The 144,179-nt window shown below is 40.3% G+C and overlaps 4 protein-coding genes and 2 non-coding genes across 8 annotated transcripts in view; 1 reads left to right on the top strand and 5 right to left on the bottom strand.

The window, feature by feature from the left end:
- The window catches only part of gem (transcription factor CP2 like gemini), a 47,190-nt gene extending 5,021 nt beyond the window's left edge, over positions 1 to 42,169 (bottom strand). The window contains exons 1-13 of the mRNA XM_080278260.1: positions 42,124 to 42,169; positions 33,722 to 34,056; positions 23,267 to 23,489; positions 18,716 to 18,831; positions 13,143 to 13,339; positions 10,433 to 10,612; positions 9,057 to 9,179; positions 8,220 to 8,343; positions 7,629 to 7,739; positions 7,066 to 7,137; positions 5,470 to 5,544; positions 3,190 to 3,300; positions 1,245 to 1,366 (exon numbers count right to left, since the gene is read on the bottom strand). Of these exons, the coding sequence (XP_080134386.1) occupies positions 1,245 to 1,366; positions 3,190 to 3,300; positions 5,470 to 5,544; positions 7,066 to 7,137; positions 7,629 to 7,739; positions 8,220 to 8,343; positions 9,057 to 9,179; positions 10,433 to 10,612; positions 13,143 to 13,339; positions 18,716 to 18,831; positions 23,267 to 23,489; positions 33,722 to 34,056; positions 42,124 to 42,169 (1,835 nt within the window). The remainder of the gene's footprint in view (positions 1 to 1,244; positions 1,367 to 3,189; positions 3,301 to 5,469; positions 5,545 to 7,065; positions 7,138 to 7,628; positions 7,740 to 8,219; positions 8,344 to 9,056; positions 9,180 to 10,432; positions 10,613 to 13,142; positions 13,340 to 18,715; positions 18,832 to 23,266; positions 23,490 to 33,721; positions 34,057 to 42,123) is intronic.
- A 30,833-nt stretch (positions 42,170 to 73,002) lies between these two features.
- LOC145407223 (G2/mitotic-specific cyclin-A-like) lies at positions 73,003 to 98,433 on the bottom strand. The gene is made up of 8 exons (XM_080278259.1): positions 98,251 to 98,433; positions 90,121 to 90,374; positions 88,374 to 88,590; positions 83,410 to 83,633; positions 82,320 to 82,524; positions 79,018 to 79,116; positions 77,942 to 78,090; positions 73,003 to 73,229 (listed from the first exon to the last, which is right to left on the bottom strand). Exons 1-8 carry the CDS (start codon positions 98,431 to 98,433, stop codon positions 73,181 to 73,183), a joined length of 1,380 nt encoding a protein of 459 aa, XP_080134385.1. The 3' UTR covers positions 73,003 to 73,180.
- Positions 98,434 to 111,223: 12,790 nt separating this feature from the next.
- On the bottom strand, positions 111,224 to 119,889 carry LOC145407179 (small ribosomal subunit protein uS8A). Of its 3 annotated transcripts, none has more exons than XM_080278211.1 (4): positions 119,843 to 119,889; positions 116,994 to 117,142; positions 114,969 to 115,134; positions 111,224 to 111,335 (listed from the first exon to the last, which is right to left on the bottom strand). In XM_080278211.1, the coding sequence occupies exons 2-4, from the start codon at positions 117,124 to 117,126 to the stop codon at positions 111,242 to 111,244; spliced, it is 393 nt and encodes a 130-aa protein (XP_080134337.1). In that variant the 5' UTR covers positions 117,127 to 117,142; positions 119,843 to 119,889; the 3' UTR covers positions 111,224 to 111,241. The 3 variants fall into 3 exon arrangements, with proteins under 3 accessions (XP_080134337.1, XP_080134335.1, XP_080134336.1); XM_080278209.1 differs by having other exon boundaries at positions 119,849 to 119,884; XM_080278210.1 differs by having other exon boundaries at positions 119,855 to 119,884.
- LOC145407328 (small nucleolar RNA SNORA53) lies at positions 112,039 to 112,259 on the bottom strand. The gene has a single exon (XR_013898689.1). It is a non-coding gene; the product is annotated as a small nucleolar RNA SNORA53 (small nucleolar RNA).
- Positions 117,775 to 117,997, bottom strand: LOC145407329 (small nucleolar RNA SNORA53). Its single transcript, XR_013898690.1, has one exon. It is a non-coding gene; the product is annotated as a small nucleolar RNA SNORA53 (small nucleolar RNA).
- Positions 119,890 to 123,295: 3,406 nt separating the features above from the next.
- Positions 123,296 to 126,667, top strand: Tango2 (transport and golgi organization 2). Its single transcript, XM_080278306.1, has 4 exons — positions 123,296 to 123,446; positions 124,744 to 125,049; positions 125,389 to 125,656; positions 125,932 to 126,667. The coding sequence occupies exons 1-4, from the start codon at positions 123,311 to 123,313 to the stop codon at positions 126,062 to 126,064; spliced, it is 843 nt and encodes a 280-aa protein (XP_080134432.1). The 5' UTR covers positions 123,296 to 123,310; the 3' UTR covers positions 126,065 to 126,667.
- Positions 126,668 to 144,179: the final 17,512 nt, after the last annotated feature.

Below are 144,179 nucleotides of genomic sequence, written 5' to 3'. Positions count from 1 at the left end.
CGTGCATTTGAAAACGCCTCGTGTTAACAGGACCTAACACTTCTCTTTCACTCTGCCTGCAAAAATCTCACATGTTTTAGGAAGCACTCAGTCAGCATTACCATGTTTATCCTGCATCATTTATCAGTTTCCTACTACCACTGCCACATCCACACGACTGATCCATCCAATTAACACAAAGGATACCGCCCGATGAGTTAAGTGGAGTGCTATTTATGGACCATTCTGTATAAAATGATGAAAACATACCAAAGGAGTTGAAAAGACACAGGCAATAATGTGAGACGGATGGAATTGGGAGATGAATGGAACAGTTCTAAACATAAATACTGATACATTTCAATGCAAAAGACAATAAAACAATGACATGAAATCTAGTAATATAATCTTTGGAGGCCATCAAACCAGGGGCGTTCCTAGAGTATTTGGCACCCCGGTTGGACCTATCCAAAGGCACCCCTTACTTTCTGGAGATGAATAATATATATAGTGTACAATTGAAAATTCATCATTCCATGATTGTTTTATGGTAGTTTCAGAATTCAGGTTCAGCATAGAATCATTTACTTTCTGTCTAGTTTCTGACAGAAACTAGACAAAACAGTGAAAAGAAAAAGTTACCATTCAGCTAAATGGCATCCCCCTATGGCTTGTACCTGGGGCAGACTGCCCTTCTCCCCCTCCAGTATACCACTGCATCAAACTTTCCAGATTATTCCGATGTAGAAATAGGCGTGATATTACTGTTCCGCAATCCAACAGGTTTTTCAGAATATAATTATTAACCTAAACAAATGGAGCGACATTATTGTACTATCTGCAATCCATCAAACTTTTTAAAATAATATGTAAGATTTTCATATTTATTTGACTAAAAGAGTGATGCTATATTACTGTCTGCAACTTTAAATGATAAAAAGTGCCACCGGTGCCACTCATCAGTTGGTGAAAAAGGTACAGTTATGAATGGAAACAAAAAAGGGGAGAGGAACACGGAAAAGAGAGAGAGGGAAGGGGAAAAGGGGGAGAGGGAAGGGGAAAAAGGAGAGAAGGAAGGGAAAAAAATTGAGAGGGATGGAAAGGAACAAGGAGAGACGGATGGAAAGAAAAAAGGGAGAGACAGATGGAAAGAAAAACAAAGAGAGAGGAAGAAACACAGAGAGACAGATGGAAGGAAAAAGGGAGAGACTGAAGGAACGGGAAAAGGAAGACAGATGATGATAAGCATTGGTAGTGTCACTCACATGTCAACTGGGGGACTGGGGCCACGGAGGGATAGACTCTTGACGCCGGATACCACAGGGCCAGTGGCCACAGCAGCTGATGATGACTCCGTTGCAGGTACATAAACTGCTTCAGGGCACAGCTGCATGCACATGGAAAAAACTGTCTATACCCACTCAATGTACTATCAATCTATTCATCTATCTATCTATCATCCAAGCCTTATCCTATTAGCAGCACAGGGGCCTGGGACTATGCTACTTGGTTCAGTATTTGAGAAGAAAGTGACCAGCTGTTAGTGAGTGAGTGCCAATAAACACCAACCATTCCTTGGATGACATCCCTTATGGGACATATCCAGTTGAAGTGCCTTTTCCCACTAGAACACCAGACACACCAGACATCCATCTGGTTAATATAGTTATCATGCAGTGCAGTCACTGATTCCTTGATTATATGAAACCATTCAGTCTGTCATTCAGTGTACTCACCTGAAGGTAGCACAACATCAAAGGGAATGCCAATAATCCCCTGTCATCATTGTGTCCAGTCTTTCATATTTCTCATTTCTCTACACTCACTTAATGTACTCCGACCAGCCAAAATTCCCCAAGCACACTGTCTTATCTTCCATATTTCTTATTCCTCTACACCCATTCAGTGCATTATCACAGATAAGGTTTGCCAACAATCCCTACCAGCATTATATCCTGCCTTCCATGACTCTCATTCCTTCTCAAATATCAAACAGTATCCTTCTGTCTCATACTCTTCTGTTGTGTTGCACACTAGTATCACACAATATTTCATACAGCATCTTCCACTGTCACATCAGCAGTAAAGTGCTGGTAAATTTTTTACTGTGATCGTACAGCATCACATCTATACTTGCTCATATCGACAGCTATATTCCAAGTGGTATGAAGTAATAACTGGAATAAAACATTGTGTGGCTGTATTTAAATCTTTGTCTAAGTAACCCTAGACATAGGTTAGGCAGCCTACTCTGTAATGCCCAGCAATTCTGAAACCGTCAAACTCATATGTCACCACCTGGGCACTAATACTCGCATTACAGTCATGCGCCACTTAACGTCCTTCCGCTCAACATTCATTCACTTTAATGTCTATGGACCCATAAAAAAAATAAAAAATAAAAAAAAATAAATAAATAAAAAATCCGAAGAATGGAACGTAATGAGTGTATGCAGGCGAAATGCAGTGTTGCTGTGTGAGGGCCAGCCAGTATCCCAAAACAAAGTGAATGCAATGCTGGTGGTACAATACGTAGTACAGGACATGTGTAACCTATGAAGATGCAATGTAATACTGTTCATATGTCTTAATAATTTTCTTTTTTCCCAACTTACATAAAAGCAGTACAAACTATACCATCTATCCATCATCCAATCCTATGTTGCCCCAAAAGGAGCGTAGGAGCCCGGGGCTAGGCACGTTGGTCCTGACATTTAGATGAGACAAAAAGCAGTAAAAAGTTTACTAACAAGCAGTAATAAGTTTACGGTATAACAGTGTCCTCAACACCAGCCGAATCCACTCGTGTATTTTATAGGCTAGGTATTACTAGCTTAATTTGGGCTTTTATACTGTACTGTACTTTAAAAGTAATATACAGTACAGTACATACCATACAGTATACCTGTATATATAGTACAATATACAGTACACATTGCTATTTTTCAGAACATATCGTGGACGCTAAGCGATGCATGACTATATATGTAAGGGATGTTCCATTCAGGAATACTAAAATGGTATTACCAGGACTGTTTTTATGGCACATTAATCCACCTAGCAGAAAAACATTACTGGAATGACTTTTTGTTACAAGATTTTAATAATCAAACTACTCCCTGCTACAGTTGAGATCAAACAAAAATAGCTACAATATATGACAAAGACCTAGGAACATTTATGATGGACTATGTAAGTGCAATAACTAACCTCTGTAAGAATGGTACACTCGCACGATGGCTGGTACTTCTCCTGCTCTGACAGTGGCCTCTTCAGTATCTTCTCACGGTCCTGCTTGTGTTTACGATCTGCTCCCTTCAGCTGCACTCACATGGAACACAAACATCAGCATCAGCATCCTAACCCACATTTGCTTCTTATAAATAGAATAGGTAGAATCTACGTGAAAAGAAACATGCAATGATGATGATGATAAATTAATATGACAGCAAATTTCTGCATGCTATACAAGCATGAGGAAAAAAACTTCCTGATGTCTTAGCTGAAGTTGTATAGAGAAGATACATTAACAAACTAAAACCACTCTGAGTTGATATACTTCTGCCAACACCAACAAAATGTATGATTTACTGATGTAATTCTCCTTCCTACCAGACAAAACTGTCTCTATTGTATGGTTTCAGTCTGGCCTGTTACACAACAGCAGAGACTGCATACCTTCTGCAACACCAATAAATTTTATTAATGTATTTATTCCTGCATCAAGAACTAGATGCACCTCAAAACCAATTAAGCTTTTCCTTGACCCACAGCCCACCTACCTGTCAAAGTTCACTGAAATCCAAGGACAACTTTTTGAGATATCATGTTCACAGAGACAGACAAACAGAACATAGGTGAACACATAACCTCCATCCAACTTCACTGGCAGAGTTAACTAAAATGAAAAGCATATACCCTGCAAGAAATTAAAATTCACTGCAATAAAAGTGGGTAAATCCTTTAATCTTGAAACAAAATGAAGTTATATAATTGGATTTACCCCATAAGATTTGAAAGCTTCACATGGCTAAAACATCACTCCTACCGACCACCAGGTACAATTGGATCTGACTTTCTTTGTTTACCACTTCTGCCTGAGGACTTAGTTTGTTTTATTACTACAACCTCCAGATGATTTTATATAACTCAGGAGAGACTTTTTCAACTGGAGGGACATGGCCTTCATTACCTATTCAGGACATGGCCTTCATTACCTATTCACTACAAGGCTGCTCTCATAAACAGAATAAAGTTACCTAGTGGCATCAAGAATAAAACTGAGTGATGTACTCTGACTAAAAGGGTTAAGTCTGATAAAAACATAAAAGATGGTTAAATTTCAATTCTTCATTATCATATTCATCCTGACCTCTTTTCCCTCCTAATGATGGGGTGAGGAAGGGTCCACAAAGCAAGAAAAAAAATGATGGAAGGAAAAACTTACTGAAAGTCTGCACAAATGAATAAGCTACACTTGCCGATATACAATTTGGTAAAACAAATGTTGACACAACAGTATGCTTAAAGAATGAAATATATGAGTGAATAAAAGGAAAAGCAAAAACATGTTATTTGAAAGAGGTATAGAAATGAACTGCAGGTTGAGAATGAATGGTACAGTGTGGAAAATGTGTATGTGTTCAACTATTTATATTAAATACGGTGGGGTGGTGGGACATGGGAAGAGGGACTGTAACTAAGCAAGGATTAACAATGTCTGGAAGGGCTACTGTCGAGACCATTTCTCTGAGAATGTGGTGACATCAGACAATACAGGAAGTATTATGTTATTCTCCTAAGTTGTGGCTCTACACTATACATTCAATGAAAAATGTGGTTCAGAATATCACAACTTTTTAACTACATCTTCAGTTCATTCATTTTAACCAGGTGGAGATTTCCATCCTCTGCAGCTTATTTCTATGAAGTTAAAGGCACAATAAAACAGTACTACGGCTCAACTTCCTTCCCATACAATTTTTTCATGGTTAGTGCTCTATTCCAGTGCTAATTTCTTACCACAAATCAATATTCACAAAGGAGAATTGGCAATTTTCCACCTAGTTAAAGTGAAGAAAATATAATACTGTACTGCAAATTATGGGAAACTGGCAAATCTACTTAACAGGTAGTAATGGAAATTTAAAAAGCAATCCTCTAAAATTTCCTGCAGCCCTCAAGGCAAAAAAATGCAAATCAATAAAAGTAACTTGCAGTGAGGGCTTACTGAACCTGTTTTGTCAGTACAGTACATCAATAGCAATTTTGCTCAAACACAGCTAAAATTCTTGCCGTTTTGCAGCTTTATTTCACATAGCTCAGTGGAAAAAGATAAAAATACATCACATCTGTACACCTTTTCCACAGCACTTCTTTGTGACTGGCAAAATCTCATGTTGACCTATTCTTACAACTCAGTACTGAAGATGATGAGACGGCAGTTTTAGGCTAAGTTAAGAGTAAAAATAAGTATAGTACAACACTCACCTTGAACACCTTGATCTGACAGGCACACACATACAACCTCTCCAGTCCCGAGCTGGTTTGTGCGTATGTCTCCACCTGCAGGAAATAAATAAAAAACATAATTGTAAAAACCGTACCAGCAGATCCAATACTACCCCTCTGAGGTGGTGATCCCAGGCTAGGCTACTGCAGATCAGCAGATTTAACATGAGTCTGGGGATTTCTTCTTCCATTATTCTAGTCATCTCTTGGTGACTTTATGCAGTTTAGGATAAAACTTTTGTGTCAGAGAGGTTAGACTTACTGTTACTAAACCCTTTCAGTTCAAGCAGCCTTTCATATGCTGAAAAAAAAAAATCACCTGGTGGCAGGAAGAAGAAACTAAAAAACTCATCATCTGGATGCAAGGAGTTAAGGGAAGATGACCAGCCAACTCCCCTTGGTGGCAATACATGACCCAAACACTCCTAAACACCTCTTGGGGATCAAACCTGTGCATGGCCATTATTCCAACTGGGGCATTCTATCCACTAAACCACCACCACCCAAAATTTGTGGTCTGCCAAAACAACTATAATCTGTTTTAAATGTATGACCAAAAAGATGGAAATTGCAGAGAACTTCTGGGAAGAGCTACTTAATCACTTCATCACAGTAAGATATAGACTGGGCTGTACTATTATACAAAGCCCCACCTAGCAATAATTCATCATCATCATCCAGACCTCCTTTCCCACCCTAGGACAGGGTGAGGCATAGCATCGTCCAGACAGCCCAATTTTGCCCAATCCAATGGGCCACATTTCCATTCACTATCATTTAAGCCCCTGGAATCCTGGCTCTATCTGATATGCCAAAAACATTCACCACATTCTGTAGCTTCACATAAACATATCCAACAGAGTCCATTGGTAATATTTTCATTACTAAAATCTTATATGGCTAGTGGTGATGACCATCATCCACACTCATTTGATGTAGTGCTGCCTACTTTTTCCTTCACATTTATCGTTCTTTTTCTGTCTGCCCTCCTCTCTTTCCATTTCTCCCATCTTTCTTGTCGCTTTTCATTATTCTGCTTTCCTATTCAGGTGCCTTTACAATGAGTAACAAGTCTAATGATTTCCTGTAACCCAGGAAACCATTTACAATGATGAGTGGTAACCATGTCACCAACCCATACATGTTCCCTTCATGTCAACAAGTGGGCTGGTGGAGGGTTATGTCCCTCCCAATAAAACAACTAACTGAAAGATAAACAGTCACCCCTTAAGGGATTAAGGCATCTAGCTAAAGATACAAAGATATATAGACAGAAAAGGTGGTTTTTGACAGTGGAAGGTAGAATATTTTTGATGGACACTGCTGATACCGGTACTTCTCTTGAGGTGGCCTATTTCTGATGGACATTGATGATGGTTCTCTTGACAGAGTTTTTCATTCCTCTTTTTCTCATGGTCCTGGATATTTTATGAAGAATACGTATTATTATAAGAATATAATGATGATGATGATGATGATGATGACGATAATGTTGATGATGATGACAACGATGATGACAATGATATCAATGATGATGAAATTATGACAATTAGTAAACAACAAACAAACCCTTACTTGTATGCGAAATGGAACCCCCTTCTCCCCTCCATGTTTTTTTGGTGTGAATTCTGTGCTGATACAGTTGACCTGCAGGACAAAAGAACAAACCAGCTTTAAAATTTAATCAATTGTACATCAGCAATGGAACTGGAAAAACTGTTTATCCATTCACCCATCATGCAGTCCTGTATTGCCACATCAGGAACATTCAAAGATAAACACACCATTTACTGGCTCAGTGGTAACACTCTTGCCTGGCATCTGTTAAGACGGGGCTTTGCGCCTTGCTCGAGATGCAAAAAGTTTCACCAACAAAGCAGGTGGTTACTGTCCCACTTGATCAAGGGGATGGGTGTGTGTGCATGTGTGAAGGTCATGGCCTTGCCCTTTGTCAGACTCTATGAGCTCTCAGCTCTCTTCCGGGAAAGGTAAAAGCTGATGATCACAACAATCACGTGATCCTGACCAACCCTGAGAGGTACACTATAATAAAATACGGAGCAACAACACTATGAAACCATGGATAATTTTTTTTTTACTATATATTAACTGTAGAGCAAAAAAAAAAAAATACTCACTTTAATATAAACGCCGACCTCCTTCGTTGGATCCCAGTCAAACTCACAGGTGTTGAGAGATCTCGGCTCCTGTTGCACATCAAAGATCCCGTATGACAAAGGTATGTCCACCTATAAAAGCAAGAGTCAGGTAAAGTATTAACAGAATAATTAAACCCGCATTTGGATGAAAGATGCTTATTGGTGAAAGATAATTCAGTTCAGACCTGTATTATATGAATAGGGACAAAAAAATATCTACAACCCACAAGGAACACACATATCTGAGGCACAACATTTAAGGTGCATGACTAGTCACTTACCACGGTGCGACATTACGTTATCAAGAAACCTTAACCATGCCTTGCATGTACACCCGCATAGACCACATCCAGTTTGAACACCTAATCCACACCACCATCACTTGTAACCATGGTAGTTAACATGTTACCATTTTTTTTTCCCTTGAAGACAGCACTACCTAATGTAAGAATGTTACAGTAGTAGTTTTACCTTTCCTCTCATTTCTTCCTCTTCCCTTGTTTCTGTCTTGTCATACAACCAACACCCTGTCACCAGCTCATTCCTCCCTCATCCTCCCCCTCCACTAACCTCAAGGATGCGCTCGCCCGGCCTCATCTGTCGCCAACTATCCAGCTGCTGCTTCTCCATGTACTGCAGCCGCCGCTCGTGGAAACATACTCGGATCACACTGCGGTAACGCTTCCCACGGCAACTGTGAAGGCAGTGAAATATAATCACTCCTCATTACAGGCAGTCCTAGCTTTATGTCTGAGATGAGTTCTAAAATATCATAACTTTTGCCATACAACTGGTACTGTTAACTGGGTCAAAATGGCAAATCAGCTATGGAGGTAACACTGGAACTTCAGTGGTAGATTTTCTGTAATTTAATAGCAAAAATAAGAAGGAGTTATTCACGATAATTGATTTACTGTTACTCAGTAACACTTTTTTTTTTCCCTTGCAGTACAATTATCATCAAATTTTTTTTTTCCCTTGCAGTACAATTATCATCAAATTTTTCTTATCATCACACAATATTCACCTCAGGGAAAACCTCTCATGATAGAAAAGTTAAAAGTAGTCACTATATATTTCATTCTTGCTACTGCTAAACATTTCTATTCACTATCAAAGACTTCTCATGGTGCAGGGGCAAAGGAACTATGGTAACCAATAAATTACATGAGGTTATAAAAGCATACAACCAAAATGGGTATTAAGTGTCTGCACTTTGGGGATTTAGTTTCAGAATGCTGTCCTGTAACTGAAAACATACATCTGTAAAGACTGGGGGGGGGGGAATCTATCAAGTATGTCAGAGAATCCATATTCATGGGATAACTACATTACTAATCTTAGAAGTGTAAAATTCTCTCTCTCTCTCTCTCTCAAGGATGCAACTCTTAAGTCAACCATTCTTACTTAGTGAGGTCGCCGAGTTTCTTGACCTTGATCTCATAGCTCTGACCCTGATTGAGATATGACAAACTCTCCTCGTTCACCTTTGTGGCCACAGATGTCGCTGCTCCCAAGATGTACTGGAACCTACGGAATAAATATGGTTAGTAATCATCTCCCATACCTATAGCCTCGCATACTCAGGGGCACAAGTTCACCAAATATTTCACTTATTCTCAATTTCATGTTCCTGTTAGCTAATATTCCTAATCTGAGAGGCTGGGTGTGTTTCTCAGCCAACAGATGATTTTGTAATATGATGTGTCAAGGAAAAAAACAAGTCATGTTCAAAGAGTGAGGCAGATACAGCCAAAATAAAACAAACTTTTGGCCCTAACTGTATACTTGATTTGAAAAAATTATTAGTGCATGTTTGGCATAAAATAATTACTTGGCAAACAGTGAATATACTGTTCATCCATCCATTCATCATCAAATGCTATGTTGCCCCATGAGGAACGTAGGAGCCCGGGGATAGGCAAGTTGGTCCTGACATTTATGATGACAGTGACCAGCCTCATTCATCCCTGGGTGGCATTACATGAGCAACAAACCCCAACCACCCCTTGGATATAAACCTACACAGACTCAATCCAACTGGAGCACCTTAACTACCCACTAAACCACTATGCGCAATAATTTGGTTATGTGGTTACCACCCAGCATAGTAAATGGTTTTGTGGTGTACAGGAAACCATTTGGCTTGTCACTCAATGTGGAGTCACCCATAGGCAGAAGGAAGAGGAAAGAAAGAAGGAAAGAAAGACAGAAGAGGGAGTGTACATTCACCTGTAGACAGGAGGAAGAGGAAAGAATGAAGGAAAAAAAGACAGAAGAGGAAGGAAAGAAGAAAGGAAAGGGCAGACACCCAAAGCAGCACTACATCAAGTGAGTGGATGGTAAGCATCCCCTGTTCAAGTGCATATACAAAAAGCCAATGCATGTATGTTGGAGCCTTTATGACTGAAACTAAACAATACAATGGCCTGTTCACCTGCTGTCTTCATACAGTGGTGGCTGTGGTGAGCTAGCAACCTGGTCAATGGTCAGGGCTGTGGTGAGGGAAAAGGTGTGATGGGTGTTGTAGTATGAAGGTGTAAGGGTCAGGTTGACTGACTGAGGAAGGCAGATATATTGATAAACAGAGATACAAACATATACTTCTGATGTTCATCTGTTACCCTAATAAGGTGGTGGCTGTAGTAAACCAGCAAGAGGTTTGCTGGGTGTGTCTGTGATGAAGACGGTAGGGTTTAGGTGGTGGTGGTACTGTAAGGGGATGGGTATCAGGCATATACATAGACAAACACAGACAGACAGAAAGATAGATAGAGACTCACCTGTTATCCTCATAAGGTGGAGGATGTGGTGAAGATGCAGAGACTGGGTCATGGGAGGGTTCACCAGAGGGGGAGGAGTGGTGATGGTGGTGGTGGTGTGAGGGGGCAGGGTTCAGATGTTGCTGTAGGAGCTGGTGAATAGATGGTGGAGGACCTTCCATGGTGTCACCACTCAGCAACCTGATGAAAAAAGGGAAGAAGTACCCATAATTATGTGAATGGTTGCTCCTGCAGGAGAGACCCTGTAATATTTGAGGACTGGAATGATGGTCTCATGAGTATACTGTGCTGTAATGGAATGACAAGACATGGGTTAATGTTGGGACAAAACTGCTGCGTTGTTACAAAATTCCTATACAGTAATCCCTTAATTCACGCAAACTTTTTTCACGCAATTTTGGTTATCCACACATTTTTCATACAACAATTAAAACAAAATTTTAGTATTCAAATAAATAATTTTAATATACAAGAGAAATAAATGAAAGATAAAAATGCCTACCTGCTGCCTGTGTGCATACATGTGTGTGTGTAGGGGGGGGGAGGTCTACCACGTACCACACAGTCAGTTTGAATCGGACAGTCAAACCGTGCATAACTCACAAATCGTTATTTGTGGCTTATTTTTCTGCCTTCCGGTGATTGCTTGCCTTGTTTGCCAACATGGGGCCTAAGCATAGTGCTAGTGATGCATGTGGTTGCAAACCAAAACGGACTCATAAAGTGATGTCGCTGACAGAGAAAGTTAAAGTGTTGGACAAACTTAGGGAAGGAATGTCGGCGACAATTCGCCGTCAGGACGATTCCCCGTCATTTATTTACATACCAGTTTATTTAGCAAGTACAATACACAAGTTTTTTACTGAGTTATAAAATCCCCCTGAAAATTAGTTATCCATCCATCCACCATCCAATCCTACATTGCCCCATGAGAAGCGTAGGAGCCCAGGGCTAGGCAGTTGGTCCCAACATTTAAGATGAGAGTGACCAGTTATTAAAGTATTAATTAATCGATAATAAGTATATTTACAGAATGACGGGGAATCATCCAGGGTGCGAATTGTCCTGACGGAGAATCGTCCATGTTTTGACAGTGAATTGACCTGACGGTGAATTGTCTCGAAACCGTATGTCTGAGGTGAATGAGTCAACTGTTCGTACAATAAAGAAGGCAGAATGTAGCATACAGGAGGCAGTGAGGGCTGGTGCACCAGACTGTGCTAAAATGTCTCCACCTATGCCTGTTAATTGTCTCGGAACCACATGTTTGGGGTGGATGGTCAACTGTTCATACAATAACGAAGGAAGAATGTTGCATACAGGAGGCAGTGAGAGCTAATGCACCAGACTGCTAAAGTGTCTCCACCTACGCCTGTGCTTGTCAGCCTTCAGTGTTAAATTTCTTACATTTTTGTTGTTTTTCATACTTTATGCTGGTTTATGTGTATGTAGTGCATAAAGTGTATTATTCAGATGTAAAACACTTAATTCTCCCTACGTGTCGAGTGGAGTTGGTGGAGGAGTAGTGCCCCTCCCTGTAAAACAATTAACTCTAAACCCTTGGCCACCCCGTTTGGGATACATGGCGTCTGGCAATGAATGAATGAAAACACTTAATACACATGCGTAATTACGTGCACACATGGGCAGAATGTATATGCGAATTTACCACATATGCAAAGGGTCTGGGAATGTAACCCTTGCGTGAATTAAGGGATTACTGTACTGTAAATTCTTCCACATCACTAATGCTGTACAATGATTTGGGGTTGTGGAAACTTCCTAACACTGGATTCTGCACCTTAAATTATCTTGCATGGTACAATCAGCATCAAAAGTCCTGTCTCCTCTTCTGTTTTCTACTCTATGAACTTTGAAATTTACTGGTAGTCTTGTGAATCCGCACCAAATGACATTGATGACAGCGACTGTGGCCAAAAACATTACCAGTGTCACCTGCTTCTCTTTACCCACTCTTCTCTTTGAAATACATAGACAGAAAAGCTGGAGTTGACGACATGACCACTGTACTTATACATCTTGGCAATACTGACAAAGACTTGTAAATAACGTGTAAGAGAATATTCAAACTTTCACATACAGTACAAAAGTTTTTTAGTGAGGGTGTTAGGGAACATCCTCAACCCCTTCACTCCAACGACAATTCTTATTTTATTCCAACTAGTTTCAGAGGCATCTGAGGGGTTAGATAAAGTATCAAAAACCCCTTCAGTTCCATATAAGAAGCCCTTCCTAAATGAGTAGATCACCTGTAAACTGCAAAAATAAAATGGAACAAGGCATCATGTGACTGAAGGAGTTAACAGATGAGAATACATGCTAAAGAAGTGTGGAGTTGGCAGTAAGATGTGTAGGGTCAACGTATCCTTTATGTCATTTATTAACGCTCCAACATACTTGTATGCATAGGCCTTCGTCACCTAATGGCAGCTCTCCATACTGATCGATCTCTGGGATGCTCCCTACTCAGTCGCTAATCCCTGAGGTCACACTCTATGACCTCATCCCAAGTCTTTTTCCCAGACAAGAATATGCAGTAAACACATAAGGGGTTAGCAGACAAGAATGTTCTGTAAACACACACCATACAGTGTTAACAGATGGGAATATATAGTACAGGTGTTAAACACATGCAGCTAAGAGGTGTGGGATTAACAGACAGAAATGTAAACCAGAGGTGTGGACTCACTTGAATAGCCTGTCTGTGGTGTTGGTCTGGGAGGTGTCGTCAAAAGTGGCAGGCGAGGGTGCCGATGATGAGGATCCCAAGGAGGCACGGTCTAGACCAGCGTGGCCAGGAGTGGAGGTGGCTGGGGATGACACTTCTTCCTTGAATAGTGATACAGATGGCAGTGCCAGCAATGCCTCACTCATGTTGTATGATGCCTGCAAATATACAAACCAGTACTGAATTACAGTATTTGAAGATGGGGCTCAATGGGTTTCTCACTGGTTACAATCTTTATCCCAACACCAATAACAAGGCTTAGTATTTCTTAAAGCAAAAATAATCATCATCATCCCAACCTTTTTTTTCACCAAGAGATGGGGTAAGGAAGTATACACAAGTACTATTAACTACACTATATACCTGCAACTTAAGGAACCTAATTCAGGCGGGAAAATTAACAGCCCCATAGTTACATTGAGAAAAACTAAAGTTTTCCATCAGCACTTTATTTTAAATAATGAAAGAAAATAAATGTTTAATGTTGTTCTGTACCTAAAGAGATTTTAAAAATCACCAATACAGAACAAACACCAAATGTCATGCATGACAATTTCTGCTAAAAAACATGCACAGTATAGTGATTGGTTGGTTCTATCTATCTATCTATTGCCAGATGCCATAATCCCATAAGGGGTGGCCATTTGACTTTGAGTTATTTGTTTTATGGGGAGGGACACTAACCCTCCACCAACCCACTTGCTGACACATAGGAAGCACGTGTGGTTTGGTTATATGGTTACCACCCAGGGTTATAAATGGTTTCATGGCTTACAGGAAACCATTTGGCTTGTCACTTAATGTAAAGCCACCTGTAAAGAAAAGAAAAGCAATAAGATGTGACAGGAAAGATGGGAGAAATAGGATGAGAGGAGGGCTGACACAGAAAAAGAATGATACAGGCTAAGGAAGAAGTAGGCAGCACTACATTAAGTGAATGGATGATGGTCGCCACTACCTACAACTATTAGTTGGTTATGAATGTAATAAAATTTCACTCTACTATATTTCAATGGGTTAGGAGGGCAGTTGGTTAACTTCAATGAATTAGATAAAGGTCTTATACATGCTCACATGGACAATGGTCTCTAAATGTTAATGTTTTTAAACCTGACATGGACAGTGGCCTCTAAATGTTGAAGTAATGTTTTTAAACCTGACATGGTTGACACAACTCAAGCATTCTATTCCTGCTAATGCCAGATGATTTTATTCAGCTGACAGTGAGTCACAGCGGCCCAAGAGTTTAAAACAGTCACCCTTAACCCTCTTAAAACCTTCCAAACACTATTGAAAAAAATTTATGAGAGGGGGAACTATGGAAGCAGAAAGTTTTTCAATCAGACTGATGAACCTCAGCAGTCTGCCTCATTCTCTTTTAGATCCCTTACAGTGATCAATGCATCCTCAGCTCCTTCTGACTGATGGTGTCATTTTAATTTAAACCTGCAATCTTCTTATTGATTATTTACCCAAAGATTTTTCCAACTTTAGTTTAATAAAACTTTTAATCCATTCAGTACAAGAGGTCTCCCCTATGCTGAATAATACAGTCTGGCAGCAGCATGAATACAATAACGATAATGTACTCTGACACAGCACAGTTAAAATTCAGTAGAGGAAAACTTCTCAGTCAGGAAGCTGTGTGTGGCATAAACAATAGGCAAAATACTTTTCCACAGCGCAGTGAATTAATTTTTCTGCCAAGCATTCATATAAAATAAGAGACAGGAGCAGTGACATGTATACCACAACTCTAACCTCTTTGTGCCCCTGGAATACTCTATAGTGTTATAACACCACACCATGCTATATCAGTTATAAAACTGTCTGTGGCACTGGAGTGCGATGCCCTCATATACAAACAGAGAGAGAGGTGCACGTTATAGAAAAATCCCTCAACTTCCCCATTCACCCCAAAATGGGATGGTGGACTGCAGATGGGCAACAGCTACCTGCAGATCACAGGTTCATTACTGTGCTTTTTCTGACTCCTGCAGTTCATAGACTTTTTTTCTGATGTAACTCAAGCTACCACAAAACAATTTTACTCAGCTAAGACTGATGTATCTCCCGTACTGAAGGGGTTAACAAACCACAGCATGAAGTTCCACTACCAGCAAGGCTAAATTCACATCACAACAAGTTTCACGGTATAGTCTGGGAAGCAGCAGATATTCTTGCAAATACCCGTTAAGCTGCTACTCCATCCGCATTGTTACTATCTAATTCAAAGTCAAACGTGATGACGACTTACTCCACTGAGATGAACCTGACAAATAAAAAAACACAAATGGAGTCACACATGCTCAAGTGGGTAACAGGAAAGATCACCAGTAACTCTTTCATGGTCATGAGAAATCAAATACAGGTCCTCGCCTACCTATGAACGGGTTACATTCTGAGAAACTGCTCATACGTCAATTTTTTTGTAAGTTGAAAATGCATGTAATACACCCAACCAACTGAACATCATAGCCTTGCCATGCCTACCAAGTCTTTTAAACACTCTTAGAACACTTACATTAGCCTACAGTTGGGCACAATTATTAACACAATGACTAATTTATAATACTTAATTCCATGTAATTTATGGAATATTTAACTGAAAGTACAAATTTGTAAGTGCGAAAGTTTGTAAGTTGACCGTTCATAAGTAGGGGAGGACCTGTATTCTATTTCAGTTGTTGCAAGATAATTCATTCCACTGTGTGATTTCCTTAAGCCAAAGGAAGACCATACTGTCACCTTTAACCATCTCATAACTTGGACAATTCCAGTATTCTATTTGGGAGCTGCCAGAATGTTTCATTTAGACTCAGACTCATAGGAGGCTGAGGGAGTTAATTATAAGGCCATCTAACTGTCACAGGAGGTTGAGAGAGTTAATGATAATTGTAAGGCCATCTAACTGTCAAAAGAGGCTAAGAGAGTTACACCATATGCAACAGTATCATCATCATCAGTTCACTCTTTTTCCCCATTTGCAGGTTGGGTCAGGCAGGGTGCAAATAAAGGAAAAAGAATGAATAGTACACTGGGAGAACTAGTCAACAGTATGCCCAATGAAATGGTCCACATACACATTCACAATTGAAGCCCCTGGAATCCTAGCTCCACCTGATAGGTATAGCTGCCGCACACATCTTCATATTTACCTATAGGACAGCCAATCCAGAGACATTCAAGTTAAAAATGGGGTACTAAACCCCTGTCATACACTCCTTGGTACAAAATCTATCCAGGCAGCTCAATCCCTTGTCAGTAACAATTTCCAAACTGATTTTAGAGAAATTCATCTACTTAGACTCTTATCCATCACTCCAGTATGGTAAAATCTCATTTTTACTATAAACGCAGGGTCATATTTTATACTGTACTTTAAAATGTACATTTATGAGCAGACTGATGGTACGTGGAACCAAGATTCTACTTTTTATTTATTTATTTTTTTTACAGCAACTTCCTTTGAAAAAATATATAAACTAGAGTGGCACTCAGTGAAGTGCATCTCTCTGATAAGGGTAATATAATTTCCAAACGACTCTTCATAATCAGTTAAAGTTTCGCAGAAAGTGTTTTCCGGATCCAGAATCTGTAATACGATCCAGATCAGTCCCTAAAGTTAACTGATTGTTCCCTGGAACATGGGCTATCTACCCACCAAATTTGGTCCAAATCTCTCTTGTAGTTTTTGAGTAATCCTGTTATCAGACAAAAAATTAACAAGCAAACAAACAAACGGGTGAAAACATTCTTTCAATGTCAGAGAAAAATAAATTGTGTTTATTAAAATCGACATAGTACAACACTGTGAAAAGTGGGTATATATATAAAAGAAAATGAAGTTAAATATGCCTTTAAATACTCTACTCAAATTTGGGTCCAATAGGCACTACATATAATAAAACAAAATCCACTTAACCCCTTCAAATCAATGACATTTCACACTCCAATCCTGCTATCCCCAAATGATTTTATTCACCTTAGCACAGATTTCTATAACACAAGATAACTCCTCTAAGCTGAAGGAAATTGTTCAGTGGCAGCATGAAAAATGAGGGGAAAAAAAATCCTTGTACTCTAGTAAAGAGGTTAACAAATAAGTCACAACAGCATGGGAGGAATGGAGGAAGAGAGTGAAGCAAGAAAATGAGAATAAAAGTGTGTATCAAGGAGGAAGGAGGAAGAGGGAAGGAAATGGGAGGGGCAGGACACGAACAAGAGGACAATATGGAAGGAGAAAAAGGAGCAATGAAAGAGAATAAAGGAGCAACAAAAACCATTAAAGAGATACAGAAATGTGGAGTACCAGTATACAAAACTTTAGTCAATGCTTCATCATCACTGACAAAGTAGCAATAAAAATGCTGTGAGCCTTACCACTAGGTCCAAAGGAAGTAAGGGAACAGTGAAAGAGTTAGATGGTAAGGAAGGATATTTCAAAATAGATAAGTATCCCTGTACCCAACATCACTCAGGCAATAAAGGTAATGGTATTCTGCAGGTAAAGAATAATCACAAACATATATAGTAAGTCTTCATTTATAAGTTGGTGATATATTCCAAAACATCCTCTTCCATGCAACTGATTGTGAACTGAACACTTGTAAATTTGGGGCTACAAGGAAATTTAAAATATCAATACAGTACTGTTAACTCTCATAGCATTAGCACACATTGTATTTTAAATTGATGAATACATGAAAATGACCTTGACAAAAATCAAGTACTTTTTAGACAATATTCTGCCTCAATTTAACCCTAAATGAGGACCATAATGAGCAGTTTCTAAAACACGGTGAAAGGGAGGACTGTCTTCAATACTGAATTTCCTTCTTTACAGCCAAATCAAAGCATAACACTGTTCAGCAAGTATTAAATACTGTCATAATGATATTTTCATATGGAATATTTCTATTTTAAGTGCAGTTTATGCTAATGGGAGGAAAATTATCAGTGTCAATATTTTGAACCTCCTTGTAGCCCAAAACTTGCAAGTGGTTAATAAGGTGAAACACACAAATCAGCTTTATATGCTGTATGTGAACTTTAACCCCTACAATTATGAAACATCTTTTAAACAGGAGTCTTGCTACCTTATGGCTATTTTCTTCTGCTTTGGAGCCACGAGCTGTAATGAAGGGATCCAAAAGTTTAAATTAACTTCTTCACAACCACTTGTAAGTTAAATAAAATAATCTTGCTGTAACTAGAATAAAATGAAAATTACATCATCAGACTGAAAGAGTTAAGAAGCAAATTTTCTTGTAATTACTGTAAAAACCCTTGCCGGGCTGAAGACCTCATATGAGACACAATGAAGGCCCGCATGTCCAAACTGCAAGCCTCATATGAGCTACAATTTACAATGGTTATAAACAATGACTATGGGGAGTTAAACTACCTTACATAGAATTAGCCTGGTAGGGTTAAAAGAACAGCAGAAAGTTCCAAAACACAACTTATATTGGGGACTTTCTGTACCAGTGCATGAAGCGGAAAGGTGGAAAAGCAGCAACAGTCATACTCACTGTGCTGATGTCGACACCAAGCCCCGAGAGAGAGTCATCTAGATCAGCCGCCAGACCCTGATCTATGTCCTCGTTCTCCCACGTTGGACGCTGGTTTCCCTCCACTGACATGTATCCTGGCCAGATGCAGAGCAGGACATGGGGTCAGAGTCATAATGTATGGATGTGGAGAGAGGAAATACAGAATACGAACAAGGACTGGAGATGCTGAGCTGTCTGTGAATACTCTGAGGACGTTTTTATTTATTTATTTTTTTTTTTTTACTGAAATAATCTAGATCCTACTTCCAACTATTAAGTATGGTGACTTTAAATGTCAAGCCTGAGTAGCCAAGCCAGTCACCTTTATTCCTGATGGGGCAAATACAATACTGGATGATAAATATAATCATATAAGCTAGAGTGGATCCCCAAAGAGGATAATATGAAAATTATCATTATCAACACACATCCCCATAATTATCATCCTAAACCTACTTCCTATAAATAATGGGGTGGGTAGGATCCCAAAACAAAACAAACTTTCATCATCAAAAACCAAACATGCACCAGTAAGTCATTCCATTAACTACAAAGCTGAAGTAGGGTGCTAAACACATCATGTACTTCACCACACACACTTCATCTAACTATCAAGTCCATAGCCTCACCAAGTTTCATTTCTTCTCACACACTCATTTATCAAAACTATCCACTTTCTAATAAGTACAGTACACATCCCTGTAAATTCTTTTTCCTCCTCAATTTTCATCCAGAAATTTCTACCTTTTGAAAAAATTTCCATACCATAACTTACAAAAAATATTATGTTCGTCTATTCACTGTTAATTTTTATGGTTACCAAACTTCAATTAAGGTCATCATCAGCTTTCATATCACAATGAAAAATGAATGAACCTTTGTTCATTCTTTTGCTTCCTGAACTTCCACTTCAAAAAAAAAAAAAAAAAAAAAAATCATTTATCCATTTCACTGATATATTCATTCATTCATTCATTGCCAGACGCCATGTATCCCAAACGGGGTGGCCAACGGCTTAGAGTTAATTGTTTTACAGGGAGGGGCACTAATCCTCCACCAACCCCACTTGACACATAGGGATGCCAACAGCATCTGGTGTTCCCAGGCGGTCACCCATCCAAGTACTAACCAGACCCAACGTTGCTTATCCATCTATATATTGCCAGACATGTGAATCCTGTAAGGGATGGCCACAAACAAATTGCCTCCCAGTCATTCTGTCCTTTGCCATTTGGCTGCCCTACATACAACTCATCCCCTCTCTCATATACTGTATCTCTCCACCCAATCCCTCCATCTCCTCCTTTGTCTCCCCCTCCCCCTTACCCCCTCCTCCTCACTCACACATTCTTCTTGTCGGTTTCTCATTCCCCATCCTCCCAAATGTCCAAACCATCTTAACACTATATCTCCTAATGCTTTCAATCACATCCACATCACCAGTTCACCACCATACCACTCCTTCACTTCCTCACTTGTCTGTCTGTCTCCCCATGAAGCTCTCCAGGCTCCTCTCAAATAACTCATTTCTACTGCTCTCACTCATGACCTTTGTCCTTCCAACAGGGTCCAAACATCACTTCCATATGTCAAAGAAATTATAATACAGTTAATCTTATCAAATTTTAATTCCTTGGATTTAAGGTGTACTTGAACTTTGGAAAAATTCAAACCTTAGAAAGGTCAATTCAAGTTTTGTATGAATGCAAATAATGCCTGCATTTTTACTTCAGTCCAACTGTAACCAGCCTTCCCAAATAATGTATGTTGGCACTTAGTCTTGTTTTCAGTTAAAGCTTTTGTTAACCACTTTCCTGAATGTGGACTGCTAAATTAATGTGGAAAAATAATAATAATAATAATAGTGACAAGCTATTACTTTCATTAAATACAGCATTAGTGCTTTGGCCACAGCTTATGTTTTTTTTTTTTTATTGTGTACTGAGAATATTTCATGAAAACAGGAGAACTTGTTGTATGGTAATTTGGCCTCATATGCATACTGAAAAAGCTACAAGTATCGTTAGGAATGTGAGATACCAGAGCAGAAAATTGGTCCCATGGTGGCGTTCCATGTCAAACGTCATATCCAATGTAAACAAAGGCATTTACGATGAACTTTACATAACCTAGAATAAAGTATAACCAAAGCTAACCAAAACCAAACAGGTATTATTACTTTGAAGTGATTAACCCCCACTCGCCAGGCATCGGTCAGGATCAACGCTAAAGGGGTGGATGCTTACCACCGGGTGTTGGTAGGAACCGCAAATGCAATGCCACCACAGTTTTAATTGGCCACCATTTGATCTATCACCAAAGGGTAGGGACAGAGTCCCGCCACCCCATGCAGGCGCTGATCAGTCTTCTCTTTGACTTAACCAAGTGTACAGCGATTTCATAAGAATCTGCCTTGTCCAATACCATTCAAGGCTCATGTGGATCCCTTGTTTCATCCACCCCTGCCAAGTCTCTGTCCACAGATACTTGGTGTGCAAGTGATGTGTTTGTCTGTCTGTATTTTATAAATTATAATGAAATTTCAAAGCTGACAGATGCTGAGTTTGTAAATATCTTCAGTCAGTCTAGCAATAATGAAAGAAAACCTAAGTCACACTTGTAGAAAATGTTTTGGGATGACCTTCTGTATTTTTCATGGCCCTGACATTATTAAGAAAAATATGTGATATAAACTGTAAACGTGATATTAGGTACAAATAGAATAAGTGCTACAGAACAAAAGTACAATAGTAAAGTAAATATTATCACAAGTCGGGGCCACACGCACATGCATGGAGACTCCTGCTTCAGGTGCCAAAAGTTACTCATCTTCTTCACATCCATATTTATCAGCATGAACACCTGCATGTGCAGGGATGCTTCCATTTGCAAGAAGAGTTGGTGAGTAATATGATCTTTAATTTGTTTCCCTAATGTAATATGGTCTTTATTATGTTTCCCCAACTGCTATACTGTACTATCCCAGATATTAAGGTTTGAAAAAAGTCTATTTTGGGAAATAGGCCCCTATGGAGAGGGCGCTCACACCAAAATAAGCCTGACATCAAGGGGTTAATGAGAATATTCAGCTGTGTGGTTAATCAAAAACCTTAAGTTATACAAATCACAGCTGACACCACTGTTTTCCACGATTTTGTCAAACTCTTACATTATCGACATAGTATTGATCTTTAGGGAACATTTAGCAAAACCTTGTCAAACTTATGTATTACTGAATTTCAACTTTTGCACAATGGTAAATTTTGCAAAGTTCTTTCCTGGAGCACTCTATCCAACACAATAGGGCCACTGTCAAGGATTAAAATTCAAAATAGTTAAGTGTGAGAGGAGAAACATTTGTGTTCATCAGCTTGGAATTGGCCCAGGAATCAACATGTTCCTGTACGTGAGTCACTAAAGGTTGCTTAGGCATCAAGCAAACAACAAACAACTGGGAAATTTTGAAATAGTGAGGTTTGTGAAGCTGGCTTAAATTTAGTCAAACTTTAGAAGTGTGAAAATGATAAGGTTCAATGTACTGTCATGAAACAACTTTTACATCCATACTCACTTCCTTATTCCTTATCACTGCCTTTAGTAGACCAGCAACTATCCTTCACTGCTGTAAACTTTCATGCGCATCCTCTAAATCAACATCCTTATTCATCACTCTACCAAAATACTTGAAGGCACTGGTGGTAGGTCGTGACAACCACCATCCACTCACTTGCTGTTGTGATGCCTACTTCTTCCTTCATCTTCTATCATTTTTTCTGTGTGTCCTCCTCTCTTTCTACTTTTCCCTTTCTCTCTTGTAACTTTATTGTTCTTCTTTCCACTTCAGGGGCTCTACACTGAGTGACAAGTATAATGGTTTCCTGTAACCCGAAACCATTTACAACGCTGGAAATGTAGCATCCATCCAGGAACTGAAACTCCACACTCTTTCCCACAACAAGGAATATTGGTACACTGCATAGGACAACCATTCACAGGCAGTTATTTGCCTGCCATTGATGGGTTTGCTTGGCCCGATAGATCGTGGATACTCAACAACTTGAAGGAATTCTCCATTTCCTAGCCATCTCTTCATTATGCATTCTTTCATGATTCCTCCATATCATAATTAACCAAATGAACTACTACTGGTATTCTTATTACCTTCCAAAAATTTTATTAACCTTAAGGTACACTTTTCAAATTGAAGAGGTTTGACACAGCCTAAATAAACCTCTTATTTTAAGTCCTTCTTAAACTGAATAGTGTGGTAGCAGTAAGAATAAAACTAAAATGGACATCACCTTGATTCAAGTGGTTGGAACCAAATCAATGAGTTTACCCATTTCCAGCTCTGGTTTATGCTTTCATTTAGAAAAAAAAAAAAAAAGGTTCATACATCCATTTCTACCCTGTGTTGTCTTTCATATAATTAAAGAAAAAATCATTAGTTCCTGTATCGTTGCCTATCCTTTGTTCATTCTTCCATACCACTGAAACATTATGATTGACTATCAGGAGATCAGCACACACCTTTTTTATTAGGCACACCGATGTTCTTGATGGCTTCCTGCCAGTCCGAGAACACACCTGCTGGCCGCCTGGCGTTGCCCATATCGTCACTGTGAGCCTCCAGAGGGTCAAGGATGCGCTTTCTGGTCCGCCCCCCCTCTGCAGCAACACCACATCGCACCCCCCCGCCAGCTGGCTCCCCCATGCCGACCCCACTATTTGTTACTGGCAGCCCACCCAAGTTCTGTAACAGCCAAAAAGTTGTGCTTAAATAAAATTAAATAAGCCTCTCTATCATCATCATCATCATCCTGACCCTCTGTCTCACCTGACAATGGGGTGAGGTAGGATCCAATAACAATGAGAGCGGTAGTACATGTGTTCAATTATCAACAGCAAACCTTGTGAAATGGCCACACAAACAATAAAACATCATTTCTATTCCACCCGCCTGCCAACCCCACCACACCAATTTGCACCTACCCCCTCCCTGGCTCCCCAGTGCCTAGTTGCCAACCCCAGTGCTTGTTACTGGTGGCCACTAAACTTCTGTAGCTAACACATAGGAAGTCATGTCTGAATTTAATGTTGGGAAACTGCTCCATCATTATGTGATTACCTCCACCAACAGAGTTGGAGGAGGTTATGTATTCACCTATGTTTGTCTGTCTGTTTGTCCAGACGATACCTCAAAAAGTTCTCAAAGAGATTTAATGAAATTTTGTGGAAGGGTGGGCCATGGGCCAAGGAAGAATATTAAATTTTAGAATGAATCCTGAATATCCTGCACAATATCTCCAAAAGTTCTCAATGAATCTTAATGAAATTTTGTGGAAAGATGGGTCACAGGCAAAAAAATAATTGATTAAATTTGGGGGCAGATCCGGATCCTTTTTAATGAGAATGGCATTGGCAGTGGCATGCAGTCTTTGAGTACTTTCTAGTTTTATACTGCAACACACTTCCCCACAACCTGGCTCCACCATACTGACCACAAGGCCTGTTACTGGCTGCCATCTAAGCTCTGTATCAGCTGTGAAACATCATATCTGAATTACATGGAAGGATGTTTGTCCATTATTATCATCATCACCTTTCTATCCCCTTCTTCCAATCTAAGGATGGGGTGAGGAGGATCCAGCTACAAGAAAGGAAAATTTGAGAACTGGGAGAAATATAAACAATATGCCCAGCAAAATGGGCCAAGCAGACACTTGCATCATGATGTCAATAAATATCTTTATCGAACTAACATCAATAAACCTTCTCTATATGGCATGTAGACATCATTATGAACAAACAGGGTGTGAATGCATACTAGCCATTTTAATGGTCTGCTACAGCTTTTGAACTGACTCAGGGTACATGTAGATTGGGAGACGAACACAATAACCACTGAGCCACCTTGACTCTGAATGGATCTACGTGGTTCTACATGGGCCACAACTGATTTGAATGACCTACACTCATCTGAGCTGGACTGAATATGAAGGACCTGCATAAATCTAACTGGATATGAATGGACCTGACCTGTCATGGAATTACTTGAGCTTATTTGATTCGCTAACCCTTTCACTGCCTCTGCAGGGAACAACCTTAAAGGCACATACCACTGTATACTACCATACCAGCTGATACCAATGTTTAAGGTACTTGTGATTAAGTAATGTATAGTACATTTCAAATGTCTGTTTTAATACTGTATACAGTAACACATAAATACTCTGAGTAAGCCAAACTTTGGTGATCATCTTAAACTAGCTCTCCATTGTTAAAATAAAGCTTGTTACTCTGCACTGTGCTGACTGCTGTTAAAAATCAATACTACATGCTAAAAATAAAAAATCAACTATGGTCCAACTTTTTAAAGTGTGATCAAACTGTATTCATTGTTCATACATTTTCTTTTTTTCTCCCCAAGTTACATGATGCCAGCTTTAATCTATTCCTATACATGAACAGACCATCTGGTTGCTGAATCCAATAAATACCTCTCATGTACACTTACATTTAATTGGGTAACTGGAAACTACAATTTCGTTTTTACAAAACATTTAAAATTTACCTTACTACATTTACAAACAAGATTAAGACTCATGTATACAATAAAGACCACTATAGGATCTTAATGTAAGCACCAAGAAACCCTGCAACGCTTGTATGCACTGGTATTATGTTGTCCACGTTGGGACTCATTAGTATGCAGTGGTGTGTGGAGGCATGAACCTTTCATGGCTATCACTAGGCAGAGCTGAGCTCCCATCACCCCAAGGTGGCCCTTTTTTTTTTTTTTTAACACCAACTGTATGAAAAATCTATGTGTGGCACACTTACCTACAGTCAGGAATAAAAGAATCCAATCACAATTGTACACATAAAACCCGCAATTCCTTATGAACATTAAACTCTTCCCAAAAATCTACAGACCTGGCACATTTATATTAGAGGCAAATGGATACCAAGCTTAGGACACAAGAGTTTTGCACTCACTGTTGGGATAGGTCCTGAATAGGAGCTTCTTTACCAGGCTATCTCCTTTTTGTAGGATCTACAATTAGTAACATAATTATATGTTTCTGCAACTTTTAAAACCCTTTAATCTCTTTAAAAAAAAAAAAAAAAGTACTGCATTAGGGCCTTACACAAGAAGAAAGTTTCTTGGATTTTCATCCTACTTTCTTTAACCTATGTATCTACTGCTAGACGCCATAATCCCGTAAAGGGTGGCCATTTGACTCTGAATTATTTGTTTTATGAGGAGGGGCACTAACCCTCCACCAACCCACTTGTTGACATGTAGTGAGCACGTATGGTTTGGTTATATGGTTACCACCCAGCATTGTAAATGGTTTCTTGGTTTACAGGAAACCGTTTGGCTTGTCACTCAATGTAAAGCCACCTGTAAAGGAAAGAAAAGCAATAAGAAGTGACAGGAAAGATAGGAGAAATAGGAAGAGAGGAGGGCAGGCACAGAGGAAGAATGATAAAGGCTAAAGAAGAAGTAGGAAGCACTACATCAAGTGAGTGGATGATGGTCGCCACCACCTACCACCGACTTTCTTTAAAACAGTAATTACTAGAAATTCTTACGATAACATGTTGAAACTTACAGTACATATATATAGGCCTATATAGTATTGTAGCATTATCTTTCCTAACGGTCACTAATTAGGTGAGCAAGGTGTGGTACTTGTCTGACCACCTGATAACAGAATTCTCAATAAACATTTGTGGCAACCGTCAGATAACTGCAGACAACTGAGTTGTCTAAAATATGCTCAAATCTAACTTACCACACAATAACCTTACCACAACAAAATCTAACTTAACCTAATCAAACCATAATTCTGTAGGTTACTCAGTAACCAGGATCCTTGACCAATCATTCTTGTTCTCTGAACCAAGTTCCTTGTCATAATGCATGTGTAGTAGCTGAATATTAATGGAAACAATGGTGGAAAAAAAAAAAATCAACCAATTATACATAAAAACAATATTACAGTATCAGGAAATACCTGCAATCAAAAACAATGAAATTCTGTATTGAGACAAGTCACAATAACCGGAAATAAAATACACTACTGTACTGTATTTACAGGGAAAAACTGCTGCATCAAATAAAAAATATGAGAGTAAAATACATAACACTCAGGAAACATAAAGATCTTGACAAAAAGGTTCTTTCTAGTGATATGCCTAAATACTGTATCCCTGGAAACACTGTACAGGAGTTCTCCTTAAAAAGTGATGAACAACAGGGACTATGTTTTAAACTGCGTACAGGCGGCCCTCCACATTAGTGGAATCAACTTTTGCGGGTCTTGCAGATTCACGGATTGCCCCTCTGTGGAGCTACCTATCTATCTATCTATCGCCAGATGCCATAATCCCGGAAGGGGTGGCCATCTGACTTTAAGTTATTTGTTTTACAGGGAGGGGCACTAACCCTCCACCAACCCACTTGTTGAAACGTAGGGAGCACTTTTGATTTGGTTATATGGTTACCACACAGCAGTGTAAATGGTTTTTTGACTTACAGGAAACCATTTGCCTTGTCACTCAATGTAAAGCCACCTGTAAAAGAAAGTAAATCAATAAGAAGTGACAGGAAAGTTGGGAGAAACAGGAAGAGAGGAGGGCAGGCACAGAAAAAGAACGATAAAGGCTAAGGAAGAAGTAGGCAGCACTACATCAACTGAGTGGATGACGGTCGCCACCACCTACCACTACAAAAAGACTGAATTTAATGGGTTTGGTTGTAAGAAGTTGGGGTATATATGTAGCTGATGATTTGCCCACACTCATATGTGGGCAAGTCATCAGCTATCTGTGATATTTTATGCTGCTTTCAGGTCTAAGATATGGTTTATTAGGTACAGTATGCGCACACTTGCTCAAAGGGGGTGATTTGTGGCTGTAGAGGCATTTACTGGAGGACGCATCAAACATTCGCGGGGGTCTGTGTCCCCTAACCCCCGCAAATGTGGAGGGCTGCATGTAATTTGTTAGGACACCCAAATTCCACAGAAATAACATATATCAGTATGAAAATAAAAGCACTAAAGTGCCCTAGAGAAGGTAGTGAGCCAATTCAAGCCCAAAATCCATTTGTTTCCTAGTTATTTTTATTAGTAAGGTTAACCTACATCATGTTAGGTTAGGTTAGGTTGTCAAATTAGGTAATGTAGGTCAGATTTAGTTAGGTTAAATTAAACTAGGTTAGATTAGATTATAGTCAAATTAGGTAATGTAGGTTAGATTAGGTTAGGTCTGGTTAACACTTTGACCAGCCGATGACATTTATGTCCTCTGAAAAGCTCCCGTAAGCTGTCCGATGACATTATTTATGTCACTGAAGTAAAATATTCACACAAAATCCATTTAATGTTCAACGTTCATGGGACTGGATTTAACATGTGCACCAATGTCTTCTCATTCGTCCTGGGCTCTATAAACATCATTGGGTGGTAAATATAGATGTATTTACTGCATATACAGCAGATTCTTTATTTCTCTAATGAACTGGTACGGTATCCAAATAGCCTACTGTACAGTGTATAGTATTTATCCTTTTGCTGTATGTTCTGTTGAATGCATACCGCTATGTTACTGTAGAACAAATGAGTACCTGGTACGATCAATTAGAGAATAAAATGATATAAGTGGCGCACAAAATATTGTCAGAAATAAAATATGAGTACCGGTATAAATAATTATGAGAGGGCGCACTGAGGGAATGCATCTGGTCTTCCTTAAGGTGTTAGTAATGGTGATGTTGGTTGTTTGCTTATTATTTTATACATATATTACTGTAGAACAAATACTTGCAAACCAAGAGAGACTAAAATTAATAAAACAGGACAAAAAATAACGTCGAAAATAAAGAATATAAACATTCATGCAAACTGCCTATGTTTTTGTCACATATTGTACACTTACAGTATTGGTAATGCTAGTGTTCTATTCAATCTTATACAGTTATCTATCTTTCTATTGCCAGACGCCATAATCCTGTAAGGGGTGGCCATTTGACAATGAATTATTTGTTTTATGGGGAGGGGCACTAACCCTCCACCAACCCACTTGCTGACACATACGGAGCATGTATGGTTTGGTTATATGGTTACCACCCAGCGTTGTAAATGGTTTCTTGGCTTACAGGAAACCATTTGGCTTGTCACTCAATGTAGAGCCACCTGTAAAGGAATGAAAAGCAATAAGAAGTGACAGGAACAATGGGAGAAATAGGATGAGAGGAGGGCTGACACAGAAAAAGAATGATAAAGGCTAAGGTAGAAGTAGGCAGCACTACGGTACATCAAGTGAGTGGATGATGGTCACCACCACCTACCACTAATATACATATAGCCTTATAGAAAAATCAAATGCAAGTAATTTGATACTGGTACAAAAATGAATAATGTAGCATGAAAAATAAGGAAAGTGTACTGTATAAGGTTTTTTAACTACACACTGTCTTATATCCACTGGTCGACTTTGGGGTGTAGCAAGGCACGTGTGCAGGGTCAACCAATGTGTTAAGTTTCGTTAATGATGGTTGGTGGCGGATTTACCATGGGGAAGCATCAACCTGAAAGCTCGGTAGCTATGGCAGGTGGTCATTTGCTGCAATTTGCATGTAAAATTGTTGAGGTTATTTGCCATCAAAACTATACATTTCAAAAATTTTAAAATCTATCACTATTTTAATTAGGTTATAGTTTATTAGAGAAAATACAATTGCAAATTATTCACATGGGAGCTCTCCTAAAGTTTCCTATAAAAAGAGGAACAAAACAAAATAAAACAATCAGGAAACACAATACAATATGCCTCAGGTATTATTCTATCGTTGTCTATGGGATGAATCACCAAATGCAGTCAAATAGAACACAGAGGCCCCTTACTGCAGACTGGAGGCTTTTCTGTACCCTGTATTTCACCCACAAGAGTAAGTAATCTTTTTACAATAGATAAAATACCGCATAGTAACATGAATAGCAAGTGCTCCCGATGTGGCAATGACCTGACCAACTCATAAGCCTAGCATAACCTCACCTCACCTCACACAACCTACTTTACCTTACTACATAAAAGACGAGCAGCATGAAACACGGCAAATTCATAAAAACTTTATCAAACCAGGCCATAAATGATCCTTCTCTAGAAACTAGGCAAAATAAGGCACATAAAATACACAAAACGGCACAACAGAATCCTGAATACCTCAACTGGTTACATTATTAATGCACTTCATTATTACTATTGGCAAGGCAGGGCACCATCATACTGGTCAAAAACACCTCGTACTGCATTCAGAAACAGTATATCAGAATAAATAATGACTTACCTTAGCAACGAAATGCAAAACTACTGAGACAAATGCCTTCGTGAACACACAACTGGTTCCAATAATACACCGAGTGAAAACACAGTACTACATACAGGTTATGAATTATTAAACATCTAAAGATTATATACAATAAAACGATTCTACAATAAAGGAGGCATTATTTCTCCCCTATGATTATAGTAAAGTAAAAATACTTTAATTTTGTAAGCTTTAGAAGATCTTACCGCAATTTCAAGGTCGAGGTAACAACAACACAAAATTCGAAAATGCAATTAAGCAATATAAATTCATAAACAAAACTCATACGCACAAAACAATTTACAGTTTTCAATAAAAAATTGTCACTGATTATAAATGATATTTTCCCACCTACGCAATATCTTACTTTTATTGAATTATTTTAGTGTTACGGTCATCTTACCTGCTTACCAATACTTGCGTTATCAAAAGTATGATTTATAAACACTTTTCCAGAACCAAATAATTAACATGACATTTATTATTCCAGTGCGACACAGTCTCCGATTCCTCTGCTTGTGCCTTGTGGTGATGTCGGGTCCTTTAGAGCCCCCGGCACCACTGGGAAACCCGGAGACCGTGACGTCAGGCTTAGTCATGTCATAGGCTGTATGATTTCGACACCCTCAGCTCCTTTGTCTAGGGTGGGATCAAGGTGCGAAGGTGTACCCATTAATGCCGCTCCAGCTTCTTCAGGATTACTCATGTTCCCTTCTTTGTGTGGCCTCTAACTACATTATATACCCATCCTACCATCCTCTTCAAAGTAGCTTCAAGATTTTTTTTAGTACCTCTTCGTCAGCGATTTGCCCTGCACATTACACCTCTGCATCATCTTGTATGTTATTAACGCAAACTGTCAGCAGTATAAACACGAAAATAACAAAAGAATGCCACACTACATTAAATCGCTAATGAAAAGGTGCTAAGGAAGCCTACACTGTCACTTGAAATGCCAAACCGACTGCCCCTTTGTCATTCCTTCACTATATTGATCTGAGTTTAACCCCTCTCACTTTCTTCTGTCAATCAATCTATCTATCGCCTGATGCCTAGTCTATGAAGGGAAGGCCACAACCGAATCGCCTCCATTTCAGCCAGTTCTCCACCATCAGGCTGCCCTTTCTCCAATTCACAATGTCCTCTCTCATACCCCTCCATCCCATACCTCCATCTCGATCCTATTCAGCCTCCCCTCCCCTCCATTTCCCCCTTGGTCTCCCCTCCATTTCCTCTTCGGTCTCCCCTCCCCGCTCCATCTACTCCTTCCTACCCCCCTACATCCCCTCCTTGATCTCCCCTCCCCCCTCCATCTATACCTCTTGGTCTCCCCTCCCCTCATCCATCTCCTCCTTGGTCTCCCCTCCCCCTCTATCCCCTCCTTGGTCTCTCCTCCCCCTCTATCCCCTCCTTGGTCTCCCTTCCCCCTCCACCTCACTCACAAACACTCCAAGTGAAACGTACTCTCTCTCTCTCTCTCTCTCTCTCTCTCTCTCTCTCTCTTTGCGGTGTCCTCAGGCAACCCTGTCATCAACTACTTTCAACTCACCCCCACCTCAACCTCAACCTTACCTCACTCTCGCCCCTCTACTCTCTCTCTCTCTCTCTCTCTCTCTCTCATGAATATTAATGTGAAAAAAACAACAAAATGATTTCTGATACTCGTAGACCGCAAAAGCCTCGTTAATATCCGAAAATCGGTAAAAAAAAATCCTGGTTGAGTAATAAAAGAAAACTTACGTCAGAGGGGTAACTATAGTGCATTCACTTTAAAGTACCAACATTTTCGTTCCTTTGAAGGTTAATTCCCGTAGTTCAGTGACAGAATAAGGATGTTGGCTTTGTACATTCTTAACATGGCACGTCTTCGTGACTACTTTTTTCACTCTAACTGAGCCTAAAATCATCATCCCTATCTTGAATGCAACAACAGATTAACAGAAAATTATGCTAATCACGAAGAGGTGCTATGGAAAGAATGTACAGCGGTCGCATTGTCATATGGAACTACGTAAAATTAGCAGCAAAAAACGAGAATATGGGTCAAGTTAAGGTGAAAGGACCAGAGCATCATTTTATATATATAGTTTAACCACCTTGCGTTGGCCAAGTTTTTCATTTTGTAGCTTATTCCTCACCGCTTTGCACCAGAACAATGACAATTATTTGACTCTACATTCTTTCCATACAACTTCTTCGTGACTAGCATCATATTCCAAACTTCATTCACCTTATAACAGCCCAGATTTTCGTTCTTTTGCAACTAATTTTCCGCAGTTGTGGCTGAGAAACACATGATATGGCTCTACGTCCTTTCGGCAGCGCTTATTCGTGACTAGCATCATATTCTAATGTTAAAATCTTGTTACAGCTCATCATCACGATGGGAGAATGGCAATTTTAGACCAAGTAGAAATTACCAGAATATAGCCCGAAGTTATAAGAGAAAATGGATTCAAAGGGATGCCTAGCCTAAAGTTTGTTGGCCCTCTAGACGAGAGAGAGAGAGAGAGAGAGAGAGAGAGAGAGAGAGAGAGAGAGAGAGAGAGAGAGAGAGAGAGAGAGAGAGGTGCTAGTTTAAAGTAAGCTGAATAAAATCAACAGGTGGTAATAAAAGCAGTGAGTTAAAGAAACACTATATAAATCTTCCAATAAAACTTCCTCCCCCCCAAAGCTAAATAAAAAAATGTTCTGTTGGCTGGATGAATGAATGAAAAGACCAGGAGCGAAATGATACACCGCAAGACGAAAGATGATGATGATGATGATGATGATGATGATGATGATGATGGAGGTAGAGGAGAAGGACGAGAGGCAGAGAAGGAAAAGAGAGATAAAGATAGAATAAAGGAAGAAAAGAATGAATGAATGAATGAATAATGAGGAGGATATGAGAGGGAGGAGGAGTAGGAAGAAGAAAATGAAGGAGCAGAAGGTGATGATTAGGGAAAAAGAAAATGAAGGAGCAGGAGAAGAGGATGAAGATGACGGTAAAAAAAATAATAATAATAAAGTGCGATATCAACTATGTGACCTGTATAGAGCCATGAAACCAAAGAGGCAAAGAAATGGGTGTGGGAAGCAAAGGAGCGGGTGGGATGGGCTGGAAGGTTGGTGGGAGGTAAGAGAGGAAAGGGAAAGTGTACCCTGTGGAAATGGGCGTTGTAGGATTTGTGCTTTAGGTGTAGTGAAGGTTTATTTGAGAGACCCCTACAAAAGCGAATATTGGAGAGGGGTGAAAAGGATGTGGAGGGGCAGAGAATTGGGTGTGGGGACAAAGAAATGGGTGCAAGGACAAAGAAATGGGTGCAAGGACAAAGAAATGGGTGCAAGGACAAAGAAGTGGGTGCGGGGACAAAGAAATGGGTGTGGGGACAAAGAAATGGGTGCAGGGACAAAGAAATGGGTGTGGGGACAAAGAAATGGGTGTAGAGACTAAGATATGGGTGGGATGAGTTTGAATTACGGTTGGAGAGGGCATGAGAGAATATTCTGTGAAAATGAGTATGTAGGATAAAGTGGGTTAATAATTTGAGTGCTGTTTCAAAGTACTCCATATTATGAACAAAACAAGCTTAAAGTTGCTCAGTAATGCAGTACCTTACCGCCAAACAGTAGGTGGCCGAGTAGAAAGCGTAGGGGTGAGGCAGCTTCCCGTTGCCATAGTAACCGTAACAGCCATACCCGCCAACGTAACCGCCATTGCCCCCACCTCCAAAATTACTACTACCATCGTTACTTCCACCAAAACTACCACCATTGCTATTTCCACCACCATCGTCACTCACGGGGGACATTGTGACGTCGTGGGAGGTGTTTTTCTGGATGGTGGTAGCTGTGGTGGTGGTAGTTGTGATGTCCATGGCCTCGAGGGGATTGTGGTGGTGATGGTGGTTGTGATGAGAGGTGACTTCCATCATGGTGCACAAGGGTGGGGTGTCTGTAAACCCAGAAAGTTAGTGGTAATGGTGGCACATACAGAAATAAACTGGTAAGGAAGATGTACTAATAAGAAAAAATACCCCCTTGGTTTGGCACATGACAAGATGACTATGCCCTTTTTTTTTTATTCTAACCTGGCCTATAATTGCCATCACTTCACCTTGAGTACAGAGTTGTGGCAATAACTTGACACTAAAATGATCCTATAATATGAAGAGGATACAGAGGCGTCATGCTGTCTGCCACTGACCTGCGTGATATAAGCTGCAAAACAATAAAAAATCCGGGTCAGGTTAAGGTAAACAGACTATAGAAGCATCAGGGTCTGTGGGTCTTCTCTCTGCGTACACTTCTCAATGGTATTAAAATTAACAACTCTGTTATGTATTTTCCTTCTCCCCAGTCTAACCTAAAACAACCCAACTAACCCGATCCAAACGTAAATAAATCCAATCCAACCCAGGCTTCATCGATAGAAAGAGAGAGAGAGAGAGAGAGAGAGAGAGAGAGAGCGAGAGCGAGAGAGAGAGAGAGAGAGAGAGAGAGAGAGAGAGAGCGGTGGGGGGGTCTCAGGCAGAAGAAGAAAAGAAGATAATGATGATGATGAATCTGAAGAGGTAATGGGAAAAATACCTACTGCCAGCCTGTGTTATCGTACTGAACTGTTTTAATCATTTTCTTTCTACTACGAAATACCTCATCAATATTTACGATATGCACTAGGAGCGGTAGTACGAAATACAAAGCAATAAATAAGTCACCACACACGCGCTCAGGTGATTTGTATGAACTAGTACATTGCTCACCGCTCCCCTCCACACACACACACACACACACACACACACACACACACACACACACACACACACACACCTGTAGCTGGGGTGGTCACATCTGTATCGTGCAGGTGTAAGCGTCAAACCACTAGTGACAGGGGTCACAATTACCAAAGGATTTGGAGAAAGCATATGACAGGGTGGATAGACAAGGATTGTTGTGGAAAATATATGGAGTAGATGGGAAGTTGATGAATGCTGTGAAGAGTATGTACGATGGTGCGAAGGCTGCAGTGCGTGTGGATGGTGAACTAAGTGAATTTTTCTCTTTGAAAGTTGGGTTGAAACAGGGATGTGTCATGTCTCCATGGCTGTTCAATCTGTACATGGATGGGGTAATAAAAGAGGTACAAGGTAGGGTAGTGGATGTTGGAGTGGCCCTGGTGAGAGAGGATAGTGTTTGGAAACTCCCTGTACTGTTGTTTGCAGATGATACTGTGTTGTTGAGCGAAGACGAAGGGGAGCTGCAAGGCTTGGTGGATGAGTTTGGGACAGTGTGTAAGAAACGGAATCTAAAGGTGAATGTAGGGAAGAGAAAAGTGATGGTCTTTGAGAGAGGTGAAGTCAGTGAATGTACAGCGAGGTTGGATGGTGAGGAATTGGAAAATGTGAGTACGTTTAAGTACTTGGGTAGTGTGATGAGTAAGGATGGAGGTTTGGAGGGTGAAGTGCTTGAAAAGGTACAGCAGGGAAGAAAGGTTGCTGGTTCTTTGAAAGCAGTGAGAAGAAACAGGGAAGTGAGCATGGAAGTGAAAAAGTTACTACATGACAGTATTGTGATACCAACTCTAACGTACGGAAGTGAAGCTTGGACGTTGTTGGAAGGACACAAGTCAAGAGTGAGGGCAGTGGAAATGAGTTATTTAAGAGGAGCCTGTGGAGTCACATGAAGAGACAGGCTGACGAATGAGGATATAAAGGAGCGTTGTGGTGTGGATGTGGATGTGATAGGAAGCGTTATGAGGAACACACTGAGGTGGTTTGGCCATGTGGAGAGGATGGAGGGTCAAAGACTGACGAAGAGAGTGTATGTGAGTGAGGTGGAGGGGGGAAGAGGGAGGGGGAGGCCGAGGATGAGATGGAGGGATGGGGTGGAGAGGTATATGAGAGAGGGGGGTGTGAGTTGGGAGCAGGGCAGTGAAATGGCGGGGGACAGGGCGACTTGGAGGCGATTTGTTTGTGGCCACCCTAAACGGGATTGAGGCGTCTGGCAATAGATAGATAGATAGACAGTTTAGGTCAAAGAAACCCCATTCGCTTCTGTTTACCTTCTTTACAGTCAATGGGACACATGCAGGCATGATGATGATGATGATGATGATGATGATGATGATGATGATGATGATGATGATGAAGAAGAAGAAGAAGAAGAAGAAGAAGAAGAAGAAGAAGAAGAAGAAGAAGAAGAAGAAGAAGAAGAAGAAGAAGATGATGATGATGATGATGATGATGTGTTGAGGGACATTTATACAACCGTGCAGTAGAGACGCCCATGTATCTATCTATCTATCTATCTATTTGTATGGCTATTTATATCGCTATTTTGTGTCTGTGTATCTACCTACCTCTCTCTAGCTATCTAGCTATCTTTATGGCTATTTATATCCCTATGTGTCTATCTGCCTGCTTCTTTATCTATTTATCTAACTATCTATCTATCTGTATGGCTATTTATATCTCTATCTTTGTCTATTTATATACCTACCTCTTTATATATCTATCTATCTACCTATCTGTCTATCTGTATGGCTATTTATATCTGTCTTTGTGTCTATCTACCTACCTCTCTATCTATCTATCCATCTATCTACCTACATCAGTGCCACCACGTGCAGGCTTCCCTCTTAGCACACCGTAATGGGATGTAATGTACGAGCAGCCTGGCATTACATGTACTTAAACCGTGGTACACCTGCGCATTCAATTAAGCCTGAAGTAGCATTCACAGACATTTTCGATCCAGTCCCTAGCACCTTTTCCCCAGCGATTTATTGTTGGATAGGATTAGTCTGGAGTGGCATTTATGAACATTTTTACGATCCAGTCCCTATCACCTCTTCCTCAGCGATTTATTTTAGGTTGTGGCAAGCTTGTATAATTTTCTACCTTATTTATGCAGAGTATGGCGATATTAGAATGATTGAAGTTACACGAAAGAGGATAATAACGTATAATAAACAGAGTAATTCGCTTAGGAAAAGGTGTTAGGGAGTTTCCTTAAGAGCCTTCCCACGTTCTTTCCTAATTACCAAAGTCCTTACTTCCGTCACTTAAGGAGGCTCCCTAACACCTCTTCCTAAGCGATTTACTTTTAGATACAGGAGGTTAATCTAATGTTGTGCGTTCTTTATGAAGAGTATGGTGATATTAGAATGATTTAAGTATCACAGAAGAGGAAAGCCAGGTGTAATAACCAAAATAAATCGCTTCGGGAGAGGTGTTAGGGAGCTTCCTTAACCGACAATAGGGACTCGAAGGCTTTGGCTCGCTTTTCGTAGTCCCGGTGAGCAAGCTTACTAACACCTTCTCCTTAGCGATTTATTTTGCACGTTACACCTTCCTGGTCTCTTGCATCATAGTTATTCCTGTGTATTATCGACACAGATTGCATAAATGTGATAAAAATGAAATGATTAAAGAGGCACATGCATAAATAAACCGGTAAAGCAAGGGTGTTAGGGAGCTTCCTGAACTGGCGACTTTATTCAGCTTTAGGAGAGGTTTTTCAAAGAGGCTGGGTTAAATGTATAATCAGTAGTGTGTGTGTGTGTGTGTGTGTGTGTGTGTGTGTGTGTGTGTGTGTGTGTGTGTGTGTGTGCTATAGAGTAGTCGCACGTAACAAGTGTGTGCATTTGTTTATTTATGTGCGTGTGTGTGCGTGTGTACCATATGGAGTAGAAGCAAGTGTTTGCATTTGTGTGTGTGTGTGTGTGTGTGTGTGTGTGTGTGTGTGTGTGTGTGTGTGTGTGTGTGTGTGTGTGTGTGTGTGTGTGTGTGTCTGTCTGTCTGTCTGTCTGTCTGTCTGTCTGTGTATGTGTGTGTGTGTGCGTGTGCGCGAGCGCGCTAGTGCTGTAGTCACAATGTGTGTATCCCCTACAATGATGCATGAGAGAGAGCCTATTGTCAACGTAATATCACCCCCAGCAAACTTCTCTCTCTCTCTCTCTCTCTCTCTCTCTCTCTCTCTCTCTCTCTCTCTCTCTCTCTCTCTCTCTCTCTCTCTCTCTCTCTCTCTCTCTCTCGGGGGAGCATATTAAAACTAACCAATCTGCTTATATGTTATTTAAATCGTGAAAATATCGACTTACTTTGCACCATCAATAAACAAAGGGATATAGAGGCGTAATATGCAGGAGAAATCGCTGAGGAAAAGGTGTTAAGTAGTCTTTCTCTCTCTCAGTGGGTATTTTATGTTTTATTCTTACTATCTTCAGACGATTTTGTTCAGAAGAGAGAGAGAGAGAGAGAGAGAGAGAGATGTAATGAAACCAACGACAATGATGATAGTGATGATAATGCAGTAATAATAATGATAACATATAAGATACTAATATATAATAGGTAGACTAAATTGCAATGGAAATGGTGTTGCGGTGACGATGACGCTATGATGATGCCGGTAACACAACAATAATAACGTACTGGAGGATATTGCTATGTAACAAAATAAATCGCTAAGTGAGAGGTTTTACATCCTCAAGGCCGCTTAGAGAACTGGACCAAGCAAATAAATCTCCTAAAATCACAAACTGGAATTAGTAGTAGCAGTAGTAGTTATAGTAGTAGTAGTAGTAGTTGTAGTGGTGACAATAATAGGAGCAGCAGCAGCAGCAGCAGCAGCAGTAGTAGTAGTAGTAGTGGTAGTAGTAGTAGTAGTAGTAGTAGTAGTAGTAGTAGTGGCAGGAGTAGCAGTAGTAGTAGTAGTACCATTAGTAATAGTACTAGTAGTAGTAGTAATAGTAGTAGTAGTAGTAGTAGTTGTTGTTGTTGTTGTTGTTGTTGTTGTTGTTGTTGTTGTTGTTGTTGTTGTTGCTGTCTGCTGTATCTCCATTTCATTTCAACGTAAACCCGGTGGAATGGAGGCTGAAGTAGTGAGAGTTGTGGCACGTCTGTATAACCGGAGAGCCATGTCACCGCGAGAAGGCGTCCCTCTACACTATCTGACACAACCCACACACACAAACATACCTGGTTCTGCGGCAGAGTGATGATGATGATGATGATGATGATGATGATGATGATGATGATACAAAACACATAAAAAACAAGAAGCGGTGCCAAGGCACAGCAAACCCTTCCCCGGAAGTCATTTTAGTGCTGACGTATAAACACAACAGGATATCTAGTCAAAAATGTCATATCAAATTTCGAGTAAATCGGGTGAAAACTGACGATTTTATGTCCATTTGAAATTTTAGGCCCGACCCACCTGACACTGATCCCCCCTATTGCTGAGTGAGGGATGACCCCCCTGATGTAATGAGGCAAGTTATAGGATGCAGATTTGAAAGATGCTCCTTTAGGTTTTGGTTTCATGTCGATATAACGGATTTGAATGGAGTTATGGCGAAGAAAACGATTTTTTTTTTTTTCATTTTTTGAGCCTACAGCCTGGGCCTTGGCCCAACCTGGCTCAAAATTTAATTAGATGATGAGAAGGTCATAGCCCATTATCCATGTAACTTTAGTCAAAATCGCGCCAACAGTTTTCGCATAAAGTTGTTAACAGACGGACAGACAGACAACCAGATAGACAGACAGACAAACCGAGTGAAAACAGTACCCGTCCCCGAGCCCCTCCGGGGCGGGGACGGGTAATGATGATGACGACGACGATGATGATGAGGATGATGAAGATGGCGATGATGGCGACCACGACGATGAAGACAACGACGACGACGATGACGATGATGATGATGAAAAAAAAAAAACCACCTACTAAATCCACCCCACCTAACTACACAAGTGATTGTAAACACGACACAGCCAGGTACACAGGCCACTGACTCACACTAAGGGATATCAGGGGGTGTCGTGTGTAGGCAAGCGTCCTCCACACTACCACCAATATACTGTACACAGGTTTGTCACATGCGCTCCCTCCCTCCCTCTCTCACCCTCCCTCTCTCTCACTTTCCCCCTCTTTCCATTTCTCTCTCTCTCTCTCTCTCTCGTATAATCATAAGGACACACTTGCGCTTATATTCCATCACGACTTTCCCTTCATTCTGGCGTTTATCACTCAGTTTAATAACCACCGGCCACTGTTTTTTGCTGGGGGGGAGAGGTGGGTGGGGAGAGAGCTTTTTCTTTTTAATCATCATCATCGTTAACATTCTTCTTCTTCTTCTTCTTCTTTCTCCTCCTCCTCCTTCTCATCATCATCATCATCATCATCAGTCTTCTTCCTCATCATCCTCATCCTCATCATCATCATCATCATCTTCATCATCATCATCTTCATCATCATCATCATCATCTTCATCATCATCATCATCATCATCATTCTTCTTCTTCTTCCTCCTCCTCATCATCATCATCATTCTTCTTCTTCTTCCTCCTCCTCATCATCATCAACATCATCATTCTTCTTCTTCTTCCTACTCCTCCTCCTCCTCATCATCATCATCATCACCATCATCATTATCATCATTCTTCTTCTTCTTCCTCCTTCTCCTCCTCCTCCTCCTATTCCTTCTCCTCTTCCTCCTCCTCCTCCTCCTTATCATCATCATCACCATTCTTCTTTTTCTTTTTCCTCCTCCTCCTCATCATCATCATCACCATCATCATGCTTCTTCCTCCTCCTTTTCCTCCTCCTCTTTCTACCCGTTCCATCCACTAACCTTATAACGTCCTTTAATACAGAGAGAAGGTTTGAGTGGAAGTCTTGCAGGGGTTACACAATTCACCTGTCACAAGAACTGCATCAGCACTTACTGCTCAAGGCATCATATAGAGCGATTTCTAAAAAGGCGTAAATTGCAGCCAGCTGATGGCACAAGTAGTAAAAGACTGAGAGGAAGTCATGCATATAACTTCCTTGAAGACCGTTTGTATTGTGGTCAGAAATGCTCAGTGGAACGCCCAGCAAAGCATCCACGTAGTTGGAGAGAAGCATATGTTTGTAGAACTGCTAATGTTGGAAAGACCACATCAAAAGACGCCATTCTAGGGCGAGCAAGTGAAAGAAATGATGCCTGAGCAAAAGATGTGACATTCAGAGTTAATTGTGCTTTGACCGATCTGCAGGCAGCACACGCCCGTTACCACAAAGAATGTCTTGCTAAATTTTTCACTAATAGTCCAACTGAGTCCACTTCTAATGCAGGTGACAGTGCACTAGACAATTTGGTCAAATTTTCACAAACAAAGAACGCATTTGGAATAGTGCTTCTCTGTATAATTTGTATATTGAACTAGGGGTAACACAGCACTCAAGGCGTTCTCTCTTAAAGACTATCAGCAAGAAACTGCATCCCGAACTGACTGTTTTGTCTTCGCCTGGTGTGGCATCAATCTTGGTGTTTCGGGATAAAGCAGCAAATCAACTTCATATTGTAGATGACACTGAGGATGAATGCAATATACTAGTCATCTCAAGCTTGGCCAAAAACATCAGAGCAGAATGCCAGAAACCTAATATGAAATCTTATTACACCCGCATATCAATGTCCGATGTTATTAGTGACTGTAGTCAAATGCTCTTGTCAGTTCTTGCAGCAATATCACCTGAGTTTGATTGCACACTGGAAGCAGCAATGATTGGCAACATTGTAACAGGTGTGGTAACTGGTCAAGCAACACGCCTACTGTACAGATATCTTTGAGTGTACTGTTGAACCAACACCGAAAGCTAGTTGACGAATGGCCATCAGGCTTCCACAACAAGTTGAAAAGAAACGTCAAGACCATAGCAGCTGCAGCGACACGTACTGCTAAGGTTGGCCAAAGTCACATCATTGTTGATACTGCATTTATCTATGCACGCGTCATTGCAATAATGGCATCATCAACAGAGACCATTTCCATAGAAAGACTATTATCTCATGAACTGGCGCCACACCCAACTTCTCTCTTTAAGGAGAATGGTGAAATGAGGACAAGCAGCAAGTCTGTACTCAAGAATAAACTTCAGATGGTATGTGGAATACGGCACTGTCAACATCCAATGGTGGTAATCCTAGATGGCTGTGCTTTGTTATGGACAATTCCTTGGCCAGCATTACCTGCAAAGCTTCCAACGTTCATCAGCACTGCAGTGTCCAGAATCATGCGATATACTGAGACAGCATCAGTCCTTCATGTGGTGTTTGACAGATACCAGGCTATAAACTGAGTACAATGTCATGCTGTCGAACCTCACAACAGAAAGGACTGAGTCGCGTGTTCAAGCTGACAGAAGAATCACCTTTACCCAAACAGTCCATCGTGTTGAATGTAAGTGCAAACAAAGAACAGGTCATCCATATGATTGTAAAACAGTTGTGCTCCATCCAGGTCCCACAAGGAAAATGCATCATCGTCACTGGCCCTGATCCACATCCAATAGAAGTTGGGGTTGGTCCACAGCAGACAGCAATAATACATGAGAAGGCAGATGTCATCATGGCATATCACATGATTCACGAAGCTTCTGCAGGATTTTCACCAGTTTGGGTTGTACCTGATGGCACTGATGTGCTTCTTATCCTTGCACATCACCTGGCTGCACGAACCAACGGCTTATCAATTACAGTTGAGGTAACCATGGAGTCATGTTCTGGTAAGCACACTGTCATCAATGTCATTGGGGTGGTCAGTAAGCATACTGCAGTCATCCGTAACCTTCTTGGAGCTCATGCCCTAACTGGATGTGATGCAGTCTCTTCATTTGGTGGTACTGGCAAGGCAACTGTGTTCAAAACACTTGAAAAGTTCACTGCTTTGCTTCTTCTAGGTGATGTTGCAGCATCACCAGATGACGTCACTAGCTCTTGTTTGAAATTTGTAGCCATGTTATATGGGCAGGAGCCAAGGATATCACTAGGCCACATGCGTGCTAATATTTTCAAGACTTGCTGGTAAACAACATGCACTACCAGAGTTGAGCAGCCTTTCACCTACTCAAGGTGCATTTAAGCTACAGTGTGAGCGAGCCCATTTCCAAACAGGTTTGTGGAAACCAGCATGCATGGTTTCGCCGCCTGACTTGGACCCTGTGCAGCATGGCTGGGAAATGAATGGACAAGAACTGCGACCAAAGCATGCTCTGCCTGGACAGTTAGCTGCACCAGATGAAGCACTTAATCCGTCAACTGTGGCTGCAAAAGTGGCTGCAAAACGACACACTGTCCATGCACAAAAATTACACTTCCGTGCTCAGACTTCAGCAAATGCAGGGGCCAAGCAAGCTGTCAAAACCCATTCAAACTGAACATGGACAGCAGTGATGACAGTGGCGATGAGTCTGAATAATATTGTGTGCATATATTATTATAAACATTATATTTTGTCAGAATTAATTTCTTGAATTGAATTCTAGAACTGAACACTTATAACCCGTCATATGATACCATTACGATGTAAAGCCTTTGTGTACTTTTTTCATGTATGGATATATCATTATTGCCATATTTCTAGTAATATTATCTGATTGTTTGTCAACAAAAATATAAGATATAACATAATTTACGGCTTTAATAACCATTTAGATTCATTATCAGCGTTTCATAGGATTCCTTGCAGTAATTTTGGATTTTTGCGTTTTTACAAAAACGCTCAAAGTTTTACGTCTGGCACTCATCATATTTGGATTCAGCACAAAAAAAAAAAAAAAGTCCAGAAACAGTCAAGAAAACTACTATATTTTAAAAGACAAGGTCTAACGATTTCTAGCCTGGACTATATTATATCTTTGTAAGCAATTTATCGCGAAATTAAACAGGCACCTTACCCTCCCTACTCACCACCATGCTGCTCCCCCAAGTCCTTCGATTCTCTTTCTCCATGATGAGCAGGGGCGTATCACTGCAGCCCGGTGCTGTGCATACACGCTCACTATCGGTACTTCCACAACCTTTCATTCAGGTAACCATTAATTATATGGCCTCATAATCATAAGCTACCATGCATTTTAAAATACAGTATAGCTATTCAAAAACAGGCCTCTGTCATGAGTGTGAGGTCACTGTGGGAGGAATGATTACGTTTGTGTCGTCTGATTTAATTATAAACGTTGGCAGTTATTGATCTGCATAATGACAGGCTATTATAAGCATGTAATTTTTGCGGTCACATACCTTTAAGTATGAATTACAAACGAGGAGAAGCAAAGCACACGTAATTTTTTTTCTGGTGATTTCCACAGGGTTTATGGGACTTGTTTTGACACTTCACAGCTGTGAGATGACATCAGCTGGCTGGTGGTACATTTAATTACCCGCCGAGTGCCTGGCTGTGCCCCTGAGCATCATATCTCCCCATGGACGACTGATATCAGGGGTGTCAAACTCAAAACCTTTCGAAGGCCAAGTCTTAATTTAGTTAGTCTCGAGGGCCAGCAAAGATATATACCTGTACGTATTTGCAAGACTGATGTTTACAGCTTAATACGAGGACTTACTGGCTTACCAGGAATACGTTTTTAGTGACGCTGAGTATGTAAAATTTGTTTTATTTAATAAACAGAGACACTAATGATAACAAAAGGTTTATGTATCAATATGCATTATTCTGGGGATAAAGTTTATTATAGAATATAGAATTTCATTTGAGTTTTGAAACAGATTTCATATGAGTTTTGAAACATAAGAGATCAATTTTGTTGTGACATATGTACATGCAATAAATAGTATATATATATATATATATATATATATATATATATATATATATATATATATATATATATATATATATATCATGCAACTCACATCTTTTATTTCATAATCCACTGCACTACAAACGTTTTTCTTCCACAAGTTTATCTACATTTGGCTCCAGAGGAGATATTCCAAGTCAGAGGATGGCACCAAGTGTCAGTAATATTGGTTCGGTACTTAAATATATTCATCTTCATCCGAGAGAATGACTGTTCACAGGCATAAGTACTTCCAAACTGAACAGCCCAGAAGCATGCATTGTGATGAATATGTGGTAGCTTTTCCCTGTCTACTGAATTTATGAATAAAAGGTAATTTATGAATTTTCTGTCTCTTAACAATATTATATTTTCATTCATAACAATTATAGTTTCACGGACTGATAAATCTTACCGTCATCTCGCGGGCTCATTTATGGCCATCCCGAGGGCCACATTTGGCCCGCGGGCCATGAGTTTGACACCCCTGGCTTATATTAATATTGACTTTTATCAGTTATATAATGATTTGAGATATAACTAGACTATAAAAACTGTACTTCACTGACTATTGTACTCGATGTTTGGTGTTATTTGTCTGTAGTAAATTTATGTTTGATACAAAACAAAGAAATAGTGAATAGGCTTCATTCGAAAACGAATTGTATTCTTGACTTCGACAGTTTATGATACATATTTAACATTTCTAGCATCCTCTGTGAAATGCTAATTTCCTCACATTATTATTATATTTATCTTCTTGATTATTAACATTACTGAAAAGAATTACAGGCCTGATTACAAACTGAGAACACATGTCATTACATGGGTAGCCACTCGAACATTTTATATGAACCAATCACCAGCTTCCACAGCACGTGGGCGTGGCTTGTAGGAATTCGTAGCGTAAAATCAGTATAGTTATCACCACTTCAGTGCAATGATGCTTTCCTCCTGTTAATTCTTGGGTATTAATTTCTCTCTACATCCTTGGCATGGCACTTCTTCGTGACTAGTATAATAATCTAGTAGTATTTATTCCTTGTTGCAGCTCAGTGATAAAGACAATACAGAAATATACCACTGCCACAGCATATTCTTCGTAACTAGCATAATATTCTAGTAATGTTTATCTCTTCTTGCACCTCAGTGACAAACAACACGACACCCTTGCCATAGCGCTTCTTCGTGATCAGCATAACATTCTAGTAATAATTTCCCGTCCCCCGCCCCGGCGTGTTTTCACTCGGTTTGCCTGTCTGTGTGTTTGTTTGTGTGTTTATCTGTTTTTTAACAACTTTACGAGACAACAACCGGTGCGATTTTGAATAAAATTACAGGCATGATGGGCTATGGCCTTCTGATCACCTAATTAAATTTTTGCCTAAATTGGGCCAAGACCAAGGCTGTAGGCCCCCCCCCCCAAAAAAAAAGGGGACGGGTAAAAATGGTTTCTTCGGCATTACTCCTTTCATATTCGTCATATCGACATGAAACCAAAACCTGAAGGTGCATCTTTCAAATCTGCATCATATAACATGCCTCATTACATCAGGGGGGTCACCCCTCAGTTAACGGTAGGCGGGTCAATGTCAGGTGGGTCGGGCCTAAAACTTCAAATGGACATAAAATCGTCAATTTTCAGCCGATTTACTCCAAATTTGATATGTTACATCTATGACTAAATATCCTGTTGTGTTTATACGTCAGCACTAAAATGACTGCCGGGGAATAGTTTGCACTGCCTTGGCACCGCTTCTTGTTATCTCTTGCTGCAGTTCAGTGATAAAGACAATACGGAACTACACCCTTACCATGGCACTTCTTCGTGACTAGCATAATATTCTAGACTCGATGACAAAGACAATACGGAATTACACCCTTGCCACTGCACTTCTTCGTGACTAATATTTCATCTCCTCCTGAAAACTGGATTTCACGGAGATGGCGATTTTAGGCCACCCCTATGCTGGCGAGGGAGGCCTTCACATGGTGGCACCGACAGAACCAGGCGGTGGAGTTGCCTGGTTACACGAACGTGTTTACTCAACTCCCTCCCTATCCCCAATAAGAAGGATGAGCGGCTGCGTGGAGGAGGGAAATCTCAGCATGCAGTCCACCGGGTTCCCGTCCACCTTACCCTGGGGCCACAACAACAAAACTAACATAAAGAACAATAACAAACAAAAACAATAACAAGCAAAAGCAAGATACATAAACAAAAACAGATACAGAAACAACAAAAGCAATACCAGATGCAGAAACACAGACAAACAAGAGAAACAACACAAACAACCTCTCTACCTCCAGGGGATTTTTCTTCCCCTCAAGGCAACCCCTTTTTCGACCTGAAGGGGTTAAGGTAAGATGAAGAAAATCGTCTGAAGGTGGCCAAGAAAAGCGTACTCGGAGTGAAGGGGTTACTATTGAAACGTGAGAGGAAAAAAAAAAAGAAAAAGGTCTGTCCTCTGTGAATTATTGTGCGGTTGTGGAGTGTATCATATGTAATATCGATTTTTCCTCTCTCTCTCTCTCTCTCTCTCTCTCTCTCTTTCTCTCTCACACACACACACATACATACACACACACACACACACACGATACGTACTGTGTATTCTATTTCTAATCAACAGTGTACCCTCACCAACCCCCCCGACACACACGCAGTACGCACCCATCACGTGATTGAAATTCTCTCTCTCTCTCTCTCTCTCTCTCTCTCTCTCTCTCTCTCTCTCTCTCTCTCGTGTGTGTGTGTGTGTGTGCGCGCGTGTGTGTGTGTGTGTGTGTGTGTGCACATTTGTGTGCATGTGGCGGTGACTACATGCATATTTAAAGTGTGCGTGGGGTCAGATAGCAGCTTTTCGCTTACACACACACACACACACAAACACACACACACACACACACACACACGGGAAACCTTACATAATCATTTGTCAATAGGAAAACATCTGTAGGAAGAGGAAGACAAAACAGATGCAGGAGGAATATCAAGCCTTCCTCGTCGTCTTTTTTTCTTTCCGCAAAACACGACGGCGAGGAAGACCCAGGTGTGCATAGGTAACCAGACAGAACTGCAAAAACCAATCTACCTTTGGGTGACACCTGCACACATACACACGCATACATAAACACGCACATACATACATCAACGCACATATACTGTACATACATACATTCATACATACTTATATATACAGCTTGATGCATACTTACATACATACATTCATACATACATATAAATATACAGCTTGATGCATACATACATACATACATTCATACATACATATAAATATACAGCTTGATGCATACATACATACATACATTCATACATACTTATAAATATACAGCTTGATGCATACATAACATACATTCATACATACTTATAAATATACAGCTTGATGCATACATAACATACATTCATACATACTTATAAATATACAGCTTGATGCATACATACATACATTCATCCATACTTATAAATATACAGCTTGATGCATACATACATACATACATTCATACATACATATAAATATACAGCTTGATGCATACATACATACATACATTCATACATACTTATAAATATACAGCTTAATGCATACATACATACATTCATACACTTATAAATATACAGCTTGATGCATACATACATACATTCATCCATACTTATAAATGTACAGATTGATGCATACATACATACATTCAGACATACTGTACTTATAAATATACAGCTTGATGCATACATACATACATTCAGACATACTTATAAATATACAGCGTGATGCATACATACATACATTCAGACATACTTATAAATGTACAGATTGATGCATACAAAATACATTCATCCATACTTATAAATATACAGATTGATGTACTGTATACCTACATGTATACACATACGTGTATATACAGAGAGAGAGAGAGAGAGAGAGAGAGAATAGCTCCTATAAAAAATACAGAACACCAAACAATGCAACTCAGATTTGGAAATGCTGTGTGTGTGTGTGTGTGTGTGTGTGTGTGTGTGTGTGTGTGTGTGTGATCGAATGACTGCTTTCTTTCCATCACCATTATTCTTTTGTACGTTGTGTGTTTATGTAGTCGTATAGCTTGTGTTTTTTTCCATCACCATTATTCCTTTGTGTACTTTATGGCAATATATGTACATACTCTATGACTCTCTACGTGGCATAGAAGGATACGCAGCATCTCCTCTTTGGCGATTTAGTTTGCATGTTACTCTAACATTCACCGTAACAATGAAATGCTGTAGGGTGAATCAATGTTATATATTAGTCTATCTATGGCCAATGTATGTCAATCTGTTTATCGTCAAACGCCTTAATTTTGGAAGGGGTGGCCACAAACAAATCACCTCCATGTCACCCTGTCCTTCGCCATCAAGTTGCCCTGACTCTATCCCCCCACCTTCAAATAACCCCATCCGATCTCATCCTCTGTCTCCTCCACACTCTTCCTCAGTCCAGTTCACACAGATACACTCTCCTAGTCAGTCTCTACTTCCTCAGTCTCTCCACAACGCTAAATAAAGAAAAAAAATGGTTATCGAGGGTAATGTATAATCACGGAAAATAATATCGCTCAGTCTTTTAGTCGAGTAAATATGAAACGCGGACATAATACTTTGAAAATATTGACCGGTTCCTAAGGCTGCCTCGGTCAATTTCAAAACTTAATGTTCACCGTTTTGTTACTTTTCACGTTATTATTATTATTATTATTATTATTATTATTATTATTATTATTATTCACTCATCTTAAATGTCAGGACCAACTTGCCTAGCCCAGGGCTCCTATGCTCCTCATGGGGCAACGTAGGATTTGATGATGGATGGATGGATGGACTATTATTATTATTATTATTATTATTGTTGTTGTTGTTGTTGTTGTTATTACTACTACTACTGCTAATATTATCATTAGAAGTAGTAGTAGTAGTTGTTGTGGTAGTAGTAGTAGTAATGTTGTAGTTACTGTTGCTGCTGTTGCTGTTGTGGCCCCAGGTTCGTCCGAAACGTGAACCCAGTTGACTGCAGGCTAAAATGAAGGTCTACAGAAACCTTTAGCAATAACTCTTCTCTACAAGCCTGTCTATCTATCTATCTTTCTGTTTATCCATCTTTCCTTGCATCTATCTAATAAATACTGACTTTATATTGCATGAGGCTCGAAGGAATCTCTCTCTCTCTCTCTCTCTCTCTCTCTCTCTCTCTCTCTCTCTCTTATACAATGACATGTATATAATGTTATGTGGATATACTGTATAAAAAATCTTATATACAAAAGGGGCTAATAAAGATTCCCTACACAATTTTTGCAATCACTATTCTATACAAGTCTTTCTGTCTGTCTATCTAATACATACTGATTTTATATTGTGTATAAATAATGAGAGAGAGAGAGAGAGAGAGAGAGAGAGTAGGCGTAGATTTATGGGAGTGTCAAAAGGGACACCTCTCTCTTTATTTCTCTCTCTCTCTCTCTCTCTCTCTCTCTCTCTCTCTCTCTCTCTCTCTCTCTCTCTCTCATTATATACTGACAAGTATATAATGCTATGTAGATTATATATATATATGGATATACAATATAAAGAAATCGTATTTATAAAGGGGGCTAGTAAATATTCACTACATTTTTCTTGCAATAACTATTCTATAAAAGCCTTTCTCTCTATCTATTTATCTATCTAATATACTGTATATTGATTTTATATTGTATATAAATAATGAGAGAGAGAGAGAGAGAGAGAGAGAGAGAGAGAGAGAGAGAGAGAGAGAGAGAGAGAGAGAGAGAGAGAGAGAGAGAGAGAGAGAGAACCAGTCAAAGCCAGGAAAGGGAGCCTTGAAAGTTCTAACAAAATATATTGGGAAATTTGTTGCTTTACCTTCAGATACTCTTCAGTACTTTGTTCGTTGCCTTTTTTTTTTTTTTTTTTTTTAAGCGCATTCTAAACAATTGCAAAAACTTAGGGCAATATAACAAAAAGGTGAAGAAGTTAGTGAAGAAGAGGGCAATAGTATGCATTTTTAAAACATATATAACATTAAGAAAACAGAGCTATCAGTGAAGGCTTGGGAGTGTGTACACCACAGAAAATGGAGCAGACAGGAGAGGTCAGAGGAGAGAGGTGGTTGGAGAGGGACAGGTAGGCCACCTGCTCGCAGTTTCACCTGATTCTTTAGATTCTTTAGACCCTGCTAAAATTGCCTTTCGCCTGCAGTCCACCATCCTTCTTTCCGGGATATATGGAAGCTGAGGGATGTTTGTATCGAGGTCTAAAACTCGCACCTGGTCGCCGTTGCTTCGTTTGGGGCGTTTCAGCCACTACACTGCCGCACCAACAGCATCAAACAAGCCGCACCAAGATAAATCATTCGCCTCGATCGTAAAAAAATGTATCTGCACCTTTTCCGTCGTTATATTTTGAACTACCGGAAGAAGAGTTTGAAAAAAAAATCACTATTCTCCATTTCTGTTTACGTTTTCTGTTTTTACCAATCTAGCATAAAATAAAAAAAATAAAAGTAAAAAAATCCTTCACCTCTATCGAAAAAAATATCTACACTCTCCGTCGTTACATTTTGAATCAGCTGACGAAGTGTTTGAAAATAACCAGTTATTTTTCCATGGCTGTACGCTTCCTGTTTTTATTAATGCACCATGAATAAACTAATAAATAAAAATAAAAATAAAAAACTTATCATTATAAAATTCACTATTCATTCAGAAATATTTGTCAATTATTCAGGCCAGGGATTATTATTTTTTTTTTCCCCTTGTGATTTAATTCAGCATAGAACAGACTTCTTTTTTAAAATTCGAGAAGTTAGATATACCCTTCATAGATTTAATAACGAGTTTCCTAATTTAAATAAAATTGTGTACCTAGTATCAGAATAAATAATCTAAAAACGACGTCACTCGATTACAGGTGATCAAGGAGAAAAGTTTCTGGGGCGCCCACCATCCACTCATTCGATTAGTGCCGTCTTCAGCTGACTCAACACTGAATGAGGGCCAAATTTTACTCTACCCCAGGAAACTATGCGCCACGCTTTCTGGTGACCATATAACCTATTGGCGCCTGGTGGTTTAGTGGGCTTAGACGTCCCAACCAGAGGAGGCCCACATGGGTTTACATTTTTGGGAAGGTGGTGACTTACTGCTCACGGAATGCTACTCAGGGACGGGTGAGGCTGGTCCCCCACGTCTTCAATTTTCGGACTCAGTAGCCTAGCCCCAGACCTCTACGCTCCTGATGGTGCAGAAAAGGATAGGGTGATGGATGGATGAATAGCATGATGGATAGATAGCATGACAGAAGGACAGCATGATGGATGGGTAGCATGATGGATGGGTAGCATGATGGATGGGTAGCATGATGGATGGGTAGCATGATGGATGGAGAGCATGGTGGATGGAGAGCATGGTGGATGAAGAGCATGATGGATAGATAGCATGATGGATAGATAGCATGATGGATAGATGGCAAGATGGATAGATAGCATGATGGATAGATAGCATGATTAGATGCATAGCATGACAGATGGATAGCATGATGGATGGATAGCATGATGGATGAATAGCATGATGGACAGACAGCATGATAGATGGATAGCATGAGGGATGGAAAGCATGATGGATGGATAGCTTGATGGATGGATAGCTTGATGGATAGACAGCATGATGGATAGATAGCATGATAGATGGATAGCATGATGGATAGATAGGAGTAAAAGTAAACAGCTCATTCTGAAGGGGGGGGGAAGGTGGTGCTGAAAAGTGGGGCCTTCACGTGGTGGCATCGATACATCCGGGCGGTGGAGCTGCTCGGTTATACACGCGCCCCTGCACCCCCCCCCCCGTCCCCTGAAAGAATGATGGTGGACTGCAGGGGAAGGGCAACCTCAGCCTGAAATCCACCGGGTTCACGTTCAGAAGAGCCTGGCACATCAACAACAACCGAAAACAACAATTAAAAAAAACAAAAACAGTAACAACCAACCAACCAATATCAGTAACAAACCAGCAACAAAAAAACAACAACAATAACAAACCAACAATAATAAACAATAACAATCAATGAAAATCAATAACAAACAATAACAACAACCAACATGAACCAACAACAACAACAACAGCAACAACAAGGTACATAGTCTTTTAAACAAATCCTGTGATAAGATGCATCAATGTTAACGATGACAGGACATTTAGAGAGAGAGAGAGAGAGAGAGAGAGACCAAGGATTCCCCAGCATCACACACACCATGTTATAGTTTTGTGGTCTACGTAGCCTGTGTGTGTGTGTGTGTGTGTGTGTGTGTGTGTGTGTGTGTGTGTGTGTGTGTGTGTGTGTGTGTGTGTGTAATTTATCCATGCGAACTGCTATAGCGAGAACATTATGATAGTCCCCCCCTCCCTCCATCTCTCTCTCTCTCTCTCTCTCTCTCTCTCTCTCTAGCTGGTACAGATCCTCGCGGCTACGGAATATAATAAAGTATTCTCTTGGGCTAAGGAGGCTCCCTTCCACTTCTTCCTTGCTAGTTGAGTTTTACAGATAGTCCGTTAATAGTCGTTTTGGTATTTAATTCTAGCTATTTTTATTTTATTCCTCTGATGGCCACCCCTACCCAGTAAAGACACAATATATTTTACCACTGTACTTACCAAATCCTTCCCTGATCACCAGAACGAGTCTCCCTCCGCCCCTGCATGCCGCCCACTGCCTGTCGGGGAGGAGAGAGGGCGGGGTCACTTAAACGTAAATATATCCAAGTTCTTTCACCTTAACTTGGCCCAGATATTTGCACTTCTGTAGCTTATTTCCCATTGCTCAGAGGCAGAAAAAGTGCAATGGCTCTACATCCGAGGCACTTGCTTGTGACTAGCATTACATTTTTCCATAGCACTTCCTTGTGACTAGCATTATATTAACATTCTTTCCATAGCACTTCCTTGTGACTAGCATTACATTTTTCCATAGCACTTCCTTGTGACTAGCATTATATTAACATTCTTTCCATAGCACTTCCTTGTGACTAGCATTATATCACCATTTTTCCATAGCACTTCCTTGTGACACGCATTAACATTTTTCCATAGCACTTCCTTGTGACTAGCATTATATTACCATTTTTCCATAGCATTTCCTTGTGACTAGCATTATATTACCATTTTTCCATAGCACTTCCTTGTGACTAGCATTTTTAAATATTTTTCCATAGCACTTCCTTGTGACTAGCATTTTTTAACATTTTTCCATAGCACTTCCTTGTGACTAGCATTATATTACCATTTTTCCATAGCACTTCCTTGTGACTAGCATTATATTACCATTTTTCCATAGCACTTCCTTGTGACTTGAATTATAAAAACATTTTTCAATAGCACTTCCTTGTGACTAGCATTATATTAACATTTTTCATAGTACTTCCTTGTGACCAGGCCAAGTTAGAGTAAAAGGGGTTTAGAAGTACAAACGTTGCAATCTCAGACGTTGTAAGCACATCATTAAATTCTTGCTGCATTGCGAACAAAACTCGGACTTTATATGCTGGAGAAAAAATATTAAAAGGAAAAAGAAACTATAACATCATTGTATATCACTTTATCACTCGTCTTTTACTCGTCTGACTCAGTTCACGCATGATCTACTTTCCCGCCAAAATGGTACGCAACACTTGCTGGTCTGTTCGGCGCATCTCAACACTCGACACCAAATTATCATCACCATTATTATTATTATTATTATTATTATTATTATTATTATTATTAACCAGACGAGTATATTACATCGAGGATGATCCCTGCTTGAAAACTCATACTGTATATTATCATTAATAGTATCTTTATCATCAACATTATTGTTAGTCATCATATCACCACACGAAAATACAATATTAACGCGAGTCACAAATCTATTATTATTATTAACACCACAATTATCATTAACACCATCAATATCAACACTATACCACCATACGAAAATTACCACATTGCTTTCACAGACTTACACACACAAACGCATGTTAGAAATAATAATAATAATAATAATAACGTCGGTCGAGAATGTTTCAGTGGAGATTCGTGACTGACAAGGGTTAATATATCAAACATTATATAATTCACGTATTATTATCACATCATTTGGAATACAGTAATTATCTTTGCTACTGCCATTATTTATTATTGTAACATCATTATATTTTATCATCACTTATTATATACTGTACCATATCATGAAAGTATGTTATTACAGAATGTCACTTACAGATCCATTATTATTATTATTATTATTATTATTAGTAGTAGTAGTAGTAGTAATAATAGCATAACCACCATTACACGAAAATTACATTACTATCACAGAATGGCACTCACAAACCCATTAACATTACTACTACTCCTACTACACTACTACTACTACTACTACTGCTACTACTACTACTACTATTATCATTATTATTATTATTGTTATTAACACAGCAATTATACCATCACACGAAAATGACATAAGTATCAGAGAATGGCACTCACAGATACATCAGTCAACAAGCAGACTTCAGCCCAAGCAAGGTATTATTCAGACACGTGTCAAGGATGGAGGAAAGTGTATAACTGAGAGGGCAGGAGTGAGACAGACAGAGGGAGTGTGAGGGAGGGGCGGAGGGGGAGTGAGGGAGCGGGATTTGGAGCACTCCAGTCAGATCCAGCTGAAATTGGAGCGAGGGGCTGGGCGAGGAGAGCATAAGACTGGGGCGTGTTTGGTTTAACCTGACGCTGCTGAAGAGGATTGCCTTCATGTGGTGGCACCGATATGACTGGGTGGTGGAGCGACCTGGTTAAACATCCCTCAGCAATAGCCCTATCCCCCGAAAGGAGGGTGGTGGACTGGGGCTTGCGTGAAAAATGAGTATGACTGGAGTGTTTCTTTTAACCTGACGCTGCTGAAGAGGGATGCCTTTCAGTGGTGGCACTGATATGACTAGGCGATGGAGTGACCCGGTAAAACATCCCTCAGCTCCCTCCCTATACCACGCAAGGAGAATGGTAGTACAGTACAAAGGAAAGTAAACAGTAACAGATCTGCTGGTCTTTTCGTGGCTGTTTATTATAGGGAAGGTTATAATAACGAACACTATTCACTAACTTAAAGACACGGATAGAAAGGCAGGAACCCCCTCCCCCCAGACCCACCACACCCTCAAGTCGAAGCTGGCAGGAAATAGTGAGGACCAACATGCAGTATAGCAGAGCTGTCACGGAAATTTCATAGGAATGGGGGAAAAGAAATTATATTTTACACTATTTACCTTCAAAGGAGAGAAACATTAAGTCAACAATACCTCGATGGCCTAGAGTAGTCAGACTGGAGGGTGGATGTGACAATAGTTCATTTTTGTTTTGTTTTTTTTCTTAACTCTAATTTGGCCGAAAATATCCACCTCTCTATTTTAAATGCTGAGTTGTAGGAATAGACCGGCAGTAGATTACGATGCTAGTCACAAAGAAGTGCTATGGAAAGTATATAGAGCCGTAGGATTGTCTCCTGCCATAGAGCTACGCAAAATAAGCTGCAAAAGGACGAAAATGTGGGCCAAGTTAATTTGTAAAAAGTATAGGCGAAGATGGTCCTTTTGCAGCTTCAACTAAACGGTGGAATATGTGTTTCTATATCCTTTTCACAGCACTTCTTCGTGACTGGTATCATGGTCTACTGTTAATATCTTGCTATAGGTCAGCATTTAAGGTTGAGAGATGGCAATTCTATGGCTAGTTACCGAGAACAGAGTCTAGTAACCAAGGAGACTCACTGCTACCTCATAACTACGGATTTCATGTAGCTAACCACATTTAATTTGTGGGAGTGGTCCAGTGTTGTCAGATGAAAACAGTATCTATCTATCTGTCTATCTATTTATCCACCTATCTATCTATCCATCAATCTATTTTTTCTTAGCTCCGAGTCTTTTTTTTTTTGTTCAATTTACAACTTGTTTGTTGTCCAAAATGCTGCTACGGCTCTCCATCCTTTCCGCAGCACTTCTTCGTGACCAGCATCATATTCTACAGTTCTTTCACCCTAGTCCATATTCTCACCCACCTGGGACTTCAGTCACATAGCTTATTTAGAGAGAGAGAGAGAGAGAGAGAGAGAGAGAGCGGTGCTAAGGCCGTAATCCCTTCAAAAACACTTCTTCGTGACTAGCATCCTATTGTAGTGTTGCAGTTCAGGATTTAACATAAAGACGGTAATTTTAGGCTAAGGTAGAATAAACAGGGCACAGGTAAAGTATATTTTGTCCTATTTTATTGACTCACTGATCTATCAATCCCGCGAAACACGGTGTGGTACCATTTTCGACACCCTGCCCTACACCGTTTTCTGTGTGTGTGTGTGTGTGTGTGTGTGTGTGTGTGTGTGTGTGTGTGTGTGTGTGTGTATGTTTCTCTCCGATTGCACAGGAAGAAACTGCATATTAACTTTTCTTAGGTTTGTTTATTTTGTGTTATGCCTTTTAGCAGCGTGACCCCTTATTAAGACAGCCTTGCTGGAGAGAGGAAAAGAAAAGAGTGAGTGAGTGAATGTAAAGTGAGTGAGCGAGTGAATGAATGCAAAGTGAGTGAGTGAATGAATGCAAAGTGAATGAGCGAGTGAATGCAAGGTGAATGAATGAGTTAGTGAATGCAAAGTGAGTGAGTGAGTGAATGCAAAGTGAGTGAGTGAATGCAAAGTGAGTAAATGAGTGAATGCAAAGTAAGTGAGTGAGTGAATGCAAAGTAAGTGAGTGAGTGAGTGAGTGAGTGAGTGAGTGAGTGAATGCAAAGTGAGTGTGTGAAAGCAAAGTGAGTGAGTGAGTGAGTGAATGCAAAGTGAGTGAGTTAGTGAATGCAAAGTGAGTGTGTGAATGCACAGTGAGTGAGTGAGCGAGTGAATGCAAGGTGAATGAGTGAGTTAGTGAATGCAAAGTGAGTGAGTGAATGCAAGGTGAGTGAGTGAATGAATGCAAAGTGAATGAGTGAGTGAGTGAATGCACAGTGAGTGAGTGAGTGTGTGAGTGAATGCAAAGTAAGTGAGTGAGTGAAGAAAGGCAAATTGAGTGAGTGAGCCAGGGGAAGGCCACCTAGATAGCGTGTATTACGTGCAGGTGGCCTTGAGCAGGGGGTGACGAGTGGTGCATGCCAGTACAATCCAGACAAAGAGGCACTGATGTGAGCCGGAAGGGAATTTCATATATAATTACCTACGATCGGTTCCGTGCGTGTGTGTGTGTGTGTGTGTGTGTGTGTGTGTGTGTGTGTGTGTGTGTGTGTGTGTGTGTGTGTGTGTGTGTGGAGACCATCTTGCACTCCCTTGGGAAAGTTTTACGAATATTTTTTATCTATTATTTTTTTAAGCACTGTGACGCTTTATTTTGGCTTAACAGTGGGAAGCGAAAAACTGAGGGAAGGAGGGAGGGAGGGAGGGTGAGTAAATGAATGAGACAGGGAGGAAGGGAGGGAGGGTGAGTGAGTAAATGAATGAGGGAGGGAGGTTGGATGGGTGAGTAAATGAATGAAACAGGGAGGAGGGAAGGCTAAAGAATAAATGAATGGGAGAGGGTGGGTTAGAGAATGAATGAATGAGGGGGGGGGAAGGGATAGTGAATGAGTTAGTAAATGAATGAGGGATGGATTGATGGATGGAGGGAGGGAGCGCTGGATGGATGGATGGATGGATGGGTGGATGGATGGACGGAGGGAGGGACTGAGGGAAGGAGGGAAAATGAGTGACTGAGTGACAAGTGGATCGTTCCAGCAACATCCAGAAGAAATGTGAGTAAGAGAAAGCCACGCAATGGTTAGCATATACAGGGTGTCTGAAATCACACACACACACACACACACACACACACACACACACACACACACACACACACACACACACACACACACTATTCTTGCCATGAAACAAATGTCTAACCTGATGGGAGGAGAGGGAAATTAAGGACGTAATAAATTCAGAAATATCAAGACAGGTGGGACACAAGAGGAGGACAATAAGGGGAGAAAGACTGGAGAAAAAGATGTCGCTGTTAATCGCCTCTTTCGACAAGCAGAGACACTGGGGAGGTATTCTTTTCCCCTCTCCCCAGGGGTTACCTATCAGGCATAATCATCCACACTTACCAACCAATCTATCAACCAACCAACCTACCTACCAGCCAACCAATCAATCGTCCTGCCAGCCAACCAATTAATCGTCCTGCCAGCCAACCAATCAACCTACCTACCAGCCAACCAATCAATCGTTTTACCAACCAACCAAACGACTTACCTACCTACCTACATACCGTCTGTAAATAACAAACTCTAAAATGACATCGTAGTGAAAGGGATATTTTTATTCGTGTTTATATATCGTACTCCTTTCACGGTTTAAAACTGTCATCTATGTTTTCAATGCCGGGTTGTAATTACTGATAAACACATGTTGAAAATGAAATTAGTCACGAAGAAGTGCTATGAAAAGGATGCCGAACCGCAGACAATTATCTTTTTCCGACACTGAGCTACGTGATCTAAGCTGTAAATGGACGAAAATTTGGGTCATGTTAAAGGGAACAAACTACGGACAATGTGATGCTAAAACACACACACACACACACACACACACACCTGACAACGAAAGGTTGTCAGGTGTGTGTGTGTGTGTGTGTGTGTGTGTGTGTGTGTGTGTGTGTGTGTGTGTGTGTACTTTTTCCTGTACTAAGCCTCTGGATGTCTGTAATAACAGAAATGCAAGCCTTCAAAAATATAAACGAAATCTATACAAGGGCGCCATGAGGGACCGATGTTAACTCCTCGCTTGCACGACGAACCCCAACACGCAACCTCTCACTAAGGTATGTCCCCTCCAGTTAGGATCCCAGGGCTTCTCTCTTCTCTCTCTCTCTTTCCACTGATTTTAGAAACGAGAAATTTTCACAAGAAATGAGTCAAAATCAAATTAATTATACAAAAAAGTCATAAAAATACCCTGATTTACCGGGAAAACTCGTGTTTGCCTTAAAGCACAAGTTTACCCCTACCAAGCAGTGATATCTAAAAATAATTCTGCAAACTGTGAGGGTGTGGAATTGTGACAAAACGTTTGTAGCTGTGACCAACGGGGCTGTGTAGCTGTGACCAGTGGGTCTGTACAGCTGTAAGCAGCGAGTCTGTGTAGTTGTGATCAGCAAGTCTGTGTAGCTAGCTGTGAGCTTCTGGTCTATATAGGACCAAATGGGACGTGTATCTGTGACCAGTGGGGCTGTGCAGCCAGCAGGATGTGCAGTTGTAACCTGGAGAGGTGGACAGCTGTAATTTGTGTAAGTGCCAGCTGCAACCTGTGGAGGTACACATTCGTAACGTGGTGTTCTGAGAACAGCAACAATGTAGTGATGAACTGTATTGCCTACGGTACGTGAATAGCGGGTGTTATGCTCCGTGGTTGGCCACAAGATTCATGTACTGACCCTTGATGTGGTCTGTGGAGTGTAATAAGGCGAGTGACTATTCCAAATGGAGCACAGAACTGTAACTCATGATTTTGAGGGGTACCTTCTGCGACCTTTACTATTTATATGAACGTGTGTCTGTATATATATATTTACCAGAATTAAGACGTCTTAATTGCGTTTATTTTATATTCTTATGGTGTGTATATGTTTACTGTCTTCAACTTTATCTGCCACACCGATTTCCTGTACACGTCAGTAGATGCGAATCACTCGTCATATAAATCTGCTGAACACGGCATCAGTGTGACATATCAATGGATTCAGATATACCGTTTAAGGGAGAAGCTGGAGGCAACGTAATGCCATGATGATGATGATGATGATGATGATGATGATGATGATAGTGACCATGATGATGGTGAGCGTAGTGACAATGATGATGATGATGATCCGGGTAGTGATGATAATAATAATGATGATGATGATGATGATGATGATAATGGTGATGATGATGGTGAAGGTACTGACGATGATCATAATAATAATGATAATGGTTGAGGTAGCAATGATGATGCTGATGGTGAAAGTAGTGATGATGATGATGATGATATTTAAGCTACGTATCGTATCCATCCAAATATAGATACATCATCCACCTGTTGATTGCCTCAGACCATGACAGTTGCAAAATACTCTATCTTACACCTCTCTCTCTCTCTCTCTCTCTCTCTCTCTCTCTGTTGGGGGGGGGGGACAGTGTGAGATATGCGGAGTAAGTGTGAAAGAGGGAGCTAAGGAAATGGGGGGTGAGGGAAATAGGGAGAGTGAGAGTGAAATTGGGAGAGTGCGTGAGTGTGAGGAGAGAAGGAGAGTAAGTGAGTGTGTGAGTGTGGGTGAGAGCACTTGAATGACTGCGTGTGTAAGTTTGTTCTCACACACACACACACACACACACACACACAGGTGTTCTCGAGGTGTTGTTCTCACTGGTTAAATCTGCCGCCTGCTTGAGTTCACCAGCCTCCCTACTTGGTCCATTATTCAACTTTCTGTTCATCTGTTCACCTCTGTTCATGTGTTCAATTTAGTTCTTCTCTTCACTCATTTGCTCATCTGTTCGCCCATTTGTTCATCTTTTCTCGCTATTGATAATACGGTACATATAGGAAAAACTTGTATAAGCTGCTGGTAACAGACTTACAATATTCATCTGCATCTATAATTTGTCACCACAGTTTATTATTTAGTACTCGCAGCTGCACATGTTGGCTTTCATGGATGTATGCAGTACTGGGATGACAGTGCCATAATTTATCAGCTTCGCTGCCCTCATTACGTATGCTAGGATGGCTACTTTCCGTTCATGAGACTGAAATAATGCAGGGCCGCCTAGCCAAACAAAACTATGGTACAAAGCCTATGGTACAAATCATATACTGTACCTTAACTTAGCCTAGGTTTTTATAATACACATATGTATATTTTTTCGTCCTTTTGCAGGTTATTTCACGAAGCTCATTTGCAGACTAAAACTATACTGTGGCTCTACATCCTTGCCATACGGTCATGTATGCCTTCTCTTTCTGGCACTATGTTATTTTCTCCCATTTAATCTATTCTTCTCCCACTGGCTCCATTCAAGCTTATTCTTTCTCCTATTAGCTCCATTTACGCCTTCTCTTTCTCTCATTAACCCTAATTAATCATTCTCGTTCTCCCATTAACTCCTATAAGCCTTATTTCCTCCATTATCTCCATTTAATCCTTCTCTTTCTCCCATTAGCTCCATTAAAACCTTCTCTTTCTCCTATTAACCCCATATGATCCTTTTCTTTCACCCATTAGCCCTATATAACCCTTCTCTTTCTCCCATTAGCTCCATTTAAGCCTTCTCTTTCTCCCATTAGCTCCATTTAAGCCTTCTCTTTCTCCTTTTCTATCAACCTCATACGATCCTTTTCTTTCACCCATTAGCCTCATACAACCGTTCTCTTTCTCATATTAGCTCCATTTACGCCTTATTCCCCTCCCCCCCCCGTGCTAGGGCTACGAATACAAGCATCTGGTGGTCAGGGGTTGAATACATAAAGCACACGCACGCCATCTTTCTCGCGTCTCCCGTGATAAATTATATGTCGCGGGCAAAACAGAGGGCGTCGGTTACATCTACGGACGAGGATGACGGTCTGTTGGCGCATGAATTCGGATACTGGTGCGGGCAGCTGGACGCACTCGATTTGGTTATACGTCCCCCCCCCTCCCCCCCCCTTTTTTTTTGGCTGGTATTTTTTTTTTATGCAAGGAAGAAGGAACCAAAAGCCAGAAGCTCGCAATATTGTTCCCTCCAAGAAAACAAAAATAATAACAGACAAATTCAAGTTCCTTTCATGATTAGGCTCACCTGTTACGAGCTCAAAGGCTTGCATTGTTGATAAGCGCGTTGTGTCTATGCATCCGTATTTTCGCCTGTTAAGGAAGCTCCCTAACATCTTTTCCTAGGCAACTTATTGTGCTTATTACACGTTACTGTCCATCTACGTGTTACAAAAGTTATTCTAACATCACCCTACTTTGTGTAAATAACGTGCAAAGGGATATTACCTGCCCGTATGCATAAAATAAATCGCTACGGAAGATGAGTTGGGGAGCTTCCTTACCCAACGAGAATAGGGACTTAGGAGTTTCATGGCTTCTGATTCCTTATTAACCTTTCCTTAGTGCATACTTTACTGATTTAATTATATTCTGTTGTACGTTTCCGATATTACATTTTTTATTTCCCGTGTTACTTCAACAATCGCTAATATTTTTATTATTGTTTTTATTATTTATCACTATGGAAATCACTAGTTGTACCAGATGTCTCGCAACGATTTCACGCCACTGCATTTTATATATATACTATATATATATATATATAGATAGATAGATAGATAGATAGATAGATAGATAGATATATACTATATATATATAGATAGATAGATAGATAGATAGATATATGTATATCTATCTATATATATATACACAGTACGTATAAATTACCCAAGATACATTGTGTGCTTGCTTGTTTGTCAATATCATAATCTTTCACGTCACCCCGATCAAAAAAAAAAAAGGCAGGCTTCTTGCATTTTTTTTTTTTTTTCAGATATTACCATAACTTTTTATGTAACCCAATCAATCTTCAAAAGCCGCCTGTAATATAACGAATGACCTCCAAGATTTTTTCCTTTTTTTCATAATTCTTCCACGTCCTCCATAATCTTTCAGATACTGCCTATGATGTGTCGGATCTCCTCTCTCTCTCTCTCTCTCTCTATGTATGTATATAGGCTATACATATGAATCAAAGGCTGGCGGTAATAAACTATTAAAAAAAAAAATGATAATAGGCTATAGAAGAGAAGGCAACAAGAAAAAGTGGCAGCAATGAAAATTATATTTGATAAAAACGCGTTAACAAAAATGATCTACAGAAAAAAGTCATGGTTAAATGGCTCAGACTAATACTGTCATCTACATAACTACCCACGGCAAGTGTCGGTCATATTGAATTACACCTGTGCTCAAGGCAAAATGAGATGGTAATGAACCACATGTCGTCCTAATAAATATAGCACGTGTTTCGTCTTAACACCCCTCCTCTTAATGACTCCATTTACAACCTCTTCTCTCCCTCAAAGCTCTCTTTAACTGTCTACATACATGTCAACTATTGCCGTGAAGATGCAGTACCTGTCTTGCAACACATTTTCTGCCAAACTCTCAAACGTAACAGTTAACCTCACACACACCACAAAGCCCGCCAGGAGACAGGACGTGTGTGCTAGGCAATCCCTAGGTCCTGTTCTCCCCACTTACTGTTTTTTAACCAGCCCATACCCCACCGACCGGGCTAATGTATGGCCCGGCCTGCAATAAAGTTGCAGGAAATCTTTGAACGAAAAAATGCCCACTTCCATCTTTCTGCTACTGCTCCGGGCATGCAGCACCCGCCTTACAACATTTATTTTCTGTCAAACTCTTAAATGTAACAATTAACCTTTACTCTTCGGTCCTGGAACTCTGTCTTCCTCAGTCTAATTTCTCGCTGCCTACGGCCTCCAGACTTCACGCTGTGTCGAGAGACGTCGAAATGAACGGACCTTGATTTCTGACTTTAATTTTCCCCTGAAAGGATTTTATCAGACATCCAACCTTTTGGTCCGGCGGGGGTAATGATGGTGATAAAGGGTGGCTTGGAATAGCATGGGGGAGTAAAGAAGAGCAGTGATAAAGGAGCCAATTTGGATTAATTCTGGTAGTGCTTATAGATATTTATTTGGATTATTTATTACCATTCAGTACAACACCAACACTTGTGGGAAAGATGTCGCTGAAGGCTAAGCAGGAATGAGCACAAAGGTGGATGAAAAAAACAACAAACACGGGATGAAACAAGTGGTGTTGACAGCACAGGAATGATATAAGGAAATGCAATGGATCCAAACGATGGTAAACAGGAAAGAGGAAGAGGGAACGATGATTAAAGCACAACGTTCGATATGGAGTCAAGGTGGGAGGAAACTGAGACCAAGGGCGAAAACGTCTCCATCAGGATTAGCAGTACTGACATAAATTATACCCTGTTCACTTCAAATAAGCGTTAAACTGCCACCTCTCTATCTTGAATGGTGGGCTATACCACAAGAGCAACGCTTAGAATACGGAGCTAGTCACAAAGAAGTGCTGTGGAAATGATGCAGAGCCGTAGTAGTAGTCCGACACCGAGTTCCGAGAAAACAGGCTGGAAGTCGAAAATCTCCGCCTGGATAAAGTGAATAAACATAAAAAAAAAGGGGGGGGGGTGTACGTGGATACAATATAACAGTGTACCCTAATAAAAACAAACGTACGCTACAGAAATACACGTGTTTTCTCCATTTCACAGTGACATTTATAAAGAGCTAGATACAAGTGATTCGGGCTCCTGTGGCCTTTGGTTCCTTCTTCCTTGCATAAAAAAAAAAAAAATTGCTCCTCACTGTAACAAATTATAAAATTGCCATCTCTTCATTTTGAATGCTGAGCTGTAGCAAGAGAGTACCGCTGGTATGGTGGTGCTACTGTTAGTCATGATGAAGCGCTACGGAGGTGCTATTCTGCCACTGAGCTACAGGAAGTGGACCTCCCCCCCCCCCAAAAAAAAAGGGCATCATCTTCATAAAGATATTGTTTCCTTAATCATGTGGGTAAATTTGCTCAATCTAACCCACAGTGGTTGGCATTTCCTAACGAGCAAAATTAAAGAGTGCAGCATCTTAAGATTATCTGAGTTGCCTATGTCTAACAAAGCTGCTTCCAAAATAGCTTAATTGTCGCTGAACTCACCCACCCCCCAAAAAAACGGCGTGGCTCATTTTATTTGTATATGAACCCCCACCCCCCTGAACCCAACTTCATTCTATCTGTGGGTGGGACAGAGGCGGGATGAAAATATTGGCGAGTTTTCCTTCGCATTTTGAAAATTTTGATATGGATTAAGCTTTTCATGGGGTTTCACGCATGACCAAATTTTCGAGGAAATGGCTAAGGTTAGGTACGAACAATGTTCGTTTTACAGTTAGGTTTGGACCGATTTACAATGATGAGTAAAGCTGACAATTTCACTTCTATGGTAATGTGGAAATTATTTCCACTTAAAAAAAAAAAACACACACACACACCCTAATACTGAATAGGGGCAAATTTTCCGAAGAAAGTAAAATATTGCCTTAAAGGTCATACAGCTCTCCCGGATTTTCTACAGGAAATTTGAAACGCATACCATATACCCTACCCTGGAACAGAGCACAGCCAAACTGTTACTACTGTACACTACACAAGTATTTGGGAATTAGTTTTTGTTCTGGTTATATATTTCCATGATACTCACTGGTTGTCATTGCAACTTAACTTACTCCAAGGCGGATAAAACTGGAAGAAAAACAAGAATCTTTTCATTACAATATCAAAACATGAACAACTTACGCCAGGTACTCCCAGGCTGAAGTTATGTGCTTTGTAGGGTTCTTAGCAGCTCACACATCCAGGATAATTAATACTGTAAGTGCTAGACCTTCAAAAAGTCTTGACACTACCCGCCCAATATGGCGCCTGACCTGGAATCGGGACAAACCCCAAAACACCATATCACGAAGAAAGCCAACTTTCCTGTTCCCACACATATTGGCTCAACTGTTTGGTGACATGTGACTTTAGGTGCAACACAATAATTCCGGGATATCCAAAAAAACTGAATATGCCTGAAGTAAACACTGCCCAACCTCACATCGCCCAGCTGGTCCAGAGCTGATAACCAAAATATTTTAGAGGATGTTACGAAAACAACTTGCTTCATCCACACGTTTAAGCTGCTGTTCTGTATCACGTGACGTCCTTGGTAGATGTACATTTCTTGGATAACCAGTAAATATGAATGAGTGCTGCACGAGAAACCTTACATTCCCCAGCTGCTATTGCCAGTCCGACTTGGTTTACGATATTACTAGGAAAACAATAAACTTTCTTTAGCCACATGTACATTGGATGACTGTACTTTTGTGACTTCCTTGGAAGGTAACAGCTCTGAGATGACCAATAAATTTCAGAATACACCTTTACTAAAAAAAAAAAAAAAAAAAAAAAAAAAAAGCACCATTCAACTCCCTCCTTGCATGGGAGCCTCCGTCCTCTGACCCAGGGTTGCCAACGAAGGTGTATTCTTTAACCTAAGCTCAACTATATTTCATAATTACTTTTTTTTTTTAAATTATTACTAGGTTTATGTTCCTTCCAGTTTATCTTGCCCAGTCAGTTTATGTGGAACGGCCGCTGAAAAATAGCTTCGGGTGACACTGGTGAGAATTTGGTAAGACTGCTTCATATTGTAGTTCGAATTCTCGAACCTTTTTACTTTTCTTCCTTTGTACCAAAGCCACAACGTAATGTTATGATAAAACAAGGTGTAAACATCAGAGCTGGCAGGATCCATGCATTTACAAGCTCAAGATTTACCGAACACGGGTAGGTTAACGGATTGTCTTCCGTTTTTCTGAGCTATTAATCTTCGGAACTTAGGCTGTCGATTCAATTTATACAGAGTTAGTATTTCAATATTTTTAACTATGATTATGCAACCGATAGTTTTGCATCAGTAAAAATAAGGCACACGTCATGGATGGAATTTGAAGCAATAAGGCATTTCCATTTCGAGCAGGGTAACTCTGTGGAAGACTGACTCGAGGTCGAGAGTTCGCGGCCAGCCCGCCTGGGAAACACACTGAGCATATATTCGAGAAAAACCTATGGTTAGGTTTGAAACGACGGGGCAAGCGTAGTTCCTGGTTAAGGTTTCCCGGTAGAGACGAGTACACCGTCATACAGAATGAATATGCGTCCCGCCCATGTAGCTGCCTTGCTGGGAGGGGCAGTGTTCTCCCATCACCCTAGCAGGGCTATATGATCTATCAAGGTCTGGCCCGGGGGATTATTCATCTTTCTTTCCTCCCCTTCAATCTAATTCCCTCACTAACCCATCCCTCCATCTGCTCAACTATTCGCCTCCTTTCTCCCATTCCCCTCTTGATACAGGCCCCCCCTCCCACTACCTTTAATCTTCCCAATAGTTGTGCGTAAACCATATATACTCGCATTTCACACAATCTCTTTGCAGTGTTCAGAGGCAGCGTGAAAACAAAGTGACAAAAAAATTACAGTTCACTCACTATCTTGGCTTCCCCCCCCCCCAATACCTGTATCTCATAGCTCAGTAGGACAACTCTATGGCCGTATTGTATCATAGTCTCCAACATGCATGCATGCATATGCCTCGGTCACCTAATGGTGACTGTCCACGCTGTTCAGTCTCTGGCAGCCTCCCTACTCAGTCCCTTATCCCTGAGGTCACTATGACCTAATCCCAGATGTTTTTTGGTCTACCTCTCTCAACTCTACCCTCCACATTCACACATCTCACCTTCCACACCCAGATGTCATCCTCCATCCTCGCAACATGCCCAAACGATCTGTCTTATCACAAAACCAATACAATTAACATCTATTTTTCCTGTCAACTCTTCAGTGGCAGTCCCCATCCCCTTAGGCCCGGCAGTCAAGGATGCACTATACATCAGTCTAATGGTTGTCATTTTTACAAATTTGAGCCTCTTCCTTTACTGCCCAGGTCTTATTACCATACAGCATTGCACTCCTAACCCTTGCTGCATACATGGATTCAATGGCATGGAGAGAGAGCCCTCTCAGTGTTAGTAGAGGCAACAGCTCCCTGAACTTACTCCAACCACACTCAACCCAAACCACACCTCTAGCATAAAACATCCTTCAAACAATATACACCGAGACTCTCCAGCAAGACTAATCCTTTTACACCTGTCAGTCTCTACATGCTTTACCAGACACTGCATTACTTCACAGCATACCTTTAACACCCACCTACCATCAACCCTGCAAAGATGGATTTACTTCCCACATTCCTGTGGCAAACTGTACATAGCCACAGCCCCTCTGCTTTGATAGTATCATCACCAGCCCAAATATGATCACTTTTGTTTTACTTGCATTTACTCTCAAACCCTTGTTCCCCATTCCATCTCTTCCTAAATTTTTCCTCCACCTCCTTTTCATTCTTTGTAATCAACACAAAGTCATCAACATACATTATCTAAGTTCATCTCCCATGGGAGTTTCTGAAGTCATATGAGAGCTTCAAGCACCATGACAGTACAGGACATGACTCCTGATGCATGCCAAAATTTATAGAAACTTATCACTATAATCTCCATTCACTCTCACCTGGGTGTGAGCACCCATATACTGTACATAATAGCACCCTAACCAGCCACTACTTGATCCCAAGCTTTCTCATTGCCCACTTCACCACCTCCCAAGGGACTGTTAAAGGTCTTCTCTATATCAACAAAGAACAGCTCATTTTTCTTTCTTTTATATTTTTTTTCTGAAGCTGTCACACAAATATGGCATCAGTGGTCCCTTTGCTTGGCATAAACCCAAACTGCATCTCATCAATATTAATTCTCCCTTATCATACCATCTAGGACTCTCTGTTACCTTCATTATGTGGTCCAAAAATGTTATGTCTCTTTAATCTCTCTCCAGGGCATCAGCCCCTTATACACATTTACAGTTACATTTCAGCCAGTCACCTGAGACAACAATTATATAACCGAATATACCAGATCATTAACACACCTGTATCTCCTGAGGACCTCAACATTTTGTCAGTCAACCCAGCCACAGTCACTGCCTTCCCAACAGCATCCTGCCTTTTGCCCTACTCACAGTAGTACCTGTAGCATCAATCAAAGGCCACGGGTCACTCTGGATCAGCTGACTCCAAGCCTTCTCTGTCCCAAACTCTTCATTCACCAGATGGTTGGAATGCTCTCAGCACCTTATTCTAAATGTCTACCACTACCTTTCCTTCGTTACATTGGAAACTCTTGGCCCCACATTCTAGGTGACAAAGAAAGCTTTGTACCACCTCGTCCTTTACACAATATTTAGGACATCTTAATATTCTCTTGTACAGTATTTTATGCTGCTTACACTATTTCAGTATCAGCAGCTTGTATTAGTAGCAGACAATGGGATATTTGCTTGAAATGTACAAATTATTTGTCAACAAAATGTTACAAAATCTCCAAAGCTACTCAGAACATAACCCGTGAAGTCTGCCCAAATGTCTATCTATCTATCTATTGCCAGACGCCTCAATCCCGTTTGGGGTGGCCACAAACAAATCGCCTCCAAGTCGCCCTGTCCCCCGCCATTTCACTACCCTGCTCCCAACTCACACCCCCCTCTCTCATATACCTCTCCACCCCATCCCTCCATCTCATCCTCGGTCTCCCCCTCCCTCTTCCACCCTCCACCTCACTCACATACACTCTCTTCGTCAGTCTTTCACCCTCCATCCTCTCCACATGGCCAAACCACCTCAGTGTGTTCCTCACAACGCTTCCTATCACATCCACATCAACACCACAACGCTCCTTTATATCCTCATTCGTCAGCCTGTCTCTCCACGTGACTCCACAAGCTCCTCTTAAATAACTCATTTCCACTGCTCTCACTCTTGACTTGTGTCCTTCCAACAACGTCCAAGCTTCACTTCCGTACGTTAGAGTTGGTATCACAATACTGTCATGTAGTAACTTTTTTACTTCCATGCTCACTTCCCTGTTTCTTATCACTGCTTTCAAGGAACCAGCAACCTTTCTTCCCTGCTGTACCCTTTCAAGCACTTCACCCTCCAAACCTCCATCCTTACTCATCACACTACCCAAATACTTAAACGTACTCACATTTTCCAATTCCTCACCATCCAACCTCGCTATACATTCACTGACTTCACCTCTCTCAAAGACCATCACTTTACTCTTCCCTACATTCACCTTTAGGTTCCATTTCTTACACACTCTCTCAAACTCATCCACCAAGCCTTGCAGCTCCCCTTCATCTTCACTCAACAACACAGTATCATCTGCAAACAACAGTACAGGGAGTTTCCAAACACTATCCTCTCTCACCAGGGCCACTCCAACATCCACTACCCTACCTTGTACCTCTTTTATTACCCCATCCATGTACAGATTGAACAACCATGGAGACATGACACATCCCTGTTTCAAACCAACTTTCAAAGAGAAAAATTCACTTAGTTCACCATCCACACGCACTGCAGCCTTAGCACCATCATATACTCTTCACAGCATTCAACAACTTCCCATCTACTCCATATATTCTTAACACTTTCCACAATCCTTGTCTATCCACCCTGTCATATGCTTTCTCCAAATCCATGAAAGCCGCATACAACTTCTTTCCCTTCTCTAGAAACTTTTCCACTAAAGATCTAAGAATGAATATCTGATCTACACAACCTCTTCCCTTCCTAAAGCCTCCCTGTTCTTCTCCAACTATATTCTCTGTTCTTTCTCTAACTTTGTCTATAAGTATCCTACCATACACTTTTCCTATTATACTAAGAAGACAAATGCCCCTATGATTACCACACACTTCTTTTTCCCCTTTTCCTTTGTACAAGGGAATAATTATACCTGACTTCCAATCCTCCGGGACTCTACCTTCCTCCCAGGCCAATCTGCACATCTTCCACATCCATTCTACTACTATCTCTCCCCCATGCTTCAGCATCTCACCACACACTCCATCAATTCCTGGGGCTTTCCCCGATTTAACTTTCTTCATTGCTTCCACAACCTCTATCCTACTGATTTCTACCTGTCTTCTCACCTCCCTCCTTCTCCCAGCCATTCCCCAGCCACTTATACTCGCATTACTTCCATCCTCTACGTTCAACAATTCCTTAAAGTGTTCTCTCCATCTGCTCACTTTTTCTCCCTTCTCCACTAGTAATCTACCATGTTTATCTTTCACTCCCCTGCTAACTTCACTTCCACCCTGTCTTACTCTTTTCACTTCTCTCCAGAACATTTTCTTACAGTCCCTCCACTTTACACTCAAATTCCTTCCAAATTCCTGATCCACTCTCTTCTTACTCTCTCTTACTAATCTTTTCACCTCTCTCTTCCTTTCCACATATAACTCTCTCTTCTGCCTCTCAACTTCTTCCACGCCCCTATTTCTCATCCATTCATTGTATGCTTTCTTCTTTTGTGCCACAGCCTGTTTCACCTCTTCAGTCCACCACGCTGTTCCTTGCACCCCCCTCCGTCCAAATGTATTCATCACAATAGTTTGCATAAATGCAAAGTATGTTAATACAGCAATCTGTTCTTACTTCTAAGAAAGAAAAAAAAATGTATAAAATCTTAATTATATTTGAAGTACTAAAAATAATAAAATACACAAAATCAGTAAGTTTTTTTCTTGTTTTTATTTCATTAGGTTAAAGTCTTTGGAATGGACAAATGGCTGAACTCTCCATTTTCACTTGCATGAAAGGGAACAAAATTTAAAAAGGATAGGCAAGGCGAAGAGACTTGTTGCTTTGCGAAAAAATTTAAAATGAAAAAATAAGTCCTTTCCATTAATAATATACCCCGGACGAGAGGGAATTCAGAATCCTAAATTACATATATACAGACACTTGTATTTTTTTACTTTTGTAGTTTAGTTTTGTACATGTCTTTCATGGTAATGATATGTTGTCACCACAGCTTGCAAGGTTCACCAAAATAATCAAACTGAACCCTAGCATGCAAGAATACTGTTGCTGTGAACCCCCCACTCACATTTCATGCATGTTGTAACAGGACTTGCTGTTGTAACAGGGCTAGTCAGTCAAGCAGCAAAACTTCAGTAAATTACCATATTAGACAGCAGTTATTAAGTTGGCTGGTCTATGCCCTAACACATTTTTATAATACTTTGCATTAAGGATAAAAACCTACTACTGCTTTTAAAACAAATAAAACTTCTGATTACGACATTCCTCTATACCGTTAGTTTTACAAAAGACACCCAATAGGGGGCTAAAAACAAATACCGCACTAGTCCAAGGCTCGCCTGTACATGCAATCGTCCTGATCATTTGGGGGGGAAGGGAGGGGGGCAAGAGAATCTGCCTGCCAGATCAAGTTTATCCGGCTAGCAAACTGGCAAGTAATCTTTAACTCATTACACACTACTTCACATCTTACCTCCTCCCAAGGGAAAACACCTCTCACTACATCCAGAACGCTCACAAGTCATAACTTAAAAACCCTGTCAGCAGATCCTTGCATCCTTAAAAACTCCTAACACAACCCAGTCAGTGCCCTAATCAGCGCTCTTGTTATGTCCAGCATCAAATGTGCTCTTGGACATCAGGGACCTGTCTTCGGGGTCCCTGCAGTGCTTTGTACATGGGAGGATTTTTGTTCTCCCGGGAATGCTGTCCCCCCAGTCTCACCAAGGGAAGCTCTGACGTGGACTGAGATGAGATACTCCACTCCATCTGGGGAAATCAAGTCTTGATAATTTGGCAACTGCAAGAGAACTGCATGAAGTTTTAGTGCCTATATTAACAAATGTTCCTACACTCTCATGGGGCAACACAGGATTGGAAGACGGATGGATGTCTTAACAAATGTGTGCGAGACTGATGTGGCATGAAAATGAAGTCTAAAAGAAAGATCAATGGAAAAATGGAGACAATGAGAAATGAGTGTTGAGTGCAGACATTGGATGAGATGAAAAATGATATTCATGAAAGCTATGGATTAAGGAAGTATGTGGACAAAAGAGTTATTCTGTATGGAGGAGTGCAAGACAGATGTTTTGCATCCTCCTTTAGCTTGGCAGTCTTTGGATCTGATGGGTGATATGAAACACTTATGTATAGATAGTCATGCCTGTGAGGTGGGGACAGGATTCCATGGTCTCAAATGGTAAGTGAAGGAGTGTGTGGACCTTTTTTACTAGGCATGCTGTTAATCAGTACTCCCTCTTTCATGTTTTTCATTTTCCTTGTTTTCTAGACTCTACCTCACTTATGTGACCTTCACATATTCCAGCATCTACAAAGACTATTTCAGACAACCCAATGCTCCATTAAATGAAACAGCTGACACAAAACACTGATTCGACATATGCAATGCCATGACAATGTACAATACTATTCTGACAAAGGTCAGAATAATATTACTTTTAAAAATGTGTTGCTTATCACCATCAGCATCTCTGCCCTTTTTCCCCATGTAAAGATGAGGTGAGGTAGGGTGTAGAGAGAAGATAAACATATTATAGGAAGAAATATTCAACAGCATGCCTAATGAAATGGGTCAAACACACATTCACTTACCAGTTAAGACAAGTTAATAATAGAAATTATCAGCAGCTGAAGTTTTTTCTTTCCCTCTGAGGACTCTTGCCTCTTTGAATAAAGATCTGTGTTACAGCCATGCATTGTCAAAGATCTGATGTGATATAATAGAGATTACTGTTCAATAAAATGGTCTTTCATGACCAGTTTCATAAAAGTCATGGTCTTCACCACACTTTCTTTTTTTTCTTTCTTTCCTTTTTTTTTTTTTTATATCATGAATATAAGAATAAAATAAAGTCCTCGTCATACGGAACTACTAGTGCTGACTACGTATGTTTCAAACAAAACAAATGTATTTAACAAAACTTTGCACACTCAACAGACACCAGTAAAGGATATTCCAAAATTTCAGGTATGGAAGCATGATCTGAGGGGGTGTTTTGGCTACCACACCCACGGCAGGTCAAGCATGCATTATGTACTTGCTATTTTATAGTTTGCTGCCATTTAGTCCACAAAACATTACAGAAAAACTGCCTATTTAAGGTCCAGTGCTACCTACAATGCCAAATTACCAGATACTGCATCCACATTTTAGAGTACCAAGTGAATGGAAAAGTTGCAATGTTTTGTAACAAATCCCATATTTATATTGCCAGTAATCTACCCTGGGGGTAGGGGGGGTTTTCAAGAATATTCCCCCAGTATCCCTGCTTGTCATATGAGGCAACTAAAAGGGTTGGCAGAGGGTTAGTGCCCCTCCCCGGAAAACAGCCAACTAAAAAGACAAACAAGAAGCCTCAGACAAGGACTGACCAAAAGATGACAACCCAGGACCGGACAATGGACATGCTACAGATCGCAACATGGAATGTAAGGGGTGCGAATGACGAGGTGAAAGAGAGAGAGATTGTCCAGGTGCTTGAGGGTGCGAAAGTGGATGTATGTGGAGTAACTGAAACTAAATGGGGAGGAGAGAGTGTGAGAGAATGGGAGTATGGATGGGGTATATGTGCAGAAGTAGGTGAGAATAAGAGGGCAAAATGAGTGTGTATTGTTGTGAGTAAAAGATGGAAGAAGAACATAAGAGAGTATGGATCAGTTGGGCCAAGGATTGTGTGGGTAAGATTGAAAGTTGGAATACAAATGTAGGCGATTGTGTAAGTGTATGCGACAATGCCAAATCGTGCAAGCAGAGTGAGAGAAGAGTTCTGGACAAATGTGGAAGTGTGCATGGAAAAGTTTGGAAGGAATGAAAGAGTGTTTTTGATCGGTGATATGAATGTGAAGGTGGATGGAATAGTTGGTGAGTGGGGTGTGCCTGCTGACATAGATGAGAATGGCAGTGCATTAGTGGACATTTGTGCCGGGAGGGGGTTGGTGATAGCCAATACCCTCTCAGGCACAAAATGATCCACAGGTATACATGGCAAGTGATGAGAAGAGTGGGTGGTGAACTGAATGAACGGAAGGCAATGAATGATTATGTGTGTGTGGATGAAAGGATGCAAAGACGTGTAATGGATGCAAGAGCTTATAGAGGCTGGGGGAGTGGACTTTCTGACCACTACTTGGTGGTGGCCAGAATCAAAATCCAAATAAGATGGAGAAATAAAAGAAGGGAAGGACGGGAAGAAGTAGTTGCAAGGAGAGTGGAAAGGTTTCAAGAAGATGAGAAAAAGGCAGAATATAAGAAAGAGGTGGAGGAATGATTGGGTTAATATGAATTGGAGCTGATGGGGGACATGGAAGGTGTGTGCAGGATATTCACAGAAGAAATACGTGCAGCATGTGATGTGTGTGGGGTGAAAAGTAGACGGAGAGGGGTGCAAGGAACAGTGTCGTGGAATGAAGAGGTGAGACAGGCTGTGGCACAAAAGGAGAAAGATATAATGAATGGATGAGAAATAGGGGCGTGGAAGAAGTTGAGAGGCAGAAGAGAGAGTTATATGTAGAAAGGAAGAGAGAGGTGAAAAGATTAGTAAGAGAGAGTAAGAAGAGAGTGGATGAGGAATTTGGAAGGAATTTGAGTGTAAAGTGGAGGGACTGTAAGGAAATGTTCTGGAAAGAGGTGAAGAGAGTAAGACAGGGTGGCACTGAAGTTAGCAGGGGAGTGAAAGATAAAAACGGTAGATTACTAGAGGAGAAGGGAGAAAAAGTAAGCAGATGGAGAGAACACTTTAAGGAATTGCTGAACATAGAGGATGGAAGTACTGTGAGTATAAGTGGCTGGGGAATGGCTGGGAGGAGGAGGGAGGTGAGAAGACAGGAAGAAATCAGTAGGACAGAAGTGGAAGCAATGAAGAAGTCAAATTGGGGAAAGCCCCAGGAATTGATAGGGTGTGTGGTGATATGCTGAAGCATGGGGGAGAGATAGTAGTAGAAAGGATATGGAAGATGTGAAGATTGGCCTGGGAGGAAGGTAGAGTCCCGGAGGATTGGAAGTCAGGTATAATTGTTCCCTTGTACAAAGGAAAAGGGGAAAAAGAAGTGTGTGGTAATCATAGGGGCATTTGTCTTCTTAGTGTAATAGGAAAAGTGTATGGTAGAATACTTATTGACAGAGTTGGGGAAAGAACAGAGGAATTAGTTGAAGAACAGGGAGACATTAGGAAGGGAATATTCATTCTTAGATCTTTAGTGGAAAAGTTTCTAGAGAAGGGAAAGAAGTTGTATACAGCTTTCATGGATTTGGAAAAAGCACATGACAGGGTGGATAGACAAGGACTGTGGAAAGTATGAAGAATATATGGAGTAGATGGGAAGTTGTTGAATGCTGTGAAGAGTATGTATGATGGTGCGAAGGCTGCAGTGACTGTCGATGGTGAACTGAGTGAATTTTTCTCTTTGAAGGTTGGGTTAAAACAGGGATGTGTCATGTCTCCATGGTTGTTCAATCTGTACATGGATGGGGTAATAAAAGAAGTACAAGGTAGGGCTGTGAATGCTGGAGTGGCCCTGGTGAGAGAGGGTAGTGTTTGGAAACTCCCTGTACTGTTGTTTGCAGATGATATTGTGTTGTTGAGTGAAGACGAAGGAGAGCTGCAAGGCTTGGTGGATGTGTTTGGGAGAGTGTGTAAGAAACGGAATCTAAAGGTGAATGTAGAGAAGAGTAAAGTGATGGTCTTTGAGAGAGGTGAAGTCAGTGAATGTACAGTGAGGTTGGATGGTGAGGAAATGGAAAATGTGAGTACGTTTAAGTACAGGTACTTGGGTAGTCTGATGAGTAAGGATGGAGGGTGAAGTGCTTGAAAGGGTACAACAAGGAAGAAAGGTTGCTGGTTCCTTGAATACAGTGATAAGAAACAGGGAAGTATGCATGGAAATGAAAAAGTTACTACATGACAGCATTGCGATAACAACTCTAATGTATGGAAGTGAAGCTTGGACGTTGTTGGAAGGACACAAGTCAAGAGTGAGAGCAGTGGAAATAAGTTATTTAAGAGGAGCCTGTGGAGTCACATGGAGAGACAGGCTGACAAATGAGGATATAAAGGAGCATTGTGGTGTGGATGTGGATGTGATAGGAAGCGTTAGGAGAAACACACTGAGGTGGTTTGGCCATGTGGAGAGGATGGAGGGTGAGACTGACAAGGAGAGTGTATGTGAGTGAGGTGGAGGGAGGGAGAGGGAGGGGGAGGCCAAGGATGAGATGGGGAGGTATATGAGAGAGGGGTGTGTGAGTTGGGAGCAGGGAAGTGAAATATCGGGGGACAGGGTGATGTGGAGGCGATTTGTTTGTGGCCATCCCGTACAGGATTGAGGCGTCTGGCAATAGATGGATAGGTAGATCTTTATCCATAAAACAGCAAGAACAAAATTACAGGCACAATAGGTGCCCCTGGATATATCCTTGATGTACTGGCTGCCTGTAATCTTCCTTTAAAACAGTAATAACTTACTTAGATGCACGGTACTTGTCCCTGATGGCATGCTGTTGTGGCTCATGAACCCTGGAGAAGGCTCTGTAGATATTGACGTAGCACTCCCGCAGGTCTCCAAGGGTGTATCCTGTCCCAGTCACCATCTCTTGTGGCCACGCTGGTCGACCCTAGGCAAAAATCAATGCTGGTGAATGCAAAATCAAAGGTATGGTGTTATAACAATAATTCCATATACTGTACTACACGTTATTTTACATATTAACCCATTCACCCATATGTCTTTTTTCTTCCTGCCACCAATTTCATTCACCACATGGAAGACTTTTCAAACATAAGAGGTTGGAATCAATAAAATGTTTAAAATCAGTTAGGATATTTCCACACCAGTTTGTCTTTTAGCTCATAATCCATAAGACTTCAATGAAGTAGAGGCTAACTTCTTGGAAGTTCTTAAATTCAATCACTCATGTAGCTTGTGAATATACTGGATAACTTGTGATCAAAATACTATACTGGAATCTGCAAGAAAGAGTGGATGGACTGGCTGACTCTAGTTAGATCCCCCCCATTCACTTCGTTATCCACTGCCAGATATCACTGCACTTAACATCATGGCAAAAGGTTGGTGGGTCCAATCTACTGCCACCTAGCAATGGACTCATTGCTACCATATCCCTCTGTCCACAGGCTAACATCACAGAATAACTGAAGTCTGAGGTTTATATAATACTGTTATCCAAAATTTTTTAAAAACTCACCTGATACATTATGAATAAGAAAAATGCTTCAGAATTTGTTTTGTATAGTCCCCACAAACCAGAAACAAAATTATCAACAAGAGAAATGCTTCACAATTTGATTTGTATAGTCCCCCACAAACCAGAAACCAGTCTCAAAAGCTGTGAGTGAGACAGCTCAGCCTTACAAACTTCTCTTTGACAAGCAAATGACCAAATTTCAAGATTCCATATAAACAGATAAGAAGACCTGCTGAGATAGATACTCAGTTCCCATGGGAATGGTATAATCATCAACACTCTAAACACAATGTATGTTCTGTTCTGAAATACTGTACTTTCCCGGCAATAACATACCTGAGTGTGGTTGGCAAGGGCAACTGCAGAAGCAGCAATCATGGAGGGCAAAAACCGGAGGAAGGGATCACAGTCTAGCATCGTCACTTCCGCTAGGAACTGAGGAGTAGACATATATCTTTCATAAAGTACGTTTGTGGTACCATCAGAAAAGTTCATCTAGAAGTGAGGTGCCATTAATTATCTTGGACAACTACAAGCAAAAACTGGAAAAGGAAAAGCAAAAGTGCACAGACCAACCCCTACAAATGATTGCAAAGATTTAGCATGTGAGATGGATGAAACATTGCAGTCATATCTGAATCATTGGTTTCTTTACATATCGAAGAACATTGCTGTAAAGGCTGCTGCTACAAGGGCCGTGAGAGGATGATGTGGAGGTCTGTCAGATCATATGATTGTGGTATGCAACATCAAGCTGAGAGGAGTGAGGTGGACCAGGACCAGTCAGGGAGAAAGACTTGAAAGTCGAGAAGCTGAGGATCAAAGAAGTGGCAGATGAATATGGGACCAAAGTAGGGGAGGAGCTGGAATCAGTGAACTGGAATGAAATGGATCTGGGCAGCCTGTGGAATGCATAGAGGGATTGCTTAGTTAGGAATGCTACAGAGGCATGTGGTGTGGCAAGAGTAACAACAAAGAAGGTATGGCATAGTGGGATTAGGAGGCTGAGAGAGCAGTGGAATAAAGAACGAAGAAGTGGCTCAAGTGGTTAAAGGACATGGGTTTAACTGAAATAAGAACTGAACATGTTGAGAGCAAGCAGCACATAATGAGACTAGTGAAGTGGAAAAAGGAGGTAAATGATGATTTGGGAAGAAAAATGAATGCAAATTACTTCGAATTTAGAAAGTTATTCTGAAAAGAGGTGTGGAAATATAGAAGTGACAGCAGAAGGAAATATGAAAGTGTGAAGAATGTAACTGGTAGATTATTAACCCATGGGGATGAAGTAAGAACCAGTTGGAAAGAATATTTTGAAAGCCTGGTGAATGGGAATAGAGAGCAGAGCAGCTGTAAACATGACTGGTTTTGGGGGTGTGCAGAGAAGGAATGCAGTGCCAGGATATGTGACACTTGCACAGGTGAAGAACGCCGTGAAGCAGCTGAAAAATAGGAAAGCAGCTGGGGTCGATGAGGTGTATGCAGAGATGATTAAGTGTAGTGGAGAGAGTGGAATGAAGTGCTTGTTGGAGATAAGTAAGAAGGCATGGATGAGTGAAGCTGTGCCAGCAGAGTGAAAAAAGGCTGTGAATGTACCCCTGTACAAAAATAAAGGTGAGTGATGTGAGTGAAAGAATTATGGTGATATAAGTTTATTGAGTGTGGTAGGGAAGGTATATGGAAGAATTATTAGAGACAAAGTAAGAGAGATATCAGATGTCCTAGTGAGTGATGAACAGGATGGCTTTACAAGTGGCAAAGGATGTGTGGATCAAATATTTGCAGTGAGACAGATGGTGGAGAAGGCCAGTGAGAAAGACCACAAAGTGTTTATGACATTTATGGATCTGGAAAAAGCATACGACAAAGTAGACAGAGAAGGATTGTGGAAGGTTTTGCGCATGTACGGTGTAGATGGTAAGTTGCTAGGTGCCATCAGTTTTTATGATGGTAGTGAGGCATGTTTAAGGGTAAATGGGCATTTAAGTGAATGGTTCACCATCAGTGTGCGTGTGCGACAAGGTTGTGTGACGTCCCCGTGGTTGTTCAATATATAAACAGATGGAGTGATGAGAGAAGTAAAAACATGAGAAGTGGAGGGAGGGATGGTGTTGGTAATGAATGGTGATGGATATCTCAAATTTGTTGCATGGTGATGATGCAGTGCTACTTGCAAATACCAGACAAGAACTTGCTACACTAGTGCAGAGGCTTCATGCCTTGAGAGTAAATGTAGAAATGAATAAAGTGATGGTAATCGAGAGAGAAAAGGTGACTCCCAGTGTGATGTTACAGTGAATGGAGAGAGACTGGAATTGGTGAGAGAGTTCAAAGTGATAGAAAAGAGGAAAATGTGCAAAAGAAGTGGAAAATAGAGTGACACAAGGAAGGAAAGTGGTTGGTGCTCTGAAGGCCTTGATAAGAAACAGAGGTTTGAGTGTTGCAGCTGCCCAAGGCTTACATGAAGGAGTGTCAGTGCCAACTTTAACATTTGGATGCGAGACTATGGTGTGGCATGAAAAGAAAAAACCAAGAGTGAGAGCTGTGGAGATAGGACCGCTGAGGAATGTATGTGGAGTACAGAGAGTGGATAGGATACAAAGTGCAGTCATCACTCAACATCCACGGGGGTTAGGTAACAGAGACACCCATGAATGTTAAAAATCCACGGATACTTGCTGTCCCCCCTTAAAAACACCTCTGGACCCCGCATTTCCTTATATAACTAAAGAAAAACCCTATGTACATGTTTACAACCATTTTATTTAATACAAGAACATTAAAAGTTAAAAATAATGAATAGTGTTCTGCATGGCCTCTTCTGACTACTGTGTTCATCCCAGCTCCCTCCAAAAGGAAGAGTGTTAGTGTATTTCATTCACTGGATAATGCCATTACTGCACTAAAACAGCCACAAACTGTGCCTGGGATAATGTTACAGTGTCAGCAGAGTTCAATGAGATTTTTTTTTTCTGTAGCCATCCGTGGATATTCAAAACCATATATGTTAAAACTGCGGATGTTAAGGGATGACTGTAAACTAAAGTGATTCGTGAAAGATGCGGAGTGAGGAAGTCTGTGGATATCAGAAATGAAGGGAGTGTACTGAGATGGTATGGTCAAGTGGAGAGAATGGATAACAATAGTGATGATAAAGGTATATGAAGGAGGAAGGAGGCGAGGTAGGCCAAGGAGAAGATGGAGGGATATGGTGGATGAGTGTATGAGGAAGAAGGGTGTGGAAGTCGGTGAGGCAAGGAGACTGACAAGAGATCAAGCTAGCTAGATGAATGTCATGAGAGGAAGTGCATGATCAGGGATTTGGCACCCCTTCTTAATGTGACAGCGTTCGGACTGACTCTATCAAATACGTTTATGTGAAGTGGCAAAATGTGGTGAAAGTTTTTTGGTGTAACAGATACAGCCAGGATTCTTTTGGCTTGAATGATGAGTGAATGGAAGCATGGACCATTGAACTGGGCAAACTTGGGCTGTCTGGACTTTGTTATTCCTCACCCTGCCCTAGGGTGGGAAAGTAGGTCCGGATGATGATGAAAAGTAAACTTCATAAAGTACAACACTGAACACTTTCCACCTTGAATGCATCATAAACCTAAACCAATGCCTTTGACACTCACCAAAGCAAGGTTGGTTGTTTCCTCAGAAGCTTTGCACATGCGGGCAAATTTATTAACAAAGAGGTGTGCTGTGGGGACGGCCATATCAAAGCTCAGGACTTTGAGAATGAGGTGTTCCATGCGCAAGATCTGGCCAACTTTGTATGTGTTGTCGGTGATGTAAGCAAACTGGCCCACATCTGGGGGGTAGATCTCTTCATATTTGCTGCAGGGGGAAGGAAAAAGGAAGGATGGTGTGGGTGAGGCATCCCAGGCTTACTTTACCTATAAAAAATCAACTAACATCATGCAGCGTCAAGACTTTAAACAGGTCAGTGATGTAAGGAAACTGGCTCACATCTGGAGGGTACATCTCTTTGTATCTGTTGCATGGGGAATGAAGCAAGGTGTGGGTGAGAAATACCAGGCTTAGTTTAACTCAACTATCATCACCAGATCGTCCAGTGAGTCCTTGAGTAACATTACCGATAAGGTACAGAGCCACTGTGCAGGAAAAACAGAATGAACTGTGCAGTCTAGAGGAATGAAAGTTAAAGTTACCACAAAAGGATCAACATTCTATGCTACTGTGCACTGGAGATCTAAATTCCTAGTTTTCTTAGGAATAAAGAAACTAGCTAAAACAAACAATTCATGATGCACAAGCACATAATGCACAGGACTAAGATGAGAAACAATGCTCACTGTGCATCACAAACAGTTGTTTTTACCACAACATTCATGCTACTATTGGACAATTTTGTTCAGCCAAGAGAGATTTCTGAATTGAAGGGATATTAGTTCCAGCTTTCATCATCACACAAATAGAAATCCTTGCTTGGCTGATATCTGATAGCAGCAAAATTAAACTAGCTGAAGAATATGTCACCAGATTCAAGGGGCTTAACTCCTAATATATCAAGATGGAAAAACTGTACCACATGAACTCGCAAAACATCCAGCTAGAAAGTTGTTTCACTTTAACTTATGCAATAATGAGAACTATAAACATATTAAATACAAAATACTGTACACCTCAGCCAAACATCAAGGTCTTTTTCAATGCAACTTCCTGAAAATGTTTATTTTTGTACTTATAATACATGCTTACGCAGCTATAAACATGGCGGTGGTGCCGACTAGCTGGAGTTTGTCCCTCTTGACGGACATGTGGGACAGAAATCTGTCAATATATGAGACAGCCAGGTAGAGTGTCTCCGTGTGTAGGCTATACTCCTCGGCCACCTCCACCAACCAGTCCACCAGAATCCACCGCATGCTGGCTGTGATGTCGGTTTGCTTTGACATGTAATTGGCTCGTGGCTTGTGACAGACCTGGGTGGGGATCAGAAAACTCAAACAATGAACAGGGCTTGCATGGTGAGTCATAATGTGGTCCATTGACTGGTCATGCTACCGACAGTTCTCACTCCATGTTTTTTCTTGTTCTCTGGACCCTACCTCACCCCATTCTCTGGCTGGAAAAGATGCTATTGTAGGATGATGATGACTGTGATAATATACCACTGCAGCATAAACTTATGGCAGCCCTTTTATAACTTGTGCCCTAACTGTAAAACATCCAGAAACAAATTTACACATGGTTAATTAAAATAATTGCCCTGTATTTCAACTGAAGTCTTAAGACTGGTGCCTCAAACAATATCAATTATCTTATGGTTCTAGTCAACTGTGGGGCATGAGGAAAGCTGACCAAATGGCCTAATAAGGATGTAATAAATACTCTCACAGAAACACATGTCAAAGACTTAGATAACAGATTGCCACATCAGATAAATGTTTTATGAATCACTGACAGCAGACTGTTCACTTTGGTTCCTTGCATGATATGAACCTGTTAATCTTTTACATACTGGAAATCTAAGTCAGTAATACTAATTGCATAAATGACAACCACATTCATCAACTGTCATACTGTACAGTGTTACCAGGTCACAGGCTTTCATCATACGGAAACTTGATGCAAATTTTTGCTATTGTACTTTCCTCACCCTAATTGACACTTGTCCCTGAGCTGTTACTTATCTCATGGCCACCACCACATCCACACCCTCACCTGGTTAAAAAATCAATTACCTGCGTTTCAACTGCAATCATAAGACCGGTAGAAACATTTCACCAATCCACACGCATGCACAGTATGTATATATATATATATATATATATATATATATATATATATATATATATATATATATATATATTATATACATATATATACATACATACACAAACACACAACACACATACGGCATACAGTGATCCCTCATTTATCCAGATTTACAGTATCCGGACCTGTTCATTATCCTGATACTGAACCTTGGTTCTGTTAATATATATATACATACAACATACAGTAATCCCTCATTCAGCCAGACTTGCAGTATCCGGATACTGAACCTTGGCTCTATCAAACCATTATCCAAATTTACTTGCTACTATCCGGATGAAAAAGTCCCCAAGAACTTTGGCTGGCCAACCGACATGTTCAAACATTTGGTATTGTGGCTGCTGGGATCTTGCCATGTGGAGGAAATAGGCTGTAACCCACAAGCTGAGCTAAATGTCTGTCCGCCCTTGTACTGAACGGTCAAAGTTGTGCGTTGGTCTGATCACTCCCTACGAACCTCCAGCACCCAAGTGATACCGACTGTAACCCATAACTGGTGTCAAAACATCCGTAAGCATCCCCACCAAATGTCCAAAGTTGTGCGGCCTCCGGGATTACCCTTCCCAAACTGCCACCGTGCATCTAAGAGACAAAAGCCACAAGTCAGGTGAAAGTGCCCATCCGCCTCTACACTGAACGTCCAAAGTTGCCCAGTCACCGGAAGCTGTGTTTCCCAATGGCCAAAGCGCGTGTAAGACGGACCATAAGCCACACGTCAGGCGAAAGCACCTTTCTGCCTTGTGACAGAATGGTGCAAATCCAGCCCACAGCCTCACTTCTTCCCCCTCCTTACCCTCCCATGCTCCCCTCCTTGCTAGCCAGGCCTCCCCCCTCACTCCCTCCCCTCCTTTGCCCTGAAAGCACTGACCCAAGACTTTTTGAAGTTTTTGGTTATTTATCCGAATAATAATGGTCGTATAAAAGTTCTTCCGTGAAATCCATGAGAAAGTTCATGAAGTTCTGCATCTAGACATATGCTTAACTCTTACAAGATGCAGGCAAAATTTTGCACTAAGATGATGGGAAGTTATGTGAAGGTACTGGTAAGTTTTACTCTTGAACACCATTTATTCTCACTGCAGTTTTATTTTACTCATCAGTTTTCTGTGTTTTTATTAGCTTATTTCATAGTATATACACCAGCAAAGGTGTGTGGTAGGTGGTGGCGACCATCATCCACTCACTTGATGTAGAGCTGCGTACTTCTCCCTTAGCCTTTATCATTCTTTTTCTGTGTCTGCCCTCCTCTCTTCATATTTCTCCCATCTTTCCTGTCACTTCTCATTGCTTTTCTTTCCTTTATAGGTGGCTTTACATTGAGTGACAAGCCAAATGGTTTCCTGTAAGCCAAGAAACCATTTACTACGCTGGGTGGTAACCATATAACCAAACCATACGTGCTCCCTAAGTGTCAACAAGTGGGTTGGTGGAGGATTAGTGCCCCTCCCCATAAAACAAATAACTCAAAGTCAAATGGCCACCCCTTACGGGATTGTGGCGTCTGGCAAAAGATAGAAAGAAGATACACCAGCAAAGGTGATGGTATACCATTTATACCAATATAACAAATTTCCAGTGGCATATTTGGCCATGGAATCCTTTTTGTGTGCCCCGGAAGCAGCTTTTGTGTCACAATGATAACGGATTTTCAAACCGTTTTTTTTTTTTAATGGATTTTTGTTGTTTATAAACTGTTTTATTGGTGTTCAGCATTAATATGGACATGCCTATGCATATTCCAATGTCTCTATGTCGTAGAATGACCAGCAAACACTGCCAAAATTTGGAGGGGTACTGTACATACACTATAGGTATTTTTTGTTTTACTGTATTTATTTATTTATTTTTTTTTTTTTGCATAATTTTCTTGGTGTTTAGCATTTTGGATATTCCTATGTGTGTTTTACATATAAATACGGCAGACTGATATGAAAACTGTCAAAATTAGGAGTGGTACTGTACATAGTAGTGTACAGTTTTTTTTTCTTTTTAATGGCTTTCTTGGTGTTTAAAATTATTTTGGATATTCCTACGTGTTCTGATATCTGAATATGGCAGAATAACCAGAAAACACTACCAAAATTAGGAGGGGTACTGTACATACAGTAGTGTATAGGTAGGGTGTTTTTTGGTTTAGTAGTGTATAGGTAGGGTGTTTTTTGGTTTTCAATGTTTTTTATTTTTGCATGGTTTTCTTGGTGTTTAAAATTATTTTTGATATTCTTATATATTTTGATGTCTAAATATGCCTGAATGACAGAAAAATACTCCCAAAGTAAGCAGAGGTATTGTACAAATGGGTTAGGTATAGAAAGGGTCTGGGTATAACAGGGAGGATATTTTTCATTATCTGGACCACCCAGACATGCCTTTGGCTCTATTACATTGGATAATTGGTGGACTACTGTATGTATGTATATAGATAGATAGACAGATAGATATATTATGCATGGAAGAAGGAATCAAAGGCGAGAAGCCTGTCCTCCAAGAAAATAAAAAACAACTTCATCTGAGAGACTGGAGGTCACAGACAGTAGGAAATACAGATAGAGAGACTGTTCCAGAGATGGCCTGTTGCAGTTCCAGAGTTACCTGTTGCATACATGAAGGACTGGGAGTAACAGTTAACTCTTGCATTAGAGAGCTGGACAAAAACGGGATGAGAGTTTGTTGCTAGACAGGTGTTACATGCCCGTATATACTGTAAAGTACTAGTATTTGTAGTGGCTGTTGTAGGTCTACATTTACCTGTTGTGAACATGATGCACTACAGGTTAATGTTGCCCTTCACCAGCAGTTCACCATTACCCCTTTGGGGAACAGGAAGAGTTGAGGAACACTGGTACAACTGGGCGACAGATGTACCCAACAATATTGGTGCCACCAAATGAAGGTATCCCTCCTGCACCTACATGCAGTATACAGCTCAGTAATGTATGAAAAAAGAGAGAGAGAGAGGGGGGGGGGAGTGAAATAACAAAAACTTTAAAAACACTCTTGAGAACATCACATCTCTAATTTCCCCAATAAATATTCACTATTCGACAGCTTCAGGAAAAGTATATAGGAAAGAAAAGGGATGTGCTTTGTTTTTTCTTGATTTGGAGAAGGCCTTTAACTGAGTCCCTAGGGAGGTGGTGAAGTGGGCAAAGAGAAAGTTTGGGATCGAGGAGTGGCTGGTTAGAGTGGTTATGGCTATGTACCAGCATGTGGGTGCTTGTACCCAAGTGAAACTGAATGGACATTTGTGTGATGAATTTTCCGTGAATGTTGCTGTGCATCAGGGGTCAGTCTTGAGCCCCTTGTTGTTTATAATGGTGCTTGAAGCCCTATCATGTGACTTCAGAAATGGACTCCCGTGGGAGATGTTGAATGCCAATGATTTGGTGTTGATTGCAGATAATGAAAGGGAGACGGAGGAAAGATTTAGGAAGTGGTGAGATGGTAGGGGGGGCACAAAGACTCGAGAGTAAATGCAGATAAAAAACAAAGGGTATCTAGGGTTGGTGGTTGTACTGTCAAAGAAGAGGGAGAGTGGCCATGTGCTGTTTGCCCCAAAGGTGTTGGAAGTAATTCCATCTTTTGCAGTGTTTGTGGTAAGTGGGTGCATAAGAGATGTGGTATTAGAGGTAAACTGCGAGATAATGATGGTTTCATGTGTGCAGTGTGTCAGGGAGAGCATATGGAGATTGTCAGGCATGAAAGGTTTGAGTTTGCTAGTGAGTCTCTCGAGCATATGGATGTATGGAACTGCATAGGGAGGCTGGCAGAGATCGAGTAGCTTGGTCAGCCGCCATTAGGTGACCACGGCTGACGCATGCAAGCATGTTGGAGCCTTTATAAATGAAATGAAACAATTAGCATCCACTATCACCGTGCCTCACCTCCGCTTCTCTCAAGTACTGGTAGATGTCAGCAGCATATTCCGGGACATCAAAGACATCATCAGAACGACTGTGTAAAATATCTTCACGGGGGCTGGTGGAGGAGGACTCAACAACCATTAGGTCATCATCGCACACACTCATCTCCATCACCTCGCTGCTCCCCCCACCACCATCACCATCTCTACTGCTGCTACATGACTCATTATCTGAGGATCTGAATAAAAATATAAACATTATATATGATGATGATATATGTGTGTGATATATATATATACAGGAGGCCAGGGCTAAGCAAATTGGTCCTGACATTTAAGATGAAAGTGACCAGCCTCACACATCCCTGAGTGGCATTACATGAGCAATAAACCCCAACCACCCCTAGGATATAAACCTTTACCGGTTCAATCTGATTGGAGTGCCATAATTACCCACTAAACCACCAGGCGTCAAAATTTGGTTATATGGTTATCACCCAGCGTAGTAAATGGTTTCCTGGTGTGCCTACAGGAAACTATTTGGCTTGTTACTCAGCACAGAGTCGCTCACAGGCAGAAGGAAGAGGTATGAACGAAGGAAAGACAGAAGAGAGAGTATAAAGTCACCCATAGGCAGAAGGACGAGGAAAGAATGAAGGAAAGAAAGACAGAAGAGGATGGAAGGAAAGAAGGATGGAGGAAAGGAAAGGGCAGACAGCCAAGAGCAGCACTACATCCAATGAGTGGATGGTGAGTGCCCCCACCTACCAAACCACATACACACACACGCACAAGCACACACACTCAGTAGATAAATATATATGCACGGGTCCTCACCTACTTACAAACGGTCAACATACAAATTTTCAGACTTATGAATCTGTACTCCCAGCAAAATATTCATGGAGATACATGAGATGTTCAACACTTTATTATTAAACAGGCTTTATGTTAATGATTTTGCCCAAGTGTAGGCTAATGTAATTGTTCTAAGCATGTTTAAAAGGCTTGGTAGGCTTGGCAAGGCTATGATGTTCAGTCGGTTAAGTGTATTAAATGCAGTTTTTTGGAACGTTACCCGTTCGTAAGTACGGGAGGACCTGTATGTATGTGTGTGTGTGTGTGTGTATGTATATATATATATATATATATATATATATATATATATATCATCATCTAGACCTCCTTTCCCACCCTAGGCCAGGGTGAGGAGTTGCAATGTCCAGACAGCCCAAATTTGCCCAATCCAATGGGCCACGCTTCATTCAAGCTCCCGGAATCCTGGCTCTATCGGGTACTCCAAAAAACATTCACCATGTTCTGTAGCTTCACACAGACTTATCTGATAAAGTCAATCCAGACGCTGCCACATTAAAAAGGGGTGCCAAATAATAATAATAATAATAATACGGCTGAACAGTGCAATAACGGATTTGAAGCAAGCTTTTGGTAGCATCAGCTGGAAAATCATGGAAGATTCTATGCATTTTTTTTGTGATTAATTAGTGGTTGTTGGTTGCATTACATTTTTTTCATGAGGGTAGTACTGTACTATAGTGTAAGAGAAGTTAAAGGAAATGCTTACTGCTTAGTATGGAATGGATGTCTACTTGTTGTGTTTATATTAAGTGGACAAATGGTATATGGACAGAGTAGCTAAGGAGTTGAATGGGAACAATAAATAGTGTCAACCTACAATCCTAAGGTAACAACAATGAAATCATGGAAAAAGGAAAATGCTATACAGAATCAAGTGAAGCATTACTGACCTGTGTAGTGAAGTAACAGTGGGGTCAAGTTCAACCTCTTCAGTGTCATTGTCACTATCCGATGGACGGGTTCTCCTCTCCCTGAGTGGGCGGGTCAGGGCAGAAGTGAGAGAGGACGCTTGAGGTGGACAAAGCACTGGGTCATGGTGGATGGTGAATGAGGGCTGGGATGACGAAGTCAAGGAGGATGTAGACGAAGAGGAGCATGCACTCTCTTCATGCTGTTGTGGCACACCAGTCTCATAGCTCACACCCTGCAAGAGAAATGGCATAAAAAATAAGAGTGATGTGAAACACTACGTCAAAATGGTCTGGACATGCCGAGAGGTAATATACATGTTGTATCTGGAAAGACTAAAAGGTATAAACAAATTAGTAGTAGTAGTTATTCCCTAGGCAGTCTGGCCAAACAGCCCCAAGACCCTAAGGAAGGCCACGGCCAAGACCGAGGCTTTCCCACAGAGCTCTCAAGGAGTGTATGTTGTGTTGTTGGTGCAGGTGACTGTGTGCAATGCAGTCTTCCATAATGTGCCTAATAGTATGGGGTGTTGTGCTGCATCCTGAACAGGCATCAGTGACTAAGTCATCCAGTCTCTTCTGATAACTCAAGAGAGCTGGATGACATTCACATCTCAGCCTGGCCAGGTGGACCCTCTCCTCATACGGGATGTAGGATTCAGAAGGGTGGATATCAGGACTCTGTGCATGCAGCTATGTGTTGTCTTTGAGTGACTGAATGGAGTGGCGAGTGATCTGAGCATGGATATGCTTCTGGAAGCTGGTTTGAGGCAGGTGAGGGGAAAGAGATGACAGTATTTGTGTATGATATCGTGTGCTGGGTGTTGTTTTGATGTTCCTTGGCGTGTGTGGATGTGCTGCCATGTAGTATACTAATAGCGCTGGTTTGTGGAGGCTGCAGAAAGAATCTGTGTGCCTCTAATGTCTAGATGATCCTTGACTTTGAGGACTTTGGTTTTCTGGTGTAGGTGCTCTGTAGTACCTGAAGCGGTGGCATCTTCGTCGTGGGTCCACCTCCTAGAGGCAGTCAAAGTGAAGGAGGACAAGAGCATGGGGCCAAACCACCGCACACCCCCCTAGGCCCTCATGGGGCCCGAGAACCTGGGAATGGCTTCGGTCGCCCGGGCAAGTACCATAAACAAACTAGTTTAAAGGTAGGATGTGCTTTCAAAGATCACTGTCACATGGTGAACATGATAATGGGAGAAAAGTACAGACATGTACACTAGGCTAGTAAAAGAAATGATGAACAGATATGGGTGAATGATAAACATAGGCTGCATGGATGTGCATGCAACAGACTTGTTTTTGTGACCCCATGCTCAACTAAATATAAACCCAATGGACTGCAGGTTGAAGCTACCTATCTGTAGCCTATATCTTCCTCTCCAGGAATAGGAAGAGAGTTGAAGGATGTTTGTATAACCAGGCAGTGGGATATCTGTGCTACCAAAGGCATCCTCTTCAGTATCATGACATGGACTGCAACTCTTTCATTTGGTGGTCAATGAAATAGTTTCTACTCCACATGTATTTAAGAACAGTATGTGGGAGACCCTGATTCCCTTGAGATTGAGCTGGAGATTCTGAATAACTCAACTTAACAACTGAATAATTCATGACCTATTTGTTTGAGTATTCTGTAGCTCTATTTTCAAGCTTGCACTTTCCTGGATTCTACCCTCCTCTTCTACTTGTGGATAATGAAGTAATCATGATTATCACATTAATGAAAGAAGAATTATGTGGAAGAAACTTGTGGGGGGTGAAAGCAAAAAAATTTAATAGCCATGGTTTAGCAGTACAGAAAAGGAACAAGGGTTTTTGAATGTCCAAGGCAAAGTAAGTGATGATGCTAAATAGAAATAGTGCAATGAACTGTGGAATATATGGGGGGGGGGGGATCCTGATGAATGAAGTTTTCCCCCTTGTAGTGTACAAAAGCAATGGTGACTGAAGTACAAAACTCTAGTGTTGTGAAGTACATGGTTAGAAATTCACAAAGTAAGGCATACCAATGATAAAAAGGAGAGTAACAGCAGCTAACAGGAGATGTGTGGATAAAATATTTGCAATACAGTATGATCAGGAAGACCTGGGGCACCATGTAATGACCAAGAGATTTTATTTATGGATGTGGACAACTTACAAATCAGTAAATAGGCAGAGATAATGGAATGTATGTACTGAACCAGACCACTGTGTAGTGTGTGGAAGCAAAACCGACAAATGCCACAAAGAGTATTAATGTCATTGCTGTAGCTCCAGGCTCATCTGGATGAAAGACTACCCGGTTCAGCCAGGGACTCAGAGATCTCCTGCTGAGGTTTTGTTGAAGACGGGTTGCCTGTTACAAGATTGCATTGCACTTGGTGAATAGGTGTGCTGTGGTGTGAGGTGCTGCATTGTAGTGAGGGCATATTACATTTTTCAAGTTGTTTTTCATGTCTGTACTTCAGCAGTAAAGAGGGTATCAACCACTTAATCAGATTTGTGTTAAATAAGGGATTATGAGGTCACTATAAGCATGAATGAATCAGTAGAGGTCCTGCTAGTGAATGGTGAAATAAGGAAAATTATATATATGATCACTGCAAATGACTCAGTACTGCTCGTTAACAGTTACCATAACTGAATCTCTGTACAGTACAGCAGCATAGTCCAATACTTTTGGATGTTCATGAGTGATGTTGTAGCCAAGAGCAGTGACTTTGTTAATGGATTAGCCTACTGACATTGTAGCAGGCTAATAAATAGAAAATAACAAACTGAATTATTTTAGATCCTTGGTGCAATGACAAAGAATGAAAATATATTCACAGTGACTGTGATCCTGAAATTTTGGACACCACTAAAACTGCAAAAGAACCAACAATAACTTACAGATGCCAGTCTACCATGAAATAATTAAGATCATCAAAGCCAAAGGAACCAGGCTGCAAGAAAATGAATGCAAAATCAGCTCACAATCGAATTTTTAATACCTGGCAGCAGTTATGTGTAAGGAGGCTATGGAAGCAAGGATGAAAGTGAGTGAACACGTCAAGAGTGATTGGAGAAATTAACCTCTTCAGTACCATCATTATGTATATCATCAGTTCACTCTTGTTACTTTCAGATGACTGTCAACTTTGAAGAAATCATTTACCAAGATGGGGTTAGATTTCATTAACCTCTTCCAATTTGATCAATAAAACCATCTGAAGGTACATCAGGGAAAATAAAATTCAAAATACATTATCAGACTGATGGGATTAATAGTGTTCTGGAGGAGAGACTGGTCCGTTTGGAAGTGAGAAAAATGCACTGAAGGACAATACTTTTATCAAATCATCCATATGGGTGTGAAACTAAACACTAAGCGAGAAAGGTTAAAACATTCATGGAGATGCCCACAGCCGCTTGAGAGCAGCAGCTGGTGAATGAGCCAGATGCAATGGGCAACAATAGAATTTATGAAAGACCTGGTGTGAAGGACTGAGCAAGTGGGATGCAGTGAGCTGTGGTGTGAATGTACACAAATACACTGAAGCAGTGTAGACATATGGACAGACTGCTGGAGCAGTGATGGTAGTGTGTGTGAACAAGGTTAAGTGGTGCTGTGGCAAGAGGGATAGTGACAGCTACAGAGAATGAAACTAATTGGTATATACTTCAGTTAAAAATGGGACAATAAGGAAAAGATATCTAGAGGGAAAGAGTATATAACCTGGAGATTTCTGTGACACCAACCCCTATGTGGGAGTTCCCAGGAGATGGTAAGATGTCGGTGAGAGAGAGAGAGCATTTGATATGTCTTGAGGAATGTATGTGCATCTTAAATTAGAAAACTGTAAGAACACAATAAATAACACATACAATATGTATGTGGCTGCTAATCAAAGTTGAGAGGTGTGTGTGTGTTTAAATGGTATGGTCAAAGAATGGGTAGACATATGATGATGAAAGGTCTATGAGGAACATTATGTGAAATGCCATGTCATGAACTACTGAACTGTACTGTAGTGGCCCTAGGTAACATTATCGAGTGCAGAAATCAGGCAATTTCAACTTGTTGCTGCAGATACAAGTATGGACTATAAGGGACGTAAAGAGCATCAAATGACAAGTAATATTTTAATCAGATACTGGTAACTGACAGAGTGGTACTACTCCACAATCATCATTAGTGAATATGAAGATCGAGCTATATTTAAGTACCGTACTATAATCTGTGGGTGGAACAGAGCTCTCAAATATTCAGTGGTGAGAGATAAACTTGTAAACAATTTCATACCATGTATGTAAGATTTTATTGTTTGGTATTCCTGCTTCTCAATCTTAGTATGAATCCAACCCTAGCTGGAAGCAACATCCTTTAGTCCTAACCATAATATTAATAATAATAAAGGGCTAATAATACAGTATTACTTATTCTACTGTTCATACTGTACAATTTATAAGGCTCCAACATGCCTGCAAGCGTCAGCCTAATGGCAGCTCTCCATACTGCTCGATCACTGGCAACCTCCCTATTTAGTCCCTTATCCCTGAGGTCACACCCTATGACCTTATCCCAGGTCTTTTTTGGTTTGCCTTTTGCAACTCTACCCCCAACATTCACACTCCTCATCTTCCACACCCAGTAGTCATCCTCCATCCTCTCAATGTGCCCAGACCATCTCAATCTACCCCTCCTCACTGCAACACCAACCAACACATTCTGGTCCCATCCTTCCCCTCAACTGTTCAGTTCCAATCCTTGCCACCCAAGCCTCGATTCAAGGATGCACTACACATCTATCGAATCTTTATTTCTGTACATCTAAGCCCCTGAATATCCTCTTCCTTTACTGCCCAGGTCTTCGTATCATATAGCATTACACTCCTACCACACTGCTTACCCCCTAGCACAGAGGGAGAGCTCTCTCAATGTTAGCAAAGGCAACAGCTCCTTGAATGTCCTCCATCCACTCCTTACACTAGCCACACAGTTAGCTCCAGCCCCATCTCCAGTGCATATGTCCCCCAAGTAATGATGACATTTGATAATAAAAAAGCTGCAACCAAGACTAGTGAACAACTAAATGAAAGCCTACATATCCTGCTTAATAACACAGCTACATTGCAATGCAGCATGTCATGAAACAATGACATTATGAGAATCTGAGTTTAAAAAGGTCTGGTTTAAACCAATGCCTTCCACATGCTATCCAATAAATACCTAAAAACTTACTACCTACATCTGTATTGTATTTGATGTCTTGGTTGATCAAAATGTGTTCAAGCCATTAAAGATCTGCTATATAGGATACAGCATGGGGCTTATAGTGTGATGCTGGGGAGTGGATGAAGGGAAAAAACTGAACTGCAACGGACCTGCTGACAGATTGCTGGAAAATAAAGGGAGTGTGTGAAGAGTGGTAATTTGTGATGAAAAGGAAGCCTTCTGTTACATGGAAGAAAGCTGATCAAAATATGGCTTAGAAACAGGTTAGGTGAGAGATCAAAAGAGATGGGGAAGGACAGAGCAGCCTGGAGACTTCTGGCATGGTCATCCCCTGAATAACAGTCTGCAAGAGGGGATAGATAACAGCAGGATATAAGTGCAAGCTGTGGGTAAGACTTGAATGTGTGGGTTGCCAAACAGTGTAAGTACTGATTATAGGAAATAGTGTCTGCTTCAACGGTATGGTCACAGAATGGTGCAAGGAATGCAAGGTTGAAGGTGAATGTGAGAGGCAATGTCATGATACCATTAATGAATATTGTTGGGTAAGGTGTGAACTAGGATGCTATGGTTTCAACTGGACATGAAGAGTGAATGCAGCAAATAGACCAATTCATCTTGTTGCTCCAGGTACCATTTGAGCTGTGAAGAATGTGAGCATCATAAGACAAGGCAGGCATTATGTAATTTGACAGAAGACAGAATGGGAAAAATCCACAAATGTCTTCAGCAATAATGATGATGAAGCAATATTTAGGTTGTATGACAGACCTGTGGATAAAACTCTAATGGTTCAAACTGATTAATGAATGGACATGTGGACCAATTTATTGGTGAAACCTATCCACTCTTGAAAAGTGCAAGAAACTGAGCTAGTATAGACCAAATCTAATTAAAGCAAGTGTTTACTTTTAAACTATATAATACTAGAAACTAAAAAACCAAGTACCTGAAACCAAGCCTCTTTGTAAATAATGACATACATGAAGGCCTACACATGCTGCACTAATATACTGTACATTGTAATGCAATATCATGATAAGTTATAATGATATGCAAATGCCTTAGTGTGATCATGTCTTTACCAGTCTTTACTTCTGAATTGAAACATACCTTGTTGTTGTACAATATATGTACTTTGTAGCCACACAGTACCAATGTGTACCTATTTGCTGAAAGTGTTTGGTACAACCCACCACCTACTTTTGCTGTATATGTACTCTATACTTTTACACCAACAAACATTTCAGTGAACGAATATAAATCTGTCATCCTTTTCTGTGTTTATCTTAATGTAACATACAGTACTATCCAAACAACCTTGGCAATGTATAATTATCTCCAGACAGCAGCAGAGAAGACCGGCGGGTCCAAGGGGGTAAATCGATCCCCATCGGGGGGTAGGGGTGATCAGGGGAGAAGAGGGGAGGGAGGGAGACGCGCGAAATCAAATTCAAATTTCCCGCTGCGCCGCCATGTTGACAAGATCAGCTGTTGTTAACCCTCTCCCTTTTCACATTTCTAGCACCATAGTTACCTAGAGCTGCTGTCATTAAAAAGGCTACTCAAATTTTATAACAAAACCCTATTAAAAAAAAAAACAAAAAACGACTGGAATACTGATGCACTGAAGGGTAAATTAGCATTTGGTGGTGGTCTGGCAGATCAGCTGACACGAGATTCAAACTGTTGTACTGAATGCAATGTTGCCCCAGCTGCTTCTCTTGTAGATATTATGCCTTCAAAAATCTTATTCCTAAATAATTATAGATTCATATATACCCAACATCAAAGTGTTGAGACCGTATATAGCTTAATTTTCAAATTTGGTCCTCGTGGAGTTCTTTGACCTTCCTTTCAAACGTGATTGAATTCCTCCACAGAAAATCACGTCCACTGGAAGGGAGGTATATTATTCGAAGCCCTTTCAGTAAAGCCAGATTCTATTCAACATTCAGACCACCTGAGGCCTAAAGTATGCCTAAACAATGACTTCACGTGACATATTGCAGCTCGCCAAGTCACTGCGTAGGAAACGAAAATTTAAACCTAAACTAGCTAAAATATGTTGAGAAAAGGAAAATCAAATCAATTAGCACAAAGCCATAATAAAAAAGGGCTCATAACTAGTTAATTTCATGTTAACCCTTTCACTACGAAGTCACTGGATTCTCGCTCTCTAGATTCGCGCAGCTCATTTTTCGAAATGAAAGGCTAGCAATATCATTAGGCTCTTCGCTATGAGGGGTCTTACCTACGCTGAAGAAAACCCTCTAGTGGTAACATAAGACTTCATGTTTAGGTTAAATGTGGATAAGCGATGGAACAATTGAGCCATTAAACAAACAAGCATGCACATCACTGAACACTACATCCCTGGATGTATTATATACTCTGTATAATTTGTTTACACAAAGCACATTACTAAGCACGTGAACACGCCTTGGCATTTGTAAAGAGCAGCTATGCGCAGGTTACACCTAGAACTATAAGTTCAAAGCATACTGTGTATGTACACAAAAACTTAGACCTAGGGAATTGAGTTAAATTGCTTTGGAATTTATAAGGAATGTACCGCATGCCTTAATACCCTGTATGGGTATGTATGCTTCCCAAACCTCATAATTGCCTTTTTTTCATTAATACAGTCGGAATTTTATGTGCAATAATCAATCTGCCACAGGCTACAGGCATGCAAATATACGGTTATTACAATGAGAAGTATACATGTAAATGCAGTATCTGACTAAAACAGTAGGCTTTCACCCATTATGTACATAGGTCCAAACTTTAGGCACAAGCAACATGAAAAAAATAAATATGGCGATTTAAACCTCGATGTAAACAATCATGCACGAAATCTAAACTGAAACGTTTCCTCACAGTATGCATTCCTAACTCACCTGTTTAGCTGCTCTAGTCGGCTGTTTCCTTATGTTCGAGCTGAGGGCGCCTAGGACTGCCCTTCTGTTGGTGTTATTTGTATTATTAGGAACATTACTAGTTAACCTCGGATCCTCTCTCTTAACTCTCCTCTGGGCCGGCACTCTGTTCTCTTGATCTTCGTAAATATGCGTTGAAGACATTGCCCCTGCTAAACAATAAGCTACTACACTAAAAGCCGAATGTTCTCCCCACAATTTAAGTGTCCCAAAACCCCACCAACACTCAAATAAGCCACATGGGAGGGAGAAATATGAACGCGAGTGGAGGGAGCAGCTGGGACTGGGAGCACCTCGCCGCCTCAGGTTTGAAGTAGCCAATAGGAAGCGCGTATGGTTGTGGCGTCACGGGTTTAAAGAAGCCTATCAGGGGTGAGCAAACTGTGACGTCATGAAATTCCGGTCGTGGATTGGCTTGTACTGATGACGTCATGGGTTTAAAGTAACCAATGAACAGAGTATTGTCTTTGACGTCATAATTTCTATATGCTGATTGGCGGATCAGTGATATCGTCATTGCGCGCGCATTTGATTGAATTCATTTCTCGAGCCTCATGTAAATAATGCCATCATTTTATCATTTTCATACATTTATTGTACTATTCAATATTTTTTTTTCTAACAGCAATAAGTACAGAATTCGAGAAGAGCTAATATATTACTGGGCTGTTCAAAATATCAGGAATGCGAAGGAAACACGCTACAAGCAAACGGGTGCCTCAGGACTCATCTGGCATTTAAACTTTCTGCGGGAATTATGAATGAGTTGAACCGCGAGTTTGAATTATTCTATAGAAATAATATCCATTTTCCGTCTTTATGCTTGCTGAAGAACATAATAAATATATCAGGTTTCCATTTATAAGACCCATGAGTCATATTTTTCGTTAAAAAGCTGTAATTTGGACAGAAATGAGTTACAGATAGCAGAAATAGAAAGTGGATAGCATATTGATAAATAAAATATATCTTTAAAAATAATATGCCGAGAAAAAGTGCTTATTTTGTAGGAAAATATGTTACTTTTTAATGGGTTTTCATAATTTTTAATGTACCACCACCACCGCCAGTGTACCACCACTTTGACCGCCACTTCCACCACCATCACCTTGCTACTGCCACCACCACCATCACCATTACCACCATCGCTATCACCACCACCGTTGCCACCATCAGTATATCACTACCACCACCCGTATCATCAGCTGCCACCATCACAAACACCACTTCACCTTTCTCACCACTCGTTTCAAACCACCACATCTCACTACTACTCTAACCACCACCATCATTCTTATCACCATCCCCACCAACTGCAAGGGTTAAAACAAAGATTGCAAATTTCTGATACCTATTTGCGCTCTGTAACATGGCATGAAGACTAACTCAACCAACTCATTCACCAAGAGCAGTTTGGCTTCGGTACCTTGCTACTGAATGCGCTCTTGACATGGCATACAGGATAATTACACTCAAACTATTTATAACACGCTTATCTCGAGGGGGGAAAAAATCAAAGTGTGTTGGCGATTTTGGCAAATTTTGACAAACAAAACGATATTCACTCATGGCATGATGATTATGATGAGTTAATGATAGTGATACTGATGATGAAGTGATGAGTTTCAGCAGTAGCAGTGGTGGTGGTGATGTGATGGTGATGATGGTGGTGGTAGTAGTAGTAGTAGGAGAGAGAGAGAGAGAGAGAGAGACTATTTTCACAGTATATACCTGTCTGCCTTTCCTCTCTCCCTACCCTAACTCGGTAACACCACTTTTGCTTATCCTCCATTTTTCTTTCACTTATCTTCTTCCCTCTTCACTTTCCTTCTCGTCCTTCTTCTCTTTCTATCCTTTCTCCTACACATTGGTTAGACATTAATTTCTTTTTTCAGCAACCTCATCATGGGCCTCCTGATATCCGTACTTCATATGTAGGCTACTATTTCCTTCCCGCCTCCCTTCATTTTCTCTCTTTCCCCCTTCCCACATTTTCTTTCCTATCCTTTCTCCTCTTCCCTCCCTTCTACCCAAATTTCCATCTCTTTCCTCCTTCACCCCTTCTTCAGTCTTTCCTACTTACTCTCCTTCCCATCCCTCTCCAGTCCCCGTTTTATCATCTTCCATCCCCTTCTCCCCTTTCCCTCCCCCAACTCAGTTTTCACCCAATGTCGCCATCTTTCTGATTTTCTTTTACCTCCATTCGTTCGTCACGTTCCATCTCTCCCATTTCCTCTTCCACCCTTCTTCTCTTACTTCCACTTATCTGACCTTTTCACGTGCCTATTGTTAAAGCGGGTCCCTACGGCACCTCTTCATATATCTTTTTAAATGATTTGTGCAATCTATATAGACAACAAGGAAGGAAATGATAAACCGTCATATGCGAAATAATCTGGGAAAAGGTGTTCGAGATTCCTAACACAACGATAATACTGCTTTCTACGCGGATTGATGTTAAACCTCCCGCCTCCAGCCATCCTCCCCATCTCCCCCCCCAAACACACACAAAACAACAACCTTCCGAGTTCCGAGGCCAAGCGAGGAAGGCAGACGTCTATTCCACCACCATCCAAGGGCCATTCCCGTTCAAATATAGCAAACATAGATCGGATTTACAGTCCCAAGAATGTCCGAGGAGAAAAGTGGCGAAGAATCAGTGGAAGTTGTTGGTAAGCAGACTGGAATCACAAGTCGCAGGGAAGGCAGGCGCAGGCGATGCAGGGGTGCGAATGAGGCCAGAAATTTTGAGGAACATATTGAGCCTTCCGCTGCAAGACAATCAGCAGCGTATTCCAGAAGCCATGATTGCCATGAGGAAATTCAAAGTGGGGAAGAGGGTACCACATGGAGGCCAAGACGGAATTTCCCAAGAGACTGTCAGCTGTCAAACTCACAGCTGGCCCCTAGATCTGTACAGGCTGAAGGTGACCAACATCCATCCTTCGAAATTCTTATGAAGGAAGGTAGGAATAAGCTGTATGTGGCGGTGGAGGATAAGGCAGCAGTCCAACATCTTACAAAAGTTATCATATTTGATGTGCCCACCTACATTGATGCTGACCAGCTGGACCCAAGCCCAAACTTGGTCTGGGTGAGGAGGAGGATGGTGGGAGATGAGGCAAGGCCACAAATGATTGGAGTAATGGAGGGGGACATTCCACAGACAGGGACTGTGTATATCAATGGTTTAGGGTACAAGAGGGTCACTCGTTATCTGCCCCAGTCCATGTTCTGTGAGAGGTGCCATGAGCAGGCCCATGCCTCTGTAAACTGTTCAGGGGCTCTAGGGTGCAATTTCTATGGAGGTCAGCATAATTCACCTGCCTGCTGGGGAGAACCAGTCAACTGGCAGGAAGCGAGGGAACGAAATGGTTACGAAGGTGGCCAGTTTGAGCAAAATAGTTATGGAGGTGACCAGTTTGCAGGGGAGCAAAATGGACATGGAGATGATCGATTTGCAGGGGAGAGAAACAGCTATTTAGGCAACCAGAATTCCAGTAGACGACCGCCGCTAATAAACCCCGAACCATCCCCTTACCAGGACCCTCAGGATAATTTCCCACTGGCTGCCTCCCCGGGGATGGCAAGGGTACCATCTTTAGGTGGAACTGCGGCCGAGCTTGAGCAATGCCTTGCAAAATTGACTGTAATGGCAGAAGAGGGTAACCAGCGACTCGAAAATTTAAAACGGCAACTTCAAAGAATGGAGTGGAACCTCGATGATGTGGATGAACAAGATGAGACAGATCACTGGAAGGAGGATGATTACCAAGATGACGATGAGGAACTGGATGACCATGGGGACTGGATTGAAGTCAGGATGCGGAGGTTCGAGGAAAATTTGAGTCGGAATATTGACGACCTATTACACGTACTTCTACAGAACTCCCCAAGGAAAACTGAAATGAAGGAGACTGGGGGATAGTGCTGCACCAGACACTGAGTTGGAATTAAGTGAGGAGTGCCAGAAGCTGATAACGATAAGTGAGGTGTATACAAACAATTTTAAAAGTCAACAAAAAATAAAAATATAGTAATAAAAAAACAGGAACTGTAGAGTGCCAGCAGTTGGTACATACAGTACACAAAAAATATAAAATCAACAAAAATAAATAAATAAAGATCAAGTCAGAGTAAAACTCTCAGATGACATGCAGACTTTAGTACTGCAGCCATAAAAACATAACTAATAATGCATAACAAACACCTGACTTACCATCAGTGAAAATCTTTCCCTCAAACCACTTCTGTCTGATGGCACATCATTTTATTCTTTCTGTCTTAGGACTGTTTTCTTGAGTTCAGGGGACTTTCTGCACTAGACAAGTTAGATACAGCCTTCATATCCCCTCACTTACAGAGGTCCTTCTTAAATTGTATAAAATTGATTGCAAGGTACAAGAATAAAGTGAAAAATATCATCAGAATGAAGGGGTTTTGTAATGCAAATCAGTGTCAAAGGGAATATATATGTATTTATTTATATAAAGTCCAAAGAATGAAGATGTGGTGATTATACAAATGTACCAATACTGATCTTAACACCTCAGATATAATTACATGAATTTGTTTTTCTTTGCTATCTCCAGATGAAATTCAGCATGAGGGAAACTTTTCAAACTAGGGGTGTTAATATAACCTTCAGAAGATCCCCTTAAATAAGAGAATCTTTTCACAAGTTGAAGTCATCTTGATGTAACAAAAATAATCCATCTCTGTCAGCTGATTCAAGAGGTTAACTCTGTAAAGGCAGAACACTTTTATCAGTTGAAAAATTTTTCTGGTTACATCCGGGAGTAATCATTTACTGTGTGCCAGCCAACTTGTCAGTACTTCACACCTAACAGCAATCTGACTAAGGTAATTTTTTCTTACTGATGAAATTGTGATCTGCGTCACACAGCATGTTGTTATTATTTATGCATTTCACACTAATCTTCTATAAATCTTAAGATAGTGGCTGCGGATGTGGCTTTAGAGACTAGTTGGTTGGTGCAGCATAGACAGTAGAGTGTCCCAGGCATCCCTAAGATGTTGAGGCAGGTTTAACCAGTGACAGACAGTGTGCTTCCCACAGCTGAAGACAATGAACAGAAGCCCATAGCCACAGCCACCCACCCCTAAAATGCACATGCTCCAGAAACGTCCTTGCAAAATTTTTAATATCAAACTCATTATTCACAAGCCACAAGTGTGCATGATATAAAAGTGAATTATAAATATTTGGGGTGGGGAGGGAGGCATTGCCTCCCCCCTCCCCCTTTGCCCAGGTAGGCTCCCATGCATGTGTAGTATCATGGCAGGTGCCTGTGGCTAAAAGCTTCTGAAGGAACTGATGGTAACCAGAATAATAATCCAAGTGTCTCAGCCAGCATTAAGAGGTAATGTAACAACAACAGAATTTTACACATGCATGAACTGAGATCAGTGCAGTGAAGTACTGTACATAAGGTTCATACACAGTAATATTATGACACTGATGGTGTACATATGTTATTCACTGTTCTACATGAAATGATTGCAACGTCAGTCGAACACTAGGCTAACATTTACATTAGTGAAATTCATTTATAGATAACAAACTTATGTTTCCTTACTTTGCATTCTGTGCTCCTTATCTTTTCCATATGTTACCCTTTATGATATTCTCCCAGCTTTGTGTACTGTAACCCCCAACCACTGTGGGGTTGGCAGATGACTTCACATTATACAGGCAGTGTGGTAGAACCTCATTAATTTGACATTGCTGCATTATCTGATGCTTAAAATCAGCCTGCTGTATACCAGCAAAATTATCAAATACAGGTGTGCAGGGTGTGCCAAAATCATAAATGCACTTACCTCACCCTACATTTTTTTTAAATGACAAATAATCTTTGTACAGATACAGTACCTACAGTGTACTATTCTCTTGTACTTGAAGGCAGCACCTTTATCATATTCCTTACAGCTGTGCACAAGCCAGCCTAATGTTTGTTTTCCTTAAGCATGTCCTAGTTTTATTTTTTCATGTCAGTCCATTACATGGTATCCACTTAATTAAGCTTCAGAAGCATTCCCCCCCCCCCCTCCCCAGTTTTGTCATGTAAATAATCTGCTTTACAGTACAGAAGTGGTTACAAGAAAATATATTCAGTACTGGTATGTTTCATTATTTAAACACCCAAATTACATGAAATTCTTAAATATTGGATGCCAGCCTAATTTTAATGAGGTTCTGCTGTACAGTGCAGGTTTAAAGTTCAGATCTACTATGATAGTAGTGTTTCCCTGATCCTCATGTTCTTCATAATGGAAAGGTATTAAAAGATCTGTGTATATTATATTCCAGTTCATTCATTAGTTGTTACCTGCATTATCTCCATCACTCATAACAGGGTTTATGTAGGTTTAATGTATGTGATGATGATTACCATATGTATTACCAACCTGTACTGGGTGTTCCAGGGGATGTGTGAGAAATTTCAGAAAGTTATCTTTGGGCTAATAAAGTATTGTAATAACTGTCATATCCACATTGGTCCAGTTCTCATCTTTTGGGTGGAAATGGCTTCCCCTCATAATTCACTCATACTGATATTATTTGTAGCTAACTCTATAACAATGAAGAAGTGGATCCATACCAATACATTTTTCACTTAAGATTAGCCAAAAAAATAACGCGGATTTCCTCACAGTTTCCCAGGATGTCCTATATGCAAATGAACGATCATGGAAGTTTTTTTTTTTTAGGCAGTACATCACATGTACAACTATATTTTATTGTATTAACATACCTGACTAGACAGTCACACGTCAGGGACTTTTGCAGCACTTTCAGTGTTAATTAGTGGTAGTAGTTCCATTCCCTTTGTGAAAATTTATGCTGTATATACTGTACAGCAAATGTTGCATAGTGAGTCATTAGTAGACGTTTGTCCCTTCATTCTGGCTTAAGCAGTTTACTGAGATTATTGTTTTTATTTGGTCCAAAAGACTGACTGATTTATCTACACAAATTGTAATTCCTCAGTTTACATGCTTTACATACACATGTGTTAACCATGGTATAGGTGCATAACATCTTTGTAACCTTTTACTGTATTTTGCATCTCTTTTATATTCTCTGGTATCCATCCCTAGTGAGGTACAGGGTATTAGAAAAGACACTGCGATAAAAACATGGCCAGACTTCTTTCACTGCTACATATCAGCCTGTAGGCCACTGGGTTCACATCCAAATTAAGCTTTGGACCACAGCAACACAGTTCTATACATCTCACTTTGCCAACCCACACACTATTAAATCTCCCACCTCCTAATGCTGGAAAGGGATGCCTTCACATGGTGGAGGTGATATAAATGGTTGCCTCCAGTGCCCCGTTACACCATACAAACATCCCTCAGTTCCCCCCGTATCCCCCAAAAGGAGGGTGGAGGACTGGAGGAGACGGGCAGCTTTGGCTTACAGTTCATAGGGTTCATGTTCTGATGAACCTGTAGTTGCACCTACTAATGTGGTATGGCACTACTGTACTTATGAACAAACTTTTCTAATACCCTGTGCTGTATAAAAGCAGTCTGTTGAAGGGTCCAGCACCACACTAGTTTTCTGACTTACAGTACAGTATTGTAAAACAGTCTAGGATGAGATGAAATATTGTAAAATTTTTGAAAAATAAATGTTTGTAGTTATATTGGGCTCTTTACATGCCAATACTCACACACAATATGCAGTGTTTTGTTTAGGTTACAGTAGAATAAAAATCTTGGATGAGGATCCCATTATGCAACAAGATAACCACTGCCCAGATATATCCTGATTAAGTTATTCCTTTTATTGTTGTGACCACACACAAATACAAGGTGGTCAATATTCAACACTCACTCGAAATGAACGGATCTTGAATTTGGCTTTCTTTTGTACTGTTTTTGTTTTTTCTTGGAAGGAACGGTTTGCGAGCTCTTGGCCTTTGGTTCCTTCTTTCTTGCATTAAAAAAAAAAAAAAAAAAAAACGTTCCTCTCTGCTGGGAGATTCCTTCTGCTGTGGGAACAGCCGACACACCGTTATAAGTGTCAACCCTGCATCATTTATTCGCATCCTACTCCCACTGCCACACCCACACCCATAGACTGAGCTGTCCCTGCAAACCATAAGATACCACAGGGAGTGTTTCTAGTGGAGTGCTATTTGCAGACCACCCTATACAGTAATACCTTGATATGCGATACCCCACCTTTACGATGGTGGTAGAGATACCACCATACCCCGCCTAACGATGGCCAAACCCTGGTTTAATGATGGGTTTTAATTTTTTTACTGATTTTGATTATATTTTAGACAAATTGTGTTTAGGTTGATTTATACTGTTTTTAGACCTAGATAAATGTGTTTTAGCCATAGGTGGGGTGAAGATTGTCATTTTGGGGTACAGTTCACTAAGACTGATTTTTTCCAGACTTATATTTGACGATTTTCAGATTTGTTGGTTTTAGTGAGTTATTTATAGGTGTTAGGCTTAGGTTAGCTTCCTTGACAGCTGTTAGGCCATTCAGATTGGCTTTAAACTTGTTTTTAGGCTCATCTGGGTGGATTTTGGGCTTGGCAGGGGGGGAAACCCAAGGCTGGTAAACGCTCCACATTATATGTTAAAAGTACCCCGATATACGATACTCCACAAGCAATGGGGTTTTACCTAACCAATTACATCGTTAAACCAGGATATGCCTGTATTTTGCTTAAGCTAAACCAGCCAATATTTTCTCACCTAAGAGAATCCCCAGCAGTCAAAACATTAAAAAACTATCCAACCCCTTCCTTTTCACTCCATCACCCTTCTGCCTCACACCTCCCTCACCTTCCATCATGCTCACCTACCTGTTGTCCCCTTCATTCTCACTTACCTGTCATCTCCTTCCTTCATTCTCACTTACTTATTTTCCCCATCCTTCAATTTCACTTACCTGTTGTCCTCTTCCTTCATTCTCACTTCTCATCTTTCATTCTCACTTATCCCTCCCTTCTCAGACTGTCAGTCTTCCCTTCATTCTCACACCCCATTCTTCCCCCTTCCCCTTCTCTCATTCTCATTAACCCTTCCATTAATTTTTACACCAGTCTTAGTTCACCTACCCCCACGTCATTTTTTACTGACCCCTCCCCTCTCACTATCACCCTTTCTTTCACTCTCACATTGTCATTCTTTCACAGCAACAATAGTGACAAATTCTGTTTCACTTCAACAGCTGATCACTAGTGCAAACTAACTGAAGTTGTGCCACTTAGAATTATACTATACTGTAGGTATGTAGAAGAACACCTAACTTTTGTGACACGCTCCTCCATACATACTTCAGCCAATCGAAGGTCTCTAGCTCTGCCAATTTCCATGTCTAGCATTTTCACATTCACCCTATCCATCCACCATATCAGTCTACCGTGCTTCCTTCCACACTCAAACCTACTCATACATAACCTTTTGCTCACTATCTACAGCCATTCTCTCCATGCTAGACAATATAAGCACACACTTCTCTTGCCATCATCAGACTTACTCTACACTTCTGCAAGTGCTTTTTTAATCCAGACCATTAAATGCACTCCACTCACTCCTCAATACCGTCATTTCCGCTGCACTTCTATCGCACACAAGCTAAACCATAAGTTAACTTTAACCCGAGGCGTCCCGTCGACGTATGGGCATGTTGCAACATTTTGCATTTGCCAGTCCCGTCGACATACTGGTACGTTGCGCAATTGCAAGGTTCATAATTTGCACAATTTTCACATGATTTTTCATACGTATACATGGGACACCTACCTCTATTCCTCTACAAGATGCCATGCAGGGACAATGCCTTACCCAGCATAACCTCCCCCCGCATGCCATTGTTTCGGCAATTCACCTGTTACCAGTGACCTGGCCAATAAAGACATTCAGGGCCAGAGTGATTCCCCAATCGATGACAATGTGGAGGACAAAGTTTACATAGCATTAGAGGAAGAAACAGTCAGAAATGATGATCAGGTAATGTGGCAAAAGAAGGTCAGGTATGGTGATGAGTTAGTGAGTGAAACAATGCTTATAATGCCTATATTACTGTTTGAAAACCAATATACTCTCGTACTACATATAAATTCGTACCAAGTAAATAAATAAATACCATTTATGAGTGGTGTGAAATAGTTACCCTCCCATAGAACTCGTTTTCTTTGGTGCCAGCCTGTTAGAAAACCCAGTCAGGTAAGGAGGTACTGCTACCTGGATCGAGTATTTTAAACCTCAGGTGAGCGATTTCTCTATGAAATTTCGATGTTTCTCACCAAAAGCAGAGGTTTTAGCCAAAAATTTTTTTTCAAAAATACCTCGGGATTGGGGGGTGTTGGAGGTGCGAAATAACTCGGCACGCGACGGGTTAGCATGCTTACCCAAGTATTTCATTCTAAATGAAAATCTGCATCAATAGATTTATTCCTGCTACCTCCAGAGGGTTGCATTCAGCTTTGAGACCTAGTGTGGAGAGGGGGGGGGGGATAGTGGTTATGGCTAACCTCTCCAGTAAAATAGAGAAAAAGAAATATATCACCACTCTGAAGGGGGTAATCAACTTTCCAATATGCCAGGAAACCATTTGCTATGCTGGGTGGGAACCATATACTGTAAACAAATTATGGCGCCTGGTGGTTCAGTGGGTAATTAAGGTGCTCCAATAGGATTAAGCAGCTGTGGGTTCATATCCAAGGGGTGGTTGGGGTTTATTGCTCACGTAAAGCCACTCAGGGATAAGTGAGGCTGGTCACATTCATCTTAAATGTCAGTACCAAATTGCCAAGCCCCAGGCTCCTACGCTCCTCATGGTGCACACAGGATTAGATGATGATGTTATAATTTCTTAGTGATGAGTTCATGAGTGCAAAGAGACTGACCTTAACTGGATGTTACTAAACTGCATTCCAGTTCATCTAGTCTAGTTCCTTTTGAGGGGAAACTTTCAGTATTGAGCATTATTACCTAAGTTGTACAAAAGTACTGAAAGGAAATAACTACCAGTACACCAAACCCTCAGTTTTCAATATTTATAAATCTATGCCCTTTTTCGTTGTTTGACATAGTTATCCCCGCCATTTCGACAATTCGAACTGTGCCCCGCCAGACAGGCCGGCTGAGCTGCCTGTCTCATGTGCTCTACCCTGCCAATCAGTTGCTTCTTCATCCATCTGCATTTCTTTTTGGCCTCGTGGAAAACTACTTCACCACCATGGCTCCACCACAAACTCCCTACTATTACCCATCAAGCACAGTCATTGCTCACCACCCAGAGAGAGTGTTTCATCACTGCATGGTCGGGAGACGATCAGGGTTGCCAGATCTGAACTCTGACACATTACCAAACTCCTAAATTTTCATTACCAAATTCTTAAAGCAAGCATTTAATCTTCACTAATTATATATACAAATGGAAATAAGCACTCTCCTCCTAATTAGTAGCATATTGATTATGTATTTTCATGCAATGTAGGCTAGCAGATTAATCAAAGAGGACAGACAACCCACCATCTCCATCCTCTGAATCTTCATACATGTGAAAAATCAGTTTGGTAATGGATCATGCTGATTCATTACCAAATGAATTTTTCATTACCAAATTGGCCCACATCTGGAAATGAAAAATACCAAATGGCAGCCCTGGTGACGACTGTGCCAATGATTAACAAACGCTCTTAACGCACGATGCTGTTTTGGTGTCAGCCTTATGGAAAGCACATCTTAGCTTGTAGTAGGTTAGGTAGGTTATAATCACTGGGGGATCCTGGGGGCAAAGCCCCTCAGTTAGGTTTCATTGCTTTCAGTTAGGCATCAACTGCTATTTATGGTCTTAAATTGAATATATTTGAGTTTGGTGTGGCGATGTCATGCTCAGTTGACGGGATTGTCTATAAACACGTTATCGAAGGAATTCCGGTGGCTTTCTTTAATATCGCTAAGTAGGTGTATTTCGTTTGTTCTCCATTATTTTTTTAATTGAAAATCAAATATCAATAATCTGAGATGTATGTAGTATCAAAATATTTCTCCCTGAGAATGTAGATCTATAAAAAAAAAACTCAAATCCCCGTGTCACTTTCGTTCATATATACCGGTATTTTTTGCATCTTCATTGAGTATTTTTTGAGTAATGAAGGTGGTCAGGAACCTAACACCCCTATTTCTTAACAATCTTATGGAAAAAATTGATTCATTATTCAACCACTTTTTATGAAACGCATCCCTGTCGAATAATGGGGGTTATGTGTACTGTACTTCACATAAAACTACACAAACCTACATTATGATTACATGTATGTAAGTTCTTCCCTGCTAAACACTACCTCAGAAGCTGATAAAACAAGACAAGGATGAAACTTTGGAACATTACTGTGCTGTGGATGGATGGTGATTAAGTGATGAAATATTACAAGTTTCTCACACTAAGGTCCACATTACACGTATTAAACCAAGAGTGCATAAGGTGAAGACAAGTTCCCATTATTTTAATAATTTTTGGACATGTCCTGGTGATAGAATATGTCCAACCTTTGTTCCATTGCTGACTACACTGAAATGTGGGATGGAGGCAGCTATTGTGGCCCCAGGCTCGCTTGGACATGAACCTGGTGGCTTGCAGACTTTAGATGCATTTTTACTGCAATCCATCTTCCTTTCAGGGGAATGGGACAAGTTGAAAGATGTTTGTTGACCCACGTGGTAATGCTGGATACACACTGTGAAGGCAAACCTCTTTAGCATCATGCTGATCACAGCAATCAATTTCTAACAAATTTGAAGCTTGCTTACACCTCTGCACACTAGCTTTAAATAATATAGTCATTTGAACTTTCCTGTGGTGGAGATATGGTAAAATGAAATTAATATACATACACCCAATGAGGGTGGTTAGTAAGAAACACTATTTACTTCCTAAGGTTTATTAGAAGAAAAATCCAAGGATCTTGCCACCAAGGTGCTTCCGCTTGGCCTCCTCATGGTCCATAATGCCACCCGAGGTCGTTAAAACCACGTACCTGAGGACCAGATGAGAAATAAGTAAAGAAAAATAATAATACATCATGTTATAAATAATAATACAACATCATGTTATAAATAATAATACAACATCATGTTATAAATAATAATACAACATCATGTTATAAGTTCCTTATTTTTTTTTCTTGTACATCAGTCTATAGACCAGTGAAGAGGAAAAAGGAGGTAAATGATGATCTAGGAAGAAGAATGAATGCAAACTATTCTGAAAATAGGAAGGTTTAGTTAAACTTCGGACAGTCCCTTCTGCCATTACGCTGACAAATCAAACGATTTATCACAGCCGAACAGCTAAAAACGAGGAAACAGATTTAACAAGAAACGTTTATTTATGGGTAATGCATTACAGTATCTGTGGTTCATAGGTAAATGTCATTTTCAGGAAAGCATAAAGAATGAGTGAATTTCACGAGGGGGTTTGGAACATAACCCTTGCTAATTTGGGGGGGTTACTGTATATATGCTCTCAACTCCTTGAGCCTAGGTATACATCTTAATTCTTCCTACTACTGTACCTGATTATTTTATTCAGCTTGGGAGACTTCGAAAAAATTAAATGATTCATGCAGTCAATCCCTCACCAGCTATTCATTCATTAGACTAACAGTAATCTGTGCACATACAGTACACCACATCCAAAAATATAAATGCAGAAAATGAAGAAATAATTATTCGGTAAATGTTGTCCCCAGACCCAGGTAGTCCCCCAGCATGTATTATCCCACGGTGCACCGTGCCACCTCAAGGGCAAGAGGTAAGGCAGGGCAGGTGTGGGGCCGGGGGACTGTGGCCGAGAGTGGAGGTACAATTGTCTAGCATGCCAATGACTCATTCACTGACGATGGCCAACCGGTAAAGTTGGTGGGAAAGAATCCCCGTCAAGTGGATCTAAGGAACATGCTATTATCTTACAAACTACCACGCAATATTTACTTTAATGATAAAGAAATACTGAAGACACTAAACTAATGACAATAGAGCTATGCATACACAGTTCAAACACTCGGTTTTCCCATTCTGGTCTGTATGCAATCTGATTCCAATAATATTAATGTATTACCTAAATGATCTGATCTTATATCACCACCCCAACCACGACTCCCACCAGTTAGCTGTAGTGAGGTTTAATCCAGAAAAAAGAAAGGACAAAAGCAGAATCTGGACTAAGTCTAAACAGATTTTCATTCTCTAATTTCCAGGTACCTACTGTATATATATCTAATTTCCAGGTACATATAAAATCTGTAAAGTAATGCTGATATTTATAATGGAAAGTCTGTACATAAATTATGGTATATACTTACCATATGAGGCACCCTGTGATGCAAATATGGTAACTCTCATTTTAACCCTTTAAGTCCGGGTCGGGTCTTAAGACGGGTTCTCTTGATGGATTCCGGGTCGGGACTTTTGAGTAAAAGAGCCTCAGGCAACGGGTGGCATCGTTTGATACCCCCAACCTTCCACGTTGCACTCAGAGGGGTCTGGGCTCTGACGTCATATGTAAACAAACCTGCTGGTACAAATGTACCGGGTTTTAGGGTGGATTTTTTTTTTATTTTCGCATTTTATGCTCAAATAATTACCTAAAAATGACTCATAAACCATAAGATAATTTTCTACAAACAAATATATGCCTAAAATCCTTCAAAAATATGCTGTAATAACAGTACATGTGACCGATTTTTTTTTCACGTCTGCAACGCGCGGAGGTTAGGCAGCGCGATTGTGCGTAGCGTGGAGTTAGAGGGAAGTCTTCACTTTTCGCCCTCAGCACAGTATTCAGATGAGATGGCAGAACCGGACAGCAATTTGCAGAACTCTGAAGTGACTAGTAGACTTGATGAAGAGAGGGAAGTGCATGACATCACCGATTTTGAAGGATTTTCCGACAGTGATACACAAACTCCGTCAACCTCAGGGGTATCAGTGAGTAGTGCTGGCGTGAAACGTAAGTTATCGCCAGGTTTGGAGTACGATAGTGATGACCAGGAGAGTGGTAGTGACAGTGAGGGGATGGCACAGGAGAGTGGTAGTGACAGTGAGGGGATGGCAGACAGTGACAGTGATGGATTTATTCCCGTGAGTGACGAGAGTGATGATGATTCAGACCTAAGTGATGATGATGATGATCCCAGGGTGTGTGACCCTCCCCGTAGGCCTGGTGGTATTGGTAGTGCTGGTGGATCTGAGTTTATCTGGGCAAATGGTGATAGATTCATACCAAATTGCTATAGATTTGATGCAACTCACAGTGGAGTGACAAGGGCTGCTGGAGTAGACAAAAACAGTTCTGAAATGGAGTATTTTCTCCTGTTTTTTGATGGTGAAATTCTTGATTATTTGGTACAAGAAATAAGTTTTTCTAATAAGAAAAGAATGTTCTGTTCAAACTATAAGAAGAAGAAAAGTTTTGTTGAATGAGAGGAAATAAGTTCTGTTCTAATTACTGGTAGCATTAGTAAAGTTCAGAAGTTGAAATTACAATTTTTTGAATATGGAAACAAGTTCTGTTTTGAAAATAATTGTACACAGAAGCAAGAAATAAGTTTTTCTAATAAGGAAAGAATGTTCTGTTCAAACTATAAGTGAAAACACCAGATAGAAAAAAGCTGTTTGTTTACTTTCTGCGGCATCCTCATGGATTACCCATACTGCATTCATCAGCTTCATCAGCTGTAATTTCAGTAATGGGTAGGTAAAATATATTTATTTTATTATTTTTATTGATATTTCATCATTATCCATCATCCCAAACACATAAATCATAAAAATATGACATGTCAAATTTCCCGAAACTTTTGCCTCCCGGGGCATGTCTGCGGATTCTGAATTGCCTCACAGAGGGGTTAAAGTAGGTAACAAAGCACCGTCCAGTAATAAAAATGAAATTTACAACTCCTGACATCCCTGCTACCTCTTAACTTACGCAATAACAAACTGTAAATTCAGTGCCTCTATTAATATGTACTAATCTGTTAAACAAAAATAACAAAATCACTGGCCCAGTAATCAATCTCATCAACGCTGTAAACCACGGACAAGTTGAAAGTAAACTACATAATAACTTACACACAAGTATTAATCCTTAGCCATCACCTACACTAATTCTCAACAACTATGTCCTTCCACTACACAAAGTCTTGATTCTACAACCAGTCACAGAAAAAAGTTTGAAGATGCCTTTGAACAATCTTAAACTACCATCCATATGCTTCATAACAGACGCAACCACATTTTCAGTTGTAGTATGATAGTTTATGGCACAGCAAGATCTTGCAGAAACTGTTCATCATTTTTAGGTAACACACACATACACACACAATTACTTATATCAAGCAAACAGTCTCATGCCATCCTCTCTGAGGTGGAATCCAAGACTCTGTTTCCTTGGTCTACAATAATCAAGGGTAGATGACCAGAATACACCCCTGCTAGCATTCTATGACTGGAATACCTCCTGCTGTCATGAGGTGTACCAAACCCAAATGCAGATGACACAGCCATCATTCCACTACCAACACAAACACACCCCCTCACCTACCTAGAGGGAAGGAGGCTGATGGTCCACTTCTAATAACACAATATAAAACACACAAACACACACTAACCCGAACTGCCTAGAGGGAAGGAGGTTGGTGGTCCACTTCTCAATGGAGTTGATCTTGACATCAAAGCGGGGGGAGATGACACCACATTTGATGAGTCGCCCGGTCAGGTTCACTACAATCTTGCCAGCGCGGTGATCATCCACAATCTCAAATTCACCAATGTAACCTGGGGATTGGTAGGAGAATAATAAATACATCATTCACCATCATCAAGAACCCTTTTCCCACCCATGGACTGGGTGAAATAGGAACGAGAAAGTCCTGGCTCTACCTCACAGGCCTAATCATCTACATACCCTGTACAGGGTATTTCCAAGAATATCGATACTACATCATCTTCACTAATGGATAAGTTTATGACTGGAGGTGAGAGAAAAAATGAGGTTAGAGTGTATTGGTCCTGTGGTGAGAAGAGACAGACCGAGATGTCTTGGGCATGTGGAAAGGATGGAAGATAACTAGGCGCAGAAAGCAAGAAGTGTGAATGCATGGGATAGGGTTGTGAGAGGCAGACCGAAAAAGACCTAGGACAAGGTCATAGAGTGTGAGCTCAGGATAAGGGCTGAATAGAGGGGCTGCCAGAGACTGAGCAGTGTAGAGAGCCACCATTAGGTGACCAAGGCTGATGCATGGAAGCATGTTGGAGCCTTTATAAAATATATGACAAGGAAAGGAGAACTATCATCAGTGATGGGTGAAGCAGCTGTAAATTCCCTGATCTATGACTCAAAGACAAAACTATCTATCTCTATCTATCTATAGCCCAACGCCCTAATCCCGCAAAGGGTGGCCGCAGACAAAACGCCTCCAAGTCGCTTTGTCACCCACCATTTGACTACCCTCCCCCCAACTCACCCCCCCCTCCCTCATATACCTCTCAACTCCATCCCTCCACCTCATCCTCGGTCTACCTCTCCCTCTCCCTCCCTCCACCTCACCTACATACATGAGCCTTTTGTATTATCAATCTATCATCCTGTAAAAGATGAAAAATGTATGACAAGCAGAGTATTATATATTACTTAAACATCTATCTTGCTTCATCCACCACTCAAGCCTAAAAAACAACTGTAATATGATGCAGTAGGAACATGGATCTACAGTACCATCAATCTATCCTCCAGTAATAAGAAACTGACACCTTCCATCCAATGAGGTAGCTATTTCTTTATTATGATCTTGCTATCAGCAGATGGATTTTTTTTTTTCCCCAAAAATTAAACTTAAGGGATTACATGGGTCCTCCATTAATTTCTCTTCTAGGGGGCTTTCCCACACAGAATAAAATCACCAGGCAGCACCAAAAATAAACCACAAAAACACATCATTATACTGGAAGCACTGATATTCTATGTTCAGTGTGAGATACATAAAAATAACAATGAGTACTGTACATTATCTCAAACCCTAAATGCTTGGATTCAAAGGCTTTACAGAAATGAATATTATGGAAAGCTGTACCATAAGAGAAGCTATCAGAAAATTATGTAAAAAACAGACTAAAATACCATGATCTGTAAATGCAATGAAGTAAACTGTATTAGTAAAATGATACCTTTTGCTATATTTGTGCATAAACTTTGTCTTCAAATATGCACTGATTGTGTGAGCACACATATCTACACCCTCATACTGCAGGAAAAATATTTTGGAAAATGAAGATTCTTAAATGTCAGGAGCAACTGCCTAGACCCGGGCTCCTACGCTCCTCATGGGGTAATGCAGGATTGGATGATGGATGGATGGATAGATGAAGATTTCTGACAATAAGGTGTTTGTATTTGGGAGGTTGCACTGTACAAAAAAAAATATCATCTTTCCAGCCTCTCCCACACAAAGATGAGGTGAGGTAGGATCCAAAAGACAATAAAAGAGAAAAGCATAATATGGGGAAAACTAATCAACAGCTTGCCCAATGAAATGGGCCACACATTCATCCACTCACCATTCAACCCCCAGAATCCTGACTCCACCTACTAATAAATGAAAAATAAACAAATTGAATAAAATAAAAAATATACCCACCATGCTTCATCATAACAGTGAGGAACTTGACAACGACCTTAGAGCACGGCCTGATCAACACCTGTCGCTTGCCACGCTTCTCTGCGTTGTTGATGCTGCGTAACGCATCAGCCAAGGCATTCATACGCACCATCTTGGCTTATTGTGTTCTGTACCAGAGGAAATAAAACATATTGGCTGATTATTACAACAAGATAATTTCCAATGGCATGAGATGGGCTGAGTGTGTGTGTATATACTGCAATACTGTACAGTTACTGTGTAAAAATTTCAAGGTTGCCAACATGATTATTTTACCAATTTTGTTAAATATTCCAGTGATTCTAAACTGGTTAATAAAACATTAAGTGCTCCCCACCTTTACAATGCTTAACCCCTTAAAAGGATGGCTGGGGTAAATATCAGCTTAACCAGAAATCAGGTTAATAGCCACATATAAAATTACAGAACATGTAAATTCAAAACTGAGAAATGGTGGAAAATCAGTTTTGGAGCAAATATCTAAAGCCACTGTGAAACAGAAAGCATGGCCCCAACACAATACAAAACTAATGAGACATAACAATGAACCATGCATCCTTCAGGCATGTTAACCACTGTAAATTAATGCTGTTTATTGCTTTAGCTATTCCTCCTAGCTGATAATAATTTTATTCTACTTAGGTAAAGACTTCAGGAAAAGAAGAGGTTAATGGACACTGCTTGTAATTTACCATTAAAAGCTCTCTCTCCAAATCCCCTGGAAACAACAAAAAATAAAGCATACAGTACATCATTAAATGTTGTCCCCAGACCCAGGTAGTCCCCCAGCATGTATTATCCCACGGTGCACTGTGCCATCTCAAGGGCAAGAGAGGTAAGGCAGGGCAGGTGTGGGGCCGGGGCACTGTGGCCGAGAGTGGAGGTACAATTGTCTAGCATGCCAATGACTCATTCACTGACGATAGCCAACCGGTAAAGTTGGTGGGAGAGAATCCCCGTCAAGTGGATCTAAGGAACATGCTTTTATCATAATCCATATCAGCACATACCGTACAATAGTTAACTTGTTCTGACATTACTCATCATAAGTTAGTTTTGTTTTCCCCCCTTTTTTTTTTTTATACTGATACTGTAAATTAAGGGAACTCTGGCAAATCAGCCTCATGGGGCCTATTGGAATTTAAATTGGCTGCTTTCTGCAGTAAACTGTACTGCTGAGTGCACAAAATTTCAAAACAAGGGACATAAGGGCATACACCACACAGTACATACAGTACTTACACTAGAAATTCTCGATAACTCATCTGCTTCATGCTGATTTCATTTTGTGCAGTTAGCCCTTTATGACCATACCTGCACTAAAAGTATGCCTGGGTAAAATAATTATGATGCTGGGTGGCAGTCTTTCACTGGTTAAGGTCTAAAGGTACTGGGGACTTTCAAGGTTTGGTTTACTGGGAATTCTTAGTGGTTAAAATTATGGGTGGTCTGACTTTCCCAATTAGGTTAGGATACACACACAACCAGGAAGCGAGGACATATATATGTAAACATGCTGCTGTGAGCATTTGAGACAGACATATCATCATAATAACCCTTAATTCTGACATACAATTTTAACACCTTCAGCCTGAGAATGTAATTTTTTTTTTTTTTCTGACCAATATTACATTTTGTTCTGCATGAAAGCACTCTACCAGTGAAGATGGGGCTGTCTGAACTGAATGCATCACATTAAAAACCATTAAATCTTTACCAAACAGGCACGGCGATTCTACCTATATTATAACAAACTCACGTTCTCAGGGTCTCTATTCTCCTTTCACACTTTCCTGTAAAATGTCCACGCCAGTTTTTCTATACTGTGTGTTGTTCTTTCTGACTTTTTCCTGCCGGCTTTGGCTGGAGGGTTTGGAGGGCGGGGAAGAGCCTTCTTCTTTACTATCCTTATCTCATTCTAGTAGTTCAGTTACTCTTCTAGGAGCTGCCTAGCATGGGCCAACCGGCCTACTGCAGTTATCCTCTCTTCTTATGTTCCAAATTTCCAACTGAAATGCTTAATTGATTTGCAAATATATGATGGGTGGCAAACATATGCTATATTTGAGAAACAGAAGCACCTTACCAATTCATACTCTTCCAGTTTGTTTTCTGTATTTTTATGACTATTTTCTGGGTGGTAGATTACCTTTTCCTGCTGAAAAATTTCCCACTTTTTATCATCACGTTCCTTATGCCATACGTACGATTGTTTCCGATGTAATTGGAAGAATTTTACTAAATGTACTGAAGGTAGATTTTGTTTCCCAACTGGGTGCTCAATTAGATTAGGTTAAGTTATAAGGTACAACTAAGCTAGGTTGGGTTAGGTTTGGTTAGACACTTAGGTTAGGACAGTCTCTCCACCATTACACTTGACAGTGGAACACAGCTAAAGACAATGGAGGAAACAAAATTCGCATGAAAAGTTTATTTACCACCCAAGAAACATTAAGAAAAATATAACAAGACTATCAGGGAGAACTTATTTGGTACGGTGCTATCTATTGCCTCAAATAAAGAGTATGTTTACCGATGGACTTTTTTTTTTTAATGTGACATGCTCGTACTTCTGCCACACTGCCGTATAAATAGTAAAACACTGGCAAAAATTACGAAAACCTCTGCACCCGCCAGATGTAAACAGACCGCGGTGAGTCTGAGGCTCACGTGCTGCCAATACAAACCACATTTACACCTCTAATGCCTACTCTACCTTGTGCACTTACAAGATAAATGATAATATATAACCTGTCTTACAGATTTTTCTTCCACTGCACAAGTTCAGACCAAATGAAACGGGAATATGTGACCAACCAAATAGAAACACTTACACCTACCGCTCCAGCAAGATGGCCGTCAACGAAAGGAAGAATATATTATAGAAATACATTTTTGCTTTTCGTTTTCTGATACAATGTGTAATGTATATGACGGCATCAATATATGCAATGCAAACTATAGCTATAAACTATTACGCTTACATCTGAATTTTATATACATACAAAAATATATTTATTCCTCTATCAAATGTTGCTTTTGAGCATCGACTTGCGTAATGATTATTGAATTGAATGAAAATAATGTATTAAAGACCAAGTATGGTCATACTGACGATAATAAAATTAAATTAATAGATAATATCAAATGAATAACAGGATTGCTTCAGTTAGCTGTACAACTTAGGAATTCCTCGAAGTCGACGAGTGTAGCTGCTTTCTCGGTTTGCCATTGTTAATATGTAGCCACGAAGCGTGACTTGAAGGCCATGAGCGAACATGATGTGAATTAATGTTCAAACAACACAATAGTAAAGTCACCGTGACTCGCCTTATCACTGGTGGATTGTAACTACCTAGGCGAAGGTCAGATATAATTTTCAGCACTACAATTCTGCATATCTAACCGCTCCTACTGGACATTCTTTACAAACACTCTTGCACTTATTTCCCTCTCTCTTACGGTACATTATATAAACTGACAACATGATACACATGCCTTATAAAACATTGTATCGTACTTATAGTGCACTATTTTTTTCCTTGACCAATACCTTGTTATACTGTACAATACCTTGTTCATATGCAGATGACTCAACACTTCACAGTTCATTCACACTTTCACGAAGTTTAATATCTAAGTCACAAGACATCAAAAATCACTGAATGGGAACAGAATAACATTGTTTCATTTAGTGCTAGGAAAAACAAATACAGTATATACAATTTGCTAATTGCCAGATATTGCCTAATTCCTACATAACCTTCAATGCTACTAATATTGCTGTCACTAAAAGTATTGAAATTCTCAGTGTTTCACTTAACAATGCCCTCATCTTGACCTCTCATGTAAGATTACTTGCTAAAACCACTTCAAAGAAACGTGGATTATTGTACAGAGCCTGTAACTTCTTCTTTGATGAGAAGTTGGCTCTAATACTGTATATGTCATGTGTGCTCTAACCTGGAATATTGCTCACCCATGTTGAATGGATGTGGAGAGGTTGCACTAAAACAACTAGAACAAATTCAAAACAAAGCCATTAGAATTACTAATAACCCTGCCATTACAAATGAACTACCTCCCCAACAAGTAAGGATTGTTGCCTCCCTTGCATTATTTTAGATACTTTTATGGTACCATAATTGCTCAGACGAAGTTGCATCCATTGTTCCACCTCTCCATGCCTTCTCCCGTACTCCACAGGCGTCTGGTAGTGCTAATGACTGGACTGTCATACTGCCATATTTCAGAACTTCTGCCTGTCAGAATTCTTTTATTCCTTGAACTGCATCTCCTTGGAACTTGCTTCCCCAATGTGGTTTCCCCCCAGACTTCAATCTACTGTACCGCTGTTAGCCCATTGGTGCCCAGTGTCCAATGTAATGGACAGAAGTGGGCATTTTCAAAATTTAATAAAGAAGGGAACCCCGGGGTAGGGACCTATGAGCTTTGCGACCATGAGCCAATAGGTGGAGGGCAGTACGCTTAGCACCCGTCCAGCACTCCCTCTCACAGGAACTCTGGCCACTATTGGCCAGAGTTCCTGTGAGAGGTCTCCTCCACATCACTCTGTTCTCTATCATTTGGCTGCCCTCCTTTCAACTCACACAACCCTCTTATATACCAGTATCTCTCCATTCTATCCCTGTACTTTATCCTTGATTTCCCCTTCCTCCTGTCCCACTCCACCTCACTCACATACACTCTTCTAGTCAGTCTGTCATTGTGTCTTTCTGTAAAGGTAAAAAGACTGATTGTGCCTTTGAATAAAAATAAAAAGTCAGTGATTATGCCTCTGAATAACAGCAAATGGTATAATGCCTTTGAATAAGAGTAATGATGATTGAAGCAAATGTAGTGTCCATAAGGATATATCTACTGAGTATTGTATTGTGGGAAAGGTAATGGTAACAGCCAGTCCATTGAGTCACATGGAAGTCTAGTGGTGGAGCCTTCAGGTGGTAAATGACTGTGGCTTATGGATTATAATTCAAGTCCCAGAAGTACCCAGAGGTTTTCCAGCATGTAAAATGATACCAGGATTACAGTTCACTCTGCGACCTGTAAATGTTCTGGACTACATTAGCCTAACCCCCAACATTCCAGAGGAGTATTTTGGAACTGTGCATTCCCATTTTGACAATTCAGCATCACCCTTTTTGGGATGAGGTAGGTGGGGGCACTCACCATCCACTTACTCGATGTAGTGTTGCTGTCGGGTGTCTGCCCTTTCCTCTCCACCATCCTTCTTTCCTTCCATCCTCTTCTGTCTTCCTTTCCTTCATTCTTTCCTTGCCCTTCTGGCTGCAGGTAACTTTACACTTCCTCTTCTGTCTTTCTTTCCTTCATTCTCTCCTCTTCCATCTGCCTGTGGGTGACTCTACACTGAGTGACAAGCCAAATGGTTTCCTGTACACCAGGAAACCATTTACTACGCTGGGTGGTAACCGTATAACCAAATTTTGGCACCTGGTGGTTTAGTGGGTACCGTAATTATTGCACTCCAGTCGTATTGAGCCAGTGAAGGTTTATATCAATGGGGTGATTGGGGTTGATTGCTCATGTAATGCCACTCGGGGATGAGTGAGGCTGGTCACTTTCATCTTAAAAGTCAGGACCAACTGCCTAGCCCCGGGCTCCTATGCTCCTCATGGGGCAATGTGGGATTGGATGATGGATGGATGGATGGAAGCCCCAGACCTAAGGAGGGTCTGAGGTTGGCTGCTGTTGTGCATGTCACCCAGTATCTCTGACAACATTTATACATGACAGAGGAACCTCAAACCACCTCTTGGATAGTACAGTATTGTATTCTAGCTATTGCCAAATGCTCTTATTCAGATGATTGAGTTATAAGAGCCTGATTATTAAATGAGGACTAACTAGTATCAAAACTCCAGCCATACAGTACCGTATATAAAATGGTAGTGGGTACTGTAGTAAAGAGTACCGTATAAAGTGCTTAACTAGGTTATCTTTCTCAGCACACCATCATTTCTACCACAGCTGCCATAGCCCCCATCACAACTGCTGCTACCACTGCAACCACCACATCCCCCACTACAACTGCTGCAACCACCACCACCACAGTTACTGTCACCACCAAAATTCCTGCAGCACAACTGTCACTACCACCACCAGTTACAAATCCCCAGCACAGCTGTCTCCACCACATCATACTAAAACTTCAGCCCCCACAGCTGTCATCACCACAGCCACCTCCACAACTGTCACACCCACCACACCACAACTACCACCACAACTGTCACACCTGCGACACCACAAATACTGCCATGTGCATCCTGTTAGTGCACATCAATCCCAGTCCCCGGCCTGGTCAGTATCGCCTTGTGCTAGTAAACAACCGGGACGAGACATATGCCCGGCCCACTCAACCCGCCCACCTCTGGCCCTCAGGAATATACGCAGGTTGGTTCACAGATTGCACCTCAGCCTACGTTCTTGTCAATAGTTCTCCCTCTTTTAGGTTGGGATGATGATGATTGTGACTTTTTTTTTTCTCTCTCTTTTTTTTTGGATGGGAACAGTACTGTCAAAGAAGAGGGAGAGTGACCATGTGTGATTTGCCACAAGGGCATGGGAAGTAATTCCAGTTTGTGCAGTGTTTGTGATAAGTAGGTGCATAAGAGATGTAGTGGTATTAGAGATAGACTGCGAGATAATGCTAATTTCATGTGTGCAGTGTGTCGGGGACAGCATGTGGATATTTCCAGGCGTGAAACGATTGAACTTGCCGAGTTTCTTAAGTGTGTGGAAGAGTTTTGTTACTTGGGAGACATGTTATGTGCTGGAGGTGGGGCAGGAGCTAGTTCTGTGGCTAGAGTGAGGAGTGGTTGGAAGAAGTTCAGGGAGCTGTTGCCTCTTATGACACTAAGAGGGCTCTCATTCTGGGCTAAGGGATCTTTGTATGTGACATGTGTTAGGAGTGTGATGCTTTATGGTAGTGAGACCTGGGCAGTAAAGAATGAGGATATTCACAGGCTGAAACATACAGAAATGGCAATGATTAGGTGGATGTGTCCTAGAGTGCAAGGCCTGGGGGGGCTAGGTTTACGATGGAAGAGTTGAGAGGTGGGATGAGACTAGAGTGTATTGGTGGTGTGATGAGGAGAGGTAGATTGGGATGGTTTGGGCATGTGGAGAGGATGGGGGATAATAACTGGGCGCAAAAAGTGACAAGCGTTAATGTTGGGGGTAGGGTAGTGAGAGGTAGACCGAAAAAGACCTGGGATGAGGTCATTGACTGTGGCCTCGGGGATAAGGTACTAAATAGAGAAGCTGCCAGAGATCAAGCAGCAAGGAGAGCTGCCATTAGTTGACCAAAGCTGATACATGCAAGCATGTTGGGGCCTTCAAAAACAAAAATGAAAACGAATGAAAATTGTACCAAAAAGCCCTCATCGTGGCATTACTCCATATAGTACCAATACTGTATCCTAGTTTTGTCCAGGGAGGAAAACATTTAGGGAAAAACTGATTTCTTAGGAAAGTTTGTGGGTAGTATTTTTTTTTTTTGCTTCCTCAGATTAGTTTTCATTTGTTTTTTAATCAACTTGATTGTGCTTGTCTTCAACTTTTATCATTATCATGATTTTCATAGATGAAGCCAGGACACAAGAAGAGAGGAGGGGGGGGAAGAGAGGGACAGAGACAGAGTCAAGACTGAGAAAACTCTAAACTTTTAGTTATTTCCCACAATCTCCAGGAATGGATTTGGAACCAGGACGTGAGGGTGGAACGTGGTTGGGCATAAATGAAGGGGGCAAGATTGGGTGTCTCCTCAATATCTTCCAGTCGGCCAACAATTTCGGAAAGAATGGGGAGTCACGCGGCTCCCTGGTGGTTGAATATCTACAATCCCCCAAATGTGGTGACGAGTACCTGAATGAAGTGTCAAAATCCAGCTCAAAATACAATCCATTCAGTCTTATAACTCTGGACCCAGAGAACAACTCCTATACATTGAACTACTACACCAGTCGCCCGGAGAATAAACAGCAACTTGACCCAGGTACGTATGGCTTTGGAATCATCACCACCCAAAATACAGTTTGTTTAATTTTGTAACCTTGGATCCAGAAAATGACTCATACATAGTAAGGTCTTGTATGTCGCATTTTGTAATATTCCTTTTTGTGGCCAAGTCCCCAGTAAAATAAGAAAAAAATTGCCTACTTAGATTTTGTACTTACCTGTAAAGCTCATTTGCCACATTACCTCTGTTAGTAGTGCCAGTTATGTGTAAAACATTGTGATATTTAAGAACACTTCCCTGACTTATAATAAGGACTGACTCTACACTGAAGTTCTGTATCAGAGTACCATGCTTATAAACAGAGATTTGTCCCAGGTACATATGGCTTTGGAAACTCTGCATTTGACAAGCCTTTCCGGAAGGTGGAAAAGGGGCAGAAGAAGCTACAGGAGATTGTGTGTTCACTGGGGAGGACAGAGCAGGAACAAGAGCTTATTGAGGCACTCCAGGCTATGATGCAAGATGCAGAACCGAACATCCCCGACCCAAAGTTGTCAGAACAGGGATGTGGCTACCCGGAGGAGTATATCAGGGCCCTCTCCTCCATCTGGGTAACCTGCCGCAAAGTGGGCTATGGGTCCAGGTGAGTGAGACACAAATACTGTATAGTGAAGTCCAGCCCACTGTTTTAGTTGCTCCTTTAGCTATTAATCCCTTGAATCCAGTGACACGTTTTAGTTTAATCTTGCTGCTTTCAGAGTTTGATTCAATTTCAGACAATTGTTTGGTATTAAAGAAATTTGCAAAACAGATAAAAGAAGGAAAGAAAAGAACAGACTTCAGGTAATGTTACTGAAAAGACTTATCAGGCCAACCTGCACTTTCATATACTTCATATGTATACTATGTCCTGTACAGGACGACAACGGTGATTCTGGTGTCTGAGGATGGCCGTGTGGTGATGAGGGAGCGCACGATGAGGCACCCTGTCAACATCGACAGTCTGCAATGGGACGAAAACACCTTCACATTCAGTATTAACAGGTCATGAAGAAGTATTAAATTGGATGCCAAATTCAGCAACCACCATCAGTCCCTAAAATCTGATGATGTATTACCACTTCCCATATTCTTGCTGCATTAGGAGGCCTGACTGATGGTGAAGGGATTAAAAACAAACACCAGTAAATATCCCATAAACAAAAATAGGCTGGAATGTATAAGAGTAAAAATGTGTTCTCAGATTTTAACTGGTTAATTTAAGCAACTTCACCTTCAGATTAACAAGAGATGAAGATACAATGAATTGGATGTCAAATGCAGGAATGCCACTCTTCACATTAACATTTTCAGCTTGAGTGATCTTTGAGCTGAAGAAAATTATATTATCCTGAATTAAAAAGTTTACCATATTCTTAGGATGAGGGTGTTAATGAGTAAGTAGAATGTCAGTAACTTTGCCTCCTTGTTGAAGAGTGTACCAGCTAGTCACCCTGACATTGTTTCTACCTCTGTATGTTCCTTTTTCAAATTAAACTTTAGTTGTTTTACTGGTGGGCATCAATTTATATACCAGAATATATATATAAATTTTCCATATATAATTATTTTTGTATTTTAGGTGTATACAGTTTCATGTGTAGCATCTGTACTGTCAGTTGATTATTATTATAAATTTTTTTTTACTCAGCCACCGTACTGGAATATTTAGTACAGTACTTTGTTTTTACTGATTTTGCTTGTGAAATTAATGTTTAAAATGTACAGTATTTAGTTTTTCTAGATATGTGCCATATCTATACAAGTTAATGAGTGAATGTTGCCCCTTCTGTATTTAGCTTCCATTTTCCATTCAACCAATGGGCTTTTAACTACCAGTATGTACAATGCAGTATTGTATTATGTTTGCAGGCAGTTTGCTTCTGTTACTGCTCAATCATATAGGCATTTGGATGAAGGCTAGTTAACTTGGCAGGCATTCTATCACTTGTTCCATAGTGAGTTGTTTTGCTCATTACACCTTGTTATTCTCATGTTGACCTAGATTGCATAAATGGCTTGTAAGGAATAATCAGCATACTTTATGCAGATGGAAACTGGTAAGGAAGAGCTGTTAACAGAGTCTCCAGACTTGGCATGAATACTACAACTCATTAAGCATTTTAATGCTTCACTAGCCATGTTGGCTGAGTAGTTAGTTTTACTTGCTGTAAAGGTGCTGTTCTGATAGCACCAGGGTTTGAATCTTGGTGCAGGCAGCTGGTGCCACTGGACTCAGTTGTTCATTCATTCTTTGTGGGCTGGCAGGTAAAGTAAGTATCAAAGGTAGCACCTCCATGTATCAGAAGATAATGGGTGAATAATCTGTCACAGGCTCACAGGCTTGAAGTTGCAGAGATAAGCACCATGGTCATGCATCATATGGTGTCTGCCCCCACCTTTGCCTTTTTGTAAAATCTACATCAGGTACACGTGAATTGTTTGTGTTGTGTTTTAAGATGTGTGTACGGTAAGTCCTCATCATATGTTGCCTTTTTTTATGCCTCTTTTTGTCATAAACTCCACAGTACATAGTAGAAACATTGGCTGTTAAAGTTCCATTGCTGCTTATAAAGCTGGTCGTTCCTCCAGTTTACAGTATTAGTTATATGAAGAAAGTTGTTAAGGTTTTAGAACACAGCCCTGAGTATATAACAAGGACTCATTTTTCTATATATATAATATAATACATTAGGTTATGCATTCCAAGTGAATTGTTGCACCTTCGCTTAGCTGAATTATGTCAAGCTGTGTAATGTTGATTATGAATTTCATTTTTGAGTTTTTATATCTTCATAATAAGAGCAAATTTATGTATTTTATACTCAGGTACTGTACAGTAATTTAAAGTTACATTTTTACACTGTACAACAAGTACAGTATCATTTAACTTCTAATTCAGTAACTTTTTCCCCAGATAATTTTTACACACCTGGTGGTTTAATGAACTAAAGCACTCCAGCTGAATGTCACCTATAATCATCTCATTCCAAGAGGTAGTTGAGGTTTATTGCTCACATTATGCCACTAAGGGACAAACAACTGGTCACTCTTGCCTAGCCCCAGGCCTCTACACTCTTGATGGAGCAGTACTGGACTGGATGGAACAGTATTATAACTAGTGCCTTTTAACCTTACTTGACTGTATTGTACTATTTAATACTTCATACAGCAAAGGTACATACATCACAGGTGTAACACTTTAAATGAACATTACTCTTTGCATTATAATACATGACTGTACTATAAGCATTTGAGACAAGATACTGGTAGTAGACAGATGGCTACCACTGAGCCTGTGAGGTACTACCATGAGAGTGGTGTGTGGATAAAACCTCATCACATCGCCATTACTTAAGGCAGGAAACTTAGCCACAAGTAAATAGAATCAAAGTTCAAGCCAAGACACATTTTTATAAATTATATTACACATCTTAGATTTTTTCCTCAGCTGTTCCCAGCAATTGCTGTGAAGTACTGTAATTGGTTGCTTTTGTCTCATAGTTTAGCTTCCAAGCTGTAGAAAACATCATCTATACTATGGCCAACCTTAGTATTAGGGTTCCCAAAGACTTCAGGAAGTATAGCTTCAGTTTTATATGTGTATGTAGTTCTTGTGTGGATTGCTTTGTACTAGGATCAAGTGTCACAAGATGCACTAGAAGTATTTATACAGTATTAGAATGTTACAGTAATGTATAGTGATTCTGAGTGACCACAAAACCAAAAGGTATTAATTACAAACTCTCAGTGCATGGATAGTGTTTATGGGTGTTAATGGTTCCTATTATTTTAGTGTTAAACAGACTGGGTAATGTGCAATACTTTGTTATAGAAGTAAATAAATTTGTGATACCTGCATGAGGCTTGGTTTGACTAATGCCTGAACACTGCATTTGTCTTTAATCCATTGTATCTGGTGACATCTTTCACTGGTATATTCTGCTACCCCCAAGCAGCTTTATTCAACCTCTGAAAGACCTCTGGTATGCATAAAGTCACTGAAGGCTGTATCTAACACTTCCAGTTTGAAAATTATGCCCTAAGCCAAATAATTCACTGGTTTGTTCTGCCACCTCTAAGCAACATTTTTTCAAGTATGTAAAAGTCTCTCATTTAGAAGGATTCTCTGGAGGCTGTATCTAACCCATCCAGTTTGAAAATCTCCTAAGTTTAATAAAATCATCTGGAAGTAGTTAAAAAAAAAAAGTGTACTAAAGTGGTCATAGTACACAATAAAAAGATGTTCAGTCAGGAACAAAAGTTTGCCCATTGTTGCACTGTGTCTGCTTCATGCCTGGGTGTAGCTTCCAATTTCTTCATTAACATAATCATATTAGAGTGCATTATCTATGGGCAGAGAAATATATCAAACCTCTCTTAGGTTAGGAATTACCCAGAAAAGTAGCAAGTATACTGCAGTATGTTCATCTTAACTAGGCATTAAATGTGCCACCTCTCCATCTTGAATTTTGAGCTGTAAGAATGGATTAACACTAGAATGTGGAGATATTCTGTTTTTACTCTAACTTGGCTCAGATTTTCATCTTTTTGCAGCTTATTTCACAGTTCAGCACAAGAAAGACGGTGCTACAGCTCAACAGCCTTTTCATACATTTATTCAAGACCAGCACCTTATTTCAGTGATAATGTTTTGTTACAACTCGGCATTCAAGACAGAAAGATGGCAGTTCTAGGCCAAAGTTAGAGTAATAGCAGGATAGTAGTAGAGAACTTCTATGGAATGGATGTATAGCCACCGCACTGTCATATTCTGCTACTGAGCTATGGAAGATGAAACAGTTCACATGTAACTGAAGTGGATGAAAATATCCACTTAGTTAAAATGAATGAACTACAGTAGAGGTGAAAATATTACCCAAACATTTTTCCAAACCGTTCATCATTCTGCCCTCTATAAAAGATTTTGAAAGACAGGAATATGTCTAAAAAATGTCACAAATTCTTCCATACAAATGTTCTGTAAATTGTGGGAAACTGGCACATCAGCTCCATTAGTAAAATCAGTTAGTTTTCATCCAACAGAACTGGACCCCTTTTATAAACTGAGTATAATACTAAATTTATGTAGGAGAAATGCATGTCATTGTTTACTAGACAAGTTCACCCTCTGATGTGACTATACTTGGCTTTCAACCAAAGCGAAAGGTGTCAGAGTTCACTGTTGGGTGAAAATGACCATAGTAATGAGGCTTTGACAGTTCTTTTGCAACTTATTGTGGACTACTGAACAAAATAACCTGAAGATCTGTGCGGTGGAGCAATATTACAACTATATTTACATTAAACCATATTTAGTACTGTAAATTAAGGTCAACATTTACTGGGAACTGGAACTCACATGACCTTATGAAATTTTTCAATCCCCACCCTTTCCAAATCTTTGCATCCTACAGTCACTGCCATTCATGTAAGACAAGGTGCATATACAGTTGATCATAATTTGAATATCTTATAGCACAATCGTTCTAACTCGGCAAAAGATTCCTGACTCCCTGCAGCTCAGTTAGTGGCCAAGTGTATTCAGATTTTGCATAGTAATGAAGGGGACTAATTCTTATCTCATAACTAAGGCTCATTAAATATCAAGCAATTATGACCACAGTATTCATGATGTGGGAGTGACCCAGTTCTGTTTGGTGAAAATACACCAGTTAAACAACAGTAGCCATCACATAAAATCATAAATAAAGGAAGCAACAGCTGATATAGTAACTTACCTGAGGGGAAAATGTGCTGGGTTGGGGTGGCTGTGGGAAGTTCTGTAGCAGCCAAGCCATTTGTTGATGTGACCCAAAGTTCAAGTGCATGTGAACCTGGCGAACTGCAGGCTGATGCTGTCCTTCTGGTGAACTGTAGGATGATGCTATCCTTCTGCAAGTCTATCTTCCTTTTGGAGGATAGGAAGGGAGATGAGGGGCATTTTTACATCTCAAAAATATAACGACAAACCTATACGTTCATTAATCTTGTTACACTCAGTACTAAACATGTAGATTCAATCAAAATTTAAATAAAACCTGTGGATTCTTATCAGGGTCTTGCTACTTTGTGCATTTAGTCTTATTATTTCATTACCTCACCAATGCCAGGACACCTTTTTCATGAATCATGGTACCTCATGACAATATTATGGTCCACTGAAAATTAAACTTGATCACAACTCTCATCCACCCACACCTTCCCAGTTTCTTTCTCCATTCCAAAGCAGAATGGCTAAAGGTGATGGAATTCAAATGAGGGAGTATGGGCAGGTGTGGAGGGATGCAAGACATGAGTAAGTGTAATTCTAATTTAGAATGGACCATAGCTCAAGGGGGACTTTTTTTTTTTTTTTTTTTTTTTTTTTTTCCCAAAAACTGCCATCTCTCCATCTTCAATGTTGAATTGTAATAACAGACCAGTACTACAATACAATATGCTAGTCATGAAGAAATGCCATGGAAAGGATACAGAACTGTAGCAATGTCTGAGCTACATGAAATAAGCTGTAAAAGAAAAAATTTGGACTAGTTAGGGGGAAAAAAAAATAGCAGTGACATGGTTAAAATCAATCTCCATTAAACCCTTCTCTACAAATACACCTATTATTGCGGTCTTACTACCACCGCACAGGTTTACTCAGCTTAGTGCTGACACCTTTAAAACTGGCAACTTTTTCTTAATTTATATTGAACTTAACAGTAAGGAAGACTATCAAAAAATGACAATGTCACCTACTGGGAACAGGAATCAATGTCAATAAATTCTGGGGATCAAAATACATGACAGAGGTTGTTGCTGTTGTTGTTGACTCCAGTCTGTTTAGCCAAGACCCATTCCACAAGCATGCAACTGTTTGCCAGGCCATCCCATGCAGTGAACTAATGCTCCCTAGTGGCAAATATTGTCTCACCACAGCAATGCACAAGGATGTGTGTGGAAGTCTGGTTACAGATGAACATCACATTTGTCTCTCCACCAGTTTACAGGGGCACCATAGCAGGCTCCACATTGCCCTGTTATTTGGCCATATGGTTACCATCCAGCATTGTAAATGGTTTCCTGAGTTATAAGAAACCAATGAGATTATCACTGAAGTGGAGCTGCCTGAAATGACAGGGTGGATGGGAAATATAAAATCTGAGGAGGGCAGACACAGGAAAGTAATGAAAAAGGTGAAGGTAGTAGGTACCATTGTTATGCGAGTGAAATATGGTCACCACCACCTGCCGCTAACAAAACACAGGTAACTGCTATGTCAATCCCATGTTACTCCTTTGGGAGTGTAGGGGACCCCAAGGCTAGATTACCATGGTTGTTGTTGTGGAACCAGACTCATCTGGATATGAACGTGGTGGTCCGAAGACCGACTGTGCCTTTCTCTTGTAGTCTCTCCTCTTCCTCTGGGTGGACATGGAGGAAAATAAGGAACAATTGTATGGCCAGGTAGCAAAGCCACTTGTTTATTTTAGTACCACCACATGAAGACATCTCTCTTCAGCACCAGATTACCTTAGTCAGTATGAAGGACAATAAAACCACCGGACATAAGCGGAACAAAGGCCCAGCCTGGACCCTCTTTATTTTTTTTATATTCATTTTTATTTCATTTTACTTTTATTACTCTTAGGACCGAACATGTATTGATAGAGAGCTTTCCTGGGTAACCCACCTCCCGTCAACCTCAACCCCATTTTTTTTTTTTTTTAGTTTTACTTTGTTTTTATTTTTTTATTTTTTTTATTTTTTCATCACTTTGTGACTGGGAATGCTACCTGGCAATGGGGTAAGTTCTTTCGGATCCACCTCCCTTGGACACTGCAGCAAACATTCACTTTCTGCTCAGGGTATATTGAGGACAGAGAATATTGTAAGAGGAAAGAGGGGGCGACTTGTGAAGAGGGGAATATGCATTAAAGAAGAGAAAGAGGAAAACACGTATAAGCACATGGAAGAGATACGAGAAAGGGGGAAGAAGGATGCGAAAGAGAAAAAGGAGGCAAAAAGGGGAGGAGAGGAAGAGCCAGGAAATGGGGAGGATGGAACTGATATAATAGAACGAGACAAAAAAACATGAGATGAAATACTGATTACTATAGTTAGGGGGAGGAAAAAAAAAAAAAAAATAGGAGACTGAGAAAACCTCAGAGAAAGTGGGAACTGATACAATGAAAGGAAAGAATAAAACAAGGAGAAAAGAAACAGGTTAAGATCGCAAGATGGAAGTGAAATAATGTAAGGAAATAAAAGCAGGAGAAATGGACAACAACAAGAAGGGAAGAAGGAAGTTTTAAAAGCCAGAGAAATGAAAGATGATGAAAGGGGAAGACAAATGTGATATACTGTATTCGTGAACTATAAAAGGTAACAGCCGTCTATTTTAGCCCATTTGGGATGTAGAGGCCAAGCAGATGACCAGCCTACTCCCCCTGGTGGCAATACATGATAAAAAAACTCCAGTTACCTTTTATGGATCAAACCTATGCAAGGCTGTCTATTCGCTGGTGCTGCTTTCTATTCACATACAGGGAGGGGAGGAGAGGGTCTGTGAGGCTAGGAAAGGGTAGGGGAGACATTAGGGTCATATATAGGAGATAACGGAGGAAAAAATAGAGGCAGGGATTGGGTTGGAGTGACAGGAGCTGGGGAGGCAAATCAATTAGTAAGTGGAGGCTGAGGCCAAGCAGGATAGAGGTATGTGTCAGGGAGGTAGCCATGGGTTAGGGAGGTACGGGGAGGTAGCATAGGCGAGTTAAATCTGTGGGTCTTCGGGGTTGGGGGTCAAGGGGAGGGGGGCACTCTAAGTCTTCCCCTGTTGCTTCACTTCCATCCGCTCGGTCATTTAGTTTTTTTCCTCTTCTTGGCGAAAAACAGACAAACGTAAAACGGATTACTAAGACGTTTCCGCGCAATAAGGGACCTGGCCCGCACATGCGCACGAACGCAGACACTCACTACCCTGGTTCACAACACTAGTACAGCGAAAAGAGAAGAGATTAAAAGAAATAATAAAAATAAAGATAAAACACGACATCCAAGGGGCTTCAACATCGAGCTGAGGGTCATATTCTAAGTGGTGCAAGAGGCTTCACAGGCCCTCTTTCTTAGTGATTTAATTTGCACATTACACCTAATAATTCTCTTATATGTTTATCACTTTAATATCGAAAGTTTGCATCAATTACATACAAGGGGATCTTTAGTTGTAATGTGCAGAATAAATCGCTAAAGAAGACCGTTACAAATTCACCAAAGCCACGTAGAATACAACCCCAAATCTGGCAGACGCAGCAAAGGCGTCTCACATCATTATTTGGCTTTGTGTGTGTGTATTTTTTTTTTTTTTCCATTTTATAAACTTTTAAGTACAGTACCTTGCCTTACTAGGAATTATACTCTTCTTCGTAAGTACAAAAATATTAGTTCCTATCCTTACACGGGAAGGAGAGGGAGAGAGCGGATGAGCCAGTCCTCACTGTGACGTAAATTAAACAACCGCTGTATCATCCCTGTTTGCCCAATTTTCCTGTCTGCCTTATCAGTGGCTGGAGGGCATTAGGGCCAGATAATTTATAGGATCAATCATTCTCTTCAATTAACTGATTCAAATGATGCCATGCTACCTCTTACATTAACTTGTTTCTCAAAAAATGCTTAATGCAATAAAAGACACATCATCATCCTCTCCCTCATCATAAATCACCATTATGGCAAATATTGAGGCAACATTGCCCACTTCTCTCCCTTGGGCAAGCAGAAGTGTAAAGCATGGTAGATATTAGTTAGCGCTTGTCACATTTCACAGAATACTCTACTAATAATACATATTTTCCTCAGACAGTTCCAACCTCCCTAAGTCAGACACTGCTCTCTTGTCTGTTGCTTGTGCCTCCTACAGATTGGTTTCCATATGAGCTTCATATGTAATTATTCATCCATAAAAACTTTCTATATACTGGTTTACTCATCCTTATTTACTCACTGGTCTACTCATCCTTATCTACTCAGTCTTACAAGATACATACAGACTGGTTTACTTATTTTTATAAGCTTCCTATATGCTGATTTCCCCATCCTTGCATGCTTAATATAGAATGATTTACATTCATCCTTATAACCATCTCGGTAGTCACTATTAGGTGGCTGAATGATTCGAACTTCTTCACCATATGGTTTACTCATTCTTATAAGCCTCCTATAGCTTGGTTAACCCCTTATAAGCTTCATATACACTGGTTTACTCTTAATTTTCCAGCAGTCACTATTAGGTACTTAAATGATCCACACTTTTTTCACAATTGCTACTCCAAGCTCAGTGAGGGGCGCTAGGGCAGAAAAAAAAAAAAAAAAAGCACAAAGGCAGTCCCCCATCTTCCTCGTATCCCTTCCCTCCAATGGGCACTTAGGCTAAGCAACACCAAAACTATTTCTTTCACCATAACTTGGCCCAAATTTTTGTCCCTTTGCTGTTACTGCACCTAATCTGGTGGCAGAAGAATGACAATGCTGGAGTTCAACATCTTTTCCATAGCACTTCCTTGTGACTAGTGCTGTGTTCTAGTTTTAATCCCTTTTCACAGCTCAGAACTCAAGATGGAGAGATGTAAATTTCAGGCCAAGTTAAAATGAAGAGTATACCAACTATGACCTACCTACAGGAAAAAATAGTTACCACGCGCACACACGCACTTATTGGATAAACCCTCGCCTACAAGAAGCCTTCAAGTAAAAAAACTGGAGGCCAGAAATAAAAATTATCACAACATCCGTTAATATCACAAAAGTAAGGTGAGAGTCGATGGGTACAGCTAGGTATGTTTGTGCCTCAAGTTACAGACAAGATCGGGTGAACTTACAGATGGGAAGAGATCATGCTGTATCCACATACTGATACTAGTGAGGACAGACAAACATAAAAATAATTATAGACTGACAAGAATGGGTGAAGTTACGGAGAGGGAGATATTATTTTCACATTGGAATAATAAACAAACATAAGAAAAATTATGAAGCAAGATACAAAAATATATGACTGTTGTCCATGAATAAAGATAAGATGAAATCAGATATCAGAAGAAATTACATTCACATCTAAAAATGTATTAATGACAGACAAACAGATGAAAAATTAAGAAGCAGGAAAAAGACACATACAATATACAGCTATGTGAGTGCAGTCCATGAATAACAATAAAGTGAAATTACAGAAGTGAAGAAATTATACCAACACCAGGAAATGGTATTAATGGCAGGCAAACAGAAGAATATATAAGAAGTTACGTCCATATCCACGTTCAAATTAAACTCGGCCGATGAAGCAGTATATATGAGTATAGTACTTGAATTTGATTGCTTTGACAAGGGAGAGCCAGGAAGATTAATATTATGCACCAACTCAACCGTGAAAAGCAAAGAGGGTTCATGAGCTGAAGAAATTAAGTGGAGGGGGGGAGTAATAAAGTAATGATGAAGAGAAAAAACAAAAACAAATACAAAATGGAAGAAAAGAAAGAAAAATACTAAAACTCAGAAGTGTGGAGACATGATTCAAGAAATAGGGCCTAGCAGCGATAAGATGCATTCGCCATGTACACGCCCATCATCTGTGTGCGTGTCACCTAAACATATGTCCCTTAAAAACGAACACCTACAAACCTACACGGCAAACTACAGTACTCCTATGCTGCCCAGAGTTCCAGTTCTCTTCAACTATGTTTCAGTTTGTCCTTAATGCTCCACTTTCTTCTTTTCTGCTTCCTCTTTGTATTCCATGGTGGGACAGTTAAGCAGCAAGTCACAGGTCCTAGTACCCACTGCTAGGCTACCCTATACAGATACAATAAGTACCGATAATAGCCAGTCCCACAGCCTATTGCTGCTTACAAGGTGTAGGGACCCAAGGACAGGTTAACATATACATTACTGTAACAATGTCCCCTTTTTCTCTGCCACTGTTTGAAAACATAATACTATTACTGTGGACAGGCAGTACAGTATGTTATAAAAGTGGATTTGACTTTTCAGAAGCAGCACATTGTGGTATCAAAGCGACAAGTTCAAATTACTGTTTCCTGATTAATCCCCTTGACCACCAGGAGGCCTGTCCTCATTATTAGCCAAGGATGTGTCCTAACATGGTAAAACTTTCCTCCAACAACAGGCAGTAACAATATTACCGTAATAATAGTCATAATAATAATAATAATAATAATAATAAAAATAACCAGGTGACCTTATCAGCTTTTTAGGTAAGAACTAAAATATCACAAATTTTCCCCTACAACTGGTACTGAAAACTGAGGAAATGGCAAATCAGGAAACGGATTTTAAAGGTCAGTTTTTCAACTATGGATCTAATAACACAAAAGAACAATGGAGCTATTAACACAAAAGAACATTAATGAATGAGGCTTGTAACAAGAACTTTCTGAGGTCACTGGAGAGGCCCATTGTTCACCTAGTCATCTTTCTCCCCCTCAGTCACTACTCTTTCTTTCTCCTTCTCTACCATTCCTTCCTCTCTCTCTCCCTCTCTATTATTCTTTCCTCTCTCCCCCTCCCTCCTCCTCCTACTTCATTTCAACACCCTCACTGAGCATTGGCAGGTTAGCCTTTGAGTCATTCCATGTATCAATATTATGCAGACTTTAAATCCTTCTATGGTTGGTGTACAGTGCTTGGGTATTTCTCCTTCAGCCTAACACCACAAGTTTGTTGCTGAACAGAGAGAAATTCCAGGAGTCAAAGGCTTCAAAAATAATCTCAAATAATCTAGGCTTCAGAATTTATCTCAAGTAATCCTGGTTTCAAAAACTACCGCAAATAATCGTTTCTCGAACTACTGGTGCCTCTAGTAATCCTGGCTTTAAATATTATCTCGAACTCCCCAGGATTCAAAAACTATCTCAAGAAATCCAAGCTTTTAAAGGTTATCTCGAGTAATCCCAACTTCAAAAATTATCTTGAGTAACCTGCTATTGGTACCTAATAATCCTGGCTTCAAAAGTTATCTCAAGTGATCCTGGTTTCAAAAACTATCTCCAGTAATTCTTTTTCTTACTAATGGTACACCTAGGAATCATACGTAGGCTAACGCCAGACGATTATTCTTCAGTCAAGAGAAGCCCCAGCAATCATAGGACTAAGCAGCAATGAGTTCACAGCATATCATTTTCTTTGGGCTTATATAGTACCGGTATATTTCAGTGTCCATTTTTTTTTTTGTGGTTTAATCATTCTACACAACATCTTTACATTTAATTATTCTCAGAGTTTATATACTTCACAGAGTCCTTTTTTGTTTTGGTACCAGTGTTGTTTATAGTCAGAGCTTTATAATGTCTTGACATTTAACCATTACTTTCACTTCTAGAACATATTTACAGTTACTAATAATTTCCATTTCTACATCTTTACACATATCAATATTTTCCACCTCTACAGCACCTTTACATTTATCTGCAACTTCCATTTTCCAGTGGCAGGTATTTCCAGTGCTGCAAAGTATCTTGGTATTCATTCTTGCTCATCTACTGTATACTCTTTTGGCCAAACTGTATCTATTTTCAAGTGGCATGTCTTCATGATGCGAAGTAGCTTGGTATTCATGTTTGCTCATGTACAATTCTTCTGAAACATCAAGGCTTCTCTTGGCATCTGGTGGTATGTCTCAAATATGAGAATGGGTCAGTCCTGGGGTCAAGATGTAACAGATGTGTAAAAAATTTTTCATATGGGCATGGGATATTTGTATTTGAATATTCTTATATGTATTTCCCTATCTCACTATGTTTCAATGGGAATGTGTTTTTGTGTGCCTGTTTAACTTAAAAATTGAGTGAGACTGTACTATTGACAATGGTGGAAAGGTGTAGAATAATGAACAAGACAACACAGAAGTAAAGAACAAGACCAATAAAATAAATGGGGGATGTTATAATAAACACACATGCATGCACACACATACCACGCGCACGCGCACGCATGCACACACACATGTATGCACGTACTTGCGCACACACACACACACACACACACACACGAGGAGGTGGGGGGCAGTATATAATATCTTTCTATATCTGACCTGCTCTTTTCTTGCTATGAACAAACAGTGGTATAACATTCAGGCAACTCCATACAGTTCTAAACAACACCCAGATCTACTTTCAGCAACCCACCCTCAAGTCAGTATAGAGTTTAAGACTATCTTACACATCCCCATCACCATCGCCACTGTTGTCACAAACATCAACCCTATCATTTTCATCACCACCACCACCTTAATCAACAGTCATTGTCATCACCAACAACCAACCTCAATTATCATCAAAGACATGAAGTTAGATGGGATTGAAAAACAAACTACCAGAATAATAATAATAATAATCTGGTCTTTTGTTTATCAAAGGTACCAATTCTTCCAAAGGATATTTTTTTTCCTTACCCAAAAAAGAATGGACTACAAGGCAAGCCATAATGAATACAACACTAACAAGTCAACCTCAAATCTAGACACCATTTGAGAAGATTTGTGACATCAGCACCCGTTCCCATGTACTGGTAAACATCAGTAAAAATTCTATCCAACTCAACATCACCTCAACCTCCTGAATCCAGTGGTGTATATAAATTTTACTCTATTCCTGCTGTTACCATTAAATTTTTTTCACAACTTCTAAAGGATATCTGGTTGTTTAGTGGTTAATTTAGGTACAAAAAGTGGTTTCAAGCTGAATGAAACCATCTGATAATGGCAAGAATAAACCACGGGGGGCAAGAATGTCACTGGAGTGGAGGCAAAACTACTTTGGTCTTTATATATATATATAGATTGGGGTTTATTGCTCATGTAATGCCACTCAGGGATGAGTGAGGCTGGTCACTCTCATCTTAAATGTCAGAACCAACTGCCTAGCCCCGGGCTTCTATGCTCCTCATGGGGCAACGTAGGATTGGATGAAGGATGGATGGATATTATATATATATATATATATCACTCTCATCTTAAATGTCGAGACCAACTGCCTAGCCCCGGGTTGGCTCCTACGCTCCTCATGGGGCAATGTAGGATTGGATGATGGATGGATGGATGGAAATTATTATATATATATATATATATAAAGAGCCCAAGGACACAATTTTTTTTTTTTTTAATATTTGCTGTCTCTAGACTATTTTATTTTAATCTGGGGAATCCTCATGCTGTGAAGGGGACAAAACAATCAACATGAAACTCCTCTACTACTCAAGAGGTGCTGTAGAGGGATGCCTTCAAGTGGTGACACTGATACAGCTGGGTATTTCACTGCCTAGTTATTCAAATGTCCCTCAGTTCCCTCCTTTTACCCTAAAAGAGAATAGTGAATGGCAGGAGGAGGACAATTTCAGCCAGCAGTCCACGGGTTCATGTTTCAGATCAGCCTGGGGCTACATTTACAACTATTACCCAAAGTTTTCCAAATAAAAGTCGAGTGGTAGCAAGGAAAGAAAAAAGAAAGGAAAAGAAAAATATATATATATATATATATTCCATCAGATTGAAGGGGCTAGGAACTTGACTGAACACAAGACAACTCAATATCAAACAAAGTTTTTGAATTTCACAAACAAGATATTCGTGAAGGCTCTGTATTTGTCTGTGTCACAGGTATAAAAAAATAAGTGTAATCTTTATGAATCTCTATACTGTATGACTGTCTTAGTACCCCAAATCAGGCCCCTCAATTTAATAATGTCCCTGCAAATGAACAAATAAAAATATTTGACAATTCTACCTTTCCAAAACTATATAATCCTCTCGTGATTCCTCAGCAACACTGGTGCACGCAAAAGAATGATCCCAATATTTTCCTCTAATTCCATAATTCTCAAACAATACCAGTCATTCAAATCTCAACTTGAGCACACTGGAATTCTATATTAACCACTGCAAATCTACAACCCCAGAACAAAATTCCAAAAAAATATATAAATGCATCTTTATCTTATAACACGAAAATAAACAAACTTCATCCATATCCACCACCATCATCATCATCATCACCACCACCACCACCACCACTATCATCATCATTGTCTGAGCCCTATTTCCCCACTAACCGATGGAACTCATTTAGCTTTATCATATACCCCACAGAAAGACAGAATGCAAGAGGAACCAAAGAAAATTTGTACTCAGCGGCGACTAAACCTAAACCATAAATTAATGGGAAGCGCTAACGTTATGCATTATGTACACAGATGACACGAACAAAACAAATGTGGGCTGACCAAACCCTCAGGTGATGGTCAAATGCGGAGTCACTGACAATGAAATGAGATATGAATGAAATTTAGCAATGATCTGGCACGTGAACTAAATATTACTTAGAAAAACTTTCATTCTCTTGGCTGATCAAACATCACTCAAAATTACTGAACCACTTGGCAAAAATCATACACACAAATTTTTTCCCTAAAAAAATAAAACAGAACTATGAAGCATACCCAAAACACATCATAATTTCTCTTAGGATAATATCTGGGGGGGGAAAAAAAAAAAAAAAAAAAAAAAAAAAAAAAAAAAAAGCATGCCACTGATAATATGTAAAATTTCAGTTACCCCACAACATTCTATGAGACTCTGTGCAAAGAGAGAAAAAAGTTTGCCATTTCTGGTTCTCTAAACATAACAATTAATCTGTGAAAATTCTGTAAGAGGAGTCACAATGGTTTTTATGAAATTGCTGATTGCATAATTTTTGTGGCTGTTCCAATGAATATTTATCCCTTCACAATCATTACCTTCATCATTATCAATTTCTCTTACATATTCCACCAAATAACTTCTCTCAACATACAACCATAATTATTTTAAAAATCACTCAGCCCACTTCTTAACTTAAAAATCCTGCCTTCCCTTATATATTCTATTTTTAAAAACTTCTCTAAATTATCAAATCAATCAATACAAATTTCTACTCTCTACTGACCCCTCACCCAACTTCTGACACTGAAGTCCTTGCTCACTTTCTTTACTTCTCTCTTCTTCCCTTCCTTCCAACTTCTCTCTTTCTTCCATCATGCCAATCTATCTCCTCCCTCCTGCTCTGTTTTCCTCTTACTCTCTCTCATCAGTCATTACTACCCCTCTAAAAATGGCCCCTAAATCAGATAATTAAAGAACTTTTCCCCGAAAATTGGCTTGCTGTACAATATATGTGAAATCCATTACATACAAATTCTGAAACTGACAATGTGTGGTAACAAAAAATTTAAATAACCATGAAAAGAAATAATAATAATAATAATAATAATAATAATAATAATAATAACAAAAATAATATTATTAATGAAAATAATAGTGATGCTGACTACCTTTGTTTTCAATCTGTAAACCTGAAGTTTAAAGTAATTGAAAAAAGATTTGGAAATAACTGGTCTGTGTGTGTGTGTGTGTGTGTGTGTGTGTGTGTGTGTGTGTGTGTGTGTGTGTGTGTGTGTGTGTGTGTTTACCTAGTTGTAGCATACACAATTTTTGTGTGTTCATGATCCAAGTTCATGTCTTAAAAACACATCTGAACATGACCCAACAGGATGCCTTCAAAAATTTAACCCCTGTGCAATAAAAACATATACAAAACTACAAAATATGCCAATACAGTACAGATTCTTTTTTTTCTGAAAAAATAATACAGTAATTTTTCATGCATGCAAAAATATAATAATGCATGGTAAATTTTCCCATCACTCTTGAACTTATTTGAGTATAAGTCATACTTTTAAAACTACCAAAGTGAAGGCGTATCCAAGCCCAACATTTCTGAGAGTAAAGTGAGTATAGTACATTTACTCTAACGTGACAAAGCTCCCAAACCTTTTTTCAGCTTGGACGAAGGTCAAGTATAGTCAGACTGAGACTCGTCTGACCTAGTAACCATGAAGATTCATTACTACATCATAACTAATGATCGTCAAATTTCAAAAAACCAAAACAAAAAATTTTAGTTATGGGACTGGCTTAATTCCATCAGATGAACACAAATCAAAACTGTATAACTGCAATATGGTATGCCATCGGGTCTGGCACCTGCATGTGATCTGCTCTACTCACAAGATGAGTAACAGATGATAACAGTAACACAGATAGCAACAGTAACACTCAATCCAGTCATAAGAGAAACACTCAATTCCATTTTACCCTGTTTGAGGTGTAGCAGCCCACAGACTGGCTATCTTTAGCTAATTACATTACGGGTGGAGACCAGTTTACTCCATGGTGACATTTCATCATCAATACCTTCAGCTTAGGAAATGAATCTATGCAAGGCCATCACTCTACTTGGGGTGCTCTTACCATCAGACCACCAGTGTCCAGAAATGCTCAGAAATAACGGGTTTGCCTACACCTTTATACTGTTTTAAGAATATGACTGAAACCTGGAATTCATAGACAACTTCTGAGAAAATACCTGATTAGAACCTTCAATCCAACGATTCATAGTTGAATTTTATTCTTCCAATATCCTAATGAACATATTTAGCTTAGGAGAGAGGCTTTGAGCATAAGGGATAAGATATAGCCTTCATTAACCCCTTCATTACCAGAGGCCTCCCCTAAGCTGAATAAAACCAGCTGGTGGTGGGAGGAATAAAATATAAAAATTCATCATTGGACTGAAACGGAAAAACAAATGCCACTCCATCATATGAGGTTACAAATGAACCAAAACACTGTGGCTGGGATGTGACATGTACTGCATACATATTTTTTCATACATAATTAAATAATAACAGGAAACCTTTTATCACAGAGGCCAGTGAGTGCATGATGTGGGTAAACCAAGGTCTCGTACTGTAGCTACATCCTGTGCCTATGGATTCTCAACTACACCTATCTGGAAGTTATCATTTTTGGTATTTTCCACACAAACAATGTCGTAAAAGGAGGGAAATGGCAAATACAGGCAGTCCCAACAAATCATGGACATTCCGAAATATGCTGACACAATAGTAAATAGCTATACTGTACAGTATAGGCTACTGATATTCATAGGTAGCATCACAAGTTTACTGTTTCCATAACGGTACATTTTTTGTAACTTACCGTGTGCTAAATATCACAAAAAACTATAAAAAAGGCGACT

This window comes from Coenobita brevimanus, chromosome 72 (assembly GCF_032717465.1).
Source record: "Coenobita brevimanus isolate Jiangsu-jjx chromosome 72, ASM3271746v2, whole genome shotgun sequence".
Classification (NCBI taxonomy): Eukaryota; Metazoa; Arthropoda; class Malacostraca; order Decapoda; family Coenobitidae; genus Coenobita; species Coenobita brevimanus.
The sequence above is the reverse complement of the archived record's forward strand: the minus strand, read 5'-3'. Positions and strand labels throughout refer to the sequence as shown.

Excerpts from the sequence above, each read along its gene's own strand:
- LOC145407179 (XM_080278211.1), bottom strand. The coding sequence starts at position 117,126 with ATGGTGCGTATGAATGCCTTGGCTGATGCGTTACGCAGCATCAACAAC. Across the intron at positions 115,135-116,993 it reads CACTGTTATGATGAAGCATG|GTTACATTGGTGAATTTGAG; the intron begins GTGGGTATATTT and ends ACCAATCCCCAG. Across the intron at positions 111,336-114,968 it reads CTTCCCTCTAGGCAGTTCGG|GTACGTGGTTTTAACGACCT; the intron begins GTTAGTGTGTGT and ends TCTGGTCCTCAG.
- LOC145407223 (XM_080278259.1), bottom strand. The coding sequence starts at position 98,433 with ATGTCTTCAACGCATATTTACGAAGATCAAGAGAACAGAGTGCCGGCC. Across the intron at positions 79,117-82,319 it reads AAACAACCAACCTTGCTTTG|TTCCTAGCGGAAGTGACGAT; the intron begins GTGAGTGTCAAA and ends TCTACTCCTCAG. Across the intron at positions 78,091-79,017 it reads CCCTTGCCAACCACACTCAG|GGTCGACCAGCGTGGCCACA; the intron begins GTATGTTATTGC and ends ATTTTTGCCTAG.
- Tango2 (XM_080278306.1), top strand. The coding sequence starts at position 123,311 with ATGTGCATCCTGTTAGTGCACATCAATCCCAGTCCCCGGCCTGGTCAG. Across the intron at positions 125,050-125,388 it reads TAAACAGCAACTTGACCCAG|GTACATATGGCTTTGGAAAC; the intron begins GTACGTATGGCT and ends GATTTGTCCCAG. Across the intron at positions 125,657-125,931 it reads AAAGTGGGCTATGGGTCCAG|GACGACAACGGTGATTCTGG; the intron begins GTGAGTGAGACA and ends TGTCCTGTACAG.